Here is a 144,179-nt window from a genome sequence, read left to right as displayed (position 1 = left end):
GGTGGTATCTGGAGCTCCAGTCCTTCAGTTTCTGTGTCCGTCACAAGGCAGGAAAAGAAAACGTCACGACGGACTACCTATCAAGGCTCCCGAACCTGGTCGCTTCAGGAGAGGAGGAAGGTAATGTGACGTAGAAGTCCGTCATTGGCCGCGGGCAGCATTTGGTACTATAACGCACGCACACATTCATCACTCCTCCCTGCTCCGTTATTAGATAAGTTAACCTCTTGAAACTCCCCATCCCGGATCCGGGATTGTGACAACAGGCATTAGCAAGTTAACTTTCTGAAAATCGCAAATAAAATTAAAATAATGCGTTTGCTCTCAAGCTTAGCCTTTTCTTAACAACACTGTCATCTCAGATTTTCAAAACATGCTTTTGAACCATAGAAATTGACTAATTTGTAAGTATGCAAAGCGCATTTTGTGTAGCATGGGATAAAAAGAATATAAATAAAATCAGACAAGTGTTCTGATGTTTTCAATATAAGCCACATACCAGATTGTATTATACTTACATTTACATTTACATTTAAGTCATTTAGCAGACGCAATCTTATCTCTTCAGACATGCAGTTCGTGGAAGCGAGGTGACTTTGCGCACCAATTTCTTACAAATTGGTGAATTCAATCTTCCAATTCTGACATCCACAATGGAACAGCCACTTTACAATAGTGCATCTAAATCATTAAGGGGACTCATTCCTCTTGGTGATGAAGGATTAAAAATCTTATTTCCTGGATCCTATCTTGGTTTTCCCTGAAGCTTGAAAAGAGGTGGGGTTTATTTCTGGACACGGTGTTTCCGGAAGGCAATTATATGCATAGTGAGCATCTTTTTGTGACAAAATATCTTGTTTAAAACGCTGTCCTGAAATAGCGTCACCATGAGTTAACTTCTAAATCTTAGGTCAGTAACCGGTTGTTCCAAGTGTTCAAATTTAATATAAGCAATATTTATTATACTTAACGATGTTGTGGATGAGCGCGTTGTTTGTTTGTTCTGTTCCTCTCTCTCTCCATCTCTGTAGCTTCCGGGTCTGCTGGATAAGGACCCGAGCTAAGGGAACTGGGCTGACTTTGTAGTGCCTGTCCCGAATGGTTCATTATTAATGTAAATGGGCATATTGAAAGACACTGTCAGTAGTGATGTAATTGTGTAAATGTTATATTGTGATATTGTTTCATAAAAAACATGTTGCAATGTATATACTTTAGTATGTTTAGTTAAATGGAAAATGTAGGTCTGACTAGGTAATTGCTTAATTAATTAGTGTTAATTGTTCTGAAGGGAGGGGCTAGCCCTACAAAAGGAGCCTCTCGTTCAGTTCATGGAGAGGCATTTTGGATTGAGCTGTGGATGGGGCAGCATTGTTTTTAGCTGTCCCATAAGGTATACGTTTGATGGCAGTACTGTTGTTTTTCTTCTGGAATCACTATGTAAATAAACACCCTTGCACAGAAGAACCTTTGTGGCTCCGCCATCTTTTTATTTTGATAGAGGTTAGGTTTTCCAGTTTAGCCTTCTGGCCTACTCTACGTGACACTCCAGTTTTCGGTTCTGTTCCCTGAATCAGTTTCAAAGCACGGCTAACAACCAATAACCTTACCCTGAGAGGGGGGAAGTCATAGGCATGGGAGGCACACAGGCACAGGCTTACAGCTCTCCATGAAATTGTCATATTTCTTCATGTGCTTTGCGCGGATGTTCTGTCTTCACAAAATTGCCAAGACAAAAGGGTAAAACCAAGGGGCTTAACATTCCTTTTGTTACATGCGATGCAAGGTCTCTGTTATGTCAGCAAAGACTCAAGGTCCTACTCCCTGCACCATCTGCACTGAATATCTCAGACCTTGTGTTATGGCACCTGAACAGTCCAAGTGACTCAGCATTTCCCTTAAGCCTCTTTGGTCATTTCCGCTTCCAGGAAAGAAAGATGAGCTAGGATTACACTTTAATCCCTTCTGCCCACACTTTTGGAGAGTTTTGCCCTCTCACAGAGACCATCAAAGCTTTTGGTGGCCTGCGATGATCTTTTCCCTTGCGTGTGTAGATTGATGAGGAGGAAAAAAAAATGTTAAATCACTTTTAGAATAAGGCTGTAACCTAACAAAATGTGTAGAGAGAAATGAACATTAGACTTCAATCAGGTAATTTTTTGGGTTGCCAAAAATATGCCTTAACCAGTTTCCAAATGGGTGGTGCTTCAGTTGACTGGGACTTTATGATCTTTTTATTATGTGAACTAGAAATACCGCTTCCTCCCTCGATTAAAGTATTTTGCAGAACGGAGGGAGAGGTTTTACACGATGTGAAAGTTTATTAATGAAGATTTTCTGCAGTTTCACATCATGTATGATAGTGGAACGATTCACCATCTATGAGATGTTTAAAAACTATAGTTCCCTCTAGTTCACTCAATACATACTGCACTATAGAGCCTATTGTACTACACAAGTCAATATACAGTACCAGTCAAAACAAGGGTCTTTATATACATTTTGATTTGTTTAACACTTTTTTGGTTACTACATGATTCCGCATGTGTTATTCCATCGTCTTGATGTCTTCTACAATGTAGAAAATAGTGAAAATAATGAAAAACCCTTGAATGAGTTGGTGTGTCCAAACCTTTAACTGGCACTGTAAGTCTGACAGACATAATTCACCTGCAAACGGAAAGGCTCTGTCAAGTTTTCTGACTTCAATAGGTCTATCAAACTGATTCTGAGTAAGGAGCTATAATAGGGTCCATACATGTTCATTAACAGTGGCATTCTACAGTACAGAGCAAAGTTTTCCATGGTGACGTCAGTTTGCTACCAAGTCGGGGATATGTCAAACAATGGAAGAATAGACGGGTGGGTTGACAACGTCATGGATATAATGGGCATGCAACTCAGAGGTAAAAGGTTGTGTGTCGTTGTCTTCTGAACGGTGTGAGAGAGAAATTTGATATTTAATACTTAACGAATAGGAAGACATTTCTGTCCTGCTAGTGTCTATGTTTTTATGGTCTCCACTTTAGTTCCCTGCAGCTAAACTGGGCGTATGGTAACCAGAGATGGCTTGAGCTGACAAATGAGTTGAAGACTGCATTACATAGACAAGAATGTGTTTTACTAGGGATAGCTTAGGAGTAGAACAATCCCTCATTGTCTCAAAATCATCCTTGTTGTCACGGCAGATTTCCTCCTCCTCTGAAGAGGTGAAACAAGGATCGGACCAATACGCAGCGTGTTAGGTGTCCATGTTTTAATAGGGAAAACTGAACATGAACACAAATAGAAAATAACAAAGTGAACTGGCAACGAAACAGTCCCGTGTGGCACAAACACTGTCCACGGTGGCGGCTCTGGCGCGGTACGTGGACCCCACTCCACCATAGTCTTAGTCCGTTTTTGTGGCCTCCTAGGAACGGCGACCCTCGCCGCCAACCTAGGACTGGCAACCCTACTAAAGGGCCCCACTGGATAGACCGGACCGTGCAGGTGCACTGGAGCTCTTGAGCACCGAGCCTGCCCAACCTTACCAGGCTCGATGCCCACTCTAGCCCGGCCGATACGAGGAGCTGGAATGTACCGCACTGGGCTATGCACCCGCATTGGAGACACTGTGCCCTCCACAGCAATAACACTGTGCATGCCCGGTCCCTCTCGCTCTCCGGAAGGCACAGGTCTCCTACCTGGCTTAGCCACACTCCCTGTGTGCCCCCCCACCCAAGACATTTTTGAAGCTGCTTCTCGGGCTTCCTTGCCAGTCGCATTCCCTCGTATCGTTGGCTCCTCTCTCCGGCTGCCTCTGCTCTCCTCGCTGCTTCCACCTGTTCCCATGGTAGGCGATCCCTACCAGCCAGGATCTCCTCCCATGTGTAGCAACCCTTGCCATCCAAAACGTCATCCTGCTGCTGCCTCTCCTGCTGCCGCTGCTTCTCCTGCTGCCGCTGCTTCTCCTGCTGCACTTTGGGTTGGCGATATTCCCCTGGCTTAGCGCAGGGTCCTCTCCCCTCTAGGATTTCCTCCCACGTCCAGGAGTCTTGTGTCCTCGGCCGCTGTTGCTGTTGCTGCTGCCCGTTACCACGCCGCTTGGTCCTTGGTTGGTGGGTGATTCTGTCACGGCAGATTTCCTCCTCTTCCTCTGAAGAGGTGAAACAAGGATCGGACCAATATGCAGCGTGGTAGGTGTCCGTGTTTTAATAGGGAAAACTGAACATGAACACAAATACAAAACAACAAAGTGAACTGGCAACGAAACAGTCCCGTGTGGCACAGACACAGGAAACAATCACCCACAAAATACCCACGGAACATGGCTGCCTAAATATGGTTCCCAATCAGAGACAACGATAAACACCTGCCTCTAATTGGGAACCAATCTAGGTAACCATAGACTTACATAAACACCTAGACCAGAAAACACCCCATAAACATACAAAACCCCTCGACCAGACAAAACACATAAATCCCCCATGTCACATCCTGACCTAACCAAAATAATAAAGAAAACAAAGATAACTAAGGCCAGGGCGTGACACTTGTATCTGGGAATATTCCATGACAACGGTCAGACAGCTTGCAACAATGACAAGAAGCTGCTGTGTGGTGAATCGTAGATGGCTTGTTTCAACTCGATGTATCTTGTTCTTGATACCACCCTTCGTAAACTGTGTATTTGAGTGCCTATTGGGCAAATGTATTCATGTTGTCAATAAACAATTGCAGACGAAATATAGCTTACATGTCAATAATCCTTTTATTGTAAGCCAACTCTGTCCGTTTGTGCCTTGTAGTTGCACACACACCGGGTTTTGTTGGTAAACACCTCGCCCGTCTATTTGAATATTCGTTGATGGAGAGCATCCAGTTGCAGCACCTGCATAAACCAATTGCTTTACCAGATAAGTGCCACGTTCTGCTCGTGCATATCAGTGATAAAACGTTTATTAAAGTAAGTAACCATATCTGTTGTCATTGAAATGGACTATTTTTGTCTGAATGGCATGCATTATATTGACTGGCTTAGCATGTGGACTATGTAGACAAGGAGGCAAGGGACTGCTTTTAAGAGACAAAAGAAGAGAGAACCAATTCATGTGCCTGTGGAGACTGCAGATGGGGGGACGGGGGGAGGGGGGAGAAAGAGACTCTGAGACTGTGCAGACTGCAGAAGCAGACACCCAGCAGGTGAGGAAGCCTTACATAGTCAGGGTGTCATAAAGGTGCAGGTTTCCGAATGAACCTCCAGGAGATTAGAATGGGGGAAAAAGTTACCTTTGGAGAGGTCCTGGCACTCAACTGTTCACTTTAATTGCCTGCACAGTAAGCTGGTGCTTAAGATATTCCCGTAGGTGTTAATTTTCTCCTATATTCTCTGCAGCTTCCGCCTCCATTAACATTTCATTGACGTCATTGGGAGAGAAAAAAAACACAGAGCTAGCCTCTCCGATTTCGCAGAGACCCGATTCCATTCCCACACACACACACACACACACACACACACACACACACCGAGAAAAACCCTGCGTGGGCTGATTGCAGTTATTGAGCACTGCGTCTGTCTGAATGACAGCACATTAACAGGCAGAACAAAAACAGACGTCAATGACCAGATAGAGAGAGAGGGAGGGTCAAGGATGCATAGAGAGAGAAGGGAGAGAGAGAATGAATGACTGATAGACAAATAAAGCCTACTGATCTTGACAGTGTGTAAGAGATGATAGGAGCAGGGAGAAAGTGAGGCTGGATCAGAAAGTGTCGACACACAGGGTCTACAGAGATGGAAGGGTGGAAGTAAACCGAAAATCTAGGATTTAATAAGAAGCTGAAATTCAATAAAATAGCAGCTATGTCTGCAGCCATTGCTGCTGTCGATTTGCATCTCAAACAAGAGATCGTCACTTGGCTTCTCAAAAGGCTTATGCATGATATTACCAGATAGGATTGATGTCAACACAGAGACAAACCTGTCTTACAATATATTTTCATGCAGGTGTCTCATGGATCGATAGTTGCATAAGAGGTTATCTGGTAGAGGCATGGGTGAGGGTAAGAGAATCTAATATAATAATACTAATCTATGCCATTTAGCAGACACTTTTATCCAGAACGACTTATAGTCCATAAGTCCAAGCGGGAATCAAACCCAAGATATCCTGAATGAAGTGTTTGTGTAAGACCCAATGCTGGAGTAGAGAAGCAGGTACGGAGAGTGAACATTTAATAGTGCCAGGGAGGGAGAGCGGGAGCAGTTGTGACAGTACCCCCCCCCCCCACCCCCCTCTAGGGGCGCCACCGGCGTCCCACCTGGACTAGCCTGACGGGCCGGCCGAGCAGGGGCGCTGGACCAGCCAGCTGGGGCGTAGAAGCCCTACGAACCGGCAGAGGCGTAGGAGCCCGGCGAACCGGCAGAGGCGTAGGAGCCTTGCGAACCGGCAGAGGCGTAGGAGCCCGGCGAACCGGCAGAGGCGTAGGAGCCCGGCGAACCGGCAGAGGCGTAGGAGCCCGGCGAACCGGCAGAGGCGTAGGAGCCCGGCGAACCGGCAGAGGCGTAGGAGCCCGGCGAAACGGCAGACCTGACGAACCGGCAGAAGCGTAGGAGCCTGGCAAACCGGCAGAGGCGTGACAGTTTGGAGCGGGAGCAGGCGTGACAGTTTGAGCCGTGAGTCGAGGACCAATCAAATTAGATTCCCTCCCTCTCGCAAAGAGTCCTCATTCCTTAATTCTCCGGACCATGTTTGAGGAAGAATATTGAATAAATATTTTATTAATTTTGTGTGCTAAAAAGAGTCACATTCAAATACATATAACACATCAAATTTAGTAATATAACAGGATTTATTTGAAACTTTCGTATGACTTAATACTATTTTATCGATAGGAGTGGGGGGAAGCAATGGTATGCGTAAGAAAGATGTCACGAGCTAGCTAAAAAGCTTGAGTAAATCTAGCTAGACTCTTAGTATAGACTTTTTGTCATTCGACAAAAACAAGACGAAACAACGAAAATGGCCTTCAGGTGGGAAGAACTGAATTGAGGGTCAAAACAAAACACAAAACAAGGCTTCACTTCAAGTGGCCTAGGGTGGTCTAGTGGTCCAAGCTGCGGTCTCTGGAACACATAAACCGCTACAACATGGATTTGAATCTGTCCCACTGCTATTTCAGCATTTTTCTTTCCTCTCCTATCTATCTTGTCCCACTTCTTTCAAAAGAGAAAAAAGTTTACTTCAGCATTGACGTTAAGAAAGTCCTGATTCATCCGCAATCTCTCCAACTAGCTCTGTGTCACCTGAGTGCGTCATCACAGGGCAATAAGTCCCATCGGACAGCTAAGCACTATGCAGTCATGTGAGTCAACAGGTGCAATGATATTGAAATGTGCAAATTCTGTGCAATCACGCAGACCTGTTATGTAACATGATTTGTTATGAAAGACTGTCAGACAGATGCACACTCTGGTAATAGGTCATGAGAAAGTTGTAAAAACAATAAGCTGATTTAGCTAACATGCCTGCTAGCTACTAGCTAGCCTTTTTGACAAACAGAGATGGAACTAGCTGGTGATTTTGGGCACTGATAAACATTGTAGTTTTATGGCAACTGCACCGCCCTCAACCGTAAGGCTCTCCAGAGGGTAGTGAGGTCTGCCCAACACATCATCAGGAGCAAACTCCCTGCCCTCCAGGACACCTACAGCACTCAATGTCACAGGAAGGACAAAAATATTGTCAAGGACAACAACCACCCGAGTCACTGCCTGTTCACCCCGCTATCAACCATGAGGCAAGGTCAGTACAGGTGCATCAAACCTTGGACCGAGAGACTGAAAAACAGCTTCTCTCTCTCAAGGCCATCAGACTGTTAAATAGCCATCACTACGCGGTTCGACCCGGTTACGTAACCATGCACCTTAGAGGCTGCTGCCCTATATACAGTGGGGCAAAAAAGTATTTAGCCAGCCACCAATTGTGCAAGTTCTCCCACTTAAAAAGATGAGAGAGGCCTGTAATTTTCATCAAAGGTACACTTCAACTATGACAGACAAAATTAGGGGGGAAAATACAGAAAATCACATTGTAGGATTTTTAATGAATTTATTTGCAAATTATGGTGGAAAATAAGTATTTGGTCAATAACAAAAGTTTATCTCAATACTTTGTTATATACCCTTTGTTGGCAATGACAGATGTCAAACGTTTTCTGTAAGTCTTCACAAGGTTTTCACACACTGTTGCTGGTATTTTGGCCCATTTCTCCATGCAGATCTCCTCTATAGCAGTGATGTTTTGGGGCTGTTGCTGGGCAACGCGGACTTTCAACTCCCTCCAAAGATTTTCTATGGGGTTGAGATCTGGAGACTGGCTAGGCCACTCCAGGACCTTGAAATGCTTGAAGCCACTCCTTCATTGCCCGGGCGGTGTGTTTGGGATCATTGTCATGCTGAAAGACCCAGCCACGTTTCATCTTCAATGCCCTTGCTGATGGAAGGTTTTCACTCAAAATCTCACAATACATTCATTCTTTCCTTTACACGGATCAGTCGTCCTGGTCGCTTTGCAGAAAAACAGCCCCAAAGCTTGATGTTTCCACCCCCATGCTTCACAGTGGGTATGGTGTTCTTTGGATGCAACTCAGCATTCTTTGTCCTCCAAACATGACGAGTTGAGTTTTTACCAAAAAGTTATATTTTGGTTTCATCTGACCATATGACATTCTCCCAATCTTCTTCTGGATCATCCAAATGCTTTCTCGCAAACTTCAGACGGGCCTGGACATGTACTGGCTTAAGCAGGGGGACTTTTTTGCCCCACTGTACATAGACTTGAAATCACTGGCCACTTTAATAATGGAAAATTAGTCACTTTAATAATGTTTATATATTTTTGCTTTACTCATCTCATATGTATATATTGTATTCTATTTTACTGTATTTTATACTATGCCACTCCAACATTGCTCATCCTAATATTTATATATTCCTTAATTCTATTATTTTACTTGTAGGTTTGTGTGTATTGTGTGTATTGTTGTGAATTGCACTGTTGGAGCAAGAAACACAAGCATTTCGCTACACCCGCAATAACATCTGCTAAACATGTGTATGTGACCAATAAAATTTGATTTGATTTACGATAGTTTGACAGCTTGTGGACAAGTTGTAGACATGTTCTCAGAAATCAGTCTTGAGCACAGAAGATTCGATACCGTCTGCAGTGCACAACTAGCTTTCATACAAATCGTTTTACTTGAGAAAATACTGCACCAAACACAGATATGTAAATTGCGTGACTAAGAACTCTACAAATGTTGTATTTATTCATCTTAATTTGGACTATTTTGAGGGTAAAATGTTGCTGCTGTGAGTCAAGAGGGACAAACAACAATAAATGCTAGGGTACGATATACACAGTGGTGGGCCGTCAGGGCCAGCAAGGCCTTCTCTGCTGGCCTAAACATCATCAGAATATATATTTTTTTTAAATATATTTTCCCACAAATATGTATTAAATTATTCCCCAGAGTAAGAGTTACACTCTTCATTTCATAGCGTTCCTCTTGGTTGCACTGCTTCAAGCCCCAGGTTGAGATTTGGAGGGCTGGTCTTTATGTTAGATCTTTTATCAACAGTGCGGGCGCTTGTAGCTTAAAGTGAATAGAAATTAAAATTTAGTGTCAACCAATCAGCTTTAGAGTTGGCTATTGTACGCCTGCTGGCTGGCTCCAGTGTTACACAGGAGCCAGCTAGCAGGCGTAGTGCGTGCACGTCTTTTGATTGGATTACCAATATTGAGAGGCAGGTCCTATATGGGCAGGTCTCAGAACTAGGAAACTGAAATTGATCAACTAATTAATTTGTGTACTACTAAGCTGTTTTTTCAACCCACAATGGCGGAAGGAGAAGATATCGATTTGGTCAAGGATATAATAATTATGCCATTCTCAAGACAAACTTTTCAAGAAAAGTTAGACATTGTCAGGAGAGGTAGACGCCGACGCTACAAAGCCTGTCACAGGCGGGAAAGGGGTTCGTTTGCCAATTTCAACTATGGGCGCTATCAATGACTCACAGGCTCAGAGAAGCACTGCAAACTGTACTGCTGGGAATGCCTATTATTTGCAAGTGATCGATTTGGTGTTTGGAGCCACACTGGCTTTGCAAACCTGAGTTGTCTAACCAAGGCAGCAACGAGACACCAAAGTACGGCTGGGCACTTACAAGCAATGGTGCTTTTGAAAACTTTTGACGACACCCGAGTGGATCTACAGCTCAACGAACAAGCACGCAGGGCAATGAAGCTGCACAATGAAAAGGTATTGTACTCCCCTGCAATTCTCTGAATAAAAATGTCAATTTCAAGGTGACGCAACGCCTGGTTATACTGCGTTTTTGTCTAAATGTATAGTGTCTAGAGCCATGGCATCATAATGATGGTAATAAGAGGTGGATTAATTCAGGTGGGACTGTGTAGGACTTCACTGAAGGCCCAGGCCCCAGAACCACGGCACGCTACTGGATATACACAACAGTACAAGACCAAAAGTACATGGAAAATGTATTTTTATGAAATAGTGAATATGGTGTGAGATAGATGACAAATTGTTCACCCCAATCAACTATACTGTCTATGGCCATCAGTGACATGTTCAAAACATAAATCGTTCCCTTTATTTTAGAGCCAGCCCATGTGTGAGGCCTGAATACGAGCCTGTCCACTATGATTACAGATGCTGCAAATCAATGACGGCAGAAGCTTAGGAGTGGTCGACGCTAAAGGCACACACTTCCGATTGACGCACAACGGAGAGGAAAGAACACCGCGACCACAGAGGCAGGAGAACAGCTGGACTCTGAAAAACATGGCAAAAAATATAATAGTGTCTCATAAGTGACTGTGAAAGGAAGTAGAACCGTGATATGGCACCTGCTTGAAGGTACAAAGCACAGCAATAGCATGCCATGTTGAAAAAATGAACACAACATTAATATAGAACTACAGTTCACACAAGGAAAAGAAGAAAGAGAAAGAGTAAAAGAAATGGAGAACATGAGTAATTTCACATCAATAGTATTTTTGCTCAGTCCTCCAAAAATAATTCTGGAATAATAAAAAATGTTGGTCTTTGACGTCATAATATCCTAACTAGAAGTCCTGTATTGCTATGTCTTGTCCACCACACAACTCACAGTTCAGCCAGCAAAGAAAGGGCTTAAGGCATATGCGTGCTTCCCATCAAAACAGTTTGGGCATATACGAGGAGGTCATTTTGTGATGTTGTTTGTTTGTTTTGATCTTCAGCAAGGTTTCTTTTGCGACTGTTCGTGCACAGGTAATTTTTTCTTGAGGCAAGCGAAGTTCAGAGCCGACGTCTATGCCCCTTTGTAGGTCATTGGTCAACAGTAGGGCTTCTTCAAAGAACTGTCCATCAACTGTCATCCCCTGTTTTATCATTGGAATGTGATACAAAATGAGGCACGGTATGCTTTAGGAACATGCAGATGCCTCCGAGTGGTCAGGTAGGCTGTTTGGAGTAATTACAGTTTTCAGTACCAGTCAATAGTTTGGACACACCTACTCATTCAAGTGTTTCTTTATTTTTGTACTATTTTCTGCATTGTAGAATAATAGTGAAGACATCAAAACTATGAAATAACACATATGGAATTATGTAGTAACCAAAAAAGTATTAAACAAATCAAAATAGATTTTAGATTCTTCAAAGTAGCCACCCTTTGCCTCGATGACAACATTGCACGCTCTTGGCATTCTCTCAACCAGCTTCACCTGGAATGCTTTTTCAACAGTCTTGAAGGAGTTCCCAGATATGCTGAGCACTTGTTGGCACTTGTTGCTTTTCCTTCACTCTGTGGTACAACTCACCCAAAACCATCTCAATTCAGTTGAGGTCGGGTGAATGTGGAGGCCACTCCATCACTCTTCTTGGTCAAATTGTCCTTGTCATTGTCCTTTTGAAAAACAAATGATAGTCCTACTAAACGCAAACCAGATGGGATATTGCTGCAGAATGCTGTGGTAGCCATGCTGGTTAAGTGTGCCTTGAATTCTAAATAAATCCCAGACAGTGTCACCAGCAAAGCACTCCCACACCATCACACATCCTCCTCCATGCTTCATGGTGGGAACTACACATGCAGAGATAATCCGTTCACCTACTCTGCATCTCACAAAGAGACAGTGGTTGGTACCAAAAATCTCAAATTTGGACTCAAACCAAGGGATAGATTTCCACTGGTCTAATGTCCATTGCTCGTGTTTCTTGGCCCAAGCAAGACTCTTCTTTTTATTATTGGTATCCTTTATTAGTGGTTTCTTTGCAGAAATTCGACCATGAAGGCCTGATTCACGCAATCTCCTCTGAACAGCTGATGTTGATGTCTGTTACTTGAACTGTGAAGCATTTATTTGGGCTGCAATTCGAGGTGCAGTAAACTCTAATGCATTTATCCTCTGCAGCAGAGGTAACTCTGGGTCTTCCTTTCCTGTGGCGGTCCTCATGAGAGCCAGTTTCATCATAGCGCTTCATGGTTTTTGCGACTGCACTTGAAGAAACTTTCAAAGTTCTTATATCATATCATATATCATACATGATAAATATTACTGTCCACTAGATTCTCACCTGTTGACTTTTCCCCATTTTGTTGTGTTACAGCCTGAATTTAAAATGGATTACCTTTAATGAATTTGTAAATATTTCGAAAAATGTAATTCCACTTTGACATAATATGGCTTGTCAAAGTCAAGCACAGAATTTCAAACACCAATTCAACCACAAAGACCAGGGAGGTTTTAACTATTGGTAGATGGGTAAACAAATAAAACGCAGACATTGACTATCCTTTTGAGCAATGTGAAGTTATTAATTGCACTTTCGATTGTGTATCAATGCACCCAGTCACTACAAAGATACAGACGTGCTTCCTAACTCAGTTGCCAAAAAGAAAAGGATCTGCTCAGGGATTTCACAAAAAGGTCAATTGTGTCTTTAATACACTTAGAGTTTAATGGCTGTGATCGGAGAAAATTGAGGAAGGATCAAAAACATTGTAATTACTCAACAATACTGACATAAATTACAGATTGAAAAGGAAGCCTGTACAGGATATAAAAAATTCCAAAACATCAATCCTGTTTGCAATAAGGCATTAAAGTAAAACTGTAAAAAAATGTGACAAAGAAATTAACTTTATGTCCTGAATACAAAGCGTTATGTTTGGGGCAAATCCAACACAACACTCACATTTTCAAGCATGGTGGTGGCTGTATCATGTTATGGGTATGCTTGTCATTGGCAAGGACCAGGGAGTTTTTTAGGATAGTAAGAAACAGAATAGAGCTAAGCACAGGCAAAAAACTAGAGTTAAACCTGGTTGTCTGCTTTCCAACAGACACTGGGAGACAAGTTCACCGTTCACCGGGAAAATAACCTAAAACACAAGGCCAAATATACACCAAGATGACATTGAATGTTCCTGAGTTGCCTAGTTACAGTTTTGACTTAAATCAGTTTGAAAATCTATGGCAAGACTTGAAAATGTCTGTTTAGCAATGATCAACAACCAACACGACAGAGCTTAAAGAATAATGTGCAAATATTATACAATCCAGGTGTGCAAAGCTCTTAGAGACATACACAGAAAGACTCACAGCTGTAAATGCTGTCAAGGTGATTCTGACATGTATTGATTCAGGGTTGTGGGTGCGTTTGTAATCAATATATAACATTAGTGTTTTATTTTTTATTTTATTTTGTGTAGATCTTTGACAATAAAATTACTATTAAATCCATTTTAATCCCACCTTGTAACATAACAAAACTGTAGAAAAGGTCAAGGGATGTGAATACTTTCTGAAGGCACTTTAAATGTAATGAACTTCCTTTATGCAGCAAAATATTTTCTCACCAGGTAAAGTGAGCACTAACGGGTAGAGAAGTACTTGAGGAGGATTGGGCTGTACCTTAGAAAACCTGGATTATTGTGTCCCAATCACATCTAGGCTATAATATTGTCATTGGACATCACGCAACTCTATTCTCAATACAGGCTACACAGTGCTTCGTCTTACTACTTACATAAAGGCAGTGTAAATTGTAGGTGAATCTAAGGGAACATTTCTTTGCCACATGATACTGTATTACATTTCAATTACAGAACCAATACACGGAATATACCAAACATTAGGAACACCCCCATATACAGTGGGGCAAAAAAGTATTTAGTCAGCCACCAATTGTGCAAGTTCTCCCACTTAAAAAGATGAGAGAGGCCTGTAATTTTCATCATAGGTACACTTCAACTATGACAGACAAAATGAAAAAAAATCCAGAAAATCACATTGTAGGATTATTATTATTATTTTTTTTGCAAATTATGGTGGAAAATAAGTATTAATTAGAACTACTAATTAGAAAATGAGCTTCTCTACAGAAAATAAACTAACCTTAAGACATCTAGATGGCCGGGCGGGGTGGTTGTGGGGCCAGAACCTGCAGGGTTTCAAACTTTAGGACCCAGTTCCTACATTTGAATATAAAAATTGATTTTATCAAAAAACTATTCTAAATTTTATCTCTGGGACCCTCAGTGTGCAAATCAGAGCAAGCTTACTGAATGTAAGTACATTACCTTTAGAGGTGAATATATCAAACCAGTTGCCGTGAAAAGTGTTTTGTTATTGTGCACTCTCAAACAATAGCATGGTATTTTTTTCACTGTAATATCTACTGGAAATTGGACAATGCATTTAGATTAACAAGACTTTAAGCTTTCTGCCCATATAAGAAATGTCTATCTCTTGGGAAATGTTCTTGTTACTTACAACGTCATGGTAATCACATTGGCGCACGTTAGCTCAACCGTCCCGGTGGAGGGACACCGATCTCGTTGAAGTTATGAAATAAAACTGGTATACTTTTTATTTATCACAATTTTCTTTAAACAATTGTGGTCTTTAACGGAGGGCCGACAGACAAGTTCCTTACTTTTTCACCCTTCCACTTGCCTCTTCCATTTTTGCAGTAGTGGCGCAATTAGTTGGTTGTAATTTGGGGTAGAGCTGACATTTCCATATATTTTTCTTAGCTGCATGTGTGACATAACTCCACCAATCATATTTATGTTATCATAAATATTTTTTTTATCAATTAGTATATTTGATTTAAAAGATTATACCTTTAAAAAAATGTTTTAATCAATTAGTATATTTGAGTTTAGGCATAACATTTGTTAATAATATTTGTATTATTTGTTCTGTCTATTCTGGTGGATTAAACTGAAATTGGTGGACAATTCTTGATACACACAGAAAACTGTCGAGTGTGAAAAACCCAGCAGCGTTGCAGTTCTTGACACAAACCGGTGTGCCTGGCACCTACTACTATACCCCTTTCAAAAGCACCTAAATATTTTGTCTTGCCCATTCACCCTCTGAATGGCACACATACAGTCCATTTCACAATTGTCTCAAGGCTTAAAAATCCTTCTTTAACTTTTCTCCTCCCCTTCATCTACACGGATTCAAGTGGATTTAACAAGTGACGTCAATAAGGGATCATAGCTTCCACCTGGTCAGTCTGTCATGGAAAGAGTTGTTCTTAATATTTTGTAAACATAGTGTATACTCAATGTACATGTCAAAAGTTACTACTTATTTATCTGTTTTTAAGAGAGATGAAATGACCCTAACCAGATGCAATATTTGTTTAACAACCCTAATTCATGAAGGGCAGGAGTAGAGAAGGAAGAGAGAAATACATTCTGAATGGAAGTGGCGTAATCCTAAACTCAGACGAGAGGAGTTCACAGGGTCCCTGTTACATTATGATTACAACGGCTCATATTAACAATTTCTGTCTGGTGCTGCCTCAGCTTCCGGCTGCCCTTTACGGAATGCCAATAGCCCAATTAGCGCCCCCAAGCAACAGGAAGCGCTGTACCCTCTGGGGACATGAGAGCATGGCGTTGAATTCATAACTACAATAGTGGTACAGACAGTAGTCCTTGGAGTAAGCGAGTGTGTACACTTAATACTATGAAATGAATAATGGGGCACTACTTAAAAGTCAGGAAGAAACTGTGAAATAGTTCATAATAATAACTACGACTATTTTATAATTCTGAAGTCAATTCAGTTCTAAAAATAAGGAATGCGTTATTGGAGACAGAATATATTTTACAAAACAAATAAGATTTATTTAGAAATAACAAGGCTAAAACAATGAGTATACAGAATTAATGAACAATAGAGATTGCAATTGGGGGGGGGGGGTTGATTTTGTAGTTCACAAATGACAGCAACCATACGGCTGGCATCTATCCGAACACAAGAAGCAGTTCACACGCTCATTGCAGGACTGTATAAACTGAACAAGGGGTAAGGCCTGTTGTCAGGAGAGATATGATTGGCACAGGTGAGGGAAAAGTTCTCGGGGCCGAGCCCACCCCCATTCATCTCCTGCATTGTTTTGTGACCTGTGCAGCCTATGAATCAATAAATTATGCACCCTCTCATAAAGTATTCCAACGACTGTGTGAAGACTGTGTGGTCGCATAGATACCAAACAACATACTTTTCCGTGGACATCTTGGATACTGATAGTCCAGGGGCTGTATTTATCAAGTGTCTCCGAGAAGGAGTGCTGATTTTAGGATCACTTTTAGGTAATAATTATTAACATCAAATGGACAGGAGGGACCTGATCCTAGTGTCGCCGAAGTTGGTGCCTCTCCTTGTTCCCGGCGGCGTTTGGCGGTCGGAGTCACCGACCTTCTGCCATCGCTGATCCTCTTTTTCATTTTCCTTTGGTTTTGTCTTGTCTTCCATCACACCTGGTTCCTATCCCATCAATTACATGTTGTGTATTTAACCCTCTGTTCCCCCTCATGTCCATGTCGGGGATTGTTTGTTGTAAGTGCTTGTGCACTTCTGTCCTGTTGTGCGGCAGGTTATGTACCCATTATTTCATTGTTCTGGTTTCCTGTGTTTTTGTTGTTGTTATTAAACCACGCCATTTGGAAACACAGTTTTTGCTCTCCTGCGTCTGACTTCTCTTCCGCCAGAGACGCTTGACACTTATGGACTCAGAGCTCAAGAGCATGTCCCTTCAGGTGAGCCGTTCATGGAAAGAATGAACTCAACTGACACAATCTATAGAGGACATAATGACAAAGGAACGAATTGTGGAGGCGTTTACAGAAAAGTATCCCATTATTTGGCTATTTTGTTTATTTGATAGCGGCCACTTTGTTTGTTGAAAGAACCTTGGCAATGTGCTAATGTTTCCAATGAATGATGTATAAGTCTGAATCATTATTCAAACAAGTTTACTTTAGGTGCAATGCGTCATTGATATGTTTCCCAGAACCATATCTTGCATCGTTCTGGGGGGAGAGGTTGAGATGTTGGACTAGAGTGGCAGAACCAGTGCGGATCCACTTTGGTAGCTAATTCTAACCCCTCCTCTCTGAAACCCTACCTCTTCAAACATTGTCTTAAATAATCCTCCTCACATCAACCTTTTCTTTAAACACTTAACCAGCACTTGCACTTGACCCCCCTGAAAAACCAGGTTCAAATTAGTCAATGAAAGTTTTTTTATTATATTTAACCTTTATTTAACTAGGCAAGTCATTTAAGAACTTATTCTTAGTCACAATTGACGGCCTACCCGGCCAAAACCTAACCCAGACGACGCTGGGCCAAATGTTCGCGGCCCTATGGGACTCCCAATCCCATAGGGCCGGTTGTGATACAGCCTGGAATCGAACCAGGGTCTGTAGTGACGCCTCTAGCACTGAGATGCCGTGACTTAGACCGCTGTGCCACTCGGGAGCCCAATGATCATACTGTACGTGCAGCAGCTGGACACAATTCGACACTATGCCTGGCTGGATCTCCAATTAAACTAATTGTAGACACAGAGGACCTGAGAAGTAGAGACTTTTGTTAATTCAACAGACTTTGCTTGGTGTGACAGTAGACAACCTGTCTCTTCTCTCATGTCTCAGGTGAATGAAGACTAAGTAGGCCTAGGTACGGTACTCAAACAACATTTTGATTAACTTGAAACTTGACCTGCGTTGTCATAGAAACACGCAACCGACTCCTTGTTGTTCAAATACAACACATATTTAATGCGCCACTCATTAATGCACTCACTGTGGTGAAACCTTTTAAACTAAACACAAACACTTTTCACTTCACTCGTTTATCGCTCATCCTTTGTCAAGGCAAACCATGCTTGGGTTGCTGGATGATCCAAGCGTGGTTTGTTTTGACAAAAGATGGATGGAACATCAAAATTCATTCTCAGCACTTGACGTGTTTGTTTTTTATGAATGAACAGTCATTCCTCCTTTGATGGTGCTGACATGCCTGCCTCGTTCTTCCTGCCATTCATGCTCGGCCTTATCCAAACAACAGACTTAACAGGGGGAGAATTTCACTACCGGTGGGTTGCTCTGACTGCAAACCTCCCACACAACAAAACGTCTTTGTGTTTACAGTCATGGCATTTTTATCTTCTGGTGGGTTGATGTGTCTGACATTTTTTGTCTTCTGGTGGGTTGATGTGTGTAGGACAGCAGAGGGGGAAAAGTTTTGAGCAGCGGAATGAAGCAGTGTCTGGAACAGGGACTGGATATCAGCATTGTCTGTCAGAGAACCGAACATTGTATGAATGGTGAACAAAACAAGAGGGAAAACTGGTGCCAGGTTGCTTTAGGAGTACAATTATGTAATACTGTCACGCCCTCATCTGTTTCACCTGTCCCTGTGATTGTCTCCACCCCCTCCAGGTGTTGCTTATTCTCCCCAGTGTATTTATCCCTGTGTTTCCTGTCTCTCTGTGACAGTTCTTTTTGTATGTTTAGTCAAGTCAACCAGTGTGATTTTCCCGTACTCCTTTTTCTAGTCCTCCCGGTTTTGACCCTTGGGGTATTGAGAACCTGGTCCGCGAGGCACAACGCTCCCAGCCTTGACCTGAAGGGGGGCCCGGCTAACCGGCTGTTTGTCCCTAGTCCGATCCTGGAATGGGCTCATTCCTCTAGGCTGACCTGTCATCCAGGGTCCCTGACTTCTCTGCCCTTGTCACCACATGCACAGTGTGTGCTCAGAACAAGACTCCACGGCAAGCTCCTTGTGGCCTGCAGTCACTACCGGTTCCTCATTGTACCCGGTGTCATGTATCTCTGGACTTTGTCACTGGGCTCCCTCCGTCTGATGGCAGCACTGTCATTCTGACAGTAGTCAATCGGTTCTCCAAGGCCACCCAGTTCATCCCTTTCCCCAATCTACCTTCTGCCAAGGAGACGGCTCTGCTTATGGTGCAGCATGTCTTCCGGATCCATGGACTCCCGGTAGACATGGTCTCCGATTGGGGTTCTCGTCTCAGTTCTGGAAGGCATTCTGCACCCTTATTGGGTTGACGGCCAGCCTGTCTGAGTGAGCCAATCAAGACCTGGAAACCACCTTGAAATGCCCAGTCTCAACCAACCCCACTACCTGGAGCCGTCAACTGGCCAGCCTGGGTTGAGTATGCCCGGAAAACTCTTCCCAGTTCTGCCACGGGACTTACCCCATGGAGCACTCGAAAGAGGAATCAGCCTCCACTCTTCCCTGAGCAGGGGGTCAGCGTACCCTCGGCCCAGATGTTTGTTTGTCGCTGTCGACGTACCTGGAGAAGAGCCAGGGCAGCTATTCTCAAGACCAACTCCAGGTATCGCCGACCGCCGCCGGACCCCAGCTCCCCGCTACCGCATTGGGCAGAGGGTATGGCTTTCCACTCGGTATCTGCCCCTTCGGGTAGAGTCCTGCAAGCTGTCTCCCCAGTTCATTGGTCCTTTTCCCCATCTCCAGAGTCCTGAGTTCCACTGCTGTCTGTCTTGTGTTACCCCGTACCCTCCATATTCACCCTACCTTTCATGTGTCTAGGATTAAGCCTGTGTCTCACTGTCCTTTGTCTTCTGTTTCCAGGCCCATCTTTGCCCCAAGCTTATCGGTGGCCAGCCAGCGTAAACGGTGAGATGCCTCTTGAAGGTTCGATCATGGGGCAGGGGTTTCCAGTACCTGGTTGACTGGGAGGGTTATGGTCTGGAGGAGAGGTGCTGGGTCCCTGCTACAGACATGTTGGACCAGGCCCTCATCGCTGATTTCCACCGCCAACACCCCGGTCAGCCAGGTATGCGCCCAGGTAAGACACCAGGTGACGTCCCTGGAGTGGGGGGGTTACTGTCATGCTCAGATCTGTTTCACCTGTTCCTTGCCTCCACCCCCTCTAGGTGTCGCTTATTTTCTCTGATCTGGTTTTGACCTTTAGGATGTCCATGACCATTCTCTTGCCTACCCCTTTGGATTATTAAACATTATAAGACTCCAACCATCTGCCTCCTGTGTTTGCATCTGGGTCTCGCCTTTTGCTTTGATAAATACCAAGTCCATGGACATTTTACGTGGGCTGCTGGTGGCTGATGAGACCCACGTGACTCACAGTGCAGGGAGAGCTGTGACACAATAGTCTGGAAAGGCGGCCATTTGTATTAGTCGCTCAGGAATTGAGCAACGGGTTTGATTGGTTATCTCAAATGTATTTGTTTCCTTGGGGGTTGAGACCTGTCATTGTTTGGATTTGAAAATCCAACCGTTGTAATGGAAGGGGGCGGCGCTCAGGTGCTGTTTGAGTGAGAAAGACACAGCGGCGAGCCAACCAGTAAATGCAGTGCCCCCTTCATTATTGCACATTGTGCCGACAACATCAAAGAGCCATTCCAGAAGTCAGGACTTCGAGAGTTAGATGTTAGCCAGACTACTGGAGTATTACCTTAAGACTAATGAAACTGCTTTAGGCCTTACAAAACCCATTTTTGTGTATTACAAGTTAAGTGTATTTTTGTATCATTACTACCATTATTGCTTTACCCAATCTGAAAATGTATTGATTTCGGGACAGGTGCCTTTTGCCGTGTTGTTGCAGATTCCATTTGGGTGACACCTCTAAAAAGGTCATGAACAGTCAATCATGTTTTTCATGCAATTTGATATTTTTAGGAAACGAGATCAAAGTATGAAAATGACTTTTGCTTCTGCATTGACAAAGTTACTGGTCCCCTCCCCCATGGCAAATGCTTGGATTCATTATTAACTTTAAGCCTCATTTTATTACATCAATGGCAACATGATATTCTCTTAACTAATTTAAACAAGTACTGCCTTGTAACCAACATCAGAAGGTGTGATTGCAGAGGGGTGTGGTTTACATAGCTAGATATTTACTCTGCTGGTGCTAAAACGTGACTGTGTCAGCAAATATAATTATGTTTCCCATTTCATCTGTGTCTGGTGTTAGCTAGCTAGATCTTCATCCAGCATGAAACAAAAGGGGGGGAAGAGTTGTCAACACATCTGTTAGCACTGCTGTGAACCGCATCACAAGAAACATGCCAAATGGGAGATGTGTAAGGGAGAAAAAAATATATAACATTGATGCAATTTCAATATTGGTATCACCAAATTCACTTGATGATTTTACTGCGACACTGCATCCAAGTTACTTGACATAGGCGTTTCAAAGAGCTGTCAGTCAAAGCGAGCTCATGAATATAAGCTCCCCACCCACTCTGCCTGTCTTTTCAAACATCCTGGTAGTTAGCCATGACAGACAGTGCTTTTCAGAATGACTGTTCAGGATCTTTAAGAAAAAGACACTGGTGATTGTAGACTTCTTAACAAGCAAGAAATCTATTTTTGGTCTGTGAAGCTGTGTTAATTTAGCTAAATGGGTGGATTTGTTTTCATTCTCTCCCCGACCAAGTTGTTTGTGTCTGAATGGGATCCGCCCAACGGGCTGTGGGCGACCTATTCATGGTTCTCGGTCATACTGATTGGTGTGGGTGCCAAAAATAACCCTCAGGAAACCAACTGTTACATATACACACAGATGGCAATATATCTCAATGATGGAAACATAGTGAAGTCATTACACAAGGACTAGGGCATTTTGCCCGAACTGTTCTGTCCTAGGCTAGCACACAATAACTAACAGGGCTGGATATAGCTCTACTCTAAATGACGCTGGCGCCTCCATGGTAAAAATTGCAGCCAGTTTTCAACCAGATTAAACCAGTGGGCCAATGAGGGAGCAAATGACCTCAGCGTTTATTAATTGGTCTACCTTTTCCGTCTCAGGACTGAGTGCTATTACAGTACAGAGTGTGCAGGCTGAGTCAGTCTGAAGGCCGCTCTCATTCTTCCCCCTGATCCCCATTATTCAGTCAAGTACACATGGAAGTCTTGAGGCTCAGTGGTGAATGGAAAAGGGAAATTACAGAGCATTGCTTACATTCCGGAAATATGATTCATCAATTGACGATGTGCTAACCAGTGCAGGGTTTAACCTCAACAATGTGAGCAATTATATTGTTAAGCCCATCCGTTAATGAATGTAATGCAGATTGAGGACATCAAGCAACCGTTTCTTTAGAAATCATCTGAGCCCTCCAATTCTTGTTGCCACTATCCACTTAGAACTAACTTATGAAGTGATTGGAAGATGGGTCAGGTGCTTTGGTCATATCTTACACTAGAAAAAGTATCAAAAATGTATTGTGGCTTTGACTTTTTCCTCCAACAGAAGGGGGAAGAGGGCACCTCATAACCTGCCTACCGAATGGTGCAGCAGTCTAAGGCACTGCATCGCAGTACTTGAGGTGTCACTACAGACCCGGGTTCAATCCCAGGCTGTCTCACAGCCAGCCGTGAACGGGAAACCCATGAGTTGGTGCACAACTGACCCAGCGTCATCCGGGTCAGGGAAGGGTTTGGCCAGCCAGGATGTCCTTGTCTCAACGTGCTCTCACGGGCCAGGGGCATGCATGCTGACTTCGGTCGCCAGTTGTGCGACTTGGCAGGGTTGTGTTTTGGAGGATGGATTGCTCTCGACCTTCGCCTACTCTTGACAACTTGCTAACCTATTCTCTCTGTCCCCCCCCCTCTCCCCTCTCTGTTTTCTCACAAAATCCAGTTATGGTTATGGAGCTCTCTTGGAGTTTGAAAACTTGTTACCATGGGGACAGCAGCTGGCTCCTGCCACACTGAGGCTGAGACTAGACTGTGTGCGCGTAAGAGACCAGCGAGAGCCAGTCATCTCAACGAGCAACTTCTCTCTCTACATACTATATTGATGTATTCTGAAGAAACAAGGGTTAGTTATGTGTTGTTGATCCTAGTAGGTCAAACACGTTGATCCCAATCCTGCAACATTAAAAGAATATGCATCCATGGACTCACCATCCATTGACTCACTTTTTGTGCATGCAAATAGATGAATATGATCGATTGCTAGGTTTGGATGATTTGTCTTGGCATTCATCCTGCAAATGATCATTGCATTATACTGTACATGTCAATCAAGCTTCCCTGACATTGCATTCTCTGCCAACTCTGTTGATGTGAAGGTGTGTGTGTAAAGCGTCTGAGAAGTCCCTGTAGAAATGGTTTACATTATGCATAATGCATGCAGATAATTGCCCACTTAATGTTTTAACTGAAGAGGTGCAGTATTCTTAATTTGCGGTCATGGGGAAGGGGTGGTCACACAGTCTGCAGGCTTTTGTTCCAGCCTTGTACTAAAACGCCTTATACAGTGCTTTCAGAAAGTATTCAGACCCCTTGACTTTTTCAACATTCTGCTAGGTTACAGCGTTATTCTAAAATTGATTAAATTGTTTTTTTCCCTCAATCTACACACAATACCCCATAATGACAAAGCAAAAATAGTTTGGCCGGGCGGCCAGCTCTAGGAAGAGTGTTGGTGGTTCCAAACTTCTTCCATTTAAGAATGATGGAGGATACTGTGCTCGTGGGGACCTTCAATGCTGTGTAAATGTTTTGGTACCCTTCCCCAGATCTGTGCCTCGACACAATCATGTCTCGGGGCTATACGGACAATTCCTTCGAACTCATAGCTTGGTTTTTGCTATGACATGCACTGTCAACTGTGAGACCTTATATAGACAGGTGTGTGCTTTTCCAAATCATGTCCAATCAATTGAATTTACCACCGGTAAGTGTTTCTACAACAATCAAGTTATAGAAACATATCAAGGATGATCAATGGAAACAGGATGCACCTGAGCTCAATTACGAGTCTCATATCAAAGGGTCTGAATCTTCATGTAAATATGGTATGTTTTTTTGCAAAGATTTCTAAACACCTTTTTTCACTTTGTCATTATGGGGTATTGTGTGTAGATTGCGTGTAGATTTTTCTTCATTTATTTAATCAATTTTAGAGTAAGGCTGTAATGTAACAAAATATGGAAAAGGTAAAGGGGTCTGAGTACTTTCCAAAGGCACTGTATATAAGGGTTTGATGTTTGGTTGAAACAGATATATTGAAGAGCACTGCATGGAATTGAGGCATATCAACTGCAAAGCACTATAATTTCACAAGCCACTTTCAAACCACTTTTGATTTGCTCTGAGGTATACACTGTATGCACGAGTAGAGCTCATTTGCAGCTTACTGATCATAGCAGTGCTGTCTCCATAGAGCATTTAGTCTGGTAGACTTTTGACAGCATAACAAAGAAGACCCCCCCCCCCCCCCCCCCACACACACACACACACACAATTTTGTATAGAGGGGGGCCATGTTATGGGGTTATTCAATCTCCAGAGTACTTCTAAAAAGCTCTTTAGACAAATCTCTAATAGACTAGCTTTTATGAAATAAAATAAAAATCGCTTTTGTTGTAAACAAAAACCAAGTTCCCTTGTAGTTTAAAAAACAACAACAAATGGAACGGAAGACGCTCTTCTGTGAACTTGCTTAGTTTTCCAACTTTCATGTCATTACAAAAAACAAATATCTACCGCCATCCACTGTAAGCTAGTGGTACTTTCGGTCTGTGGCCAACCCATTCATTTTCATTGAGAAGAGCGCATTCTACCGCAGGCTTACAGGGAGTTGAGTTAAGACGAAGGTTATTATGTGTTTTTGTATACATTTTGATTTATATTAGTTGTTAAACGTTCATTTCAAATTCAGTTGAATTTCAGTTAGATGAACAGCTGACTGAAGACGGGACGTGGATTCGAGTCCGTTTCAGCGATAACATGGATAACATCTTATGAAAAAAATAAGTGTTAAGTAAAAAAAAAAGTAAAATACAAGTAACAAATCATTAAACAGCAGCAGTAAAATAACAATAGGGAAGCTATTTACAGGGGGTACCGGTACATTTACCAAATTATACTGATTGGCCAGATGGAGGCACTCAAACGAGAGAGAAAATGCAAACTTAGGAAAAAGGTCAAGCCACTCACCCCGTTTTGTCACGAGATTCGCTACATAGACCCCTCTCCTCACAAGGAACACATTTGCTACATGGGCCCCTCTCCTCACAAGGAACACATTTGCTACATGGGCCCCTCTCATCACAAGGAACACATTTGCTACATGGGCCACTCTCCTCACAAGGAACACATTTGCTACATGGGCCCCTCTCCTCACAAGGAACACATTTGCTACATCTCATCACAAGGAACACATTTGCTACATGGGCCACTCTCCTCACAAGGAACACATTTGCTACATGGGCCCCTCTCCTCACAAGGAACACATTTGCTACATGGGCCCCTCTCCTCACAAGGAACGCATTTGCTACATGGGCCCCTCTCCTCACAAGGAACACATTTGCTACATGGGCCCCTCTCCTCACAAGGAACACATTTGCTACATAGGACCCATAAAGTCCACAATGATGGATTTTAGAATTTTGTGAAAAATTCACTATTCTTTGGCACGGAATGACTGATCTGCATGAAACTCGATATGTGGCATCTCTCAACACAATATTTTCCAGACCAGTACCTAAAACAACATGACCGCTATTGACCAATAAACATTCACGTGGCGTGGTCTGGCACATAAATGCTTGTAAATCAGTCAAGGATGCTTGTACATTTGGCACACATGCTCAGGGATATTAGTCTAGCTAACCCACACGATATCTCAGAAACCACTGGCTCGATTCTGACAAAACGTGTGTGAATGGTGCATCTTGCCATAGAGATCTGTCATTTACAAATTACCGAAGGGGGGGGGGGGCTGCATCAATCGTGGGGGACGTTTACTGTTCCCTTGTTTTTATTTAGCTTAGAGTTTTATGAAACATTTCTATTATGTATTTTATATTAGTTTGAGTTTTAGTGTCAGGGACAGAAAGTAGCAATGTCTTCCATGTTAGCCAGTGATAGCTAGTGCTAGTGATGCACAAGCTAGACCTATCTAAAACATCGCGTCAACCCCCATTAGATTCTGATTCTTATGCAGGCGAATCAATAACGAATGTGGTTGTGGGGATGGCAGGCCTTTATGTTGATTGCTCTGAGACATTATTGGGAGCCATTTTTCATGCACTTTTCTTTTAACTTCACAGATTGAGAAGGTATGGAGAATCTGTGTGGCGTATGACGTATGGTTTGCTCAGGATAGGTCGATTTAGAAAAGAGGTTCGGTGAGACACAACCTCAATAATCATAGATGTAAAACGGTCATTTGTGATCATTTTACACGTACATGAGCAAGTAATCACTCCACAGTCTACAGTTGAATAGAACGCCATGTAAACAGACACCGGAGGTTGTATTGTCACAGGCTGACAATAGGGAAAGAACACTGCTCATTTGGCAATTAAAGATGTCAAATAAGACATGGCATTAGAATTGGCCATCGCGGTCGTTATCCCGGGTCATGCCGGAGGAGAGGCATGCATTTAGAAATCTCTTCCTCCCAGCCAGACTTTTCACTCGTATTAGTCATGATGTGTAGGCTGAGGATCCCATGAGTCACATCAGAGGCATTTGAGTCAACACTCTCCAACATAATGTACTGTTCTTTCTAGAGGCAAACACAGACACACAATGCAAGCAGCAACACTAGAAGGAATATAATATAACTGTAAAAGGGGAGAGAATGAGAGAGATTGTGTTTATAGACTGTTCCAAGAAGAAGACAATTGGATGTCAACCATTAAAACTACATTTCAAACTTTCCCAAAGAGTTTCAAGACTGGAAAATGTGTTTTTCCTCCCCAACTAAACTTAATTTTCTAGGAAAAGCTTGTGGCGTAGCTTAATTTGAACTCTGCTCTGACTTATAGGGCTAAATATCAATTTTCTCCTCTGCCTCTCTCACTCTGCTCCACTCGATTAGGTCAGCAGTGACTGTCTGTCTGGCATCATATCTACTGCTAATGTATTCCCATGGTCTAGCATGCATCAGTTCCAATTGTATCTTTGAATCAGGATTGTAGTAGACCATCCAACCTGGTAAAAGTGCTTGAAATATCTTTTGCTTGTTAAGCCCCCTAAGGTCGATGTACACGCCCCCCCGCGGAAATCTAATTAGCATAATACAAAATCCCCATACAAAATCTGTCAGTTTAAACTAGAGATTTGCATTGGATGCGTCTCAATCCACCACATCCGCCTATGTAACACCTCCGCATCAGCGGTGAAAGGTGACAGAGCTAGAGCGGTGTTTGTCAGACCATGAGACATCCTGAAAATTGGTTTACTAACAAAATTGTCTGTGGCATCCAAACGGTTTGGCCTACAAACTATTGTATGGAAAGATGAGAATCTCATGAACACGTACATGTTGGCATGGGTCCCCAGATTCTTTCTGATTAGTTAGCGGGGCTCTACACTGTCTGAGAAAAGTGTTTTTGTTTGCTAAAGGCCACGTTTGACAGATCTTGTGCTCTCTGCACAGTGCACATAGGCTACACGTTCAGGAATAGGAAAATACTATTTGCTATTAATTCAGTAATCAAACCTTTCCTGCAAATAGTAATAAAGAAAACCAGTGTGTCAGCAATCAGGCACCTCTGTCTGATTCATACTCTTCGGAAAAGCAGAGATTTGAACAGGGTATGAGTAACATCTGATTACCACCTCAGTGGCCTTGTGGTCAGAGTGTCTTGGAAGTTTGGGAGTTTGATGCCTGGCCGAGTTATACCAAAGACTGTAAATATGGGACCCGATATGTCTCTGCATGGCACTCAGCATTAAGGAGACACTGTAGATTGGGGGTAAGGCCCTGTGATAGACTAGCGTCTCGTCCAGAGGGTGTACTTGTACATTATAGCTGACTCACGCTACAGAAACAGGCGATAGGCTCCAGCTCCTATGCGCCATCCCGGGCTCGCACAAGGCTACCTACTTACCATTAACCTCTATTTTAGTGGCCTGACACAAAGGGGAGCCTCCGGTAACAGCAACCCCATAACAGAAGTCACTGGAAACTATGTCAAATGAAAAACGATTCCTCAAGAAAAGCTATTTTGACATTGTTTGCCTCGCAAGTGCCTTTGTGTCCTTGCCGATGTCTTATTTAAGTTATAGGTCAATTGTTACTAAGAGACCAGGATGGAATAAAACTCTGCATATTGTGTGGTCTAGCCTACACAACCCTCAACAATTGAAGATCAGTTTCATCTACTGTACATACCAGACATCATATCAGATGGAACTATTGTACACTATAGCAACCTTTTTTTTGTCAATTCATTTATACATTTGTAATTAGTAGGTTTTGTTACCTGTTTTAAACATTTTTATTGTATACTGTATTTTTTTAATTCGTATACTTTATTGTACTGTATTCCAGTTCTCTGCTGCCAATGACTGGAACGAACTACAAAAAACACTGAAACTGGAAACACTTATCTCCCTCACTAGCTTTAAGCACCAACTGTAAGAGCAGCTCACAGATTACTGCACCTGTACATAGCCCACCTATATTTTAGCCCAAACAACTACCTCTTTCCCTACTGTATTTAATTTATTTATTTTGCTCCTTTGCACCCCATTATTTTTATTTCTACTTTGCACATTCTTCCATTGCAAATCTACCATTCCAGTGTTTTACTAGCTATATTGTATTTACTTTGCCACCATGGCCTTTTTTTGCCTTTACCTCCCTTATCTCACCTCATTTGCTCACATCGTATATAGACTTGTTGACACTGTATTATTGACTGTATGTTTGTTTTGCTCCATGTGTAACTCTGTTTCGTTGTATGTGTCGAACTGCTTTGCTTTATCTTGGCCAGGTCGCAATTGTAAATGAGAACTTGTTCTCAACTTGCCTATGTGGTTAAATAAAGGTGAAATAAAAAAATTGTATATTGTTTTTTTGTGTTGTGGTTTTCATATAAACCCTTGGGATTTATCGGCTTTGTCGGTATTGTTGTCTATCACTTGTTTTCGTCAGGGCATATAAATTAAATTGAATTCAAACTCACAAGCACATTTTCCCGCATTGTCCTATATTTGTTTACTTGCCTGCTGAATAGGTTGGATAAGATTGGGACCAAGATATATGTAATTGCAGTGGAGGTTTTCATTATTTTCTTCACCTGTTGACAAATCTAAAAAAAAGCTTGAGAGTAAGAGTTAGACGAGTAAAAAGCCTTGTTACGTAAAGTCATGTAAATCCCATCTCACATCTATTGCTGTTCTCATTTGGACCCCTCCTATTGTTGCAATTTCCTACAACACCAATAACACACAGGAAGTGTCTCACCAAAGAGTAATGCCCATGGAGGGTTTTGGAGCTGCAGTGTGAACAATTATTTGTGTTGAGGGAATAAATGGACGTATTCACACAGGGAAAATAATATAAAATAAATTGGACATCTCTTAGCCACTAATGCAGTGTGGACTATTAGAGTGACTAGTATGTGCAGTCTCTTCGATAACATGTAGCACCTCTTGGAACCATCAGTGTCTTCCCCAGGCATATGTGGTAGAAAGACAATTGACAGGAAGATTACCTCTGTACTGTCATGCACTCTCAACAAGCCCCTTCTACATAAGAAGAGCGGGGGGTATTTTCGATATTCTACGTGGCTTACTGTTTGCACCTGGAATTCCAAGACATTTTTTTTTTATGTTCAAAAGTGGTGACCCTGATGTCTCTGTTTGCCCGAGGTCATTCCTAGATAAAGAGGAAATGGAATACGAAGAACAGTCACATTATTAAACCATCTTCCTGTGGCATTGAAGAATGAATTGGCTCAGCAAGGTCTATCAATGTTTCAAGTGGTAAGCGGAACTAATCCATTCAGAGTTTCTCCCAGATGAAATATTCTCACTTTAATTGCCTTATTTACATTTCAATTTAAGGCAGCAAAACTGTGAAAACTGTGCAAAGGGGTGTGTAGACTTTTGCTAGACACTGTATCCTAGTGTCCCAGAGGGGTTAGTTTACCTTGGGTCTAGCATAAGTATTTGTTATCCAAAACTTCCACCTTACATTACCTAACAACACTATCAATGGGTGACCATCAATGTGGGTAGCCAACTAAATCAAATCAAATGTATTTATATAGCCCTTCGTACATCAGCTGATATCTCAAAGTGCTATACAGAAACCCAGCCTAAAAGCCCAAACAGCAACCAATGCAGGTGTAGAAGCACGGTGGCTAGGAACAACTCCCCAGTAAGGCCAAAACCTAGAAAGAAACCTAGAGAGGAACCAGGCTATGTGGGGTGGCCAGAACTCTTCTGGCTGTGCCGGGTGGAGATTATAACAGAACATGGCCAAGATGTTCAAATGTTCATAAATGACCAGCATGGTCCAATAATAATAAGGCAGAACAGTTGAAACTGGAGCAGCAGCATGGCCAGGTGGACTGGGGACAGCAAGGAGTCATCATGTCAGGTAGTCCTGAGGCATGGTCCTAGGGCTCAGGTCCTCGGAGAGAGAGAAAGAAAGAGAGAAAGAATTAGAGAGAGCACACTTAAATTCACACAGGACACCGAATAGGACGGGAGAAGTACTCCAGATAAAACAAACTGACCCTAGCCCCCTGGTACATAAACTACTGCAGTATAAATACTGGAGGCTGAGACAGGAGGGGTCAGGAGACACTGTGGCCCCATCCGAGGACAGCCCCGGACGGGCCAAACAGGAAGGATAAAACCCCACCCACTTTGCCAAAGCACAGCCCCCACACCACTAGAGGGATATCTTCAATCACCAACTCACCATCCTGAGACAAGGCTGAGTATAGCCCACAAAGATCTCCGCCATGGCACAACCCAACCCACCCACTTTGCCAAAGCACAGCCCCCACACCACTAGAGGGATATCTTCAATCACCAACTTACCATCCTGAGACAAGGCTGAGTATAGCCCACAAAGATCTCCACCATGGCACAACCCAAGGGGGGGGGGGGGTGTGCCATGCTGGCCCATGTTGACTCCAATGCTTCCCATAGTTGTGTCAAGATGGCTGGATGTCCTTTGGGTGGTGGAACATTCTTGATACACACGGGAAACTGTTGAGTGTCAAAAACCCCGCAGTGTTGCAATTCTCGACACAAACTGGTGTGCCTGGCACCTACTACCATACCCCGTTCAAAGGCACTTAAATGGCAATACACACCCCATGTCTCAATTGTCTCAAGGCTTAAACATCCGTCTTTAACATGTCTCCTCCCCTTCATCTACACTGATTGAAGTGGATTTAACAAGTGACATCAACATCAAGATCGTAGCTTTCACCTGGATTCACCTAGTCAGTCTATGTTTTGTATACCCAGTGTATATTTTCTTGTCAAGAGAACCATCTTCCTGTGTCATTTTGGAATTAATTGATTCAGCAAGATCTATTAGGGTTTCATGTGAAAAGCGGAACTTACCCACTTGTAGAATTTTAAAGTATTTTTTCCCAAATGGAGAAAAACTCTCACTGTAAGTACTTTGTAGGTAAAAGCCAACAAAACTCTCCAAATGGGTTATTTTCAATCCCACAGTCATAGTGCTCAGTAGTAATAAATTGGTTCCAGGTCTGAACCACTGAATATAAAACAAGTCAAATATATTATAAAGAAATAAATGTTAATGTAGTTTACATAAGTGTATGTAAACTTCTGACATCAACTGTAGCTAGATAAAGTGTAGGCAATGACTAGCAAAGACAGAGAAAGGGGACTGAAGAAGTTCAACCCTTTATTCAATGAATTTCAATACAGCACGTGGATTGGGCACAGGTCTCTGATTGCACAGAGATGACCTGCAGGAACTTCCTGCAGGAATGTGAAGTCTTGTTGAGGTCTTCTCTGTTGCTTATTAGCATTTCACATTTTTTTTAGAGCAAATTGAGGCAAATATATTGACAAAACTCACCTTGTCCGAAAGAGAATTACAGTTATCAAAACATTCAGGCCAAAGTAAGGCTACACCACACATCAGTTTGAATTGTTTGGAAAATTCACTGACATTTCCTAGCGACAATAGTCCTTGCAGTGCTTCTGCCGTAAACTCTTAGAGTCCCAAAAACTTCTCAGTTGCAGATATGATGTCTAGCTTCTTGGACTTCTTAGGCACTTGTGCTTTACAATTGTGGCTATAAATGACACAAAATCCACTTTCTTCACAATGAGTGTACCCAGAAAACTCAATTGACTTAAAACACTAGCAACTGGTTGCAATGCATCCACCACCACATTTTCAACAAGGCTGCCTCTTGCCCCTCTGACTCTCTTCCACGTCTCCACATACAGTACCAGACAGAAGTTTGGACACACCTACTAATTTCAGGGGTTCTCTTTATTTTTACTATTTTCTACATTGTGGAATAATAGTGAAGATATCAACTATGAAAAGACACTTAAGGAATCATGTAGTAACCAAAAATCAAAATATATTTTATATTTGAAATTCTTCAAAGTAGCCAGCCATTATCTCACAACCAACACCCTGCAAGAGTTCACGTAGCCCCTAATCTTAATAACTCATTGTAAATGTAAACTTCTATGGGGGTATGGAAGTACCAAGGATCCCGGTTAGCACGGACCATTCGATTATTAGAGTTCCGGATCTCGGAGGAACAGCTGTTTCGGACACGATGACGTATGTCCGCTTTCTTTTAGCTTTCGGCTGGCTAGCAGGCTAACAACAACAACTGTTCGGATATTCAGATTATATTGAAGGACATGTAATTTAATTTTACAGGTGATCAAGGCAAAGTACAGTAATTGAGCTTTACCGGTGATCAATGTTAAGTACAGCCGCTGGAAGCTAAGGTGGTTACAGACATTTTATCGGCCTGACATTACGAAAGACTGACCATCCTCATTGCCAGAACGTTGAGTTGAGGATAACCAAAGATAACTGTTGTTAGCTAGCTAACAAACGTTAACTCTGATAGCATACTTCTGCTGGTAGTATAGGCTGGTACCGAGATAGCGAACAAACATCAAATATCCGTGCTAAATGAAATGGCAAGCTAACGTAAATGAGCTTGATTGTTTAATAAGTACTATCTAGGCTTGTCGATTAAGGCAGCCCCCCGCACCTCTCTGATTCAGTTGGGTTAAATGCGGAAGACACATTTCAGTTAAAGGCATTCAGTTGTACAACCGACTAGGTGTCCCCCTTTCCCTTCCTCTCAATTTCATAACTCAGAAGGGTCGCTTTTTAAAAATAAAAAAAAGTTACATATGGTAGATTATTATTAGCTGTAGCCAGCTAACGTTAGTTAACTAAGAAAGAACTATCAGAGATGTGATCCTCATTCCGCCTGACTCTTTATTTTCTGACAAACCGTAGCTAGATATGTAGTCTGTGCAACTCAAATCTACTTGCATAACACAGTGTTAATTTCCCATAACATTGTGTCTTTAATCTTTTTTTTCAGGTTTCAATGCGGTGGCCAAGTATCAGCTAATGTTATATCTTGCAGCTGGATAGCATTTAGTCGTCGTCCGCATTGGAAGAGACCCTTCTGTTGTTCCAGCCCAACATCTCTGGGCTATATGCAAGGCACCATAAGACTCCAGAAGGACACTAACAGATGGTGTAAAACATGGACCAGTGTGTTGCCGACAGTCCTGTTATCCTTATCATTAAGGCACCGACCAGAAGTATGATGACCAGACAATCAACTGCTTCCTGAACTGGACAGTGGATAAACTAAAAACCCATATCTCACATGTATATCCCAGTAAACCGGTGAGTTGGTTATGGCTTACGTACAGTGAGATTGGTCTCAGTTTTCATTTCCCTTGAGGTCTGTTCAGATCAGTAATGTATGTAAAGAAATAATTGGTTCAGATGGGGTTTGAACATTCAGTTAGAAATATATTGCATGGTAGATGAAATAAAATACAACAATAGAGCCATGTCCACTCTGATGTGGGATGTTTTCTCTCTTTTCCCCACCCAAGTTTGAACCTGAATCCAAGACATGGTGAAATGTTTTGTTGGTTTTACATTGAATTCACCTTAGTTGATAACTCAACCAAATGTCAGTTCAACATCTAGTTTTGATTTACATCTGTGCCCAGTGGATTAGGCCTACTCCTTCCTAAAATTTCCAGGGCTGCAATTGTATGCACAGTTACAGCAGCCATCAGTGAGGATTAGCTGTAGTGCAAAGGTGCAAGTGACTGGATGCGTTGTGATCTGATGCAGGAGTTGGCTATAAGTAGGATACATAGCCAAGTAGTCCAAGACGAATTTGAATTGAATCCGTTGTTGACGTGAATAGTTTTCAACGAGGGTGCTTAATCCTATTAGTTGGAGAGAGAAACGGAACCTAGCTCGGGTATGCTTTGATGTGAATGAGCCAATTAGTAGTATAGGTTTATATAGGTATGTGTTTTATTTACCTCGTTTATTTGTCTGGAAAAAAAGGACTGCAGAATACTGACAGTCTTATCTAGCTTAATTTAGTCTTTGCTGAATTCACCATCACATTTTCTGCACTAACATCCTATGTACCCCTGCAATTGCTTTTTGCTACACAGTGATGATTTCCTAACCTGGATAAACATCCGTTTTATATCTAGGCCAACACTTTTGAATTCATGTCACGTCATATTACTAAAATTGAGAGCCTAATGTCTGTGATGTGAACCTATTACCAATGGAGATTCATTTTTAAAACCCACCACCACGACCAAAATAATGTCAAACACAGTTGAATAACTAACTATGGGGATAAAAGAGCGGTGGGAGGAGGAGGATAAAGCAATAATGAAAGGTTGTGCTGGGCCTGTATTTGAAAAGATTCTTGCCTTGAAAGGGTGTAGATTTGACGTCCGGCTGGAAGGAGGGCAGTGAGATTTCTTTGTTCTCTGATTTCCTTATGGTTCCTGCTCAGTAAACACTGAGCACTTAAAATCACTCTCGTCTGGTAATCTCAGTCTGTTGTGTGTTCTCCAACTTCTCTGGTTAGTGTCATCTATCACTGTTTACCATAATAGTTTTAACCAGGTGACAGCCTTCTTTGTTAAAGCGGCAATGTGTAACTTTTTGGGTGACCTGACCAAATTCATCTGTCATTCTTATTGAAAGCCAGTGTAAGAAGCGGTAGATCTGTTCTATGTATGCTATTTCTTTGCTTCCCGGCGTTGTCATTACCCTACCCTACTAACTTAATCCTTGGTTTCCTAACACCTGTCGCAGGGATTTTTCTGCCATTGTAATCCCTGGGCGTACGGCCCAAGTGTTTTTTTTCGGGCTACCTAAGCCCCCTTTTGATCCAGAAAAAAACCTGTGTCTAACTGATGAACTAAACTGAGATGTGTGGCCAAATCGTTTTTTCCAAACGTTCATAGATGACCAGCAGGGTCAGATAATAAATAAGCTGTTCTATGCTCTGAGCTGTCCGATTTTCATTGTAGAGCTCCAAAGACCAGAGGCTGGTATATTCTGGGAAGCTGCTCTTGATCACTTAACACTGAAAGATGTGCTCAGAAAGGTCTGTCTGCTGCATTTATTTTCTTATATTTCATCTTCATCTGATAATCTGTTCAGAGATTACAGCAATGTATGCATTCATCTTAGATTTACATTTTTAAAGTCAAGCTGATTACTTTGACAATTGTATTTTAATGGAATAGTGTAGCTGTCCTTGCTAATGGCAATGGATGACTCTTACAGCAGGATGAGTACCACCCCTCCTGGGTCCCCCAAGGACCTCAGGAGCCACAGTAACAAGGCCCCTGGAGTCCCCTCTACGAGCTCCACGGTGACTTACCGGTATGCATGCAACATCCATTGATTGCCACACATTTCATCATCCCAGCACACCTTGGGCTAGCCTGAGTGCCAGTCTGTTTGTGCTATCATGCCAACTCATTGTCATGCCAAAAATGGCTTGACAATGAGCTATGGAGATGGCAAGAGCACAAACAGACATGGCTTATCTAGGCCTACTTTCTATTGTAATCCACACTGCTTCTGAGATGATTATACATACATACATACAGTGGGGAGAACAAGAATATGATACACTGCCAATTTTGCAGGTTTTCCTACTTACAACGCATGTAGAGGTCTGTAATTTTTATCATAGGTACACTTCAACTGTGAGAGACGGAATCTAAAACAAAAATCCAGAAAATCACATTGTATGATTTTTAAGTAATTGTGTCGTGAAAATGAATAGTGCGATAAATGGCGGTGGAAACGCCTTCATGCACAAATATTATTTTTTATGAGGATTTTATAATATTCGCATGAAATCTGTCAACAATTAGATGGAAACCTAGCTACTAATCCAGTTTCTCTTTACATTAATTTCTCTCTCCTTTCTCTGTCTCTCTCCCTCTCTCTCTCTGTCTTTCTCCCTCGCCCTTCAGTCAGATGTTGGCTGCCTCGTCTCAACATCTCAGGCCTGACCTGCTCTCGGCCCAGCCTGGCCAATCAGATCCTCTGAACCCGCCTCCCCTGGAGGAGCGCCATGACGACTCCAACATCCAGTTGAACGCCCAGGGAGCGGAAGGCGCTGCTGGACGACGACGAGGATCAGAACTGTGATTGGCTGGACTGGGTGTACACTGTGTCATGCGCCGCCATCTTGCTCAGCATAGTCTCCTTTTACTCATCCTTTAGCCGCTTCGTCATGGTGATTGGCTCCATGTTGCTGCTATACCTGTGAGTATTTCCCTGCACCCTCAAATTAATGCTGTGTGTCCTTAGCGGTGACATACTAGACTTGCCCCAGAACTCGATGTATGTGCTGTCTTGCCAATATCGAAAGAGATAGCTATACAGCTCTGGGAGCATGATCTTTCTATGACCGACTGACCAAGTGAAAGCTAGGATCCCTTATGGATGTTACCGAGTGGCGCAGCGGTCTAAGGCACTGCATCTCAGTGCAAGAGGCGTCCCTGGTTCTAATCCATGCTGCATCACATCCGGCCGTGCATCACAATTGGCCCAGCGTCGTCCGGGTATGGCCCAGGGTAGGCCGTCATTGTAAATAAGAATTTGTTCTTAACTGACTTGCCTAGTTACATTTAAAAAATCTACTTCAATCAGTATAGAGGAAGGGGAGGAGACTGATATGTAAGCCTTGAGACAATTGAGATGGAATGTGTATGTGTGCCATTCTGAGGGTGAATGGGCAAGACAGAAAATGTAAGTGTCTTTAAACGGGGAACTGCAACACTGCTTGGTTTTTCACCCTCAACAGTTTCCAGAGTGTATCAAGAATGTTCCACCACCCAAAGAACATCCAGACAATTTTACACAACTGTGAGAAGTATTGGAGTTAACATGGGCCAGCATCCCTGTGGAACATTTTCAACATCTTGTAGAGTCCATTCCCCAATGAATTGAGGCTGTTCTGGAGGCAAAAGGGGGTGCAACTCAATAGTAGCGAAGGTGTTCCTAATGTTTGGTATACTAAGTGTATTTGTACAAATTGTGTAACTGGAAAGTGATATTGTTCTGAATACTTTATTTCAACCCAATACCTTTCTATCCGGGTCTTCTTGGCTCTTTGACCCAACAAATGTGTTATGAAATGGTCACCCATTATGTATCACAGGGTTTGTTATTGGCTGTTTCTCTTGTGTTTTCGTTAGGCACCAAGCAGCGTGGTTCCCCCTTTAACCCGGAGAACAAACTTCGGAACCCTGGGGACGGGCCCCACCAGGACGAGCTGGAGGCTGACCTTCATCATGACCTCCAAGAGACGGTAGGTCATCTGTGACCTCTGACCTTTTAGCTCTAGTTTAAGTGCTTTTGAATGTCAGGACAGAACCCCTGGAATGATACAGTAATATAATTTGCAATAGCAGTGATGCATGATTTATGTAATGCTTGTCTGGTAACGTAATATGGTATTGCTATGGTGAATGATTACAATTGTAAGAGGGGGAAAAAAATCTATCAATTTTACAGTTTGTGTTGTTTGACCTACACAGAAGCGGGTGATGGATGACGGCTTATGACGATGCGGACAGTGGAGAGGAAGGACCAGAGGATCCCAATGCTATTCCCCATGTTGGCTTCCTCTCTACAACTTGGTAATTTATTGTCACGTTCTTCATGTCTCTTATACCTGAGTTGCCCCCCAATGCTGCCAACTGAGGCAATGAGCCATGGAAGTCAGAATTTCACTAGTGACTGGACTGAATACACTATCTTTAGTATGCCCAGCGAGTTCACCCCAAGGTCTACACAATCATTGTACAATCTACCGGATCACAGGGCACTACCGAAGAACTGAACGGTCACAGACAAAAAAGCCTTGAAGTGAACAACATAATGACACTTTTGAGGGAAAAGGACATCATTTGAAACGTTCAATGTCATGAGATCTAAATGTTCTTCAGTATGATCTTCTCAGTCGTTGTAGTATAGGAAACTATGACTTGTAAGAAGACGGAGAACATTGATCGCTGTGTAATATTGTCTGTTTATTACAATGATAATGAGCCCTATTTCTGTGTGAAAGAATGATCAATTATGTACTGTCTGTATAGTTGCAATAATTGTTCAATTGTATAATAAGTGTATTATTTTAATATAAACTTCAAGCAATCCGTTGGAAAGTACCCTAAATCATATTTGCTGTGATGTGTTTGGCGCTTAATCTGTTAAAATGGAACCTTGGCGTTCGTTTGTTGGTAACGGTCGTGAGCATTGTTAGAGTTGTGTAAATTCGAATCTGGTATCAGGATAAATATAACAATGAGTCACCGATTGTATACTATTTATTTTTTATTAGCTCAGCAATAAATGGCAAATGCAACTTTCGTATATACGGGCTCACTATAATACCACCCAGGGCAGAACAGGGAACTGACAGGATGTACGTAAACAGTTGTTCTTATACTGTGATAGACATTGTTCCAACCCGTCTGTTGACCTATCACAGTAGAGGCTGAGCGTGGTTTAGACTTGCTCAGCCTATCGCAGGCGCTCAAGCGGGTCCCCACCTCTTGGCGCTTCTTGGAGTCCTCCCTCCGTCGATGTATAGATTCTTACTGTTCTGGTATCGCAGCCTAATTATAACAGTTGCTCAGTTCCTGCTATTGTGTTGTTCAGTATTTTTCCATCTCAGTTAAACCTCGTGATGACCACCCCTCCCTACGCCACCTTTACCACAGCTTTGTAAGATGCAGCAAGTCACACCAGGTGCTCAATATTGTTACATACAAACACAAGGACAAAGCATCTGCTGGGCTGTTATCTACAGTTTTGCAACATGCAGGTCACACCATGTTACTCAGTTCTTGTCACACACACACAAACAGGCAAGTAGATGTAGCAAGCAGTTGTTTAATCTCATGATGATGCCCAAGTGCACAAATGCAGATACTACACACAGCCAACATCAGATAATCTTTAATCATATATATATATGGTAATGGCTGTAATGTAAAACACAGAATCCCACAGCATCAGAACAGATAGAACAGACCACTCTTTTTTTTTAAAGAAAATATTTTATTCAGTATAAAAACACATGAATATTTTGTATTTCTTTTTTATATGAATCAATATAACGATGGTGCAGTAAAACCGTCCTGATACTGGGTTTACATGGTTACTAAATAAATTGCGGCGCGTCCTCTGAGGTTGAGTGGCACAAAAAATGCTTGCCAGTTAGCAAACTAACGTTAGCGCATTAAGTTTGACAAAGAAAATAACCGGTTGAAAATACTGAAACGAGTTGCCTAGCTGGTATCTGTGGCAATTGTGTAATCTTTTTATGTATTATCGGACTCGAAGTCTGAACCTGATGACTCAGTTCAGTCGATCAGGCCCAATTTAGTTCTGAAAGGGACGATGAGTAATTGTTACAATCTACCAAATTCATCCGTAATGTTGGAAAGGGTAAAGGCATTGCATTTGGCGGTCATGTCAACAAACGACAGGCACGGAAATGTGTTTCTCTCAAATGAGTTTTGCAAACCAAAGAAGATGGGAGTTGACGTGTCTGTTTTCATCAGAGATAAACTGCGAGATTTTTTATAAACATTGGAATCAGTCATTCTTGGTAAGTGTCAATATTCACCTCAAATATTAATTAACGAACCTATTAGCTAATTAAGAAATATTGCACGGGGAGGTGTGGTAACTGGCCAATATACCACTGCTAAGGGCTGTTCTCCGAAAGACGCAACGCGGAGTGCCTAAACACGGCCCTTAACCGTGGTATATTATCCATATACCACAAACCCCTAGTTACCAACGTAATTAGAGCAGTAAAAATAAATGTTTTGTCATACCCGTGGTATACGGTCTGATATACCATAATACCACAAACAATCGAGGTGCCTTATTGCTATTATAAACTGTTCACCAACGTTATTAGAGCAGTAAAAAATACATGTTTTGTCATACGCGTTGTATACGGTCTGAAATACCATGTCTGTCAGCCGATCAGCATTCAGGGCTCGAACTACCCAGTTTATAGTTATTAGTAGCCAATGACTGTCAGTGAGCATTCATTAATTTGATGATAAACCTGTGTGCCCCTTTTTGACAGCTGTCTTGGCTGGGCTTCTACATTGGTAAGTTCACTATGCAGGTACTGTATGTAGGCTATAACCTAGCTACTGTGCCTCAGCAGTCAATGGTCAGATGCAGAAATGTGAAGGTAATTAGTCTATTGCAGTGATTCCCCCGCTCCCCCAAAAGAAACCAATTACATACAGAGTATTGTGAAAGTATTCAGACCCCTTCTCTTTTTCCAAATTTAGTTACATTACAGCCTTATTTTTTAAATTGATGAAATTAGATTTTTTTTCCTCATCAATCTACACACAATACCCGATAATGACAAAGTGAAAACAGGTTCTTAGAAAGTTTAGCAAATTTATAAAACCAAAAAAAATCTGAAATACCTTATTTACATAAGTATTCATGGGTACCAAAAAATGTCTGCAGCATTGAAGGTCCCCAAGAACACAATGGCCTCCATCATTCTTAAATTGAAGACGTTTGGAGCCACCAAGACTCTTCCTAGAGCTGGCCAGCTGGCCAAACAGCAATTTGGGGAGAAAGCCCTGATGGTCACTCTGACAGACCTCCAGAGTTCCTCTGTGGAGATGGGAGAGCCTTCTAGAAGGACAACCATCTCTGCAGCACTCCACCAATCAGGCCTTTATGGTAGTGGCCAGACGCAAGCCACTCCTCAGTAAAAGTTACATCACAGACCACTTGGAGTTTTCAAAAAGGCATCCAAAGGACTCTCAGACCACAAGAAACAAGATTTTCTGGTCTGATGAAACCAAGATTGAACTCTTTGGCCTGAATACCAAGTGTCACGTTTGGATGAAACCTGGCACCATCGCCATGATGAAGCATGGTGATGGCAGCATCATGCTCTGGGGATATTTTTCAGCGGCAGGGACTGGGAGACTGGGCCAACTTTGATTTGATTTGAGGAAGACATGGTGGAGTGGTAACGCGCATGTAAGCAGTTGCTCCCAACGCCACTTGGGTACACTGCAGCATCCACTCTTGCTCTTGCTGCCAAGGCCTTTCAAGCCTGACATCTTGAAAGACGGTTTGGACACTACAGTGAAAATGGTTAACTTGCGCTGGTTATCAAGGGGCAAAGTATTGACACATTTTCTGGGAATAGAGAGACAAGCTTAAAGTTTTCTTTACTGACTATAATTTTCACTTGTCTGACCGCTTGCATGATGTCGAATTTCCCACACGACTGGCCAATCTGGGTGATGTTTTTTCTCGTCTGAATGATCTGAATCTAGGATTACAGGGACTCTCCCGCAACTATATTCAATGTGTGGGACAAAATTGAGGCTATGATTAAGAAGTTAGAGCTCTTTTCTTTCTGCATTAACAAGGACAACACACAGGTCTTTCCATCATTGTGTACTATTTTGTGTGCAAATGAACTCAAGCTTACGGACAATATCTATTGTGATATAGCGAAGTACCTGACTGAGTTGGATGCGCAATTACACAGGTACTTTCTCGAAGCGGACAACACAAACAACTGGATTCCTTATCCCTTTCATGCCCTACCTCCAGTCCACTTACCGATATCTGAACAAGAGAGCCTCATCGAAATTGCAACAAGCGGTTCTGTGAAAATGTAATTTAATCAGAAGCCACTGCCAGATTTCTGGATTGGGCTGCGACTCAGAATATCCTACCTTGGCAAATCTCGCTGTTAAGACACTGCCCTTTGCAACCACATACCTATGTGAGAGTGGATTCTCAGGCCCTCACTAGCATGAAAACCAAATACAGGCACAGACTGTATTGTAAATTATTTAAGACAGACTCTCCAATACAACCCAACATTGTGCATCCTTTCAATCACTACCTTCTCATTAACCTGTGGTGAGTTATTCACAATGTTTGATGAACAAATAAGGTTTTATAGGTAAGATGGCTAAATAAAGAGCAAAATGATTGATTATTATTATTTGTGCCCTGGTCTTAAAGGAGCTCTTTGTCTCGTCCCACGAGCCGGGTTGTGACAAAACCTCACACTCATTCTTATGTTTAATAAATGTATTGGATAGTGTATGTGTTGCAGGCTTACAATGATGGCAAAAAACAACATTTGAGAGTACGCTGACCCAGGTGCTAGAGGGGGTACGCAGCTGGAGGTTGAATGTTTGGGACTATAAAAAGTTTGGGAACCACTGGTCTAGAAGGACATTTGTATGATGTAGCGTTAAGATTTCCCTTCACTGGAACTAAGGGGCCTAGCCCAAACCATTATTCCTCGTCAACCAAACCTTACAATTGGCACTATGCATTGGGGCAGTTAACGTTCTCCTGGCGTGAGGACGTGTTTCAATTGCTCCAGTCCAATGGTGGCGAGCTTTACACCACTCCTGCCAATGCGTGGCATTGTGCATCGTGATCTTAGGCTTGTGTGCGGCTGCTCAGCCATGGAAACCCATTTCATGAAGCTCCCAACGAACAGTTCTTGTGCTGATGTTGCTTCCAGAGGCAGATTGGAACTTGGTAGTGAGTGTTGCATCTGAGGACAGATTTTTTTACGCGTGTCAGCACTCATCTGTTCCATTCTGTGAACGTGTGTGGTCTACCACTTCCTGGCTGAACCGATGTTGCTCCTAGACGTTTCCACCTCACAATAACAGCACTTACAGTTGACTGGGGCAGCTCTAGCAGGGCAGAAATTTGACAAACTGACTTGTTGAAAAGGTGGCATCCTATGACAGTGCCACGTTGAAAGTCATTGAGCTCTTCATTAAGGCCATTCTACTGCCAATGTTTGTCTATGGAGATTGCATGGCTGTACGCTAAATTTTTCACACCTGTCATCAACGGGTGTTGGTGAAATAGCCAAATCCACATACTGATATATATGCTGTATAGTGTATATATTTACAAAAAATATACAGTATATGGGGTATTGGAAATTATGCAAACAATTACATTGATGGAAGCCACAATCGATCTGAAATATTAAAGCTGACCCACCCCCTAAAAATATATATACACAGGACCAGTCAAAAGTTTGGACACACCTACTCATTCAAGGTTTTTCTTTATTTTTCACTATTTTCTACATTGTAGATTAATAGTAAAGACATCAAAACTATGAAATAACACATGGAATCATGTAGTAACCAAAGTGTTCAACAAATCAAAATATATTTTAGAGTCTTCAAAGTAGCCACCCTTTGCCTTGATGACAACTTTGCACACTCTTGGCATTTTCTCAACCAGCTTTTCCAAAAGTCTTGAAGGAGTTCCCACATATGCTGAGCACTTGTTGGCTGCTTTTTCCACCACTGCGGCTTCAGAGCGAAGTGGTATCCCATAACGCACTGCATTTTTTTGAGTTTGCGCAATTTAAACACAAATGAATGTCGGCTTGCCTAATTATGAGTCACCTGTATTTATTTGAGTCTGATTTCGAGACATGACACGCTACATCTGAAATACTTCCCATATTAAAATGTTTAACAGTTACCAAGGTTTTTATCATGTAAAACGTCAGGGGGAATTATTTCATTTGAATTTCATGCATGTTTTATTATTTAAATGTGGAACATGAATTGCATCATTCAAGTCAAGGGTGTGTCCTGGAGTTGAAGGGTTTATTTGATCCCTTCGCCACTCTTGAAGTCACCCTGGCGAGTTTCGTCAGCATCGCGCGACAACGGAGAGCCTTCCGTGAGAGTTGGCAGGGGTTTGGGATTCACCGTAGGTACTGTATACACACTGATGGTGTGCTTTGCACTTGGCTTAAATATGCAGAGAGGAACAATAGACATTTCATTTACTTTTAATTGCTTTCCATCAACACTTACAAAAAAAATTGTTTCCACCCTACATGTTCTTATTGTATTCAACAACATATTGCAGGAGAATGTTCTGTGCTTGACTGAGGTCAGTGTAATACATGGTCCTAAAGAATACCCGATTTCTATGGTACAGATCAGAGCCATATTATATTATTCATGGTAAAGATGATACAATACAGATGGAATCCGTTGCACTGCAATACCACTTGTGTTCTACAATGAATTGTACCTACTGCATATATATAGGATCACAAATACCAAAACAACATTTGTAATGACTTAAAATAGCCAACATTTGACCAGAAATGTGTTCAAACAAAAATTGCAACAATGCACATTTACCTTTTTGTTAAAAGACAGGTGTTTGGCGAAATGCATTAGATTTCTGTCATTTTCATTCGTGATATTGAAGTTACAATAATTCTGTACATTTGCTGATATTGCATGTAAAAAAATTACAGTTCATACCATTCGTGAACAAACACCACGTCTGTGACATACAAACACATACAGTACATTATTGACAAATTAGTATGATGAAGTGTACTAATGAGTTCCTATGTGTCATGTAATACATCAGGTTAGTGGTCGGGTCGGGTTGAGGAGGACGTGACTTTCACAAAAACGTTCATATTTCAACAGATATGATGAACAGCCTGTCGATATGCCGTCCTAGCTTGCTCGTCTCTCTTACGCATGTTGAGCCACGTGTGTGTGCACTACCTGAACATGAACACTTTGTCTACCGGATGAATAAAAGACAAACAGCGAGCATTCACAAGGCACGTCAGCTATTGTCTGTATAATCAGCCACACACTAATAGTCAATAGAGACACACAACGTGGATGGGGTTTGACAAACTCCCGCTAGACAGCTCAATAGAAACATCACTCCAGACATTGTATTGTACTGAAAACTCGTCTATTATTGCTAAAACAGGAGCACGTGTGCTAAGCAAAGAAAGAAATATATAATTACATTTTACAGATCATTTTTGGAAATATCTTTCAGCATAAAAATGACATGTGCAATATTGAACTTACCTTTACGGTGTACATTGTGACACACAAGTATCAAATCTTGTACAGCATAAATGGTACAATATTGTGAGAATACAATTTAACTGCACAGAATAATGTTGTTCATTGCTTTTAGAAGAAATCTAACGGCACATTGCTTTTTTGTTCACTTTGCTGTTTATCAAAAAAAATTGTCCCAAGAATAATAAATCCAACAATAATACACAAAATAGGTTATAATATTGAAATACTGTGCGAATGGTGACAGACAAGCGATGAGTGTAAAGAACTTCCCACAATCAGAAATCATATTGATTTCAAAGTTGTAACTTTTTCTAGACATTTGAGCAAACAGTTCTGTGGGTCTTCAGATTCAATGGTTTTTAACTCAATTCAAGCCTGTGCACTAATTCCTACTGGCAAACAAATCTAAAGTGCTTATTGTAGTATTCATCCCATCACTTTCTTAACCTTAAATTAGTATTTCAGAAAATGTTCCATTGAAACATACAACAGAAAGCACACAATTCCACAGAAACAGCATAACCGTGACATATACTTACAACAACAACAAATATTCTCAGTTGGAACAACTTGATCTGAGCAGCAATACAAATACTGAGAATGCAACTTGCAGAGTATACAGTACAGATACAGTACAGGGCAGTGAAAAGATGTTGCCACTCCAACCGTTGTCAATGTTTCACAAGTGAGAAAGATTACGGGGTAAAGGCGTCTGAATGTCTACATTCTTCTTTTGGTTTGCAACAGTTTCGTTTTAGATTACCCGTGTTAAATCAGGATGTTACCAGTTTGCACTGATGAAATCACAGAAATAACAACTTGAAATATCATGGCTTGACTGATGTGTTTCTGGAGCTGGTGTAGCTGGTTTGTGTGTAGTACATTTTGGAAAGGAAATATATATTATTTTAAAAAATGTAGACAGAGACCAGAATAGCTCACACATGACATGTGCCAAAAAAAACAGGATGCAAATGTGAATCTCTTAATTGGTAATAAAATATAACTTAAAATGTACATGAGAAAATATACCTTATATAATACAATTAAGTAAATATATGCATACACAACAATTAAAGAAGATTCCGCATATGTGTGGCGGTGGTGGCCCCATCCTTTGGCATCTGTGGCAGTGAGTGGGAAATGATTGGTTGACATGGGGTTTTGAGCCATGGGGTTTCGGTAGGCAGTGTGAGTCTGGTTCATTCATGTCCCGGCAATGTGCTCGCCACTGCCCGGGCAGTCAGTCCTCTGTGCACTCGGGGGGCCTCAAGACCCCCTTAGCTACACTGGACCACTGGAGCTCAACTGTTGATCCAGCAGACCCACAAAAGGGGCTTCTTTTCCAGAGACCGGTCTGATTGCTCTGCTCATGTCCTAGCTTGCTCACTGTACCAGGTTGGCTCTCTGTGGCGTTAGGTGGGGGGGGGGGGTAGTACAAGGTCTCCTCGATCACAAGGCAGTCTCTAAGGCTGAACTCTCTCCTCCTGCCTCGGTAGTGTCCATGTTGACTCTAACACAGGCGACCTTCTCCTGGCTGCCAGGAGACAAGGGAGGGGAAACAGATGGGAAGAGAAGCATCAATGGGCTGGTTGTGCTGTGCTGGGCCAGGATATCAATGTGTCAAGGATGAGCAGGAAATGTGTTTCTGATGTAAGTGCAATGCTGTCTGTGAAAGTGTCAGACGGCAATGCTAAAATTAAACTCAAAGCTCATACCATGCTCTAAGAATATACGGTTGTTAAAACACCCTAGACTTGAGGATGGCGGGCTCATGTGTTAAATTATGTTGTCCTTAACCATTATAATTGGGACGGAAGGATAAAATGTGGCAGCACCCAGTTAGATCCTCAGGACATGTAAGAACCTCAGGGCAAAGCCTCAACGCTTTGCTTTTATGTATTGTAGGCAAATATATCTGTAGGCAAATACAATATTCAGGAAAATAGAATGTATTCTTGTTTTATGGAAATATCCACACACAATTCAGATTTCACAACATACATGCAACTGAAAATGATGCAAGTTATGACACAAGCAAAAGCAAGATCTTAATAGTCTCATTACATACGAATGGATAGATTGTCATATACCTATAAGTTCACGTGCTAGTCACAGAATTAAGTAGATTATTTAGTATTAGATTCGTTACTGTCCATTAGAATAGTCACAGAATATAATAGAATTATATGATCTACAAGTGATCTTGTCTTAATGAGATTTCAGTAGACCTGAGGTGTGCCTGGAAAAAGGCTCCTCCATCATCAGGACAAAGAGGGGTGACAGCTAAAGGCAAGTTGTCGTCGGCATAGCTACCTTTGGCTACGCTTCATAGACGGGCCGAAGTCGGCGCTCAACGCCACTGCTTTGCATGCCCCGCTTTTGGCCATTTCCTCAGAGATATTAACATTGCTGAGGTCACATGAGCTACGTGCAGCGAGGAAAACAGGACAGAACAAGGGAGGGGAGACAGACATGCATGCATATGGATAAGGTAAACAAACAAAAAATTGAAGCACACAGGGCTACTCGGCACCAGTTCTCGGTCAAAGCGTTTCTCTGTCATTGTGTCTTGCACTGAAAATATGTAACAATCGCTTTGGAGGCAATTGTGACCTGGATGATGGTTGTCTGGGGTGAGTTCTCTATGTAATCAGTGTACATTAGTCATTAGTATTCACATGGTTTTAGAGCCTTTTTACCTTGCCATGATACGATGGAGCAGTATGTATCATCATAACAACCCCCCCCCCCATAAAACAAGAAAACACAAACGCAACACACAGGGGAGTGTGTTTTCAATAAAAAGGCGTCATCTACAAAGTATAGTAAATAGCCAAGTTACGATTTTGGCCATGCGCTCACTGATGTTACTGTATATTACTGAGTAGGGTTAAAACCCACCCCTACCGCCTCTTCATCCACTGGGAGGGTACGAGCTGTTCAAGATAAAACACGTTACCGAACTAACATCATCGCGGTTACCTTTACGTTGCAATACCAAGAATGTAGAGATGTAGATTTTGTTGTTGTTGTTGTTTTATACCCTAATAAAATGACATCATCAAGTCATACAAAGATAAAGCCAAAGAAAAGTGTGCCCTTCATTTATCTATCCAGTGTAATGTTGTGTATTGTACTCCTGTTGTCGGGTGGGCGGCACTCACCTCCCTGAGAACGTTTTGACTGGGATCTTGAGCAGGTTCCCAGCGTCATAATGGACCTTCACATCATTCACGCCCACCTGTTCTACGAGCAATAAAGCCTGGGCCTCCTGGGACCAAGGGGAGAATTACAATTGAGTGGACCCATGAGAGTGCAGTCAAATTGACATCGTCTGAGCAGCTTTGCCCGATTCTAGTTTGATTTCTGTGGGGGAAAGTCGTGTTAGAGTGCTAGACAGTGAATGTTGTCGGGGGGAGCTAATGGCTTTAAAGTGCCACTGTGTGTTACCCGTTTCTCCCTCTCCTTCTTCTTCTTGTCATCCTCTTTCTTCTTCTTGCTCTCGGGCATCAAGTCGTCCAGATAGCTGAGCTCCCTCTTGGTAAAGAAAAAGTCGAGAAGCTTCCGAATGAAGACGAGGGCCAGCACCTTTAAGCAAAAACAGGATATTTTAAGAGGGGGAGAAAGAAAGCAAAAGAACTACACAGACCCATACACACGGTTTTAGATATTTTCACTGTTTACAAACACCCTTGTTGGTAGACAAGATATCACATTTCTCCAGATTGTAAATGTGGAGAGTGATATTAACCATGGAGAGATAGATTGATGGCAGTACTACTATAGCACATTTCTCTCTATGGGTATTACCATCATGGGGAAAACGACAGCGGCTGCGGAGGCCTTGATGACCCAAAGCAGTATGAGGCAGGTGAGCTGCACCAGGGTGAAAACATGGACCTTCCACAGGGGAACGTAGCGCAGGTAGATCAGGTCAGGCTGGTGCTTGGCTGGCATACCAAACAACTTGATACGGTCAAAGAACTAAGAGAGCGAGAGGGAGAGAGAGATGTGAACATTGTCCTGAGCACCATTCATCATCCATTTCGTATTTTTGTCAGGAAACACATTTGCAATGAAAGAGTTCAACTGAAATGACATGTTTTCTTGATCAAAGGGAGTTTAATTACAACAATAGTAAGCTCATCACTACAGACAAGGCATTGCATTACTGTCTAAAGATCAAAATCTCTGATCATATCTTCAACTAATCAGTGAATATAATCTCACCTGAATGCCTTTGAGTGAAGAGGCTCCCATGTAGAGGAAGACCCCGTACAGCACCGGCATAGGAATGAACTGGAGGTTGGGCGAGAAAAGTTGAACATACAGTATATAATAATAATAATCATAATCATTTCAAGCGCCTTTAAAAAAAATCATCCATGTCAACATTTCAACTGTAAGGTGAACACCTAAGAGTCAAACTGCTTAGCATTCACATTGCATTAGGGGTCCAGCGCCCATTGTCATACATTAATAATCCATCTTGTTTTTTTATAACACTTTTCTAAAACCCAAAGAGCTGTGACCTTGAGTGCGGAGGTCATGAAGACGGAGCAGCCCATGAGGACAAATATCATGAAGCCGGTGACCCTCTGCTCTCTGATGCCCAGGAACTTGGGCTGTTCTCCTGGCGCCGAGCAGCCCGACTCCACCTTTAGGTTTGATTCCATCACATTAGACGAATGTCGATTATACTCGAGAAAAAAAAGCCAAAATCACAACTAATCACTTACAACAGAGGTGTCAAACTTAATACCCGGAGGGCCGAATGTCTGCTGGTCTTTGTCATTTCCTATCAATATGTTCAGTTCAGACCAAGACAACCAGGTGAGAGCAGTCCCTAACTAATTGATGACCTTAATTGATCAGCGAAGTACAAGGGAGGAGAAGAACATTTAAAAAACGCAGACACTGCCCTCCAGGAATTGCGTTTTACACCGCTGACCTATAACGAATAAACAAAAGACAGCAGCAGGCTTGCCAACCTTGAGGCTGTTGACGTGGGAGATGGAGAGCACGGTGGCGGCTACGAACCAGGGCAGGCCCATGATGGAGCAAACCCCCAGCATTACCGCCACCACCAGCAGGTCCAGATGGTAGCCACAGCCTTTCTACATGACGGAGAAGAAGGGGAGGGGAAGAAGAGGATAAAAAAAGTGATTATAGTAGTCGGGAGCACCAAATTGTACACAGTGAATATGCTTCATGAAAACACTAGCTACATTAAAACCTTTGAATGTTAATATAATGGACCGAACTAGGAGACAGAACATTGTAAGAAATGTGTCTGTTCCACCTCACCTTGACAGTGGAAATGGAGTCTGTAGACTATGGACGTCTATGCCGTAAACCAGCGCTTGCTCACCTTGAGCTTGTGCTCCTTGCGGTTGATGATGACGGCGGTGATCTGCTGGTCCATGAAGATGAGGATGGTGCAGAGCAGAGCGGGCAGTGCCGACACCAGCAGGGTCCACCAGGGGTTGGTGCCCAGTGGGGAGATCAGCCAGCCGCGATGCTTGGAGGTAGGCTGTAGACCCAGAGCATAGAGTTAGCTTTTAAACTATAAAGCTAATAGCTGGCAGTCAGGCTATAGTGTTCGAGTTAAGTTTATTTGTCATATGCGCAGGAACACACGGTGTAAACAGTACAATGTAATGCTTGCAGGTTCCCCTCTCGAAAATGCGACAACAATAAGAATAGAAAATAATCAAGTAATTGCAAATGTATAAAAAGAATAGAAGCTCAATAGAAGCTACAAAAAAAATTGAATACAAATTTAGCAGAGGTATAAATACAAGGAAGGCACATTACAATATTTACACGTGTGCCGGGGAAGGGAGATGTGAAGTGTGTTGTGCAATATTAAACAGAAGTCCAATAGCAGCAGTGGTGTGTGTGTGTGGCTTGAATGTGTGTGTGTGTGTGTGTGTGTGTGTGTGTATGTGTTTGTATCTGCATATGTGTGGGCTTGTGTGAGTAAGTGAGTGACTTAGTGAGTGAGTGACTTAGTGAGTGAGTGACTTAGTGAGTGCAGGTACGGAGAGTCAGTGTAAATTCAGTTCCAGTTCAAATGTTTGGTTTGTGGGTAAAAACTAACTCTGAGCCTAGTGGTTCAACACCCGATGCTCCGATACCGTCTGCCAGACAGTAGAGGAGTGAACGGTCCGTGGCTGGGTTGTGCGTGGTCCTTTGTGATGTTTTCCATTGTACATTACATTGTCCTGTGTACACTTGACTGTATCCTGTGTGACTTTGATAGATTTTTGGCTATAATGCTAAGGCTAGTAGCTAGCTATCGCATTTACACTAGATAGCCTGTCGTGGTGCTTGGAGGTGGGCTGCAGCAGGGCAGAGAGTTCGCTTCAACGCTAAGGCTAAAAGAAAGCCACCCCATTGCGCTAGACAGATCTGAATAGGCCAGTGTCCACATTAGCTGACTACTATCACTTACTGCCTCGAGTATCAGCCCAGGATATATATATATCATTGCTGTCATCAGCATCACATGACATGGTGACATTATCAGTATGCCCTATGGCAGGCAGTACAGCATCTTTTGAATGCCTACACAGAAATAGAATATCAAAAGAGTCCTACCTCAAAGCGGTCGGGTACGTTGAGTTTGGGAGAGGGGATGCCCATCAGATAGTCCACCAGCACCATGATCATAATGGTCAGAAACACGGCAAAGTCACTGATGGTGGAGCGCACCTGCACAACCCGTGATAAGGACATTGCACAAACATGGTTGTGTGTAAACAACAAAGCCATTATAATTCACTCAATGGGAACACCCACACACAGTAGCTAACGGTGATGGCAAAGCGCGGGACACATTGTGTGGGAGGAAGGTGATGACCTTGAAATGAACTGTGAATGTTGTTGCAGCACAATGAAACTTTTAGAGGAACATGAACACACCCACGCGGACACGTGCACAGACGGGCGCGCGCACACACACACACACACACACACACACACACACACACACACACACACACACACACACACACACACACACACACACACACACTCACACACACACACTAGCTGTACACCCTGATTGCAAGTGAATAACACACTTTTGTAGGGAAGTATCGCTCGGTCTTGATCTCCTTGAGGAAGGAGGAGAGGAAGAAGGTGGTGAAGAAGAGGATGATGGACCAGAAGAGGACATCTGGGATGTAGGGACCGTGGTGACCACAGGCAGAACCAGCAAACTCTCCATGGAGCAGGTTACACATCTGGCAAAGAGAGTAAAAGGGTCAGAGAAATACACAGGCTCAACAGATGTTTTTGCAGTGTGTGTGTGTTCCTTGTGTGTGTCCTCTGACTGACCGATACGTTAAGACTGTTCCAGGAGATAGTGTCTGGTGTGTGTCCTGTCTGGTTCCACATCTGCAAGATCTCAGTGGAGGCGTTGGCTGGTGGAGAACACTGACACCTGAGTCAAGAGAAGAAATCTTACACACTCCATGCCTCACACTCCCCACACAACCATAATTTCCCCTTTTCCATCTTTGGGCGCGAGTCAGTGGTAATATCATCTAAAACACTGCAATCCAAATAGAAAAGGTAAATTTCCTGAGTAAAATGTACATTTCCTGAGTAAAATGTGTGTTCGGTCAGCGATCAAATCGTTTTTTTTTTTTTTTTTTTTTTTTTTAAGGCAATGGAAAAATGGCAGCGCCCACTTCCCGCGGCTTTTGCCCTCCACGAGGCTCCCTAACCCAGACTCACGAGTAGAGGGTGAGGTTGTCCAGCTCATTGTGCATGTTGACGGGGTAGTGTTCCCCCAGGTGGAAGAGCTTCTCCAGGGCCTCGTAGATGAAGATGATGCAGATGAGCGCGGCGAAGGCCTCCTCTGTGAAGCGGGTGATGTAACAGACCAGGGAGCTAGCGTCTGTGGCCACCAGGACCAGGCAGAGGAAGGCCGTCCACAGGCCGATGCTGGTCCTCAGAGACAGGTAGGACAGGCCGTAGTCCCTGGGTAGGAGAGGAGAGGAGTTTGAGATTCAATAGCAGGGCTGTCAAATCATTAAACAATGTAGTCGAGTTAACTCGCAGGATTCTCTGCGATTAATCGCAAATTACGAATTTGCTCAAAGTGAGCTGCAAATGTAAGATTTTTCATATAAGAAAACATAAGAATATTGATGTCTTGATTTTATCTAAAGCAAAGGTTAGAAAAAGTAGGTACATTAAGAAAGCACACTTTATTTAACCTCAATATCAACTTTACAAAGCATTGTACTAGGTTTTAGCTGTATATATAATGCATTTTGGATGTTTTCAGTGTACTTTCACATTCATATCTTATTAGGTACTGCAAGCAGTGAGCTCAAAGCATAGAGGTTATGACAGTTGTAGGGGAGGAACCATCACTCGGACCATGCCTTATGAAATGATTGAGGATTCATCAATGAATGACCTTGAACCTGTCCCGACTTCTTTCATAACTAGTTATGGCCCTGAGTTTTCCCTGACCATGTGACTTGACCAAGAAAAACTCCAGGCACTTGATTTACTGTGCATGTATACAGTACATAAAACTCAGGGAGGTACTGATCAGAAACAAATGAGAAATCCCCAAATGGCAGGTGAGCTTGTACTTGCAGGTTGTTACCACCAGAGGGCCACAGTGCAAATGAAAGTGAAACCAGGATATGGTTTAGCACTCACTTGCAAAACTTGAAGAGGATCTTCTCGAAAACTAGGACAGGCCCCGTACTGCCCAGTATAGTAAGGGGCTGCCCCGCAAACAGAGAGAAGGCCACTCCTGTGAGGGATGCCCCAAACAGAGACTCTATGGCACTCTGTAGCAAAAGAAGAGAGGGAGGGGAAGAAGGCGTGAGAAGAGGAGGAGGTGGTAAATACATAAGAGGAAACCAGAGAGAGGAAGACACTAAGGGGAATAAGGCAAAGAGGACAGAAAACCCCACATAACATAGCACATCAGTTTAAAGCGACATTCCAGCTCAGGCTGCCTAGCATCAGACAGTGTAGACAAACTGCTTTTACTCCTTCCACCCCGTCGGCCTGTCGGTACTTATATCCCTCCGCCACTGGCCTTCTAGTGAGTTTACTCAGACGCATCACACACCCCGGCACGCTGATGCTAGCTATGCCAACAGTCTCCCTCTGGAGTTACTGTAGGGTTTTTGTGTGTGTAGCTCATTGTCAGGATCAAAACATAGAGACAGCATATTGAGTAGCTCACAGTGAGGAAGAGGGACACTGTCTAACCACATCCGATTTGCTTACAGTGATATAAATCCTATATGCTTTTAGTGATATTTGTATATAGTAATAAGCAAATAGGGTAAGACCTTTTGGTAAGACCTTTTGGTAAACCTATACATAATTAGTGCAAGGCTTACATTGACTTGTAGCCTGGTTAAACCAGTTCAACCAGGCAGCTGAGTGACTTGCATACATTAAGGGATACAGCACAGATAGAAGACATACTGCTGTAATCGGAGTGACACTCATGGACAAGGACCCACTCACTATGTTGCCCTTAGTGGCCTCGCCCAGCAGCCCGCCGAAGGTGATGACAGGGGACATGCAGGCGCAGTAGAGGAACAGGATGGAGGCCAGACACTGCAGGTTCAACGAGTCCCGGATGTCGCTCCAGTAGAACGGGGCCTTCCTCTTTATATCCATCACCAGGCCTCCAAAGATCCTAGAGGAAGGGAAAAACCACAACGCTTTACAGCGGGCTAATTAAAGTAGCAGCATTATACTCGCGTGGTGAAGTATCCCAGATGAATCCCAGATTACATCCGTAGACTTCTGGATTAGGTTTTTTGGACCATACAGGGGACCATACAACCCACTGGGGGCACACCTGTTGTCTCAATGTTTTCCACGCCATTTCAATGAAATTACATTTAGCCAATGTGGAATTGACGTCTGTGCCCAGTGGGAACACATTATTGGATACCGAGATAACTCTTTTGGGTCTATAGGGCTCCCAGAGATTTGTTAGGACCCACAAATAACTTACACCAAAACCTAGGTACTTTCTGATACTGTAACATGAGAAACGGTTCAGTACTTTTCGGTTCTTCTACCGAATGTGTCTCACGTTGTAACACTGACTGAGATGATCAAGCCTGTCTTGTAATATGTCGACTGGGCCAGCAGCCTAACTTTTCAGCGCGTTTGGCATTCCAGTTCGACAAATTATACTGACCAAAAATATAAAGGCAACATGCCACAATTTCTAATTTCTTACCGAGTTACAGTTCAATAAAAGGAAATCAGTCAATTGAAATCATTTCATTAGACCCTAATTTATGGATTTCACGTGACTGGGAATACAGATACGCATCTGTTGGTCACAGATACCTTGAAGAAAATGGGCCTCTGTCCCGACTTCCGCCGAAGTCGGTCCCTCTCCAGTTCGGGCGGCGTTCGGGCGGCCGACGTCACCGGCCTTCTAGCCATCGCCGATCCACCTTTCATTTTCCATTGATTTGTCTTGTCTTCCCTCACACCTGGTTTTAATTCCATCAATTACATGTTGTGTATTTAACCCTCTGTTTCCTCCCATGTCCTTGTCTGTAATTGTTTCTTGTAGTGCTTGTGTACGTTATGCTGGTGGATACCGGGTTTTGTTTGACCCATTCATTGATTGTTCTGTTTACGGTGGTTTTTATGTTTATTATGTTGTAAATCAGTTTTCGCTCTCTTGCGCCTGACTTCTCTGCCGCCAGTACGCAACCCGTTACAGCCTCACAATGGGCCTTAGGATCTTGTTACCGTATATCTGTACATTGAAATTACCATCAATAAAATGCAATTGTGTTCGTTGACCATAGCTTATGCCTGCACATACTATGGAACATTTCTGGTATCTTTTGTTTCAGCTCAGTACACTGAACAAAAATATAAAAGCTACATGTAAAGTGTTGGTCCCATGTTTCATGAGCTGAAATAAATGATAGAAATTTTCCATACGTACAAAAAGCTTGTATCTCTCAAATTGTCCACAAAGTTGTTTAAATCCCTGTAAGTGAGAAATGTATAATTTTCCAAGATAAATAAATCAAATCAAATTGTGTTGGTCACATACACAGATGATATTGCGGGTGTAACGAAATGTTTGTGTTTCTAGCTCCAACAGTGCAGTAGTATCTAACAATTCACACAAATCTAAAAGTAAAAGAATGGAATTAAAAAATATATAAATATTAGATTGAGCAATGTCGGAGTGGCATTGACTAAAATACAGTAGAATAGAATACAGTATATACATATGAGATGAGTAAAGCAGTATGTAAACATTATTTAAACATTGTTAACTTCTTTGGGACGGGGGGCAGTATTGAGTAGCTTGGATAATAAGGTTCCCAGAGTAAACTGACTGCTACTCAGGCCCAAAAGCTAGAATATGCATATAATTAGTAGATTTGGATAGAAAACACTCTGAAGTTTCTAAAACTGTTTGAATGATGTCTGTGAGTATAACAGAACTCATATGGCAGGCAAAAACCTGAGGAAAAATCCAACCAGGAAGTGGGAAATCTGAGATTTGTAGTTTTTCAAGTCATTGCCTATCGAATATACAGTGTCTATGGGGTCATATTGCACTTCCTAAGGCTTCCACTATATGTCAACAGTCTTTTGAACCTTGTTTCAGGCTTCTACTGTGAAGGGGGAGAGAATAAGAGCTGTTTGAGTCAGGTGTCTGGCAGAATGCCATGAGCCAAATCATGCACGTGTCCGTGACAGGTAGCTGCGTTCCTTTTCATTTCTAAAGACAAAGGAATTGTCCGGTTGAAACATTATTGAAGATTTATGATAAAAACATCCTAAAGATTGATTCTATACATCGTTTGACATGTTTCTACGACCTGTAATATAACTTTTTGGACTTTCCGTCTGAGCTAAGTGATCGCGCATTGAGCATTTTGATTATTGGGCTAAACAAAAAGGAGGTATTTGGACATAAATGATGGACTTTATCGAACAAAACACACATTTATTGTGGAACTGGAATTCCTGGGAGTGCATTCCGATGAAGATCATCAAAGGTAAGTGAATATTTATAACGCTATTTCTGACTTTTGTGGCACCTCTCCTTCTTTGGAAAAATGCTGTATGTTTTTCTGTGTCTTGGTGCTGACCTAACATAATCGCAAGGTGTGCTTTCGCCGTAAAGTCTTTTTGAAATCTGACACAGCGGTTGCATTAAGGAGAAGTTTATCTATAATTCCATGCATAACCCATGTATCTTTTACCAATGTTTATTATGAGTATTTCTGTAATTTGATGTGGCTCTCTGCACTTTCACTGGATGTTTGTTTGAGACAATGCATTTCTGAACATAACACACCAATTTCAAATTAGGTTTTTGGACATAGAGATTAACTTTATCGAACAAAACACACATTTATTGTGTAACATGAAGTCCTGTGACTGCCATCTGATGAAGATCATCAAATTTCTGACTTTTGTGACACCTCTCCTTCTTTGGAAAATGGCTGTATGTTTTTTGTGACTAGGTGCTGACCTAACATAATCGTTAAGTGTGCTTTCACCGTAAAGCCTATTTGAAATCGGACAATGTGGCTGGATTTACAAGAAGTTTATCTTTAAAATGGTGTATTATACTTGTATGTTTGAGGAATTTTAATTATGGGATTTCTGTTGTTTTGAATTTGGCGACCTGCAATTTCACTGGCTGTTGGCGAGGTGGGACGCTAGTGACTAGTGTTCCATTATTAAAGTGGCCAGTGATTCCAAGTCTATGTACACTGCTCAAAAAAATAAAGGGAACACTACAATAACACATCCTAAATCTGAATGAATGAAATATTCTTATTAAATACTTTTTTCTTTACATAGTTGAATGTGCTGACAACAAAATCACACAAAAATGATCAAAGGAAATCAAATTCATCAAGAGGACGAACCCAGGGCCAACCACACCAGCATATGGTCTCACAAGGGGTCTGAGGATCTCATCTCGATACCTAATGGCAGTCAGGCTACCTCTGGCAAGCACATGGTGGGCTGTGCGGCCCCCAAAGAAATGCCACCCCACACCATGACTGACCCATCGCCAAACCGGTCATGCTGGAGGATGTTGCAGGCAGCAGAACGTTCTCCAGTGGCAGTGCTCCTCCTGCTCCTCCTTGCACAAAGGTGGAGGTAGCGGTCCTGCTGCTGGGTTGTTGCCCTGCTACGGCCTCCTTCACGTCTCCTGATGTACTGGCCTGTCTCCTGGTAGCGCCTCCATGCTCTGGACACTACGCTGACAGACACAGCAAACCTTCTTGCCACAGCTCGCATTGATGTGCCATCCTGGATGAGCTGCACTATCTGAGCCACTTGTGTGGGTTGTAGACTCTGTCTCATTCTACCACTAGAGTGAAAGCACCGCCAGCATTCAAAAGTGACCAAAACATCAGCCAGGAAGCATAGGACCTGAGAAGTGGTCTGTGGTAATCACCTGCAGAACCACTCCATTAATGGGGGGGGGGCTTGCTAATTGCCTATAATTTCCACCTGATGTCTATTCCATTTGCACAACAGCATGTGAAATTTATTGTCAATCAGTGTTGCTTCCTAAGTGGACAGTTTGATTTCACAGAAGTGTGATTGACTTGGAGTTACATTGTGTTGTTTAAGTGTTCCCTATTTTTTTGAGCAGTGTATATAGGGCAGCAGCATCCAGGGTGCAGGGTTGCATAACCAGGTGGAAGCTGGCTAGTGATGGCTATTTAAGAAGGTCTGATGGCCTTGAGATAGAAGCTGTTTTTCAGTCTCTCGGTGCCTGCTTTGATGCACCTGTACTGACCTCGCCTTCTGGATGATAGCGGGGTGAACAGGCCGTGGCTCGGGTGGTTGATGTCCTTGATGATCTTTTTGGCCTTCCTGTGACATTGGGTGGTGTAGTTGTCCTGGAGAACGGGTAGTTTGCCCCCGGTGATGTATTGGGCAAACCACATCACCCTTTGGAGAGCCCTGCGGTTGTGGGCGAGGCAGTTGCCGTACCAGGCGGTGATATAGCCCGACAGGATGCTCTCAATTGTGCATCTGTAAAAGTTTGTGCCAAATTTCTTCAGCCTCCTGAGGTTGAAGAGGTGCTGTTGCCACTGTCTGTGTGGCTGGACCATTTCAGATCGTCATGTGCGCTGAGGAACTTGAAGCTTTCCACCTCCTCCACTGTGGTCCCGTCGATGTGGATAGGGGGCGTTCTCCTTCTGCTGTTTCCTGAAGTCCACAATCAGCTCCTTTCTTTTGTTGACAATGAGTGGGAGGTTATTTTCCTGTCACCACTCTCTCAGGGCCCTCACCTCCTCCCTGTAGGCCGTCTCGTCGTTGTTGGTAATCAGGCCTACTACTGTTGTCATCTGCAAACTTGACGATTGAGTTGGAGGCGTGCATGGCCACGCAGTCATGGGTGAACAGGGAGTACAGGAGGGGGCTGAGCACACACCCTTGTGGGGCCCCTGTGTGTAGGATCAGCAAAGTGGAGGTGTTGTTTCCTACCTTCACCACCTGGGGGTGGCCCGTCATGAAGAACATGACCCAGTTGCACAGGGCGAGGTTCAGACCCAGGGCCCCGAACTTAGTGATGAGCTTGGAGGGTACTATGGTGTTGAATGCTGAGCTACAGTCAATGAATAGCATTCTTACATAGGTATTCCTTTTGTCCAGATCGGATAGGACAGTGTGCAGTGCGATGGCGATTGCATCGTCTGTGGATCTATTGGGGCAGTAAGCAAATCCATCCACCTGACAGGTCTGGCATATCAAGAAGCTCATTAAACAGCATGATCATTACACAGGTGCACCTTGTGCTGGGGACAATAAAAGGCCACTCTAAAATGTGCAGTTTAGTCACAGAACACAATGCCACAGATTTCTCAACCGCAGACCACGTGTATGGCGTCGTGTGGGCACATGGTTTGTTGATGTCAATGTTGCGAATAGAGTGCGGTGGGTATAAAATCTTTGAAACTGTTGCTTTTATATTTTTGTTCAGTATAATTTGACCCAATATTATGACCATGGATGAGTAAATTTACCCTGATATGTATCAAATTACATTTTAAAACAGTTAGTAGCTTTAATTGTAAAATGTTTATATGCTCATGTATGGTTTTGCAGAAGGATTTTAGGCGAAAGTCCACAGCTACAGCGAGTCAGCCTACCATTACATCTGTGCTAGAAGTTAGAACTTCCTTCACACAAAGTACGACAAAAACTCAAAAGATGCCCAAAGGTTATTCTGTGACTTTAGCTAATACACTTTTTTTTGCCTTGGTATCGAGTATTGATATTGAGTATTATGATACTAAACCTGGTATCGAAGTCAAAATTCTGGTATTGTGACAACACTATCATCAATAGGGTCTGCCAGAAAATAAATTTGGAACCCTCAAATGTGGTACACATTTTTGGACACTTCCTACAAGAACTAATTGACATTTTAGAGATCTTTGGTTAATGGTCATTTCCTAACTGTGTTCCTTGCTGAGGGGAACCCTGTTAGTTTTCCACCGGGGTTGGACACACTCCTGCTCTCTGACCCAGATACCACTCAACCCATTCACACCCAGGTTCCTACCTCACACACACACTCAGCTAACTTACACAAACACACTCAACCCACCACTCTCAGGTCTAAGTCACCACCCCTTTGTGTGTTCAGGGACTGTATTACACCCCGTAAAGACTATCCCTTATCCCTACCTTAGTCTCTCTCTCTCTCTCTCTCTCTCTAATGCTCTTTATCCCTCCTTCCCCCCCTCTACCTCTCTCTGTCGTTCTCTGCCAGCATGCTGCTTTTTATAGCAGCACGCCGAGAGTGGATCTGCAGAAGGGTAAATAATGCAGTGCCCAGTCTGCGAGGTGTGTGTGTCCTGGGGGAGTGAGGTCAAAAATAATCACACTCTACCAGCCACGCGATCTCAGAGGCTTTCACCCGGAGAACCGGAGTATTTACTTATGTCAGCATCGTAACTGTAACGTGTGCAGTGCATTGGCAATGTCACAGTATGTGGGCATTGTATGTTATTCATTTTGGCCTTCATAAACAGTTTCATACTGGATTACCTTATAGGTGTTTAATGCATTTCATCAAGAATAAACAGCAGTTTAACATCAAAACAGTTCAAAAAAATAGTTTTACAAACTATTGCCTATGTCATACCATAGTATTTTTTTGAAACAGTGGCGTGCCGTGGGCCTGGGGCCTGGGCCTTCAGTGAGGTCCTACACAGTCCCACCCAAATTAATCCACCTCTTATTACCATCATTATGATGCCATGGCTCTGGACACTATACATTTATTCAGTCGCACCCAAAGCAGTTTCACCGTGATGATAAAGACACATAACTATTCACTGAAAAAAATAAAAAAATAAAATTGCAACAGGCTATTTGCCATTTTATTTTGTTAATATATAGGCTATTTAATATTAACAAAATAAAATGTGAAATATACATACACATTTAATAAAATATCAAATGCATTGTATGCCTACACAAACACAAAATCCATCCTCCTTTCTTTCCTCAAGAAGACTTCAATGACTCTGTTGTACAGTCTATCTGTGCGTTTTAGTTCCACCAATAAGTCCTTTTCTATCGACATGGAGGCTAATGCTGAAAGCCGAGTCTGTCCAGTAGCATTTCTGGAATACGTTTTGATTCGCTTTAAGGCCGAGAATGACCGCTCTACAGAAGCCGTGGACACAGGGATAGTCACTGTCACACATGCCAATGTGTAAAGTTGCCCCATGTCCTCATTCAGATTTTTCCGCTTAAGGAAATCAAGGAGAACAGAGGGACTTTCCGTGACTCTCTGTTAAGCTGGAGAAGGCTGTTTGCGGGAATTTTTCCGGTACGTCTGAAAGTGCTGGGGGTCCAGGAGGGAGAGAAACATACATTTGTTGTGGTCTTGAAACGTGTTTCGTATCTGGCAAAGAATGTTGTCCAGAATATTGCTGTGGAGTTGTTGGTAGTATGGGTCTCCTTGTGCTGGGCCTCGACGTGCGCTGGGTGAACTGGGTGTCATCGTAGATTTGACTGAACCTGCGCCTCTCTCGCTCAATTGTAATAATAGGCATTCCCAGCAGCACAGTTTGCAGTGCTTCTCGGAGCCTGTGAGCCATTGATAGCACTCGTAGTTGGAACTTTGAAAGTGGCGAACGAACCCCTTTCCCACCTGTGACAGGCTTTGTAGCTTCAGCGTCGGGCGACCTCTCCTTACAAAGTTAGTCATGAGAATGGTGTTATAATTATATCCTCGACCAAATCGATATCTTCTCCTCCTTCCGCCATTGTGGGTTGAAAAAACAGCTTAGTAGTACGCGAATTAATTTGTTTATCAAATTCAGTTTCCTATTTCTGAGGTTCTGCATAGACCTGCCCATAGGACCTGCCTCTCAATATTGGTAATCCAATCAAAAGACATGCACGCACTACGCCTGCTAGCTGGCTCCTGTGTAACACTGGAGCCAGCCAGCAGGCGTACAATAGCCAACTCTAAAGCTGATTGGTTGACACTAAATTTTCATTTCCATTCACTTTAAGCTACAAGCGCCCGCACTGTTGATGCCGAAGGCCTGAGAGCAGATTTTAGACCCCTGGCAACACATGATGGCTGAATATGATTGGATAAAATATCTAACATAAAGACCAGCCCTCTAAATCTCACCCTGGGGCTGGAAGCAGTGCAACCAAGAGGAAAGCTATGAAATGAAGAGTATAACTCTTACTCTGAGGAATAATTTAATACATATTTGTGGGAAAATATATTTCAAAAATATATATATTCTGATGATGTTTAGGCCAGCAGAGAAGGCCTTGCTGGCCCTGATGGCCCACCACTGAAAAAAAAGGTCTTAGGCAGTGTCTCAAATGATACCCTATTCCACATGTATTGGAGTCCACTACTGTTGATCACAACTCTATGTAAGAAATAGGGTGTCATTTGAGATTTACCCTAATCAACTCTTCTCTATGCGGCAGTTTTCCCCAGACACAGATTAAGCCTAGTTCTGGAATAAAAAGTGGGGAATCTCCATTGACAATGCTTTTAGGTCCAGAATTAAGCTTAATCTGTGTCCCGGAAACCTCCGCTATAAATGAATATGCATAGCTCACCGTCCGGTTCTCTGCAACTCGGGCCCAGCTCCGTGGCCTTCATCCTCCTCCTTCAACATCTCCCCAGAGGGTGAGGGTGACCCGTTGGGCTGGGAGGGAATCTTTCTCTTCAACTACAAGTGAGAGAGACATTATAGGTTTGGCTCAGATGGTAGAGCATGGAGTTGGCCACGCCAGGGTCATGGGTTTGATTCCCGCTGTGGCCACCCATACGAAAATACATGCACGCATGAATAAGTTATTACAAGGCTGTTATATCCTCTACTGCCACCAGGAGGCACAGTCATACACATCATGGAAACGCCATAGGAAACTAACATGCAAGCCAGTGCTCTTCAAATTTGGACACCTACAGGTGGTACAGGGTAGACTATATTTCCAACACATCTGATTCAACTAATCATCAAGCCCTTGATTCATTTAATCAAGTGTGCTCGTTGCTAGGCTGAAACAAAACCCCTCGTGGGTCTCCAGGATCAAGATTGAAGAGCACGACGTGACCAATCGTCTAAAATCAGGCTCGACTTCAGACATGTTGATTTTCTGTTTCTGTTTATATATGTCGACTTAGACCCTCACCTGCGATGGGACGTTCTTGGGGGGTTCGATTCGTATCGAAGGGTCCCATTCTCCTGGGGGAAGGACTGTCACCTGGTCCAGAAATTCATCTATCCCAGACAGAAGGTCCATTCGATCTTTGGCCTTGTACGCCACATCATGGAATATCTACAGAGAAATGCAGGAAAGAGTATAGCTTTTACGTTTTGATCTTAAAATTGATCTCGTCTGAACGCCACACCTGAAAAGTTACTCAAATGAGTTAGTCTATTCTATGCATGTGGGGGGAGGGGAAGCTAATTCATGTTGATGATTGAATGTTACTAATCTTTATAAGACTATAAGGATAACTGCACAAACAGCAGCACGTAAAACATCTCCCGTATTCTCACCTCATCTGTCATCAGTGTGGCCATGGATCTGCCAATCTCATGGTACTGAGGGCCTTTCCCGTGTGGACCCAACAGCAGAAACAAAAACCTGTAGGGGACACAAACCATTTGCACGCATTAGACTCAACGCAATGTAGATGGCCAGGTAGAGGCAGATACAAAGTATTTTATTCAGAACCCAACATAATTGAGTATATTCAGTGATAGGACTTCAAACTCCAAATACAAATGGTTTCGGCTACTGGTAGGGGAGCAGGTGCATGAATATAAACCTAGGACCAGCAGGTTAGACAGAGAAAGAGCAGGGAAAGAGTGGGTGTAGAGATGTAGTGTACCTACCTGGTGGGCACGGGCACCTCCGTGAGACCCGTGATGAGGACGGCGGGGGACAGGCGTACGAAGGCGATGATGGGCCTCTCCAGGAAGTCCACCTCCCCTACCAGCACGTTGGACGCCTCGGCGCCCGGAGGAATCTTCTTCATGAAGTTCATGTCCACCTAAAAGGAGCGGAACGGGACCAGAGAGAGAGAGACGTTTTAGGAAGTAACAATTATATGAGACAGTGTCTTCCAATCCTGGCCCTGTTTCTGTGAATTCTGTGAATCCTGGTCCTTGATGATGAGTTGATTAGTTGAAAAAAAGAAGAAGAAAAAGTGTATTATTTTGCCGGACTTAATTCCCGCCCACGACTTTTCTTACCGCGCCCGCCCGCTCCTGCTGACTTCTCATCCGACTCCCACCCTTTCCCGCAAGAACTGCTCCCAAATCTGGCCCCAGTCCCGCAATGTAGGTGTGTGGGACACAGCTTGCCTAGCATCCCCAGTCCCAGCAATTTAGATAACACATGGCATACAAAACAGAAAGACAGAAATAACCTTAGCAATAACTTGAAAAGAAGCAGGACGTTTTGCAGGCAGACAAATTAATGCGTCACCAATGCTTATTACCATTCAATGTCGGAGTCTAAACTATAGCCTATCCTATTTAGGAAGTCATTTCCCATGGAAAGACAATGGCGCCGGGCTTCTCCGCCCATGCATATAGGCTACAGGCTATTTAATTGAGACCACACATGGGCGCATTTGTTCTCGTGCGCCCAACAAAAACGAGGAGAGATAGGCTAACTGAACTTGAAGCAGAATTAGCCTATAAGAGTTTGTGAACTGTGACACAATTTTTTTAATATTTTTTTTTATACAATAGATAACACATACAACACAGAAAGACAACCGTTCAAAATAATCCGTGGGACTGTAGCATGTTTTCAAGTTGTCTGTCTAACCGCCCACAGCATGACAAATGCCAACCGCGCTGCTATGATCTGTCGGGGACCACAGGTCCCGCGGGATGCACACGGCAGTGCAGCCCCATACTGGGAAACACTGGTATAACAAATCAAGCCGAGCAAAATATATAATTTATGCCATTATATCTACCTGGAGCCCAATTGGCACAACAGAGTAGGGAGAGACTTCAAATTAAAGGAAGGAATGACTGGGGATGGAGGGATCATGCTCAGTGGCAGATTGAAGCTATGGATGGACGCTAGGGTTGGAGGAAGCTACGTTGTTAGTGGCAGTAGAGGGAAGCTATAAGGGGCAGTACTGAGCAAAGGAGTCCCTTTCATCTCAAGGTCGGTTGTTTGAACTGAGTAACAGCGCTGGGAGACCTTGCCCACTGAGATAGGTAATATCTGCATCTCTCTCTCTTCCACAAACACACACACTCGGTCTCCTTCTCCCTCTTTTGATTAGACTACCCCAGTCAAGTATGAGATTGCTTCTTGGCAAACACATGAAAGCTGGTTGTAAGCCGACTCCTCACGGCCGCCAGCCTACGTATTTCATGGCTGAAAAGAGTCATAAATGGATATAATGAGGGATAAGATCTCACTTAACCAAACTCAGTTATTGAATTAAACAATGTACAGTTCACTTTGAGACTGGCTCTTGGTTCTAGCAGGCAGGGGGTGGGTGAAGTTTCTTATGCTCAGAGAGTAAGGGCTGTGATTGATGATGGTTGTCTTGGATGTCTGGATGAGAGTGGCTGATGATGGGGGGGGGGTCCTTTGCCCAGTAGCAGGGGTTACCTTGCTGAAGTCCACACTGCTGTTCTCTTTACTGACCCCAGCTCTGGAGGGCCTCCTGTCTCCGGTCTTGCTGCTGCTATCCAGGTTACTGGGGACAGAGTGCGTGGACATCAATGGCCCTGCAACGACAAGACAAGACAAGACAAAAGGACAGACAGACAGACACAGACAGAGAGACAGAGAGACAGACAGACAGACAGAGAGACAGAGAGACAGAGAGAGACGGGATAGCGGCAGAAGAGTGTTAGAAATTTCAGCTCTAGAGGACCGAGGTACCCGCTGCTCAGTGCATTCTCGTGGATACATTAGAATGCCTACATTTGATAATACTGTGTTTTTCATATATCATTTACAGTATATGCAGAGTTTGCAAAGCATCAAAACACAATACAGGTTATTCTATTGAAAATGTATACAGAAATAATGTAGCTGTATTGCTGTATTTGCAATTGTTTTTCAATAGGCTCTCTGTATAGGCCCAGACTACATATGCATATATAATAGTAAAATATACTATATAATATACATAGTTTCATTTATACACTCTCAAAGACCTTAACAAATTGCTAACATAATGAACATTTATTACGGCCTTCAGTGATAAGAGTTCAAGAAATTGCGCATCCGCCTCCCCACTTCAATGCACCCTATAGCCATGTGAGGTGAGCCATACACAGGAAACGCCAGCACTTCAGCGAGGGAGACATGCATTGAGGAAATTACCACAGAAATGAATGAACTGTAACACAGCAACCGCGCACACACACTCCCCTCCCTCTGTCTCAATCACCTAGAACGTGGAGGAGTGTTCAAATGAATATGAATGGGTGAATTTCCTTGTGGTCCTCCTTGACGTGTGACCTGTTGTCACCCGGCCCTGCGGGCTAATAGGCAGCCATGTTGGGATGAACAGAAGCGCCATCGCTCACATTCCTCACAAAGCCCCTGGGAGTGACAGGGATTAGCGGAGGTTGCATCCGCGGACACACTTCATTCAGGAAGATAAAGCACGGAATGCGGGCTCCACGCTGGACCTCAGGCCACGGTCCATATGCAAACGACTACGAATAATCAAATCATATCATTCCAAAAGCAGGGGCACACTGAGGGCAAAAACTTCTGACTCTAATGATAATTTGTCTTCATCTGCATGCTAAGAGCTGGCACTACATGTTATGTTTGGTACTGTGGCATTAGACAGCTAGATAGTTTTTACCAGAGAATCCGGCAATCAAAATGTGAGTAGGTGTACTGTATACAGTTGCGGCCAAATTATTTGGCACCCTTTCACTTTTCATAAATGATTCCCTATTTCTTCTAAAATAGGTTTAAAATAATATATATATATATATATATATATATACTACATGACCAAAAGTATGTGGACTCCTGCTCGTCACCTGCTGGGATGGCTTTCCACTAAATGTTGGAACATTGCTGCGGGGACTTGCTTCCATTCGGCCACATAAGCATTAGTGAGGTCGGGCACTGATGTTTATTTATTATGCCTGGCTCGCAGTCAGGCCTTCCAATTCCTCCCAAAGGTGTTCGATGGGGTTGAGGTCAGGGCTCTGTGCAGGCCTGTCAAGTTCTTCCACAGAGATCTAGACAAACCATTTCTATATGGACCTCGCGTTGTGCACGGGGGCATTTTCATGCTGAAACAGGAAAGGGCCTTCCCCAAACTGTTGCCACAAAGTTGGAAGCACAGAATCACCTAGAATGTCATTGTATTCTGTAGCGTTAAGATATCGCTTCACTGGAACTAAGGGGTCTAGCCTGAACCATGAAAAACAGCCCCAGACCATTATTTCTCCTCCACTAAACTGTACTGTTGGCACTATGCATTGGGGCAGGTAGCGTTCTCCTGTCATCCGCCAAACCCAGATCTGTCCGCCTGACTGCCAGATAGTGAAGTGTGATTCATCACTCCAGAGAACGTGATTCCACTGCACCAGACTCCAATGGCGGTGAGCTTTTTACCACTCCAGTCGACGCTTGGCATTGTGCATGGTGATCTTAGGCTTGTGTGTGGCTGCTCGGCCATGGAAACCCTTTTGTGATGCTCCTGACAAACAGCTATTGTGCTGACATTGGCTGAAATAGCCGAATCCACTAATTTGAAGCGGTGTCCACATACGTTTATATACATACTGTATATACACTGAGGGTACAAAACATTAGGAACACCTTCCTAATATTGAGTTGCACCCCCTTTTGCCCTCAGAACAGCCTCAATTCGTTGGGGCATGGACTCAACAAGGTGTCGAAAGCACTACACAGGGATGTTGGCCCATGTTGGCTCCAATGCTTTGCAGAGTTGTGTCAAGTTGGCTGGATGTCCTTTGGGTGGTAGACCATTCTTGAAACACACGGGATATTGTTGAACGTGAAAAACCCAGCAATGTTGCAGTACTTGACATGCTCAAACCGATGTGTCTGGCACCTACTACCATACCCCGTTCAAAGGCACTTCAATATTTTGTCTTGTCCATTCACCCTCAGAATGGCACACATACACAATCCATGTCTCAATTGCATCTAGGCTAAAAAATACTTCTTTAACCCGTCTCCTTCCCTTCATCTACGCTGATTGAAGTGGATTTTCACCTGGATTCATCTGGTCAGTCTGTCATGGAAATAGCAGTACACTGTTTTGTACATTCAACATTGCAGAACCAATTTTAGTTTTGTAAACTATATCAAGTTTATAATTTTAATTGAGAAAATTAAGACAAATGGCATGGACAAAATGATTGGTATGCCGAGGCTAGTACTTGGTTGCACAGCCTTTGGCCAAGATAACTGCAGACAAATGTTCTTGCAGCCATCAATGAGCTTGCTGCACCTTTTACGGGTCATTTGTCCTCCTTTTTTTGCAGCAGCAAACCGCTCTAATACTTCAATGTTTGAGGGGGTGCCCTCCACCAACGGCTGTTTTCAGACCTCGCCATAAGTTTTTAGATGTGATTAAGATCTGACCTCTTCTCTCGCCCACTCCATTACAGTCCATCATCTCTCTTGAACCATCCCTGGGTGCTTTTGGAATGCGTGTTGGTGGTCGTTGTCCTGCTGGAAGACCCACAACCTTCAATGGAGACCCAATGTTTGGACACCGGGTTGAACATTAAACTCCAAAACACCTGGTAATCTGCAGGTTCATTGTGCTTTGTGCACGTTCCAAGGCCCCCAGTACCAGAGTCAGAGAAGCAACCCCCACAGCATTATCAAACCTCCTCATCTTTGATTGTAAGGGAAGGTGTTCTATTCATTGTTTGCTTCTAAAAGCTCCAACAAATCATCCTTAACCACCTGTCTATGCCAGCATGGGATTCAAACTCAAATGAGCGATACTCAGAACGAGGTGAAGTAAGTACGTAGCATATCGTTTGTTGGCAAATGGTGTCATGTCGTCTAGCATGGGATTCAACGTTCACTCGAGCGATACTCACAACGTGGTCAAGTACGTTATATTGTTTCCTGGCAAACGTTGTCTTTATAGACATTAAGTAATGGAAGATTACAGAACCACACAAGTACTTATAATAAGACCACCAGCTTCCACCCTTAATTCATGTTTCTCTCCTAACCAGCAGTCTCTAGTTGTCATGACCCAACCTTCCAGTTCAGCTCTTTTCTACACACACTGCTATATATATATATATATATATATATATATATAATTATATATATACACAGGGGATAAAGACTATGCAGGTCTGGGAAGACAAAAAGTCACGGTGGATGACACTGGGACTGAGAGAATTACGTGCCAACGTTACAACCCTCCCACCCCAACCCCAATCCACGGCTTTATATTTAGCATGCTGTTTGCACGCGTAGGAGACTCTTAAAGAAAACGTCTCTGAGACATCTGTGTGTTTATACTCAGGAATTATGGAGGAGAGATGCCAAACAATGCTGCTCTGGAAAAAGACCAGATGTTTTTAAGTTGTTTAAGTCTGTCCTGACTGTATATTCACAATAGGACAGTCATGCAGAGCAGTGACAGTTATAGCTGGGAGGATACGCCATGATATGAGACCTGTTGCCATAGTGGCGAGTCAGGCGACTCAACTCTTACACTGACTGGATTACACAGGCCCTCAAGGGATGGAACATGTGCAGTTGATTAAACCCCTTCAGGTTTCATCTTAGGACTTGAATGGGGAAAAAAAGGTTTGCAATGAAAAAGTGGACACAGAAATATCACAGAACCAGGGTCCAACCAAATCTTTATTTTCTTACCGTTGACCAAAAATCTACTGGCCTGAACAGAATTTCTACTGGCCCAGACATTGTGTAGTTAAAATGCATTGCCTAAACAGGACCTACAGGTTGGCAGGTTTCCTCTCTATATTCAGCTAGCATTAGGCTACATTTGGTTATTATGGAATGTATCAAAACGCTGTGTAATAGAATCTAGCGACATAATGATTTAGAATTGCATTAATTGGGAAAGGGGGACACCGAGTCAGTCATACAACTGATTGCATTCAACTGAAATGTGTCTTCTGCATTGAACCCAACCCCTCTGAATCAGAGAGGTGGGGCAGGGCTGCCATAAATGCTAGCATGTTCACTATTGAAGGTTGACATTTGTAAATCAATTTCCCTAAAGTAAATGGATTGGTGAGCTCTTCTTTTTACTCTGGACGGCTCGCGTGAGCGGCTCAACTTATTTACTGCTCGAGAAGTTGTGAGTCGCGATCAGCGTGGTCGAATGAATGGCCAATCATATTTCTCAAATACAAACAGCATGGCTTTTCCGCGTGTAGTCTTCAATGGTGTTCAAGACTGCAACACGGCAGGTAATCTCAGCCATCCCCTCCGATGGCGACGGAGGGGATGGCTGCCGTTTTATGGGGCCTAAACCAACTATGCTTTTGTTTTTGTTTTTTTCTCCACATTGTTTGTAACTTATTTTGTTCATAATGTTGCTGCTACCATCTCCTATGACCAAAAAGAGCTTCTGGACATCAGAACAGAGATTACTCATCTTGATCTGGACGAAGATCAGGGTGCCTGGTAAGGAGCCCGCGACGAGTGGCTAATATGCCTTTGCCATCGGTACTATTGGTCAACGTACAATCGCTGGATGATAAAGTGGACGAACTACAGCTGGTGGGTTATACACTGTATCGGCAGGATAGAACAGCAGCCTCTGGTAAGACAAGGGGTGGCGGTCTATGTAGATTTGTAAACAACAGCTGGTGCATGATATCTAAGGAAGTCTCAAGGTTTTGCTCGCCTGAGGTAGAGTATCTCATGATAAGCTGTTGACCACACTTTTTACCAAGAGAGTTTTCATCTATATTCTTCGTAGCTGTCTATTTACCACCACAAACCAATGCTGGCACTAAGTCCGCACTCAATGAGCTGTATACGGCCATTAGCAAACAGGAAAATGCTCATTCAGAGGCAGCGCTCCTCATGGCCAGGGACTTTAATACAGGGAAACTTACATTTTACGTAATTTCTACCAGCGTTTTAAATGTGCAACCAGAGGGGAAAAAACTCTAGACCACATTTACTCCACACACAGAGACGTGTACAAAGCTCTCCCCCGCCATCCGTTTGGAAAATCTGACCATTATTCTATCCTCCTTATTCCTGCTTACAAGTCAAATATAAAGCAGGAAGCACCAGTGACTTGGTCAATGAAAAAGTGGTCAGATGAAGCAGATGCTAAGCTACAGGATTGTTTTGCTAGCACAGACTGGAATATGTTCCGGGGATTCTTCCGATGGCATTGAGGAGTACACCACATCAGTCACTGGCTTCATCAATATGTGCATCGATGACGTCATCCCCACAGTGACTGTACGTACATACCCCAACCAGAAGCCATGGATTGCAGGCAACATCCACACTGAGCTAAAGGGTAGAGCTGCCGCATTCAAGAAGCGGGACTCTAACCTGGAAGCTTATAAGAATTCCCGCTATGCCCTCCGATGAACCATCAAACAGGCAAAGCGTCAATACAGGATCATACTACACCAACTCTAAAACTCGTCGGATGTGGCAGTGCTTGTAAACTATTACAGACTACAGGAGGTCAGAGAGCTGGGCGTGTGGTGCCAGGACAACAACCTCTCCCTCAACGGGATCAAGACAAAGGAGATGATTGTGGACTACAGGAAAATGAGTACCGAGCATAACCCCATTCTCATCGACGGGCCCGTAGTGGAGCAGGTTGAGAGATTCAAGTTCCTTGGTGTCCACATCACCAACAAACTAACATGGTCCAAGCACATCAAGACAGTCGTGAAGAGGGCATGACAAAACCTATATTCCCTCCGGATACTGAAAAGATTTGGCATGGGTCCTCAGATCCTCAAAAGGTTCTACAGCTGCACCACCGAGAGCATCTTGACTGGTTGCATCACTGCCTGGTATGGCAACTGCTCGGCCTCCGACCGCAAGTCACTGCAGAGGGTAGTGTGTACGGCCCAGTACATCACTGCCATCCAGGTGCTAGAACGATGCTAGAACAAGGAGCGGAACGACGAGTTCCAACCTCTCTCCTTTGCAAATCACGGGCCGAATTTTCCCTTACCTACGAAATCGTGACTTGTCCAAATAACCAGTGACGTAAAACCCTAACACCAGAACTACTGCTCCCTGCTATCCCACACATCCCACTCCTTCCCAACAGATTCTAAGGTACCAGTTATGTTTCCGTAGATCTGCCCATTAGAGATTACATAGCAGGTAAATGTCAAAATGGAACGCCAAAATGCACTGAGAAGTTACTGGCCCGGTCAGCCCAGTGACTGAGGAGACCCACTGGCTCTACATGTTTTTACTGGCTCCGCCGCAGCGGGCCATTGTTAATGTCGGACCCTGCAGAACTATGGTGTGGTAAATGATGAAACACATTCTCGAGGAGAGCCATGCACACACATTGAGCAGAGAGAAGTGGAGGGACCAAGCCAAGCAAGGTAGGGGTTCGTGTGGGAGGGCTGGGATGAAGAAAGGTGGCGATAGACGGAGAGAGAAAGGAACGTGAACAATAAATAGCCTAGGAATGGAGCGAGATATGAGGGAAAAGGAGAGAGTGCAGAGAAATGTATTGGATAAGACTAAACTAGAGAAACACAGACAGAGAGGTATGCAAGAAAGGAACAAGGTGGAGGGAAACTGTGGGAGGTCTTGTTGAGTTAACAGAGGAGGGGTATAAAAAGTGAACCTTGCTGGGGGGGGGGTTGTCATGGATTTGTAGTTGGGTAGGTGAAGGAGGGCACAGCCAGCATGCTGGTGCTAGTGTTCTCTGTTCAAGCCGTGACTCACACTGGCAGGCTACACAGATATTTGCCTTCTAAGGGCAGCTGCTGGAGCCCTCTAGTCTGCAGCGACGGTTGCCGATTGGTATACGCCTCCTCATCCTTTGTAATGGCATTGGGTGGCGACTCATCGTCCTCAGGCGGTGACACCACCACCTCTGGGATGGCCTGGGGGACCGGGGCAGGGCCAGGGGCGCGGGGAGGGTCTGGGGAGCGGCGGGGAGTAGGGGGGGTGTTCTGAGGGGTGGTGAGAGGCGAGGGTCCGGGGGAGGGCCCCCCAGCGGAGGTGGAGGAGGAGGAGTTAGGCAGGAGGAGGTTGAGGAGGACGGAGACCCGGGACTCTCGCCTCTGGGACAGGTTGGAGACGGAGGCCCCCGGCTTCAGAGAGTGGCGGGAGGCAGAGAGGCCCTCCCCTGGAGCGGTGGGAAGAGAACAAAAAAACAAAGAAGGGAAAAGAGGGAGAGAAGAACGGGAGGGAGGAAAAAGGGGGAGGATGGTAAAAGGAGGAACATATGAGGGAGAATGCCATCAGAGAGGTGGTTTTAGGGGTGCATTCTCTGGGGGCACAGAGAGAGAAGTTGGTGGGAGCTTGGGAGGAGTGTGGTTAAAAAGAGACAGAGGCATCGATAGGTTCTTGCAGGTGAAAGGTGGGAGAGGGGAGGTGTCCACAACAGACCAACAGGCTTGTCCGCTCACCAATCACACAGTGACAGACTGAGGGGGAGCATTTTGGGTAGAGAGATGCTTGCAAGCAGGAGAAGAGATGTGGGTTGGTTAGCATAGTGTCAGTGTACAGTATATTGTGCATACAAATACAGAACCACACGCAAAACCAGACATATTTCATGTCTGTCCAAGTTGTGCAATAACTTACCATGATTGTGTAGCACATTAACATATGACATTTCACGCGTATTTTATACCCGGGCAACATTGCATTCAATGCATTCAAATAGAACAAAATGTGACAGTAGGACAGAGAACAGAGAGCACTACTGTTAGTAGTTATAACTGTACTGTTAGTAGTTATACTGTTATAACTGTAGCACGAGCTCGTTATTTCAGTCACATAAAACATCCACACACCATACTTATCGTACACATCACACCCTAAGGTCATGCTCGGCAAACAAAACATTTCGAACTGCAAGAAGAGCATCACCCCAACCATTCCGACATGGAGTAGAAGCCATTGTTAATTCTGTGGGCAAACCCTGAGACAGGCCAGCCACACGCACCATCCTCACCCAGATGTATCCTTTACGGTGGTGGTGGTGGGGGGGGGGGGTTCTACATGGACCCCAAAAGGGTTCTACCTGGAACCAAAAAGGGTTCTCCTACGGGGACAGCCGAAGAACCCTTTTGGAAGGCTTTTCCCTAAGAGTGTATGTGGGAGATGTTGTCACCTTTCCTTTATTGGAATACCAAGGATTGCAAAGATTATTTGAACCCCCTCGAGGCTCGAGGAAAAAGAAATGGACTGTGCGTGGCGCGGGGGATCTCACCGTGTCTCTCAAGCAACAACGGGTCTGAATGTTTCTTGCCTATGTCTGCGATTGAGCGCACCAGCGGGATGCGGTTGCTGAGCTTCCTCTCGTTCTGATGGTGGTGTCTCTTCAACATGGCCTCGCGCACCTTCTGACACAGGTCCTCCTGCAGCTGGCCTGACGCCACCATGCCGTCAATCAGCATGTCTGGACACACACATGTAAATACACACACATAAGCATTGTATTGCCTTGTATCGTTGCTCATTTGGAGGTTTACACCACTGGTACACACACACTTGCAAATGAGCTTGCACGCTCGCACGCACACACACACACACATTCAGTTTCACCTTATTCAACCAACTTTTCATTATTGCCTTGTTTATCATTTGCATACACAAATCGAAATAATCAAATAGCATGCACATGAGCGTACACACATGCACACATACACACAAACTCTTCTGATATGAATGTACCTGCAATCTCCTCGATACAGGTGGCCCTCATGTCCAGCATGACGGTTCCGTTGAGGATGCAGCTCCTCAGCTCAAACAGGCTGTGTAGAGACAGGGTGGCCACGTAGGGCTTGCTCCAACGCTCCCCTCCATCTTCCACATCCTCCTCAAACTTCAGCCACCTAAACACGCACGCGCACGCGCACAGACACAAGACAAGCACACACAATAAATCAAATTTCCCCAATGCTGACTAAGAATAACTTGACCAGAGGTCAAGACCAGGCCTGAACATATCAGACAATTTGCATTCCCTTGAGTGGTTCACTTCTGAGAGGTAATGGAAAAAGTTTGATAGCGTTTTTCCGGCTTTTACCTCCTGTCAGACTGGAACCAGTTTTAAACAGTTTTTTTTTTTTAAGAGATGTAAATTGCTGTGTATTTGTGTCTGAGCCGTGAATGTAGGCTGACATTGTCTGGGATGGTGATAATGCCATGGCTATGGAGGATGACTAACCTCGATTGACTCACAGCCAGACTTGTAGGCAGTAGAGCTCTGTCAATCTTACCCATTACTCATGATAACACATTCCCACTCACACACAAGACACGTCACTATCTCATAGTTCTCTGTTCCCCCGCCCCCGCAAGACAATTTCAAGGTTATAAAAAGGCCACAGTTTACCAGCCTACAGTTTTGGCCATTAAAAAGTTGGTTTCCCTGAATATTTTACCACAGTCAAGAAGACGACTTCAACATTCTCAAGATGCAAAGTTAAACTAATCAATAAAGAGCTGCTGAATTTAGACCTGAAGGAACATTAAACGACATGATGAAGTCACATGGTCTCTGGAGTGTGGAAGCTGGACCCTGGGCTGGGCTGTGACCTACCTGGCTGTCTCCTTCCACTCGGTGGCGCTCCCATCCCTGAAGGACAGCTCGTCCAGCTCGGTGAACAGGTCGTGGGGGACGTGCTCCACGTCATCATCTTCCGTACCCAGGATGAACTGCACCCGCTGGGAGGGCGTGTCTAGAGGGGGGGGGGAGAGAGACGGAGATATAGAGACAAGGACTGGAGGAGAGTGTGGGAGGAGCAGGATCCAACGCTTAGCTTCTGAATGGACTGCTGTGAATTCCTCTGCATTACAAAGAGGGAATAAATATGTTCAATAATCAGGTGTGTGTGGGAGTAGTAACAGGCAATGTGAACGAAGAGCGCTAGAGTGAAGCTGGCGGGAATCACCACAACGATAACAGCAGATTTCCAGGAGCAAAATTCACCATTGGAAGAGGAATGGATATTGGACAGATAAAAAGAGTGAGAGAGTGAACGACAGTCAGACAGTTCAAATTGTCATGTTGTGCTATTTTCCCGACCGTCTATCCCTTTCCCCTGGGCGGTTGGGGCTGTGTGTGAGTGTGTGTGTGTGTGTGTGTGTGTGTGTGTGTGTGGTGTATGTGGCCTCGGCAGTGGTGCCTGCGTTTGCTGTCTCGGCCCAGCGGCACATGGACCACGATGTAGACGCGCGCGCACACACACACACACACACTCCCCCTCCATCAGTGTCACTGCTTGCTCCTGGAGGCCCGGGGTTGCCTTTAAGAGTGATGCTCCATTCACAGCATGCACACTCTCTCTGAATGAATGGACAGATAGGTCTCCATGTGTCTGCCAAACACTCACAGACGCCTGAGAGACTTTGCCAGGTACCCTGACCTGCCTACTACAGGGTTCTATTTCTGCCTCTGGGAAGCATGACACAACACAGTATTCAAATTGAGAATAGTAATCAAAATGTTATTTGGGAGAATGCTTGAGGGTAGCAGCTGGGGTGGGAGTTGTTTTGAGTTGACGTGATTCCAATACGTTATGATTATGTCTAGTGCTACACAACTGACTCGTTATCCAAATTAGCCCATGGTGGCCTACTACAGAAATAAATGATTTACATAAGTATGCAAACCCTTTGCTATGAGACTAGAAATTGAGCTCATGTGCATCCTGTTTCCATTGATCATTCTTGAGCTGTTTCTATAACTTGGAGTCTACCTGTGGTAAATGATTCAATTGATTGGACATGATTTGGAAAGACACACACTTGTCTATATAAGGTCCCAAAATTGACAGTGCATGTCAGAGCAAAAACCAAGCCATGAGGTCAAAGGAATTGTCCGTAGAGCTCCAAGACAGGATTGTGTCGAGGCACAGATCTGGGGAAGGGTACCAAAAAATGTCTGCAGCATTGAAGGTCAGTGGAACTGTCATGTCTACTCCCGCTCCCCCTCTCCGGCGCTCGACGTCGCCAGATTATTCATTATTACGCACACCTGCCACCATCGTTACGCGCACCTGCGCCCCCATGAGACTCACCTGGACTCCATCACATTCCTGATAACCTCCCCTATGTCTGTCACTCGCTTTGGTTCCTTCCCCAGGTGTTATTGATTCTGTTCCTGTGTTTTATGTCGGTACGCTACTTTCTTGTTTTATTGATTATTAAATTCACTCCCTGGACTTGCTTCCCGACTCCTAGCGTACACGTTACAGGAACAAATAAGACTCTTCCTAGAGCTGGCCGCCCAGCCAAACTGAGCAATCAGGGAGGGCCTTGGACAGGGAGGCGACCAAGAACCTGATGGTCACTCTGACAGAGCTCCAGAGTTCCTCTGTGGAGATGGGAGAACCTTCCAGGAGGACAACTCCTTTTTCTGAGGAGTGGCTAGACAGAAGCCACTCATCAGAAAAAAATAGGCACATGACAGATCACCTGGAGATTGCCAAAAGGCACTTAAACGACTCAGACCATAAGAAACAAGATTCTCTGGTCTGATGAAACCAAGATTGAACTCTTTGGCCTGAATGCCAAGTATCACATCTGGAAGAAACCTGGCACCATCCCTACGGTGAAGCATGGTGGTGGCAGCATCATGCTGTGGGGATGTTTTTCAGCGGCAGGGACTTGGAGACATGGCAGGATCGAGAGAAAGATGACCAGAGCAAAGTACAGAGAGATCCTTGATGAAAACCTGCTCCAGAGCGCTCAGGACCTCAAGACTGGGGCAAAGGTTGACCTTCCAACAGGACAACGACCCTAAGCACACAGCCTAGGGCCTGAATACTTATGTAAATGTTATATTTCAGTAGTTTAAAAAATATATATATAAATTAGCAAAATTTTCTAAATACCTGTTTTTACTTTGTCATTATGGGGTATTTGTGTGTAGACTGACGAGGGAAGAAAACAATTTAACCCATTTTAGAGTAAGGCTGTAACGTAAAACAAAATGTGGAAAAAGTCGAGGGGTCTGAATACTTTCCCGAATGCACTGTATGTGCCACCCCACATTTATTCATTTGCATGAGGAGATGAACGAGGAGCTACACGGAAGGTGGAACAGAAGTTAATTGTGTAAAAATAAAAAAGACACTACATTAACCTATTAATTGTTGTCAGCATATAGTGTCTGACCTTCTTCCTTTTTTCTCTCTTTTTTTTACTATTCCTTTCGTCAGCACCTCTACTAGCATTTCTAACAGTCAGCTAATGGGTAAAATGGTTAACTTATTAAATTGTTGTCAGCATATATAGTGTCTGACTTTCTTCCTTCCTTTTTTTTTTACTATTCCTTTAGTCAGCACCTCTACTAACATTTCTAACAGTCAGCTTTCTACTGGACTTTAAGGTAGAAGTTGGTTACCATACGTGGGGTCCTCACGGTCCTCCTCTTCGTGGTCCTCCTCCCGCTCCCGCCTCTTGCGGTGGTGTTTGTGGCCTCTGCGATGGTGCCTGCGTTTGCTCTCCCGGCCCAGAGGCACATGGACCCCGACGTAGACCGCCCTGTGGCCTAAGACAAACCAGACCAGACCAGAGAGAGATTGACAGATTACCTGGTTTCCATTTTCTGTGAATAACCTACTTAGATAGGGAAGGAAAAGACCACATTTGTTTATTTTTGCTATTACTTTTGTTCCACTGGATTGTTAGATTGTTGCTCTGAAATGCAAATGTCCTAGTTTTTGTGCCAATAGTCACTTTTGGAGGACGAGCCATTGCACTTTGACACATAACACTGAGATACTCTCAAGTTAGGGAATAATGAAAATAAGACAAGAGGGGAGAAGAGGAAGGAAAGGACAAGAGAAAGACATGAGTCCATCAGATGAATATACAAAGAGAAAGAGATGAAGGGAAGGAGCCATAGAGTGTTTTAGAGGGATACAGCGACTGAAAATACAAGAACAGAACAGAGGGAAGATAATGAAGGGAGAGAGAGAGAGAGACACACGACAGACACTGCGAGGGAGGAATCGGAGATACATGTGGCAATGATGTTGTTGCTAGCAGCGCTCTCCGGACGTGAGCCGCAATTGACACTTCCTTTAACCCTCGAGTCTCAGTAGCCTTACTGCTATTAGCCCATAGAAACGCATTGAATAACAGATTCATACATGGAAAAATAGTAAAAAAATATCAAAAGGAAGTTTCTTTTGAAGTGTGGGAGATATAAGAAGAAAAATACTTTGACACATATTTAAACCCTTTTTTAGGCACTAAACTACGTCAATATACACAGAGTGTACAAAACATTAACAACACCTTCCTTTTATTGAGTTGCGCTCAGAACAGCCTCAATTCATCAAGACATAGACACTACAAGGTGTCGAAAGAGTTCCACAGGGATGCTGGCCCATGTTGTGTCAAGTTGTCTGGATGTCCTTTGGGTGGTGGACCATTCTTGATACACACAGGAAACTTTTGAGCGTGAAACACCCAGCAGCATTGCAGTTCTTGACACAAGCTGGTATGTCTACCATACCCTGTTCAAAGGCACTTAAGTCTTGCCCATTCACCCTCTGAATGGCACACACCTACAAGCCATGTGTCTACTGTGTCAAGGCTTAAACATCTTTCTTTAACCCGTCTCCTCCCCTTCATCTAGACTGATTGAAGTGGATGTGACATCAATGGGGGATCATAGCTTTCACCTGGATTCACCTGGTCAGCCTTCGTTTTGTACACTCAGTGTATACGTCCATTCATTTTTTGAAACTGGTACCGGGCTACCTTCAGACGAGTCCTGTGTCGCTTGTGGGGGGGTCGTAGAGCAAAACCACCGACATGTACGTGTTTCCATAGACACGTCATAATAGTTTGTAGGCTAAACCGTTCGGACACGACAGACGTTTTCCTAAGACCGATTTACGGGATGTCTCATGGTCCGACAAACACGGGAGGTCAATATCGAGCGGGTTGAGACGCAGCTCGTGCAAAACATATACTCCAGCTGAAACCTACCTAAACCCATTTTGATGCGGATTGTTTTATTGTGCTTAATTTGATTTCAATCAAAAGGGTTAAAAGCCTCTCCTCTCTCGGCCTCGTTCCCAGGAGATGGAACCACTCTCAATCACAGCTGACTCACTGCCAGCTCTCTTTCAAGGGAACGCAGGGTTATTTTCTAAAATTAATATAACTAAAATACTGTCCTCATCCTGGAAAAATGCACTGTGAATGTCTGTGAGCACGTACTGTGGATGTTTCACGTTTCAAATGACTCACCATACTGATTTGTATGACCCTAAAGAGCCTGCTGACTATTTTAGTGCTCTCTTGGTCAGCCATTCCGTATTCTGCGCTGCAACCTCAAACGAAATATGCAACCTTTTTCTGCCAGGGCCAAGTATTGGTATGTGTTGCCTTTGCTCAGTACCTAGTAATTATAGAGATAATCACAGGTCCTGTTTGAAATCCCCTTGAATCTACAGCTCAGATAGAGAAAGGTAGCTTTGTAACCTAGACAGCCAAGATACTCAGAGGCCATGTGGACAGCTAATCATGTCCTAATCTCCCAATTTGCGGCTCATCAAAGTTAGATAACCAGAGAATGTTTGGGGTTAAGGAGACACATGTACTGTAGTTTTATGTGATATGACTCTACAATACCACAGCCGATACTATCCATGCGGACAAAACTCGTCAAAATCATCCCATAACCAGTTTCTGGTTGAAATGACATCATTTCAGACGTTTTTCTCCTCGCTGGCATGGCATTTCATCCCATTGGAAATCCTTATTTTGTAATTGAAACCAAAGCTCTAGGCTTTGTGATATAATTATACATAATTGTTTTTATAGAGCCCTACAGGTGTTTTTTTTTTTTTTTAAACACAAGGAGTCTCTAGCTGGACCTGAATAAAGCTGTACATGACAGATAGGCTCAATTACAGTTACAATATTCCTGTGGGCTCGTGTACGCCTGGCTAATGAACATACCCTTCTGGAACGCTACAGGAGTGGAGAGCCAGGCTGGAGCTGGCTTTAATCTGCCAAGAACTCAGCAACACCTGTCCTTTCTATTCACAGCACGTCTCAAGGCCTATATGTGGACAGGAAGCACCCGCCCGGAGACAACTAAACAGGCATGTAGACAACAGTAACAAAGGAAAGCACACATACTGTAGCTATACACACACACACACACACACTTACTGATAGCAAGGTTGGAGTCAATTCAATATCAATTCAGTCAATTCAGGAAGTAAATTGGAAGTGAAACTGACCCCAATCCTGACTGCTACACCACTCCAACACATCCACTATGCACACAGGAATAGTCATACACAACGTTACAGTAAGTGGGTAGGGCTGTACTGTAGGGTCTTACTCTCCAGCTCTTCCGTCTCATAGTTGGTGTGGGTGGTGGAGCTGGTTTTCCCAAGGTCAACGATGGCCTCCTCGTCAAGACCCTGAGAGACAGAGACGGGAAAAGAGGTGTCGGACCTTTAATGGACCAATAAACGGACAGTTGAAACCAAGACTGAGCCAGAGGCATATCAACAAAAATAACTTTAGACGACTGCCAGAGTGGCATAACAGCACATCCAACCATTAGTCTAGGTTTACCACCGAAATCACCAACAAGATTGGCTGTTTGTCTGATACTCAAGGAACAACGTGTGGAACAGCAGCTTTTGTTGCCTTCGGAGAGAACAAGCTGCTTCGACACACACACACCATTTCAGCATGTTCGAATTTGATTTCAGGATTCAGGGAAAAATAAGGCTACTATAATATATTGTCCCCGGGAATAGGCATCTTTGACAGTATTCCTTCCTGCACCTGGGCTAGGAAATGTTAGCCTGGTCCCACCATCCAGAACACCGTGCTCTCGTTTCGTTTCACTTAACTGAATCCGTGTAGCAAAACAGAAGACCATACGCTCGTGAGATCAGGATGGTCCAAACGAAGCGAGAGGGAAATGTAGCTTATCGGATAGGATGAAGGTGTTGTCATCCTCCAGAGGAAAGGTAATGGTACTTTATCACAAGGATGTTTCAGTGAGTGTTCGTGGGGAGAAACACTAGGGCCCTCAAATTCAAATCTGGACCTCGAAGCCAGTTTCACTGCTTAAAAAAAAAAGTCTCTCTGATCAGGGACTGATTTAGACTTGGGATACTAGGTGGGTGTAATTAATGAATTATCAGGTAGAACAAGAAATCCAGCGGGCTCCAGAACTTGCAGGGTATGATTTGAAAAGCCCTACACTAGTGGATTAGGCCGATATCTGCTTTAAGTATTCTTCATGGACCTGTACTGGTACAGTACAAGCATAAGGTAACATAAATCACCGTTTGGCAAGAGTAAGTAGATGTATCATTTAGCATAAATGTACTGATGCAGGGATGCAAAAAGCGGCATCCCGGAAACGGGGCAATTTAATAATAAAGTGTATTTGTTAAGGAACAGTTTCAAACATTGACACATTGAATTAGGCCTATCGTTAGTCAGGGCAAGTACATTTGTTTTTCTTCAACCAAATCTCTATTTTGGGATGTAAAATGGCATGCTATAGAAGTGTTCAGACACTGTTTTGTGATTTGACTTGGTTTTGAGAAACTTACCCCACCAGTGATAGACCTCCTCAGGCTCATTCGTCAGTATGTGGGCACGCAGAAAACACGGACAAAGCTCCAAAAACACCCAAATACGTCCTTTCAGAAACGGCAAAGCTTCCGGTATAGTGATGCAGATCTTTAAATGTTGTACACGTGAAATTGTGTCATTCCAAACTATCTGCAATCATAGATTTTATTTTGTTGAACTCAAGCAATACTTTTTAGTGTGTAAGCATGTGCGTCCTTTCAGCCAAAATAGAGATTCTGTAAAAAAAACACCAAAAAAACACTGTCCTTTAAGCTTGGCCGAATTTGCAGCATCAGTCCATAGATGGACTTTGAAATAACATAATATTAACCAGCACTGTCAGCAATGCTCAGTAACTTTAACTTTGGGAGTTACACACACATCCTTCCTAGATGGGCTTTAAAATAATGTAATATTAAACAGAGTCTCAGCGATATGTTGGTATGAGTAGTAACGCACATATTCAAATGAGCGCGATGTCACACTTTGCTCTCACACAGGCACACAGAGTATTTGCGCATGTGCACCGGTGAGCTTCACGCTGCTACAACGTGGTAGCTACAGGACCAAAGCAGTGGAGTTAGCCAACATGCTCAAACGGTCTGAGTTGCTGAATTGGACCCGATATTGCCGTTAACTTTATGCATTGTGAGTCTACCTTTAACCAGCACAGTCAGCAGTGCTCAGCATCTGACTTTGAACTGTGGGAGTTACACCGATCGTGATGCATGTTGGGGCTTCAATAATGCAAGCTGCACTCTGTCTGGCCTAGCTGGCTGGCTGTTCAGTGGAACAGGGGAGGTTCAGCCTAGCTGGCTGGCAGTCCAGTGGAACAGGGGAGGTTCAGCCTAGCTGGCTGGCAGTCCAGTGGAACAGGGGTGGTTCTGTCTGGCCTAGCTGGCTGGCAGTCCAGTGGAACAGGGAAGGTTCTGTCTGGCCTGCTGGCAGTCCAGTGGAACAGGGGAGGTTCTGTCTGGCCTAGCTGGCTGGCAGTCCAGTGGAACAGGGGTGGTTCTGTCTGGCCTAGCTGGCTGGCAGTCCAGTGGAACAGGGAAGGTTCTGTCTGGCCTAGCTGGCTGGCTGTTCAGTGGAACAGGATAGGTTCAGCCTAGCTGGCTGGCAGTCCAGTGGAACAGGGGAGGTTCTGTCTGGCATAGCTGGCTGGCAGTCCAGTGGAACAGGGAAGGTTCTGTCTGGCCTAGCTGGCTGGCAGTCCAGTGGAACAGGGGAGGTTCAGCCTAGCTGGCTGGCAGTCCAGTGGAACAGGGAAGGTTCTGTCTGGCCTAGCTGGCTGGCAGTCCAGTGGAACAGTGGAGGTTCAGCCTAGCTGGCTGGCAGTCCAGTGGAACAAGGCAGGTTCTGTCTGGCCTAGCTGGCTGGCAGTCCAGTGGAACAGGGAGGTTCTGTCTGGCCTAGCTGGCAGTCCAGTGGAACAGGGGAGGTGCCTAGCTGGCTGGCAGTCCAGTGGAACAGGGAAGGTTCTGTCTGGCCTAGCTGGCTGGCAGTCCAGTGGAACAGGGAGGTTCAGCCTAGCTGGCTGGCAGTCCAGTGGAACAGGGCAGGTTCTGTCTGGCCTAGCTTGCAGTCCAGTGGAACAGCTGTCTGGCAGTCCAGTGGAACAGGGAAGGTTCTGTCTGGCCTAGCTGGCTGGCAGTCCAGTGGAACAGGGAGGTTCTGTCTGGCAGTCCAGTGGAACAGGGAAGGTTCTGTCTGGCCTAGCTGGCTGGCAGTCCAGTGGAACAGTGGAGGTTCAGCCTAGGTTCAGTCCAGTGGAACAAGGCAGGTTCTGTCTGGCCTAGCTGGCTGGCAGTCCAGTGGAACAGGGGAGGTTCTGTCTGGCATAGCTGGCTGGCAGTCCAGTGGAACAGGGAAGGTTCTGTCTGGCCTAGCTGGCTGGCATTCCAGTGGAACAGGGGAGGTTCTGTCTGGCCTAGCTGACTGGCAGTCCAGTGGAACAGGGGAGGTTCAGCCTAGCTGGCTGGCAGTCCAGTGGAACAGGGGAGGTTCTGTCTGGCCTAGCTGACTGGCAGTCCAGTGGAACAGGGGAGGTTCTGTCTGGCCGAGCTGACTGGCAGTCCAGTGGAACAGGGGAGGTTCTGCCTGGCTGGCATTGTAGGTAAAAGCTGATTTATGCTTGATCCAGCTATCCTGTCCGGAGGCTCGGTATGGAGGGTGTGATGCAATTGCAGAGCTTCTGTATGGTTGCGGAGTCCAAACCAAGCCCCATATCGCATCGCTGTGCACCTCCCAAATGCTGTAACAAGGGCTACGTATACGGAGGGCTACGTAAATTCCACATAGCTCTGCATTGACATGATTGGTTGTTGGTAGGTGGGGGCGGTATGTCCTGTATAAACACAAACTCACTTCCTTGACAACTTCCTTAACAACAGCCCTGTTCTGTGAAGCGCAATAATTATGAATACCCTGACTTTTGCAGAGGCCGCATCGCAGTAAATGCTGTACAGGCAATACAGACATCGGCTTGACCATCAATCAGCTATAAACAGGGGATATTCTGCCTTATTTTTGATGCTTCGCTGCTTCGTTTTTTGTTGAGTATCACGATGCTGGCATCGTTCCAGCCCGAATTGTTAGGTTGGAGACATGAGCATCTCGTCATTATATACAGATCTCTGGTGCAGTGGAACAGAGGAGGTTCTGCCTGAAGACGAAAGTTAATAGAAAAACTGTTGTAGGCCAGTTACAGTTGAAGTCGGAAGTTTACATACACTTAGGTTGGAGTCATTTTCAACCACTCCACAAATTTCTTGTTAACAAACTATAGTTTTGGCAAGTCGGTTAGGACATCAACTTTGTGCATGACACAAGTCATTTTTCTAATAATTGTTTACAGACAGATGATTTCGTTTATAATTCACTGTATCACAATTCCAGTAGGTCAGATGTTGACTGTGCCAGAAAATGATGTCATGGCTTTAGAAGCTTCTGATAGGCTAATTGACATCATTTGAGTCAATTGGAGGTGTACCTGTGGATGTATTTCAATGCCTACCTTCAATCGCAGTGTCTCTTTGCTTGACATCATGGGAAAATCAAAAGAAATCAGCCAAGACCTGGAGGCGAACATAGCACAGTAGGCTATGCATCGGTGAGCTGCTGGGGAAACAGCGTCAGCTGACCGCTCTCCTGCGAACTGAACTCAGCCAACTGACAGCCGCCCAGGCCAGCATAGCGGCAGGCGCAGCGGTCTCTCGTCCCAGGTTTATACTGAGGCTGACAGAGGCTGACGAAATCGAGGCTTACCTCCAAGCCTTCAAGAGGACGGCGGCTAGGGAGAAATGGCCCCGTGAGCAATGCGGCCACCCTGCTAACACCCTTCCTATCAGGCGCGGCACAGAAGACCTATGAGGATCTGACGGTTGACCAGGCGACGCATTACGAGGGGCTGAAAAAGGAAATCCTGCGCGGGTATGGTTACACCCTGAGTAGCAAGGCACAAAGATTCCACGATTGGGCGTATAATTTACAGCAACCAACGATCACAAATGCATGATCTAATTAGGCTGGCCAGGAGCTGGCTAACTGCTGAACTCCTGACGCTCACGACCATCGAGAAAGTGGTCATAGATACATTTAACATTTATATGCTCTCTCCTGTTCCGAGCTAAAAAGTTATCCAGCCAAGCTAACCCGCAGAGTGAAGATCAGCTGGTGGGACTGGTGGAAGGTCAACAGGTGGCCTTGGAGGTCCTGCGCAGTGGACAATCAAGAAGGCGGAACCCTCCACTCGCCCGATGGAGCGAAAAAGGAAGGAGGACCATGCCGGGACCCCAGCCACAGATGGGGGGGGGGGGTGCCAACATCTAGCTTCCCGAGCCCGACGCCTCTTCCTGAACCTGGACAGCAGGAAGTGCTACGAGTGTGGTGAGCCGGGACACATCACCTGGAACTGTCCAAACCGCGATGTCCCGAGGCCTTCGGCCTCAGCTGGTGAGGTGGCGGCTTACTGAGGGCATACTGTGCTGAGGAGAGTGGTACTTCCCCTGTCACCCCGGTAAGAGCCAACAGAAAGGACACCACGGCACTTTTGGACTCCAGGAGTATGGTGACCCTGATCCAACCTGACTTCGCCCAGTCCCCGAAACTAACTGACACCGTGGCCATCACCACAAAGGGACAACACACGGGAACAATGGGAGTCAACCCAAACTTGCCTGTGCCGGTCCATGTCGGAAGGGATTTCCTGATGTTCCGCCAACTGTGGACCAATATGTTCGGAGATGTGGGGAACCGAGGGAACCAGAAGGGAGGAGGAAGCCTGAGAGGTGGGAGGGACACCAGAATCAGGATGCCCGGATGTGTGGATTCCAGGAAGTGGACCCCCAGGCATCAACCGATCCCCTCTCAGAGGGGGACTCTGAAGTCAGACTGGAGGAAGAGGTGGCGAGTCTGGAAGACATGTTCCCAATGGATCATGAGGTGGCACCAGAGCCTGTCTCTCTAGTGGGTCGGTTCGGCACGGCCAAACTGGAGGATCCCAACTTGGCCAGCGCTCTCTATCAGGTGACCGTAGTGGACGGAAATCCGGTGGAGCGGGTAAGTCAAATAACCTACCCCCATTTCTCTATAAAGAAGAAGTTGCTATATCAGGTCGTGAAGAAGAATGATGAATATCTGGAGTTGTTGTTGGTGCCCCCATCCCTTCAAATCAAATCAAATTTTATTTGTCACATACACATGGTTAGCAGATGTTAATGCGAGGGTAGCGAAATGCTTGTGCTTCTAGTTCCGACAATGCAGTAATAGCCAACAAGTAATCTAACTAACAATTCCAAAACTACTGTCTTATACACAGTGTAAGGGGATAAAGAATATGTACATAAAGATATATGAATGAGTGATGGTACAGAGAAGCATAGGCAGGATACAGTAGATGGTATCGAGTACAGTATATACATATGAGATGAGTATGTAAACAAAGTGGCATAGTTAAAGTGGCTAGTGATACATGTATTACATAAAGATGCAGTAGATGATATAGAGTACAGTATATTCATATACATATGAGATGAATAATGTAGGGTATGTAAACATTATATTAGGTAGCATTGTTTAAAGTGGCTAGTGATATATTTTACATCATTTCCCATCAATTCCCATTATTAAAGTGGCTGGAGTTGAGTCAGTGTGTTGGCAGCAGCCACTCAATGTTAGTGGTTGCTGTTTAACAGTCTGATGGCCTTGAGATAGAAGCTGTTTTTCAGTCTCTCGGTCCCAGCTTTGATGCACCTGTACTGACCTCGCCTTCTGGATGATAGCGGGGTGAACAGGCAGTGGCTCGGGTGGTTGTTGTCCTTGATGATCTTTATGGTCTTCCTGTAACATCGGGTGGTGTAGGTGTCCTGGAGGGCAGGTAGTTTGCCCCCGGTGATGCGTTGTGCAGAACTCACTACCCTCTGGAGAGCCTTACGGTTGTGGGCGGAGCAGTTGCCGTACCAGGCGGTGATACAGCCCGCCAGGATGCTCTCGATTGTGCATCTGTAGAAGTTTGTGAGTGCTTTTGGTGACAAGCCGATTTTTCTTCAGACTCCTGAGGTTGAAGAGGCGCTGCTGCGCCTTCTTCACGATGCTGTCTGTGTGGGTGGACCAATTCAGTTTGTCTGTGATGTATATGCCGAGGAACTTAAAACTTACTACCCTCTCCACTACTGTTCCATCGATATGGATATGGGGGTGTTCCCTCAAGTCCACAATCATCTCCTTAGTTTTGTTGACGTTGAGTGTGAGGTTATTTTCCTGACACCACACTCCGAGGGCCCTCACCTCCTCCCTGTAGGCCGCCTCGTCGTTGTTGGTAATCAAGCCTACCACTGTTGTGTCGTCCGCAAACTTGATGATTGAGTTGGAGGCGTGCGTGGCCACGCAGTCGTGGGTGAACAGGGAGTACAGGAGAGGGCTCAGAACGCACCCTTGTGGGGCCCCAGTGTTGAGGATCAGCGGGGTGGAGATGTTGTTGCCTACCCTCACCACCTGGGGGCGGCCCGTCAGGAAGTCCAGTACCCAGTTGCACAGGGCGGGGTCGAGACCCAGGGTCTCGAGCTTGATGACGAGCTTGGAGGGTACTATGGTGTTAAATACCGAGCTGTAGTCGATGAACAGCATTCTCATATAGGTATTCCTCTTGTCCAGATGGGTTAGAGCAGTGTGCAGTGTGGTTGAGATTGCATCGTCTGTGGACCTATTTGGGCGGTAAGCAAATTGGAGTGGGTCTAGGGTGTCAGGTAGGGTGGAGGTGATATGGTCCTTGACTAGTCTCTCAAAGCACTTCATGATGACGGAAGTGAGTGCTACGGGCGGTAGTTGTTTAGCTCAGTTACCTTAGCTTTCTTGGGAACAGGAACAATGGTGGCCCTCTTGAAGCATGTGGGAACAGCAGACTGGTATAGGGATTGATTGAATATGTCCCTAAACACACCAGCCAGCTGGTCTGCGCATGCTCTGAGGGCGCGGCTGGGCATGCCGTCTGGGCCTGCAGCCTTGCGAGGGTTAACACGTTTAAATGTTTTACTCACCTCGGCTGCAGTGAAGGAGAGTCCGCATGTTTTCGTTGCAGGCCATGTCAGTGGCACTGTATTGTCCTCAAAGCGAGCAAAAAAGTTATTTAGTCTGCCTGGGAGCAAGACATCCTGGTCCGTGACTGGGCTGGTTTTCTTTTTGTAGTCCGTGATTGACTGTAGACCCTGCCACATACCTCTTGTGTCTGAGCCATTGAATTGAGATTCTACTTTGTCTCTATACTGACGCTTAGCTTGTTTGATTGCCTTGCGGAGGGAATAGCTGCACTGTTTGTATTCGGTCATGTTTCCAGTCACCTTGCCCTGATTAAAAGCAGTGGTTCGCGCTTTCAGTTTCATGCGAATGCTGCCATCAATCCACGGTTTCTGGTTTGGGAATGTTTTAATCATTGCTATGGGAACGACGTCTTCAACGCACGTTCTAATGAACTCGCACACCGAATCAGCGTATTCGTCAATGTTGTTGTCTGACGCAATACGAAACATATCCCAGTCCACGCACGCACGTGATGGAAGCAGTCTTGTTTGGACCAGCGTTGGACAGACCTCAGCATGGGAGCTTCTTGTTTTAGTTTCTGTCTGTAGGCAGGGATCAACAAAATGGAGTCGTGGTCAGCTTTTCCGAAAGGAGGGCGGGGCAGGGCCTTATATGCGTCGCGGGAGTTAGAATAACAATGATCCAAGGTTTTGCCAGCCCTGGTTGCGCAATCGATATGCTGATACAATTTAGGGAGTCTTGTTTTCAGATTAGCCTTGTTAAAATCCCCAGCTACAATGAATGCAGCCTCAGGATGTATGGATTCCAGTTTGCAAAGAGTCAAATAAAGTTCGTTCAGAGCCATCGAAGAGAATTCTCTTGGTAGATAATGCGGTCGACATTTGATTGTGAGGAATTCTAAATCAGGTGAACAGAAGGATTTGAGTTCTTGTATGTTTCTGTGATCACACCACGTCTCGTTAGCCATAAGGCATACGCCCCCGTCCCTCTTCTTACCAGAAAGATGTTTGTTTCTGTCGGCGCGATGCGTGGAGAAACCAACTGGCTGCACCGACTCCGATAGTGTCTCTCCAGTGAGCCGTGTTTCCGTGAAGCAAAAAACGTTAGTCTCTGATGTCCCTCTGGAATGCTACCCTTGCTCGGATTTCATCAACCTTGTTGTCAAGAGACTGGACATTGGCGAGAAGAATGCTAGGGAGTGGTGCACGATGTGCCCGTCTCCGGAGTCTGACCAGAAGACCGCCTCGTTTCCCTCTTTTACGGAGTCTTTTTTTTGGGTCGCCGGCTGGGATCCATTCCATTGTCCTGGGTGAAAGGCAGAACACAGGATCCGCTTCGCGAAAGTCATATTCTTGGTCGTACTGATGGTGAGTTGACGCTGCTCTTATATTCAGTAGTTCTTCTCGACTGTATGTAATGAAACCTAAGATGACCTGGGGTACTAATGTAAGAAATAACACGTAAAAAAACAAAAAACTGCATAGTTTCCTAGGAACGCGAAGCGAGGCGGCCATCTCTGTCGGCGCCGGAAGTAGAGAGTCCTGCAGTTGGTGCACTCCCACCTTCTTGGGGCTCACCTAGGTGTGGGAAAGACCTTAGACAGGATCAAGGCACGATTTTACTTGCCAGGGGTGAAGAAAACAGTGGAAGAATACTGCCGCAGTTGCCCGGAGTGCCAGCAGGTGGCTCTAAAACCCCCATTTTCGCAGTCCCTTAATTCCCCTACCCATTATTTCAGTTCATTTCAGCAGGATGCAATGGACCTGGTGGGACCTCTACCCAAGCGCAACCGAGGCCACCAATACATTCTGGTGATTCTGGATTATGCCACCAGGTACCCGGAAGCCATTCCCCTGCGCACCATGGCCACCAAGGGAATCGCACGTGAGTTGGTTATGCTGTTCTAACCAGGATTACCCCTGGAGAACGGAATGGACAACGAGAACAGCTTGTGGACTGTGAAGTAATTAGTGAATTCCCCCTTCTTCCCCAGTGTACAAAAATCCCTAAAACTTCCCATTTGCATTCTAGTTGTGCTACTAGTGCATGTTTTGTTATTGAACTTGGTGACGCAGAAACCCCACACCCTGCTACAGCATCATTAAATATATTGGAGACAAAAATTACAGACAGTAATGTACAAATAGCTAAATCAAACTCAACTGGATGTACATGGTATTGATTTGAATATAATTTAAATGTATAGGTCTATACAGGGGTTGGAACAGTAATTATATTCCAATAATTTAATTCTGAACAGAATCACTATTCTTTTCGTTCCGTTCTACTGTTCCGACCTGCAAAATAAAGTTCTGAACCGGTTCGAACCAAAAAAGTACCAGTTTATATCGTTCCTTTTTAAACCTCTGAAATATATATTTTTTAAATACATTTAGCTCGACATTATTTACTTCACCAATCAGTGTTGATAGAGCAGTTTAGGAGCGGGCAAACTATAGTTGTTTACATGCACGATGGACAGATAAATATAGGGCGAGAGATGTGATTTCTGCAGGTGGGGAGAAAGCAAGAGAGGGTGGATGAGGAGGCTTGGTTTGAAGCGCTTGGCATCTTGTTATGACATGCATTATTTGAATTAGACCCACGGAATTATACCTACAGAGGATTGGCTTCTATGGAGGAACTTTGAATGTCTTTGAACAATCGAAAGTTGGCTTAATGTTGGACGAGAGTGAAAGCAAGCATGTGTGTGCAGAGCGGCACCAGAACTAAACACGCTTACCTTTTTGTAGTTAATAAATCCAATGTGAAACATGATAACTAGCATTGAAAAAGTGAATCCATTCTTCTGTAATTACAGTAGGCTACAATATCCTATGCTTCGGAAGGAGAGAGGCAGGTAGCCCACACACGAACAAAGATTTTCAGCTGGCAGACAGACACTGGAATACATTTCTGAGTGATAGAGAGAGGGCTTTGCATAGGAGCTTTGTTTTTTTTGTGGGACTGAAAAAAATGCCCGGGAAGTAAAGCGCTATTAATCGGTTCTCATGCTTTTAAAATATTGGTTCTGCTACAGTATATATCACTTAGGTTCTGATTCTGTTCCTCCAGTTTTTGGTACTGTTTCCTGAACCGGTTCCAACCCCTGGGTCTATGTAGCCTATACTGTATTTATATTTTAATACAGTCATCTCGGTTTTCATTGAATCATACTTGTATCATAAGCTTGTTATCAACATATGCAAAGAAATCGGCATCATTGTATTTGTAGTCATATTCATTCTGAAGTTATCGGCGGTCACAGAATGACAGATACAAATCAAGATGTTTATCTTTAGAGGAGATCTTCTGTGTATAAAGTTACACGGAAGGGCCAAACATTTTCTAACAACGCACTTTGCTGTTCTGGTCTGGAAGGCAAACGGGTTTGGTAAATAACAAGCGTTTTCAAGAGCAATAGTTTTAGGAAACAGCTCTGAGATTTAACGATGCTCATGTGAAGGTTCTAACGATGAACTTTGCCTTACAGTACTTTTGGGAAACGGGGCCATGAACTTATGATGCAGCAGAACATCTTTTAAGTTTTAATACAGTGGCTTTGGATAAAAAATTCATCTTCAAGATGTCTGTGACAGGCTATTGAAACGCCATAAATAAAGCAATACTATGAGCCCAATGAAATGAAATAGAGTAATAGTCATGATCGTGGCAGTACACCAGAACACTAGACAAAAGGACTATTTACACCGTACCAAACATGTATTCATATTTCACGCCTTGTAGCAATAACACTGTCTAACAGAAACGTTCACACTTCACAGTGACAACCTCTTGGTCCCAAAGTCCAATTAAAAACGGGAATTTTTTTATCAGTGTCATACTGATAATCATAATTACACTTGATATGTGACCGGAATCCAACCAAACCTAAGAAGAGCGCATCACTCTGCTTCCTCCAATACAAAGCCTTTCATCCCTCATTAGTGATGTTTCACACCATTCCCCTCTGTTTCCTATGCCCCCCCCCCGACGAGGACAGACACGTCTCTCAATCTAATTCAGCCCCACATGAGGTATTGTGACTGGGAGATGAGGCTATTTTTGACCTGCCTGAGCCTCCATAACGGATGCAAAAAAAAAATACCACAGGGTGAACCAGAACTCTGCTGGCTTAGATCTACTATACTGAGGAGTTTGGCTGGATTAAATTGGATACGCGGACATGTTGTATGGCTAAAAGAGGGGAAAAGTAATGTTGCTATAAGTAGAATTCTCTAGTGTTTCTGGCTTTTATTTCTGTAAAACCAGGTGTGCTGTCCACTGGACTGCTCAGTTATGGTTTAGAAACCATCAGAGCAGCACTTGCCTGCGGTTGCACTTGTCCAGTCCGTAATTACAGACAGGTTATTTCAGAAATTCTTAATAAAATAGAAATAAGCCTATTAGGGCTGGGTGCTATACAGTATTTTACTAAATGACGGTACTGACGCAGGGACAGCTTTGGGTTTTTACTTTACCTTCTATAATGGTATTTCAACGTTTGTTTGTTAAATCGGATACACCAATCCGTTTTTATAGTTTACTCCGCTACTTGTGTCGTCTCTCTCTCTCTCTCACCAAACCCCACCACCTGTCACTCAAGGAGCGCAGTTGTTGTTACTCGATCACAAGGTCATATGCAGACAGTTCCCTCAGAGTTACTCTTTGGTCTGCATGGTCAACGGAGCAGATGCATCAATATGTTGACAACCATGCTGCTTTCCACTTTAAAATTAAAGTGGAACAAATTGTATTTTTCATATCAGTCACAGCACAAGTGACATGCATCTTGAAAAAAACGTGTCTACCACACACAGCTAGACTACCTGTAAACAGAGAGTGCACACATACACAACATGCTCTTTTCATGACATAGACTTACTATGTGAATCCATGTGAAAGCTATGATCCCTTGTTAAATCCACTTCAATTATCGTAGATATAGGGTATGAGAGAGGTTAAAGAAGGATTTTTAAGCCTTGAGACAATTGAGACATGGATTCCGTATGTGTCATTCAGAGGGTGAATGGAAAAGACAAAAGATGAAGTGCCTTTGAACGGGGCATACCCTTCATCTAGGTGTCAGGCGCCCCGATTTGTGTCAAGAACTGAAACGCTGCTGGGTTTTTCACGCTCAACAGTTTCCCACGTGTATCAAGAATGGCCCACCACCCAAAGGACATCCAGCCAACTTGACATAACTGTGGGAAGCATTGGAGTCAATATGGGCCAGCATCCCTGTGGAATGCTTTCGACACCTTGTGTAGAATTCATGCCCTGACGAATTGAGGCTGTTCTGATGCCAAAAATGGTGGGTGCAACTCAATATTAGCAAAGTGTTCTTAATCTTTTGTACACTCATTAGTATGGCCTTTGGGTCTCCATCTCACCCCTCACGAGATAGCATCCATAATCGATTTCAAGAGTCATCACACTGGCCGGGGGAACTGCAGCAGTGATCTATTCCAATCCTTTCCATGTGACTGTCTTACGACGACATTGAGATTCACACCACCTATACATTACCATAATCGCATCTCTCCTGTTTGAAATACCACCTTGGGAGAACAGCGAGCACCTGCATGTTGACCTGACCTCTGTGTCCCAAATGGCCCCCTATTCCCTGCCTAGTGCACTATGTTTGACCAGAGCCCTATGGACCCTGGTTGAAAGTAGTGTACAGCATAGGGAAAAAGGTGCCATTTGGCAAGTAACCGACTTCTCTTCTGCTGCTCGTGGATTTCCACAGCAATTAGCTCTCTGACAGTCTCTTGATGGGTGAACAGTAATAAAAGTGAGAGGTGAGCCAGGAAATAAAGACAGGGGTTTGATAGCGGGCCAGGACTAAGTAGAGTGATGATGCTGGGCTGGGCTCAGTGGGCTGCATAACTACTGTTGTTGACTGTTCATTATGATGGGGACTTGGGGAGGCTAGAGACTGAATCCGTTTAATACATTCACCGGATACAAGGCATCAAATAGGCTAGGCCATACTAAGCCAACGTTTACACTTGAGAAAAGCAGATTATTCCAAGGTTCATTACCAGTTCAAAGCCTCTTAAAATATACCTAGTGCCTATGGAAATCTATTATCATGATGTTTATGAGCATGTCAAGAAATAAAATAACCGTCATAACATTATATGATGACCGGACACCGCAGTCATATATATATATAGCACCAGTCAAATGTTTGAACACCTACTTTATACTATTTTCTACATTGTAGAATAATAGTGAAGGCATCAAAACTATGAAATAACACATATGGAATCATGTAGTAACCAAAAAGCATTAAACAAATAGAAAAATATTTTATATTTTTCAAAGTAGCCACTCTTTGCCTTAATGACAGCGTTGCACACTCTTTAATTCTCTCAACCAGCTTCACCTGGAATGCTTTTCCAATGGCCTTGAAGGAGTTCCCACATATGCTGAGCACTTGTTGGCTGCTTTTCCTTCACTCTGCGGTCCAACTCATCCCAAACCATCTCATTTGGGATGAGATCGGGGGATAGTAGCGGCCAGGTCATCTGATGCAGCACTCCATCACTCTCCTTGGTTAAATAGCCCTTACATAGCCTGGAGGTGTGTTTTGGGACATTGTCCTGTTGAAAAACAAATGACAGTCCCACTGAGCACACAACAGATGGGACGGCGTATTGCTGCAAAATGCTGTGGTAGCCATGCTGGCTAAGTGTATCTTGAAATCTAAATAAATCACAGACACTGACACCAGCAAAGCACCCCCACACCATCACACCCCCTCCTCCATGCTTCACGGTGGGAACCACACATGCGGAGATCACCCGTTCACCTACACTGCGTCTCACAAAGACACGGCGGTTGGAACCAAAAATCTTACATTTGGACTCATCAGACCAAAGGACAGATTTCTACCGGTCTAATATCCATTGCTCGTGTTTCTTGGCCCAAGCAAGTCTCTTCTTATTATTGGTGTCCTTTAGTAGTGGTCTGGCCTGATTCACGCAGTCTCCGCTGAACAGATGATGTTGAGATGTGTCTGTTACTTGAACTCTGTGAAGCATTTTTTGGGCTGCAATTTCTGAGGCTGATAACTCTAATGAACTTATCCCCTGCAGCAGAGGTAACTCTGGGTCTTTCCTTTCCTGTGGTAGTCCTCATGAGAGCCAGTTCCATCAAAGCCAGCAGCATACCACCCTGCATCCCACTGCTGTCTTGCTTCTGAAGCTAAGCAGGGTTGGTCCTGGTCAGTTCCTGGATGGGAGACCAGATGCTGCTGGAAGTGGTGTTGCAGGGCCAGTAGGAGGCACTCTTTCATCTCATCTAAAAAAGAATATATATTTATCGTAGGGTGCTGTCTTTTGGATGGGACGGTAAACAGGTGTCCATCCTGACTTTCTGAGGTAACTAAAGATCCCATGGCATTTATCGTAAGAGTCGGGGTGTTAACCCTGGTGTTCTGGCTAAATTCCCAAGCTGTCCCTCATACAATCATGGTCACCTAATCATCCCCAGCTTACAATTGGCCTGTTCACTCCTCTCCCCTATAACTATTCCCCAGGTTGTTGCTGTAAATGAGAATGTATTCTCAGTCAACTTACCCGGTAAAATAAATAGCACTTAATGGTTTTTGTGACTGCGCTTCAAGAAACTTCCGAAATTCTCCGAATTGACTGACCTTCATGTCTTAAAGTAATGATGGACAGTCATTTCTTTTTGCTTATTTGAGCTGTTCTTTCCATAATATTGACTTTTACCAAATAGGGCTATCTTATAGGGCTATCTACCACTGCTTTCAATCAGGGCAAGGTGTCTGGTAACATGACTGAATACATACAATGCAGCTATTCCCTCCGTAAGGCTATCAAACAAGCTAAGCGTCAGTACAGAGACAAAGTAGAATCTCAATTCAACGGCTCAGACACAAGAGGCATGTGGCAGGGTCTACAGTCAATCACGGACTACAGGAAGAAATCCAGCCCAGTCACGGACCAGGATGTCTTGCTCCCAGGCAGACTAAATAACTTTTTTGCCGCTTTGAGGACAATACAGTGCCACTGACACTGCCTGCAACGGAAAAATGCGGTCTCTCCTTCACTGCAGCCGAGGTGAGTAAAACATTTAAACGTGTTAACCCTCGCAAGGCTGCAGGCCCAGACGGCATCCCCAGCCACGCCCTCAGAGCATGCGCAGACCAGCTGGCTGGTGTGTTTACGGACATATTCAATCAATCCCTATACCAGTCTGCTGTTCCCACATGCTTCAAGAGGGCCACCATCGTTCCTGTTCCCAAGAAAGCTAAGGTAACTGAGCTAAACGACTACCGCCCGTAGCACTCACTTCCGTCATCATGAAGTGCTTTGAGAGACTAGTCAAGGACCATATCACCTCCACCCTACCTGACTCCCTAGACCCACTCCAATTTGCTTACCGCTCAAATAGGTCCACAGACGATGCAATCTCAACCACACTGCACACTGTCCTAACCCATCTGGACAAGAGGAATACCTATGTGAGAATGCTGTTCATCGACTACAGCTCGGCATTCAACACCATAGTACCCTCCAAGCTCGTCATCAAGCTCGAGACCCTGGGTCTCGACCCCGCCCTGTGCAACTGGGTACTGGACTTCCTGACGGGCCGCCCCCAGGTGGTGAGGGTAGGTAACAACATCTCCTCCCCGCTGATCCTCAACACTGGGGCCCCACAAGGGTGCGTTCTGAGCCCTCTCCTGTACTCCCTGTTCACCCACGACTGCGTGGCCACGCACGCCTCCAACTCAATCATCAAGTTTGCGGACGACACAACAGTGGTAGGCTTGATTACCAACAACGACAGAGACGGCCTACAGGGAGGATGTGAGGGCCCTCGGAGTGTGGTGTCAGGAAAATAACCTCACACTCAACGTCAACAAAACTAAGGAGATGATTGTGGACTTCAGGAAACAGCAGAGGGAACACCCCCTATCCACATCGATGGAACAGTAGTGGAGAGAGTAGCAAGTTTTAAGTTCCTCGGCATACACATCACAGACAAACTGAATTGGTCCACTCACACAGACAGCATCGTGAAGAAGCGCAGCAGCGCCTCTTCAACCTCAGGAGGCTGAAGAAATTCGGCTCGTCACCAAAAGCACTCACAAACTTCTACAGAGGCACAATCGAGAGCATCCTGGCGGGTTGTATCACCGCCTGGTACGGCAACTGCTCCGCCCTCAACCGTAAGGCTCTCCAGAGGGTAGTGAGGTCTGCACAACGCATCATCGGGGCAAACTACCTGCCCTCCAGGACACCTACACCACCCGATGTTACAGGAAGGCCATAAAGATCATCAAGGACATCTACCACCCGAGCCACTGCCTGTTCACCCCGCTATCATCCAGAAGGCGAGGTCAGTACAGGTGCATCAAAGCTGGGACCGAGAGACTGAAAAACAGCTTCTATCTCAAGGCCATCAGACTGTTAAACAGCCACCACTAACATTGAGTGGCTGCTGCCTACACACTGACACAACTCCAGCCACTTTAATAATGGGAATTGATGGGAAATGTTGTAAATATATCACTAGCCACTTTAAACAATGCTACCTTAAATAATGTTACTTACCCTACATTATTCATCTCATATGCATACCTATATACTGTACTCTATATCATCGACTGCATCCTTATGTAATACATGTATCACTAGCCACTTTAACTATGCCACTTTGTTTACATACTCATCTCACATGTATATACTGTACTCGATACCATCTACTGTATCTTGCCTATGCTGCTCTGTACCATCACTCACTCATATATCCTTATGTACATATTCTTTATCCCCTTACACTGTGTATAAGACAGTAGATTAGGAATTGTTAGTTAGATTACTTGTTGGTTATTACTGCATTGTCGGAACTAGAAGCACAAGCATTTCGCTACACTCGCATTAACATCTGCTAACCATGTGTATGTGACAAATAAAATTTGATTTGATTTGATTTGATTCTATATGCCACCCCACCTTGTCACAACACAATTGATTGGCTCAAACGCATTAAGACGGAAAGAAATTCCACAAATGTACTCTTAACAAGGCACACCTGTTAATTGAAATAAATTGCAGGCGACTACCTCGTGAAGATGGTTGAGAGAATGCCAAGAGTGTGAAAAGCTGTCATCAAGACAAAGGGTGGCTACTTTGAAGAATCTCAAGTATAAAATATATTTTGATTTGTTTAATACTTTTTTGTTTGCTACATGATTCCATATGGGTTATTTCATAGTTGATGTCTTCACTATTATTCTACAATGTATAAAATAGTACAAATAAAGAAAAACCCTTGAATGAGTAGGTGTGTCTAAACTTTTGACTGGTATTGTATACACAGTACATTAGGAAAGTATTCAGACCCCTTGACTTTTTTCACAGTTTGTTACATTACAGCCTTATTCTAAAAATATTTTTAAAATCCCCATAACGACAAGGCGAGAAAAAAAAGGTTTTTAGAAATTTTTGCAAATTTATTTTTAAAAAAACTGAAACATCACATTTACATTAAGTCTTCAGAGCTTTAGCTATGAGATTCGAAATTGCACTCAGGTGCATCCTGTTTCCATTGATCATCCTTGAGATGTTTCTACAACTTTAAATATTCTGTATAGCTAAAGGGTGTCACCCAATTAATTCTCTTTTACTCGTCTATTCAAAATCAAATACAAATTCACTAATTGTAGTCTACCTGTAAGCCGCCCTGCACAATCAATGAACAAAAAAAATCGCCTAGGGCTAGTTCTCTCCCCAACTCATGGATAGACATTTTGGAGTGTAACGTAAGGCCCATCCAGTATGCACAATAATACAGTCCACACTCAAAGGCGATGACTCGAATTTGTGTAATTTTGGAGTATAGGCTAGACCAATTATGTGCCAAAGACATCTTAAATCAATTTTGTTTTATGTGTTTCTGCCATGTGTAATATGCGGTATGACAGCACAATCATCATTTTAATTCAGGCTTTTCTTTTGTGCTTGGGCTCATTAGCCTAATAAGCTCTAATATGTATATGGGGGTTTTGAATGAATCATCACCTTAGAAAGCGCTGTCCATTTTGTTGTTAGGTGTTGAAACTACATCCACAAACAACCATGTTTTACACTGTTTCAACCTGCTGTTGAACTTCTTTCTCCAAATTGACCATCACAGTGAGGTGAGTTGTAAAGGCATGATACTGTTTTGATGATAAGTGTTGGATGTGATTTCAACTGCACTTACATTGATGTCATTGTGGTTATTGGGACAATAGAACCCTGAGTACCAGGCCATTAGCAACCTGATGGTAGTTAGCAAGTTGGAAACAACCAACACATGTCCAGAGTGTATAAAAGGAGATTACCGTGACTCAACAGCGATCACTTGGAATTTTATTGCGGTCATGACTCATGACTGCCGGTGTGGCGGTAATACGGTCACCACAACAGTCCTAGACGGGAGTTTGTTTCTGCGGTAACATGGACTCTTAAAAACGTGATGATACTTTGTTGCTCCTTGCTGAAACAAGAAACTAGCAAATGACACTTTGGTTGCCTAGGCAACGCCCCGCAATGCAACAGCACACACAGAAATATAATTAATAAAATGGGCTTGGAACCTTTAACACTGGCAATTTGACTGGTAAACTCATGGGTACACTCGCAATGGCTGCCTGGTATTGTGATGCAATACTTTCCATGGTAATGTAGAATGTTCATTAAAATGATATTAACTGATGTGGCTCATGCAATGGAATGTATTGCATCAGTTCAGTTGAATTAACAAATCACAGCACAAACAGTGGGGACACTTCCTGCTTTTACTTCCTGCTTTGCTCCTATGGGTACACTCGCAATGGCCGACAGTTCTATTCATTCTATTTCTATGACAGCACATGCAGTCAGGAGTGAAAAATATATATTACGGAGACCGTGGTCATTTGGCTGGCCAATTACCGTCATCCATGGTTTTGATTTAGCTCAACATGTTAGACCAATAAACTGTATTTGTGTGTGTGTAAAGGGTCAGTTATTGTATAGTCTACAGTATCTGTTAGAATGGGGGCTACCATTTTAAATTAAATTCACTGAGCATTGAACACTGGTGCTTGTCACCGTGACTGTGTGAATGTGAAATTAATCGGTGTGGATGACTGGCGTTTAGTGTAGGAGTGATTTCAGAGCCCCTCTATTCAGAGTTCCCTCTATTCCAGGCTGTCGTTACTGGGACTTGTTCCAGGCAGGGGGGGTGACGTAAGTCACATAGCTCTAGAGACACACACCAGTCCTCTGAGTTGCATCTCCACCGTCACACATGGGCTAAACGCAAAACCAGAGCCAGCAGCAAACTGCATGCCCCCCCGGCCCCAGAAAATAGGCTAAAGCATAGGCTCCACAGTCACGGAAACCATTTCCTTTCCTCTCTAAGACACATTTTCCTCTCCTTGTATGTACAACCTAATAACCACAGGTGTCTGCTTATTCCACCTTCCATGTCATTCTCACCTTATCTAGGTTATTTCAATAGCCAAACATGATGTATTTCCCTCAATGTGTCTGACATCAGCTTCTATTCAATAGACAAACAATAAACATCATATTCATAATCTATACATTTTTATCAAAGGTGCATACTCTAGTCTGCTGCCCCATTTTCCTCCTCTAGTCATATCTCACGCTCTTTAAAGCAGCCATATCTGTTCCTGTCTCATTTTCTCCCACTCTTGCTCCTCAGGGCTAGTGAAGAGCGGGAAGGACCATTTCTTTTCTAAGAGGCATTTGTTGGTGAGGCAGGCAGGCAGGCAGGGACTCCCCCCCCCCCCCATCAGAGATGGAGAAGACACACACACACACACGTACACACACACACATCCACACACACGGACGTGCACACAAGACAAACAGAGCAGACCTACCGTCAGCACATGCTCCCCTTCATGGTTTCCCTCCATCGGGGCTAAAATATCAGCGGCACCCGAGGCAGCTGTGGCGTTAGCTGGCTTTGTCTCTCTGTTATCTCCCCTGTGTGTGTGTGTGTGTGTGTGTGTGTGTGTGTGTGTGTGTGTGTGTGTGTGTGTGTGTGTGTGTGTGTGTGTGTGTGTGTGTGTGTGTGTGTGTGTGTGTGTGTTTCTGTGAGTGTGTGTGTTTCTGTGAGCGTGTGTGTTTCTGTGAGCATGTGTGTGTGTGTGTCTGAGCTCTGACTAAGACACTGGAATAGTGGGCTGCTGTTGCCTGCTCGTCTGTGTTAATACGGAGGGAGAAAGCAGAGTGCTGCCTGTCTTAAAACAGACCTGCTCCTTTCTCAGCAGCCAATCCCCCGCCACCATGAATATTTCATTTGCACAGCCAAGAGCGCACCCAGACGTGCACGCAGACAGAGAGGACATACACAGACACAGAGAGGACATACACAGACACAGAGGACACACACACACATACGCACACAATCACCCACAGTGGCATTCAGGGCACACACCCGCCCACACACACAGACAAACATTACCCAGAGGGCGTGGAGAATTGAAAAGGACAGACAGAGATGTACTCATTAAATGTCTTTGCCTCCTTTGATTCTGATACATTAGTGATCTTTATCACAGTCTCAAGGTCATGTACACGTCTTTCAGCACCTTCTAATCCCATAGAGACTCATGGCCACATGAGGTCGTCAAACACAGGGAAATAACAGTGTAACATCACACTTATACAATGGTAATAGAAAGAACGGATCTCTGTCCCAAATGGAACCCTATTCCCTATATAGTGCACTACTTTTGACCAGAGCCCTACAGAAGTAGTGCCCTGCACTATGTGCCCTGCACTATGGGTCCTGGTCAAAAGTAGTAACTTCATAGGGAACAGGGTGCCAAGGCCTACACCGCCTAAATAAAATACAATTTTGAACTTTTAATCGCAATCACAGAAAGGTAGCCTACAACAAGTAATGAACGGCTAAAGACAGGACAGAACCATACATCTGATCCATTGCCTCAAGAGCAATACAGTTCTGATGAAACCGGGGGGCAGGGTGACACCTAATGGCCAACTCTGAATCTCACATGGAGGCAAAGCATTGGCACGCCAGCTGACACACAGTACATTTTTAGATTCTAGCAGACATTCTTATCCAGAGAGACTTACAGGAGAAATTAGGGTTAAACGCCTTGATCAAGGACACATCAGCAGACTTTTCACCTAGTTGGCTCTGGGATTCGAACCAGCGAACTTTAAGTTTATTTATTTTAAACCGGATTTGAAGGTCAGGCTCTCCAATTATGTTCATGTACTATATGCACTGTCAGCAAGACAGTGTCTCATTTTGACCAATATGAGTCCCAAATAGCACCTTATACCCTAATAAGTACTGGGTCTGGTCAAAAGTAGTGCAGTATATAGAGAATAGGGTGCCATTTGGGACTCAGCCTGCAACCGGCAGTCTATTCTTCTTCATAAGCACCATGGACTCACCACCAGCTCTGGAGACCATTATCCACCACTGCACACGGAGAGAGACTGATCACATGGCCGACACCAAAGACTCACTCAGTCTTTTAATCTGAGAGGATTATTAACCAGATTGGATTAGTATAGTAGAGGGCTGGAGAGCTGAGACAGGAAGCCAACAGGTGGGATTGACCAGTAGCCATGATCAGTTAGATTACCCCAGATCATCCATGAGAAGGCTGGGCGCCCTGGCTGGAGGTGTGCTGTGCTCCCCCTGGGGCATCATTTTACTCCTGGGTTTTTTCTGGATCAAAATGGGGCTAAAGTGGTGACTATGGCGGGGGTGTGGCCTCTTAAAGAAGAAGTTACAGGTCTGTGAGAGCCAGAAATCTTGCTTGTTTGTAGGTGACCAAATGCTTATTTTCCACCATAATTTGCAAATAAATTCCTTAAAAAATCCTACAATGTGATTTTCTGGATTTATTTTCTTCTCATTTTGTCTGTCATGGTTGAAGTGTACCTATGATGAAAATTACAGGCCTCTCATCTTTTTAAGTGTGAGATCTTGCACAATTGGTGGCTGACTAAATACTTTTTTGCCCCACTGTAGACAATTTGGTTTAATTTACTTGAAAGGAAGTCTACTGAAGTGAGACTTTGTCCTTGTGTTTCTTGGCTATTTACACTGTTTTGTTCACAAGCTAGGTTGGTTTTCAATGTTTGAGTTTCAACTGTTCGACAAGAGAAGACAATTGGGCTACTACTGAGACTCTCAATCGCACAGGCGCAAACATGACTAATGTCGCGTTACCAAGGTAACCTTTCACCCTTAAAAAGGAAGGTGAAATTGTTTGTCTCATCTGTGATATTTTGGTTAAATGAAACATTACAAAGCATGTTGATCCATTTTTGGTGTTACGTTTGTGTAATTTTAGCTGTAAAAAAAAAGATTTGGGCAGGTAAAAAATCGGAGTGGCTGGTAGGTTTTTACATCTACCTGCCACAGTGGCTGGTGGACAAAAAGTAAACGTTAGGCCCTGAATTCTACACATTTTTCTATGGTTTATGCTATCTGAGTGACTCAAACATTATAACAAAATCAATGGGGACACCATACCTTAACAAAAAATACTCCTGAATGGATCATTATTGGAATTTTAGATTATCCCTGACTGTCTGTCTGTCTATCTTATATTTGTGTGATTTTTTTTGTTCTCAAAGATGATCTTCTAAAAAACATATTTAGGTCATTTTCTACATACTCTATATCTGGTTTTAGCCAAGTCGTTTACATTCACACGGAAAACGTTTTTGTATCCCAAATGTTTTTTTCTACATGTACTGTTTGGACAGCCGCCCAATACTTTTCTATGCAGAAAAAAAACTGTCCTCCAAGCTGATTTCACTGACCAATTAAATTAGGCCTACACCTTATTTGTGAGACAGAGAGGAAGAGGCCTCATTTCTGAAGGTTTCACTATGCCACCACAATGTCACATTCAAGGTAGGGCTAGGCCGTATACCGTATTTTACTGGTGTTGATGCTCAGACCGGTTTGGGTTTTTACGTTACTTTCTATAACAGTTAGAGGTCAACCGATTAATCGGAATGGCTGATTAATTAGGGCCGATTTCAAGTTTTCATAACAATCGGAAATCGGTATTTTCTTTTTTTTTACACCTTTATTTAATCCTTATTTAACTAGGCAAGTCAGTTAACACACACAGGTGATTCAATCTTGCAACCTTACAGTTAACTAGTCCAACGCTCTAACCACCTGATTACATTGCACTCCACGAGGAGACTGCCTGTTATGCGAATGCAGTAAGCCAAGGTAAGTTGCTAGCTAGCATTAAACTTATTTTATAAAAAACAATCAATCAATCATAATCCCTAGTTAACTACACATGGTTGATGATATTACTAGTTTATCTAGCGTGTCCTGCGTTGCATATAATCGATGCGGTGCGTATCGTTGCTCCAATGTGTACCTAACCATAAACATCAATGCCTTTCTTAAAATCAATACACAGAAGTATATATTTTTAAACCGGCATATTCAGCTAAAAGAAATCCAGGTTAGCAGGCAATATTAACCAGGTGAAATTGTGTCACTTCTCTTGCGTTCATTGCACGCAGAGTCAGTGTATATGCAACAGTTTAGGCCGCCTAATTTGCCAGAATTTTACGTAATTATGACATAACATTGAAGGTTGTGCAATGTAACAGGAATATTTAGACTTATGGATGCCACCCGTTAGATAAAATACAGAACTGTTCCGTATTTCACTGAAAGAATAAATGTCTTGTTTCCGGATTCGACCATATTAATGAGGCTCGTATTTCTGTGTGTTATCATGTTATAACTAAGTCTATGATTTGATAGAGCAGTCTGACTGAGTGATGGTAGGGAGCAGCAGGCTCGTAAGCATTCATTCAAACAGCACTTTCGTGCGTTTGCCAGCAGCTGTTTATGACTTCAAGCCTATCAACTCCCGAGATTAGGCTTGTGTAACCGATGTGAAATGGCTAGCTAGTTAGCGGGGTGCGCGCTAACAGCGTTTCAAACGTCACTCGCTCTGAGACTTGGAGTAGTTATTCCCCTTGCTCTGCATGGGTAACGCTGCTTCGAGGGTGGCTGTTGTGTTCCTGGTTTGAGCCCAGGTAGGAGTAAGGAGAGGGACGGAAGCTATACTGTTACACTGGCAATCCTAAAGTGCCTATAAGAACATCCAATAGTCAAAGGTTAATGAAATACAAATGGTATAGAGAGAAATAGTCCTATAATTCCTGTAATAACTACAACCTAAAACTTCTAACCTGGGAATATTGAAGACTCATGTTAAAAGGAACCACCTGCTTTCATATGTTCTCATGTTCTGAGCAAGGAACTTAAACGTTAGCTTTCTTACATGGCACATATTGTACTTTTATTTTCTTCTCCAACACTTTGTTTTTGCATTATTTAAACCAAATTGAACATGTTTCATTATTTATTTGAGGCTACATTGATTTTATTTATGCATTATATTAAGTTAAATTAAGTGTTCATTCAGTATTGTTGTAATAATCATTATAACAAATAAATAAAAAATGTAAAAAATCGTCCGATTAATCGGTATCGTCTTTTTTTGGTCTTCCAATTATCGGTATCGGCGTTGAAAAATCATAATCGTTCGACCTCTAATAACAGTATTTGAATGCTTTGTTTGTTAAATGTGATACGCCATGTATAACGCCAATTTTTATAGTGTACTCTACTTGAGTCATCTGTCATCTCGCTCATGCTGCTTTCCACACAGACCTAGCTCCTTGCGTTCAGTCTGCATGGTCAATGCAGCACATCAAATAAAATCCAATTTTATTTGTCATATGCACAGAATACAACCTTACCATGTAAGTAAGCATTTCAAACATTCAAATACCGTTATAGATGGTAAAGTGTTGATGACAACATATGTTTTCACTTTGCATCGTAATATAAATCCACTAGACTAGCATTCTATAATGACACTATTAGTTTGTGTTTCTTACATCTGCAAACAGCTAGCTCATATTTTCTTAGCAAGCTGGGCCTAAAGTGTGCTAATTGCTAGTTAGCTAATCGCTAGCTAGCTGGCTGGCTAGCTAGCTAATAAATGTACTGAGTCTGAGCAAACTCAATCACTTAGAATGTATGTGTTGGCACCCTAGATTCACGCACTACTCATAAATCAAATGTCAAACTTTTATTATACAAGAACATAAAATACAGTCATTTAAAAATAAAAAAAGTACAGTGATATATGATATTTTGGCATTTTCGCCCAACATTAATTCAAGTCAATTGCTTGACTCACCAGTTAAGAACCAAGCTATATCCAGCTATTACCGTTATCTTGCATGATTTAAAATAATCTAAACTAGAAAGGTAGGTTACTTCTCTAAAATCAGCCAAATGTGTGTTTTCAACTGGATGTTTTTGATAGATGGAAGAGTAGCATACTCTTGTTTGTTTAGCTACGCTCTTAATCTAACTAAGCAGCAATCACCTTGTCACTTAGGTGGCAAAGATTATGGTACCCATCCAAAACTGGTGCCAGGAGCACAGATTTGGCCCCATCTTTTAGTGATGCGGGGGAAAAAATAGTTAGTTACATATCGGGTTATTCTTTTTGACAATATATAATTTTGACAATATCACAATATTATTTTTGCGCTAGTTTGCTGAACCTGCACGAAAGCTCCTGTATTTTTCCTTCATTGTTTGTTCTCCATCTTCTTTTTAAATATGGAGCCAATTTGTTTCCATGGCTGATCAAAACTAATTTGCTCATGGCTCATGCCTAGGCAACAGAAGACTTTCCTACAGCACCTTCCTTTCAGCAAGGAGTAACAAAGTTTCATCACATTGTAAAGAGCCTATGTTACCGCAGAAATGGCCTAATTCGCACAAATGCCCGACTGTCTTGTCTTTAGTCAAATGTCCCCCACAAAAACAAATATTAAACGATTATGAAAGTAATTTTATTTTTATCCATAATCGGCAGTTCCACGATTATACGGTAATTGTGCCAGCCCTAACTAAAATACACCCCTCCAGTTCTGGAGGACATGACAAATGCCTGAACTAGGTCTAGTTAGTACAACTATGTTACTTTATCATAGCCCAAAAAACATAATTTGCACAGACATGACATTTTCAACTTACAAAACATGAGGTCCAACAATCAAATCATAAAAACACTGCCTTTTGTAGGGCCCTATAAAATCAGTAAAATTGTTTTGCCGTAATTTTCCCTAAAATTCAGTTTTCAGTTATTCCCGGTTTCCGTTTCCCCGTTTTTTTTATGTAGAAAAACAACTACATTTGATTTTCTAAGTACACAACAATGCTTAAACTACATCAGGAGTTCACTTTTGAGGTCTGGGAAAAATGTGTGAAATGTAGATTTTGGGGTGGGGGGGGGGGCTTTCTGCACTCCAGCTCTAAACCACTGTCCTCAGTCTCCTCTCAGCACCTGACCTTGGGAAAGATCCAGAGCAGGAAATGTTTCAGTCTAATTGAGTCTCGTAGACAGACAGGCCATTGTCCAGATTCCAGTATGAATGTTCAGACATGGAGAAGCTAGTATACAGACTCCTCAGACTAAGCTACCTCCTGTAAATTCATATGACTGCAGAATCAAGACTCCACAAACCAGCAAAGCTTACTAACTAACTACTGGGCTACATGGGCTCTCGAGGTTTCCTTTCATTTGATAACCTGTCCTGCTTATCCTGACACACGCAGATATAGGTGAAGCCCAATGAATCAGATTGAACAATACGCCTGGTAGGGAGTAGAGACCAGAGACCAGACTCACCAGCCATCATTTTGGTCTGCTTCTCCTTTAGGCTCATAACCCATTGTACCTACTTCACAACCCCACTCCTACAAATCATGCTTAGACTAAGCAATAAGCTCAGTGCAGTAAAAACTCTTATCAAATTCTCACGACTGGAATTTAATTAGGGAGGGGGGAGAATTCTGTGGGCAAATAATAACATTTAATTTGAAAGTAAGCAACCAAGCATAAACAAACAAAAGCGTACAAAAAGGTATTATTTTCACATTCTTGGCCGTGAGCCTTCCAAGAAAAACAGCACTTAAAGGCTTACAGTCTTAGTCCACTACAGACTGTGCTTTACTTCAACCCTACCCCAGACTATGCCTAGCATTATAGATACAGTACTGTATGAACAGAAGCACCATTGTGTCTTGTCTAGGTTCATGCGGTACAAAATGTAGGGTGAAGATGGAGGCTTTGTTGGATACGGAAGTCCAGCAATTAAGGAAGACGTCAGCTTCTTTGATAACGCCTCTACAGAGCTTTAAATGGAATAGAGCAGAGAGCCTGAACCTGCTGAACTAAGAACCTATTTCAGATCTTAGTGGGGGAAGACAGCAGGACACAAAGCCTTTTGGCACGATTCTCCTGGCACCTGAGGTACAATTCCATGACAACAGAGGTAGAGCCAAGGTCAAACACAGGTGGTGGTAAAAGCTCAGAACCTTATGTGTGGTCAAGGGAAACGTGTGTGAAAGGAAAATAAATTACCTACGGTGCATTCGGAAAGTATTCATACCCCTTGACCTCTTCCACATTTTGTTACGTTACAGCCTTATTCTGAAATTGATTCAATTGTTTTTTTCCTCATCAATCTACGCACAATACCCCATAATGGCAAAACAAAAACTGGTTTCTAGAAATTGTTGATAATTTATTAAAAATAAAAAACAGAAATAACACATTTACATACAGTACCAGTCAAAAGTTTGGACACACCTACTCATTCAAGGTTTTTCTTTATTTTTTTTATTTTTTTTCTACATTGTAGAATAATAGTGAAGAAATAAAAATTATGAAAAAACACATTTAGAAACATTTAAACAAATCAAAATATATTTTATATTCGAGATTCTTCAAAGTAGCCACCCTTTGCCTTGATGACAGCTTTGCACACTCTTGGCATTCTCTCAACCAGCTTCAAGAGGAATGTTTTTCCAAAAGTCTTGAAGGAGTTCCCACATATGCTGAGCACTTGTTGGCTGCTTTTCCTTCACTCTGCAGTCCAACTCATCCCAAACCATCTCAATTGGGTTGAGGTCAGGTGATTGTGGAGGCCAGGTCATCTGATGCAGCACTCCATCACTCACCCTGCTACAAAAGCCCTTACACAGCCTGGAGGTGTGTTTTGGGTCAATGTCCTGTTGAAAAACAAATGACAGTCCAACTGAGCACACACCAGATGGTATGGCAAATCACTGCAGAATGCTGTGGTAGCCATGCTGGTTAAGTCACAGACACTGTCACCAGCAAAGCACCCCAACACTATCACACCCCCTCCTCCATGCTTCACGGTGGGAACCACACATGCAGAGATCATCCGTTCACCTACTCTGCATCTCACAAAGACACGGCGGTTGGAACCAAAAATCGCAAATTTGGACTCATCAGACCAAAGGACAGATTTCTACCGGTCTAATGTCCATTGCTCGTGTTTCTTGGCCCAAGCAAGTCTCTTTTTATTATTGGTGTCCTTTAGTAGTGGTTTCTTTGCAGCAATTTGACAATGAAGGCCTGATTCACGCAGTCTCTGAACAGTTGATGTTGAGATGTGTCTGTTACTTGAACTCTGTGAAGCATTTATTTGGGCTGCAATCCGAGGTGCAGTTAACTCTAATTAACTTATCCTATGCAGCAGTCCTCATGAGAGCCAGTTTCATCATAGTGCTTGATGGTTTTTGCGACTGCACTTATAGAAACTTTCAAAGTTATTGAAATTTTCCGGATTGACAGGCCTTCATGTCTTAAAGTAATTATGAACTGTTGTTTCACTTTGCTTAGTTGAGCTGTTCTTGCAATAATATGGACTTGGTCTTTTACCAAATAGGGCTATCTTCTGTATACCACCCCTGCCTTGTCACAACACAACTGATTGGCTCAAATGCATTAAGAAGGAAACAAATTCCACAAATTAACAAGGCACACCTGTTATTGAAATGCATTCCAGGTGACTAACTTATATGAAGCTAGTTGAGAGAATGCTAAGACTGTGCAAAGTCGCCATCAAAGCTACTTTGAAGAATCTCAAATATAAAATATATTTTTATTTGTTTAAAACGTTTTTGGATACTAAATAATTCCATGTGTAATTTCATAGTTTTGATGTCTTCACTATTATTCTACTATGTAGAAAAAACCCTTCAATGAGTAGGAGTGTCCAAACTTTGGACTGATACTGTAAATATTCAGACCCTTTACTCAGTACTTTGTTGAAGCACCTTTGCCAGCCATTACAGCCTCGAGTCTTCTTGGGTATGACGCTTCAAGCTTGGCACACCTGTATTTGAGGATTTTCTCCCATTCTTTTCTGCAGACGCTCTCAAGTTCTGTCAGGTTGGATGGGGAGCATCGCTGCACAGCTATTTTCAGGTCTTTCCAGGGATGTTCGATCGGGTTCAAGTCCGGATTCTGGCATGGCCACTCAAGGACATTTAAAGATTTTCCCGTAGCCACTCATGCTTTGTCTTGGCTGTGTTCTTAGGGTCGTTATCCTGTTGGAAGGTGAACCTTCACCCTAGTTTGAGGTCCTAAGCACCGTGGTGCAGGTTTTCATCAAGGATCTCTCTGTACTTTGCTCCGTTCATCTTTCCATTGATCCTAACTAGTCTCCCAGTCCCTGCCGTTGATAAACATCTCCACAGCATGATGCTGTCATGCTTCACCGTAGGGATGTACCAGGTTTCCTCCAGGCGTGACGCTTGGCACTCGGGCCACAGAGTTCAATCTTGGTTTCCTCAGATCAGATCTTGTTTCTCAGATCAAATCTTGTTTCTCATGGTCTGTCCTTCAGGTGCCTTTTGGCAAACTCCAAGCGGGCTGTCATGTGCCTTTTACTGAGGAGTGGCTTCCGTCTGGCCACTCTACTATAAAGGCCTGATTGGTGGAGTGCTGCAGAGATGGTTGTCCTTCAGGAAGGTTCTCCCATCTCCACAGAGGAACTCTGGAGCTCTGTCAGAGTGACCATTGTAGAGGTCAACCGATTATGATTTTTCAATGCCGATACCGATTATTGGAGGACCAAAAAAGCCTGTACCGATTAATCGACAATTCCTTCGACCTCGTGGCTTGGTTTTTGCTCTGACATGCACTGTGAACTGTGGGACCTTATATAGACAGGTGTGTGCCTTTCCAAATCATGTCATATCAATTGAATTTACCACAGGCGGACTCCAATCATGTTATAGAAACATTTCAAGGATGATCAATGGAAACAGAATGCACCTGAGCTCAATTTCAAGTCTCTTAGCAAAGGGTCTGAATACTTATGTCAATAAGTTATTTCTTGTTTTTACATTTTTGTATATATTTGAAAATATTTCTAAAAACCTGTTTTACGCTTTTTCATGATGGGGTATTTACGCTTTTTCATGATGGGGTATTGTGTGTAGATTAATGAACAAATAATTGAATCATTTTAAAATAAGGCTGTAACTTAACAAAATGTGGATAAAGTCAAGGGACCTGAATACTTTCCAAATGCACTGTATATCGGGAAGGCAAGGGGATGTGGTCACCATGCATGCCGTAATTGAGGGGAAATGGATATGGGAAGAGTTTGCTGGTCAGTCATAGAACCTATAGGTCTAAATGCCCAAAATAATTTGAGAGAAAATGATTCCCATATTATCTCAAACTATGGGGGATATTCTTAAATTGAGGGTGAAGGAGTTGTGAAATCTATGGCCTGATTGAATTTCATCTCTTGAAAAGTGGTTCTAAAGCTTTCCCACCAAGTGCATAAAAATCCTGTAGGAGCATGTCCACTAATTGACTTAGAGGGGATTGGTGTACATACACACACGCTATCATTTGTTGGGGAAAGTAAGCCAACCAAGTAATGTACTCTGAGCCTGTGTATGAATGAAAGCTATTTCTAGTTTCACTCAGGGTCGGGTGATTAATGTCTAAAACCTAGGTAGTTTCATTTGGACTTGCTGAGCACAGGCCAGGTCTGTGGCCTTGACAGTACTGTCCATTTGGATGGGCATTGGCTTCAATCAGGCCACAGCTTTCACCACCCCTTCCACCTCATTTGTTAATATATTCCTGTTGGTATCATTTTTTCTATAATTTTCCTATTTTTCTCTCTGCATTGTTGGGAGAGGCCCGTAAGCATTTCACTGTTAGTTTACACCAGTTGTTTACAAATGATGTGACAAATAAAATGTTAGTTGATTTCATAATCTAATACATTGAGGCTTACAACGATTGTTTGTCAGGAGTTTCAGGGGCTCTCCACAAATGCCATTAACTGATTCAGAAGGAATCATTTGCAGTAGGAGAGGTCAGGAGGCTTACACTTAAGTGATAAGGCATTATCACTTTTATACAAAGGGTTACCAACAAATTCAAATAATGATCGATATATTTTCATAAAAATTTTTATTTCGACTTTTTATTCATACTATTTCATCCTTCCACAAGATATAGTCCCGACACAAATCTAGGGTTGCTACCCAAGCCGGCTGGTTGTTTGTTCCATTGGTTCCGTTGCCGGCTGGTCTTTCGTTCTATTGGTTCGTTTGCCAGAGAAGGCGAAGTCTTTTTGTTCTGTACAAGCAAGGGATAAATGTTGTTTGTCCTAAATATTACATTGCCATACTGGCTGGCAATGTTCTTATCCCTTGCTTTCTAGCTAACTATGGCTAACTTACAGTCACGTCACGTGCAGCCAGAATAACAACAGTAGCTGCATTTGTATTTGTTTAGGCTGTTTTTTAGTGACATTTATATGGATACTTCCATAACAATAAGCTAATGAGGTGCAATTTCGCCTGGCACAGAAAACGTGCTTTCTCGTCAAGACACTGTTGTTCAGAGGAGCTAGCCAACACAACAACACAGCTAACACAATCACTTCAAACTGAAGCTGGAAAGACTGCAAACTAGCTTCACTTCGTTTCGTTGTACCTTTTTTCAATTGACATTTCTTTGACATTTCTTTGTATATATCCATAAAAAATTATGCCAGCTGATTCGTAATGTCGTTCCGACTCCCGAGCCCTACACGTTCATTACTATGGGACGACTGGAGATCAAATTTCAATATTGAAACAATGTTGCAAATGTCGGAGAGACAGACAGCAAGGTTTATACAAATGTTAGTCTAAAACAAATGTGAGATAATGTCTACATGCTTTGTATAGTGGAGATCAAGTTTATAACATACGAAACGTCATAGATTTAGCCGGTGGTAACTAGTGGAATAGACACCGGCTGGAATGCGCTATTAACCAATCAGCATTCAGGATTAGACACACACATTGTATAATTGAGGGTTAAATATGGGAGACCAGCTCGGCCTATATGATGTCATGATGACATTCCTGGTAATACTGTATTTAAACAGTCCCAAAGGTGAACAGAGCAAATCTAATGCCCTGCTGACATAAGAACAATCACATATTCTTCAAGTCAAGATGGAGGGGGAGCAGCTCTGACAAAGAGTGAAGCTGGGCTTCATTAAACATGTCCTTTTCAAGCAGTCATCTGTCTGAGGTCTCCTGTGTCACAGTCAAGCCACTGATTGACTAGAGGCAGCCTTGAGTGGAAAGATGCACGAAGGGCAGCAAAGGGTCAGGTTACTCCACCCTCTCACCTACCCAACACACACACTTCCTAAGACATCATTATGATAAGACTGCAATTGGATGAGGAGGAATGGCAAGTATACTTACCTTGTAGTAAGTGACAGCTAAGGAAGGACTGAGGAATGTAAGAAAGGATGGGAAAGCACATATAAAGGTGCAATTGATTCTTAGCCTGAGTACCAGTTTGTTTGTGCTATGATGCCAAGTCCTTGTCACTGATAGCCATCCCAAACATTTTATGCTTGGCAAGGAGAGCAATGCAGCAGGCAAGAGCACAAACAGATCTGGGACCAGGCTACCAACTCTAATCTCACTTTAGAGAGCACTGCCAATGTGGACAGAATAAATAAGTAGAGTATATAGGTTTTGGGCCATGTTGCTCTTTTGCCTCTTCAACACTTATCTTTCTCTCACTAAAATGAAAGACCCACCCAACAAAACAGGAAGTACAGTAAACCCGGTCACTAGTACAATTACCCGCTCACTAGTCCAAATGGGCTGTCATATCAGTATAATTTTAACAGTCAAAACTAAAGTGATCGAAGCATATTTGACTTGCAACTCAGTCAGAGAAATATCAACTTTACTAGCTCGCTAGCTACTTACTTAAACATTGTCTTAGAGGACAGTCAATGAGGAGTTCATGATCCGCTCATCCTCCTCACAAGCGTCATAGCGACAGAAACAGAAAGCCACGAGTGTCTTGTTGACATTAGCTAGCAACTTGGCTAGCATCCCCCAAAGCCGAAGCTACATCTGACACAGTATTAGAAAACTAGATAAAATAACTGTTGCTCTGCATAAGTGCGGTTGTCAAAACATTTTTAAATCGTATTTTCTCACCATGTGTTTTAATACAAAAGCTATTCAATCCAGCACAGAGACCGGACAGAAGCATCTTTCTCCATCTCTGCATTTGCTAAGTCTCAAAAAAGGTCATTATGGGCGACCTAATATATACATATTACGTTATCGATGACTTACTGTCCTCAAAAGGGGTCTTTCCTGTTCACTGTTTTCTTCCATTTCACCTGTCGCCTCAGCAAATGTGATAGACCGGTGACACTTCAATATACTCAAGGAAAATGTGACGGTCTGGTAAAGGTTTCGCCACAGTAGCTACTCAGCGTACGTTAGGGAGACGCCCTTCGACACGATTGACAGCCTTTCGCACCACTAGCCGATAAATGACTGGTGTCCATAGCCAATTAAATCTAAGGAATGCCAGATGGACGGTGCGTATCCCTGTCCTCTCCTCGAGCGAGCTTTGTGACAAAGCAAGCGACTGGCAACATGGTCTTGAACAGGTCCTGAGCAGACAGCAGGGATGCAAATTCTATTCTAAATAGATACGTCAAAAAGGGAACGTAGTAAAGCAACACACAGTCGATGCATTTGTAGAATAATGAAACCACATTTGTAGAATAATGAAATGTGTAGAATATATTTAGTAAACCACAGAGCAGAGAACAGTGCTTTGAAAGCAAAAATGACAGTCAGTGACAATCACTAGCTAATTGTCAACCTAAAGTAGAGAACATTTTGATTTCATTAGTTTTCTGTAGGCTTGCCTTGAAAGTCGGCTACTCTAAAACAGGGTTTATCAACCTATTTCCAAGTTCACTGAGGCCCCTATGCCAGGGGTTCTAGGCCCCTGCGATTAAGAATCACTCTTAGGGTGCGTTCGTAAATTCACTCTGGCTACTATCTACTCCGATTTCAGAGCACTCTTGTCTGAGTGTAACTGATGAATTTATGAACTGGACAATCTGACAAGGCTCTGAATTAACACCCAGAGCGCACTCTGACCCTCCAGATTGAATTTACGAACACACCCCTAATCTCAAAACCAGGATAGGATAGGTCAAATTTCCATAGCAGCCCGCAGAGATCATCATCATTTTCCAATTATAACCAGAGTTATAAATGTAAGTTAACTAATTACACAATTTGGAACTAAATCACTGTGACTGATTATGAAATGTTGCATTACTCTCCAGGAGACTTACATGTACCTTGAAGCACTATGATTTTAAAATATAGCCCATGAAAAATATATGATGAAATAAGGTAAGGCATCTGAGCCTGATCAGTGACAGGGACAGAATGCATTTTCTCATTCTAACCAGCAAGTGGCAGTCCAGTATTACTCAATTTTGCCCTAGCCTGGGATATAACATACCAGCGACTCCTGTGGCGCGACGGGCGCAGTGCGCGCTAACCAAGGTTGCCAGGTACACAGTGTTTTCTCCCGCACATTGGTGCGGCTGGCTTCCGGGTTGGATGTGGGCTGTGTTAAGAAGCAGTGCGGCTCTCCCGAGCCCGTACGGGAGTTGTAGCGATGAGACAAGATAGTAGCTACTACAACAATTGGATACCACGAAATTGGGGAGAAAAAGGGTTAAAAAATAAAAAATAATAAAAAACTATATAAGGAATAGAAGGGCAAATTAAGTTATTGATTAAAACTACCTAGACATTGCCAGATCTTCTTAATTCATGCATTGCAAAAGGTTAGTATCCTGTGACAAGGTTGGGCTAATTTCCATTTTAATAAACTACATTCAATTCTAGAAATGCGTTTGTTTATTGAGTGGAACATGTATTGACATTGGTTTTAAATCATGTTTTTTTTCTATTCTTGAATTGGTATTCCAATTCCAAAATGCACTAAAACGCAATCATCCCCAACCCTGTTCTGTTTGGCCTGATCAACAAGCTATTCCATTCAATTTGAAGCCCCCGGATCTCTCTCTATCTTTTAAACCCCAACACCGTCTTTCAGACCAAAGATATACCCATAGTCATTCTGAACATTACAACAAGAATCAAACAAAGGTTCAACAAGCCCAAACCCTGCCTTCTGCAGTGTTCGTGGGAGACTATAAATAAGGCTCCCCCAAAAAGGCATAATCACACGGCAGAGCTGAAATAGAACGGTGAGGTGGGAGATCAAACTATCACCTCTTAATTGTGCCCTGATTCTTAACAGGCTGAGAGCCCATTAACGCACAGTGAAATGCCGTCTGCCTTACTTAAAACATGCACCGTGCTGAATACAGCTGGGAGAGATCAATCTGAAATATCATGCACGACATGAAAGCTGCGTATGCCTCCCCACCTGCACTGGACGATACTAACACTAACAGATGCAAATTGCTACATGATAATGCATGAAGAAGACAAGAGTTTTCACTCTTAAAGCACCAAAATGGAGAGAAAAGGGTAGTGATTTCACAGTTTAAAAATGGGAAGCGTCTAGCCCTTGAGGTTGACATCTTGTAGTGACATCAATATAAAGGAACCCTCTTGTAAAAGCAGTAAGGGGGGGACTGGCTGCAGTTGTGTTTTGGTAGCTCAGCTAATGTCATAATATTATGAGGCAATCTGGTCAGACTCAACTGAACCCTAGAAATGCATGCAGGTTAATGAAGGTTATCCAATCAGTAGGCTTTTACTGATGTCCTCAACCACACAAACAGCTGAAATCCTTTCCATACGATGCAATAGATTTGAGTGTTTAAAGTGACACCGGCCACCACACTGGTGAGTATTGAACAGGTCAGGTTTAGTGACAGGAGGCTGCAGAAATCAAGTGTCTCTAGTCTCTTTTCCTACAGATTTACAGGATGTTGTTTCTAGTGGTCATGCTCTCCCAGGCACTAGGAGAGAAGGGGTTTGGGAATGTGAAATTCCCAACTCTGTCGGAAGCGCTCCTCCAAATTGCCAATGCATTGATTTTGACCACAGACCTGTTCCACTCGGCCGCCTCCTGACTCCACTTGGCCCTAACCCTCCTCCCGACCAAACCATGTCTGCAGTCTTGTGGGAGCTTTAGTGCCCCTGAACCCTGGTTGGCTCCACCGAGACCCACAGCATGGGGAGGTAGAGCGGGAGGGGGGGGGATGGAGAGACCCATCCAGTCTAGTTCACCCAAATGGACACAGCGGTGGTTAGGGGATGTGGTCTGGAGATAGAGGGGGGCAAGGAATGGGGGGGGGGGTCCTACGACCCACCAGCAGAGGTGCGTCCTAGCACCCCCTGGGAAGAGCGCTGGGGATTTGAAATCAATGCACTGTTAAGTGCTGCCTAGCAGCGGGACACTGCCTCTTGTTCTGACATTAGTCATGCGCCACAGAGTGGGGCCCTATCAGGGTCCAAGGAGAATGGAGTAGGCTACCATGCAGACCCTGCAAGCGGTAGCGCCTCTCTATTTCTTGAGTGTCTCTGCTAACACTCAACGCCCTACTCAGGAAACTTGGGGTCTTGCGAAGTTGAGACTCAACTCACACATAGGCCTAACACATCAGGGTCCTGTGAGCGTTTCCCTCCGTGCCGCAAACACGGTCCACGCCTTTCCCTGGCGGTTGAGGAAAAGATTCAATAAGAAAATATTTTGTTTACAGTACATGACATTCTGAGGGTTGCTAGAAAGAACGCTTTATCATCATTATGAAAATCAAATGCCCCCCCAATGAAAACAAATTAAAATTGAAAGGAAAGTCAAAGGAGAAGTTGCTGGAACATCATTTCCTCGCTGTCAAAATGTGCCAAAACATTTTCCTCTATCCACCGATTTGGGAATTTTTCATCCTCCATGACTCTCTAGTTTTCGTTTCGGTGATTGTTAGCGAGCTGGACAGAGTGAAGAGACTGTATAAACATCCCTTATCATTTCTACTGGTTTTAGTCATTTCAATTTAGATTGATGTCGGGTTTTTTTTCTAAAACATCACCATAGGATTTTGCACATCGTCATAATAAATGTATCCACCATTACAGCCCCGCAAACATTGTAACATCCAGCCCCATAGCATGTTAGAATAAGATATGAGAATTCAATTGGTCCCCATTTCAAACCAATACCTCGGTCTTTCTATTAATGTTGACAAGAGTCTTGTAAGATATACTTGTGCTGAGAAATGCTGTACACACACACACACACACACGAGTCAAAAAGTGTGAGTTAAAAAGTGACACCCAGCCCCAGTTTCCCCTATAGAGGAATGTAGAAGTGTCACAAAGCTCAATAGATGGATGTGTTTGCCATCTACGTATGTGCGAAGAACCGGTCGCTGACAATACAGGAGTCAAAGTTGTATTTGCCTCGCTTGCTGAATCATTTTTTTATGTAAAAACTATGCTGAGAACTGCATGAAAGAATCTTCAACATGACACCAATAAAGCACATAGGTTTGTATGAATGACTTGACATGGTGGCAGTATGGTGGTCCATAGTGGTGGCACTATGGTGGTCCATAGTGGTGGTCCATAGTGGTGGCACTATGGTGATCAACCAAATGCTTGTCTTCTCTTGTCACAGATCTGAGCTGTGACTTTTCATTAGACACAATGACATAATATCCAACACACCTGAAAGAGGATATATCACAAAGAAGAACCCTTTCATTTGATTTAACATGTATTTAACCAGGAAACCTTCAATTAAGAAACAGTCTCTTTCACATTTCTAAAACATTCACCCCCATCTCAATGCATTCTGTCCTTTGGTTACTTTTCGAAGGGGAGCTTTAGAATTCTCCTGACCCAGAAACATGTTGCCTGTGGTCCCGTTTAGCCACTGAGAGCAGTGATAGTATGTGACTGGAGAGGTGAGGAAACTGCCTCGGGTTCTGGTCTGAGGATGTCAACCCTCCTTGGCTCTCTGTATCAGCAGCCTTTCTCATGGCTCTAACAGGCCGCTCTCGCATGGATTAAGACTCCTGGGTGCAGAACTGCAGGCACCCCATTGCAACGCCCTGGTATTATTATTATGTCCATTGCAATGTCCTACCATCCACTAGGGGCAGCATGAGCAACTATTACCACATAATAAGCTTGCAAGCCAAGGCTCTGAGGTTCATGGGTTTAATCCCAGTGCTAGGCGCTCGTTTGATATTTTATTTTAACCCTATCCAAACCTTAACCCTTTCCTTAACCACTCGGAATGAATGCCTCAACTTAACTGTTGAGTTGTGTTGAGTTGACTGAAAGCTAACATATAGTGCATCCGGAAAGTATTTAGACCACTTGACCACTTCCACATTTTGTTACTTTACAGCCTTATTCTAAAATGTATTACATCGTTTTTTTCCTTATCAATCTACACACAATATCCCATAATGACGAAGCAAAAACAGGTTTTTAGACATTTCTGGAAAAAAAAAAATATCTACACTGAAATATCACATTTACATAAGTATTCAGACCCTTTACTCAGTACTTTGTTGAAGGACCGTTGGCAACCATTACAGCCTCGAGTCTTCTTCGGTAAGACACAACAACATTTACATTACATTTAAGTCATTTAGCAGACGCTCTTATCCAGAGCGACTTACAAATTGGTGAATTCACCTTCTGACATCCAGTGGAACAGCCACTTTACAATAGTGCATCTAAATCATTAAGGGGGGGGGTGGTGAGAAGGATTACTTATCTTATCCTAGGTATTCCTTGAAGAGGTGGGGTTTCAGGTGTCTCCGGAAGGTGGTGATTGACTCCGCTGTCCTGGCGTCGTGAGGGAGTTTGTTCCACCATTGGGGGCCAGAGCAGCGAACAGTTTTGACTGGGCTGAGCGGGAACTGTACTTCCTCAATGGTAGGGAGGCGAGCAGGCCAGAGGTGGATGAACGCAGTGCCCTTGCTTGGGTGTAGGGCCTGATCAGAGCCTGGAGGTACTGCGGTGCCGTTCCCCTCACAGCTCCGTAGGCAAGCACCATGGTCTTGTAGCGGATGCGAGCTTCAACTGGAAGCCAGTGGAGAGAGCGGAGGAGCGGGGTGACGTGAGAGAACTTGGGAAGGTTGAACACCAGACGGGCTGCGGCGTTCTGGATGAGTTGTAGGGGTTTAATGGCACAGGCAGGGAGCCCAGCCAACAGCGAGTTGCAGTAATCCAGACGGGAGATGACAAGTGCCTGGATTAGGACCTGCGCCGCTTCCTGTGTGAGGCAGGGTCGTACTCTGCGGATGTTGTAGAGCATGAACCTACAGGAACGGGCAACCGCCATGATGTTGGTTGAGAACGACAGGGTGTTGTCCAGGATCACGCCAAGGTTCTTAGCGCTCTGGGAGGAGGACACAATGGAGTTGTCAACCGTGATGGCGAGATCATGGAACGGGCAGTCCTTCCCGGGAGGAAGAGCAGCTCCGTCTTGCCGAGGTTCAGCTTGAGGTGGTGATCCGTCATCCACACTGATATGTCTGCCAGACATGCAGAGATGCGATTCCCACCTGGTCATCAGAAGGGGAAAGGAGAAGATTAATTGTGTGTCGTCTGCATAGCAATGATAGGAGAGACCATGTGAGGTTATGACAGAGCCAAGTGACTTGGTGTATAGCGAGAATAGGAGAGGGCCTAGAACAGAGCCCTGGGGGACACCAGTGGTGAGAGCGCGTGGCGAGGAGACAGATTCTCGCCACGCCACCTGGTAGGAGCGACCTGTCAGGTAGGACGCAATCAGCGTGGGCCGCCGGAGATGCCCAACTCGGAGAGGGTGGAGAGGAGGATCTGATGGTTCACAGTATCGAAGGCAGCCGATAGGTCTAGAAGGATGAGAGCAGAGGAGAGAGAGTTAGCTTTAGCAGTGCGGAGCGCCTCCGTGATACAGAGAAGAGCAGTCTCAGTTGAATGACTAGTCTTGAAACCTGACTGATTTGGATCAAGAAGGTCATTCTGAGAGAGATAGTGGGAGAGCTGGCCAAGGACGGCACGTTCAAGAGTTTTGGAGAGAAAAGAAAGAAGGATACTGGTCTGTAGTTGTTGACATCGGAGGGATCGAGTGTAGGTTTTTTCAGAAGGGTGCAACTCTCGCAAGACAGAAGGGACAGCCAGCGGTCAGGGATGAGTTGATGAGCGAGGTGAGGTAAGGAGAAGGTCCCCGGAAATGGTCTGGAGAAGAGAGGAGGGGATAGGGTCAAGCGGGCAGGTTGTTGGGCGGCGGCCGTCACAAGAAGCGAGATTTCATCTGGAGAGAGAGGGGAGAAAGAGGTCAGAGCACAGGGTAGGGCAGTGTGAGCAGAACCAGCGGTGTCGTTTGACTTAGCAAACGAGGATCGGATGTCGTCGACCTTCTTTTCAAAATGGTTGACCATCTGCAGAGAGGGAGGAGGGGGAGGGGAGGGAGGATTCAGGAGGGAGGAGAAGGTGGCAAAGAGCTTCCTAGGGTTAGAGGCCGATGCTTGGAATTTAGAGTGGTAGAAAGTGGCTTTAGCAGCAGAGACAGAGGAGGAAAATGTAGAAAGGAGGGAGTGAAAGGATGCCAGGTCCGCAGGGAGGCGAGTTTTCCTCCATTTCCGCTCGGCTGCCCGGAGCTCTGTTCTGTGAGCTCGCAATGAGTCATCGAGCCACGGAGCGGGAGGGAGGACCGAGCCAGCCTGGAGGATAGGGGACATAGAGAGTCAAAGGATGCAGAAAGGGAAGAGAGGAGGGTTGAGGAGGCAGACTCAGGAGAAAGGTTGGAGAAGGTATGAGCAGAGGAAGAGATGATAGGATGGAAGAGGAGAGAGTAGCGGGGGAGAGAGAGCGAAGGTTGGGACGGCGCGATACCATCCGAGTAGGGGCAGTGTGGGAAGTGTTGGATGAGAGCGAGAGGGAAAAGGATACAAGGTAGTGGTCGGAGACTTGGAGGGGAGTTGCAATGAGGTTAGTGGAAGAACAGCATCTAGTAAAGATGAGGTCGAGCGTATTGCCTGCCTTGTGAGTAGGGGGAAGGTGAGAGGGTGAGGTCAAAAGAGGAGAGGAGTGGAAAGAAGGAGGCAGAGAGGAATGAGTCAAAGGTAGACGTGGGGGGAGGTTAAAGTTTTATCAAGGCATCAAGCTCATTGATGAACTCTCCGAGGGAACCTGGAGGGCGATAAATGATAAGGATGTTAAGCTTGAAAGGGCTGGTAACTGTGACAGCATGGAATTCAAAGGAGGCGATAGATAGATGGGTAAGGGGAGAGAGAAAGAATGACCACTTGGGAGAGATGAGGATCCCGGTGCCACCACCCCGCTGACCAGAAGCTCTCGGGGTGTGCGAGAACACGTGGGCGGACGAAGAGAGAGCAGTAGGAGTAGCAGTGTTATCTGTGGTGATCCATGTTTCCGTCAGTGCCAGGAAGTCGAGGGACTGGAGGGAGGCATAGGCTGAGATGAACTCTGCCTTGTTGGCCGCAGATCGGCAGTTCAGAGGCTTCCACGTGGGTTGCGCGCTGGGACCACCAGATTAGGGTGGCCGCGGCCACGCGGTCGTTTGTATGGTCTGTGCAGAGAGGAGAGAACAGGGATAGATAGACACATAGTTGACAGGGTACAGAAGAGGCTACGCTAATGCAAAGGAGATTGGAATGACAAGTGGACTACACGTCTCGAATGTTCAGAAAGTTAAGCTTACGTGGCAAGAATTTTATAGACTAAAATGATTGAAATGATACAGTACTGCTGGAGTAGGCTAGCTGGTAGTGGCTGCGATGTAGCTAACCTAGAAAATCGCTCTAGGCTAAACAATTGACTTAGATACAAAGACGGCTATGTAGCTAGCTAGCTACGATCAAACAAAACAAACCGTTGTACTGTAATAGTTACTACAGTGCTGCTATTCGGGGGCTAGCTGGCTAGCTACGTTAAGAGAACGACAATAGCTGGCCAGCTAACCTAGAAAATCGCTCTAGGCTACACAATTGTCTTAGATACAAAGGCGGCTATGTAGCTAGCTAGCTACGATCAAACAAAACAAACCGTTGTACTGTAATAGTTACTACAGTGCTGCTATTCGGGGGCTAGCTGGCTAGCTACGTTGAAAGACCGACAATAGCTGGCCAGCTAACCTAGAAAATCGCTCTAGACTACACAATTGTCTTAGATACAAAGACGGCTATGTAGCTGGCTAGCTACGATCAAACAAATCAAACCGTTGTACTGTAATGAAGTGAAATGAAAAATGTGATACTACCTGTGGAGCGACGCGGAATGTTGACCGGGTAGTTGGAGTTCAATTCGGTAGAGGTTGGCTAGCTGTTGGCTAGCTAGCTAGCAGCATTTCCTACGTTAAGGACGACAAATAGCTGGCTAGCTAACCTCGGTAAATTAAGATAATCACTCTAAGTCTACACACTCTAAACTGCACAACAAGCTTGGTACATCTGTATTTGGAGAGTTTATCCCATTTTTCTCTGCAGATCCTCTCAAGCTCTGTCAGGTTGGATGGGGAGCGTCACTGCACGGCTATTTTCAGGTCTCTCCAGAGATGTTCCATTGGGTTCATGTCCAGGCTCTGGCTGGGCCACTCAAGGATATTCAGAGACTTGTCCCGAAGCCACTCCTGCATTGTCTTGGCTGTGTGCATATCGTTGTTGTCCTGTTGGAAGGTCCTGAGCGCTCTAGAGCAGGTTTTCATCAAGCATCTCTCTGTACTTTGCTCAGCTCATCTTTCCCTTGATCCTGACTAGTCTCCCAGTCCCTGCTGTTGAAAAACATCCCCACACCATGCTTCACCTAAGGGATGGTACCAGGTTTCCTCCAAAAGTGACACTTGACATTCAGTCTTGGTTTCATTAGAACAGAGAATCTTGTTGCTCATGGTTCGAGAGTCTTTAGGTATCTTTTGGCAAACTCCAAAAGTGTGCCTTTTACTGAAAAGTGGCCACTCTACTCTAAAGGCTTGATTGGTGGAGTGATGCAGAGATCATTGCCCTTCAGGAAGATTCTTCCATCTCCACAGATGAACTCTGGACCTCTGTCAGTGATCACTTCACACATGATTGGTGTGAAGAGTCCTGGTGATTCCAAACTACTTCACTGTGTTCTTGGGGAACTTCAACGCTTCATACATTTTTTGGTACCCTTCCCCAGATCTGTGCCTCGACTCAAGCCTGTCTCAGAGCTCTACTGACAATTCCTTGGCTTGTTTTTTTGCCCTGACATGCACTGTCAACCCTTATATAGACATGTGTGTGCCTTTCCAAATCATTTTTATTTATTTTACTAGGCAATTCAGTTAAGAACAAATTCTTATTTTCAGTGGGTTAACTGCCTGTTCAGGGGTAGAACGACAGATTTGTACCTTGTCAGCTCGGGGGTTTGAACTTGCAACTTTCCGGTTACTAGTCCAACGCTCTAACCACTAGGCTACCCTGCCGCCCCGTGTCCAATCAATTCAATTTACGACAGGTAGACTCCAATCAAGTTGTAGAAACATCTCAAGGATGATCAATGGGAACAGGATGTTCCTGAGCTCAATTTCGAGTCTCATAGCAAAGGGTCTATAAGGTATTTCTGTTTTTAATTTTTAATATATTTGCAAAAATGTCTAAAAAACTGTTTTCGTTTTGTCATTATGGGGTATTGTGTGTAGCTTGATTAGGGAAATTTTTTTAAATCAATTTTAGAATAAGTCTGTAACGTAACAAAATGTGGGAAAGGTCATGGAGTCTAAATACTTTCCGAATGCACTGTGTAGACAGGTGTGTGCCATTCCCTATCATGTCCAATCAATTGAATTTAACACAGCTAAAACTCCAATCAAGTTGTAGAAACATCTCAAGAATGATCAATGGAAACAGGATGCACCTGAGCTCAATTTCTAGTCTCATAGCAAATGGTCTGAATACTTTTGTAAATTTTGTTTTTCTGTTTTTGTTTGCAAACATTTCTAAAAACATATTTTCACTTTGATTAATAAGGTATTGAGTGATGAGGAAAATGTTTTATTTAATCCATTTTAGAATAAGGCTGTAGCGTAACAAAATGTGTAAAAAGTCAAGGGGTCTGAATACTTCCTGAATGCACTGTACATCAACATATTCCATAATTGAAACATCCACACAGTTCATATGTTGCTGCAGTTGTGCACAGGGACTACATTTTATTTTGTGATTGAGTTGGGCTCTTACAGTATGTGAAAACAGCACATTGGGACCAATGAAGGCCTATGGGAAGGGCACATACTGTACAAAGTACCTATACACCCAGACAGACCTATACCAATGCTGCAGGACTGCATGTTGAAATTACAGCTTGTCTGTTAATTCAATATACACTGAACAAAAATATAAACGCAACATACCACAATTTCAAAGATTTTACTGAGTCATATAAGGAAATCAGTCAATTGAAATACATTCATTAGGCCTTAATCTATGGACTTCGCATGACTGTGAATACAGATATGCATGTGTTGGTCACAGATACCTTTTTTTAAGTAGGGTCGTGGATCAGAAAACCAGTCAGTATCTTATGCAGGGTGACACATCTCCTTCTCATAGATTTGATCAGGCTGTTGATTGTGGCCTGTAGAATGCAGTCCCACTACTTTTTTTCATTTATTTTCTGTCATTTAGCAGACGTTCTTATCCAGAGTGACTTACAAGAGCAATTAGGGTTCGATTTTTCACAGCAAACTTTTGGTTACTGGCCCAATGCTCTTAATCGCTAGACTACAGGTCAATGGCTGTGTAGATTTGCTGGATATTGGCTAGAACTGGAACACACTGTTGTACACCTCGATTCAGAGCATCCCAAACATGCTCGACGGGTGACATGTCTGGTGAGTATGCAGGCCATGCAAGAACAGGGACCTTTTCAGCTTCCAGGAATTGTGTACAGATCCTGTGACATGTGCCCGTGCATTATCATGCTGAAACATGAGGTGATGGCGGTGGATGAATGGCACGACAATGGACCTCAGGATCTTGTCACGGTATCTCTGTGCATTCAAATTGCCATCGATAAAATGCAATTGTGTAAGTTGTCCGTAGCTTATGCCTGCCCATACCACAACCCACCACCACCGTGGCCACTCAACAAACGGCTCGCCCACACAACACCAGAAGCACTGTTTGCCATCTGCCCGGTAGAGTTGAAACCAGGATTCATCTGTGAAGTGCACACTTCTCCAGCGTGCCAGTGGCAATCGACTATGAGCATTTGCCCACTGAAGTCGGTTAAGACGGCAAACTGCAGTCAGGTCAAGACCTTGGTGAGGACGACGAGCACGCAGATGAGCTTCCCTGAGACGGTTTCTGACAGTTTGTGCAGAAATTCTTTGGTTGTGCAAACCCACAGTTTCATCAGCTGTCCGGGTGGCTGGTCTAAGATGATCCCGGAGGTAAAACAAAACGGATGTGGAGGTCATGGCCTGACGTAGTTACACATGGTCATGTGGTTGTGAGACTGGTTGCAGGTACTGCCAAGTTTTCAAAAATGATCTTATGGTAGAGAAAGGAACATTCAATTCTCTTGCAACAGCTCTGTTGGACATTCTTGCAGTCAGCATGCCAATTGCACACTCTGTGGCATTGTGGTGTGTGACAAAACTGCACATTTTAGAATGGCCTTTTATTGTTCCCTGCACAAGGTCCACCTGTGTAATGATCATGCTGTTTAATCAGCGTCTTGATATGCCCCACCTGTCAGGATGTTGGATTATCTTGGCACTGGAGAAATGCTCACTAACAGTGATGTAAACAAATTTGTGCACAACATTTGAGAGAAAAAAGCTTTTTGTGCGTATGAACAATTTCTGGGATCTTTCATTTCAGCTCACGAAATAACCAACATTTTACATGTTGCTTTTATATTTTTGTTCAGTATAGATTCAATTGTTTGCTAATATAGAGCTTAACTGATACTGAATAAAAATAATTGTTTGTTATGAGAAGCTAAGAAAACAATGTGCACATCGGCATCATCCCACTGCGCCCAGTTTCAAGAGCATGCTGTTGAGGTGTCTATTGATTACTGTACCTTTTGCATGAATGGTTTTGAACAGCGACTGAAGTCTATCGACTTGTTGTTGGAGTTCTGACTTGTCACAGCTCCCTGAGCTCTCTCCTGTTTTGTCCAGGAAAATATCTATGATGCACTATGAAGAAATCGATCCCCTATTTCCTGGTTGCTACAATTCTGTTAATTTCAGTTTAAGCAACAAAACGAGCAAGTATAGCGCAGAGAATCATTGTACCATCTAAACCCCTGTGAAATATATTTTCCATAACCAAAAATATTGTATTTTCAGCTGTTTGAAGCTGGTGTACAAAACAGAAAATAAAAGAAGCAAAAACAACAGGAACAGGAGGCATAGAAATAGCGCACATAGAACAAATTCTCCACTTTTTTTAAACTGCTTTCAATGAGAATGACAGGTCTATAACACACATTTCTAAGGGAATTTGGTTTGGTCGCCCAGAAAGTTACATATTTCAGCTTTAAGTCAATGAAGGGAGGGTGTTTAGAGAACGGTTCACTGCAGAGCAGGGCAATGTCAGTCGAACACAAGATAGGCACTTTAGTAATGTTAACACACCACACAGAAAGTCCTGCTTTTAGGTTCCTCTCCTTCTTTCTTTCTTCCTCTCTCACATTTTTCATACGCTATGAGCAGAGATTATGTGCAGTTAATGCATGTCACGTTCTGACCTTAGTTCCTTTGTTTTGTCTTTGTTTTAGTATGGTCAGGGTGTGAGTTGGGGTGGGCAGTCTATGTTCTTTTTTCTATGATTTGGGATTTCTGTGTTTGGCCTGGTATGGTTCTCAATCAGAGGCAGCTGTCAATCGTTGTCCCTGATTGAGAACCATACTTAGGTAGCCTGTTTTCACCCTTGAGTTATGGGTGATTATTTTCTGTTGTGTGTCTTCACCAGACAGGACTGTTTCGTTGTCGTTTCGTTCTTTCACTTTGTTGTTTTGAATTTCAATGTTCAGTTTGATTCATTAAATATTTACATCATGAACACATACCACGCTGCGCTTTGGTCCTCTTCTTCTTCCACCGACGACTGTTACAGAATCACCCACTACCAAAGGACCAAGCAGCGTGGTATTGGGCAGCAGCGAGATCTGAACTATGTGACAACTTGGGACGAAATAGAAAGGTGGTCGGTCGATCCAGGGAGAGTGCCGGAGCCCGCCTGGGATTCTCTGGAACAGTGCGAGGAGGGTTACAGGAGAATGGAGTTGGCGACACGAACACGGCAGCGCAACAGGCACGAGAGGCAGCCCCAAAAATGTCAGGTAGGAAACCTGAGCCAACTCCCTGTGCTTACCGTGGAGAGAGGTGGACCGGGCAGGCACCGTGTTATGCCGTGAGGCGCACGGTGTCCCCGGTGCACAAGCACAGCCCGGTGCGTTACAGCGCAGCGCCTCGTATAGAGTGGGCATCGAGCCAGGTGCCATGAAGCCGGCTCAGTGCATCTGGTCTCCAGTGCGTCTCCTCGGGCCGGGGTACATGGCACCAGCCCTACGCATGGTGTCCCCGGTTCGCCAGCGCAACCCAGTGCGGTCGATTCCACCTCGCCGCACTGGCCTGGCTACGGGGAGGATCCAGCCAGGTAGGGTTGTGCAGGCTCAGTGCTCGAGACCTCCAGTGCGCCTCCACGGTCCGGTCTTGCCGGTGCCTCCTCCACACACCAGGCCTCCAGTGGCAGCCCCCCGCACCAGGCTGTCTCTCCGTCTACTCCCTACAGATGTTCCCGCCTGTCCAGCGCTGCCAGAGTCTCCCGTCTGTCCTGAGCCGCCAGTCTGTCCTGAGCCGCCAGTCAGCCAGGAGCCGCCAGATCCACCAGTCAGCCAGGAGCCGCCAGAGCCGCCAGAGCCGCCAGAGCCGTCAGTCAGCTAGGAGCTGCCAGAGCCATCAGTCAGCCAAGAACCGCCAGAGCCGTCAGTCAGCCAGGAGTCGCCAGAGCCGTCAGTCAGCCAGGAGCCGCCAGCCAGCCAGGAGCTGCCAGAGCCATCAGTTAGCCAGGCAATGCCAGAATCGCCCTTCACTCTGGAGCTGCCGGAGTCTCCCGCCTGTCCGGCGCTGCTGGAATCTCCCGTCCATTCGGGACCTGTGGCGAGGGTCCCGAGTCCAAGGTCGGCGACGAGGGACGCGACTCTAAAGAGGCCACGGAGGCGGGCTAAGATGCGCAAAAAAACTATGGTGAAGTGGGGTCCAGGTCCCGCGCCAGAGCCGCCACCGCGGACAGACGCCCACGCAGACCCTCCCCTATAGGTTCAGGTTTTGTGGCCGGAGTCCGCACCTTTGGGAGGGGGGGGTACTGTCACGTTCTGACCTTAGTTCCTTTGTTTTTGTCTTTGTTTTAGTATGGTCAGGGCATGAGTTGGGGTGGGCAGTCTATGTTTCTTTTTCTATGTTGGTTTTTGAGTTCGGCCTAGTATGGTTCTCAATCAGAGGCAGCTGTCAATTGTTGTCCCTGATTGAGAATCATACTTAGGTAGCCTTTTTTCCACCTGGGTTTTGTGGGTGTTTATTTTATGTCTAGTGTGTGTTGTCACCTTACAGAACTGTTTCGGTTTCGTTGATTCACGTTTATTATTTTGTTCCAGCGTTCAGTTGTGTTTGTGAATAAATCAATATGGATACCACGCTGCGTTTCGGTCCGATCCTTACTCCTCCTCAGACGAAGAGGAGGATATCCGTTACATGTATAGTGTGGACTGCAAGAGAGAAGGTCCAGACCTTATAAACTCAGCTAAAAAAGAAATGCCCTCTCACTGTCAACTGCTTTTATTTTCAGCAAACTTAACGTGTAAATATTTTATGAACATAACAAGATTCAACAACTGAGACATTTATTGCTCTGGCCACATGTGCAGTCCTCATGCCCTCTTGCAGCATGCCTAAGGCAAGATCATGCATCTTTCTTTTGGTGTTTTTCAGAGTCAGTAGAAAGGCCTCTTTAGTGTCCTAAGTTTTCATAACTGTGACCTTAATTACCTACCGTCTGTAAGCTGTTAGTGTCTTAATCAATGGCCGTTCCACAGGTGCATGTTCATTAACTGTTTATGGTTAATTTAACAAGCATGGGAAATTGTGTTTGAAGAGGTCAATACACAAGAGCAAACCAGAGCTCTTAGCTCGTCAGATGCTACGGAATACAATGATTCACTGACATTAACACAGTGCAAACAAGGAAGATGTTTTGCTCTAAACTCTGTTCCCCAAAGAGTCTATTTCTTGCATGCTTCCTTCCTGAAAGGCCAGAGCGATCAGAACTCTAGCTTGTTAGGAGGTGTTAATTGGAGTTAGTCAGATTCTTCACTTTCTGTCAAGGAGTCTGACAACAGAATTAATTAGAATATGGGGTATTTAAGTCCATTCAAATGGGAATCATTGAAGGCAGGATTTTTAAGTTCTCACTAATTTCTCATTGCGAATGTTATGACTTCTCCCTTCACTACGACTAACCATTTGGACATTGGATAAACTGTAGTGAAAAAATGTCTGTGAAAGGGAATATACAGTGCCTTTGGAAGGTATTCAGACCCATTGACTTTTCCATATTTTGTTAGGTTACAGCCTTATTCTAAAATTGATTGAATTGTTTTTTCACCCTCATTACTCTACACACAATACACCATAATGACAAAGCTGAAACTGTTTTTTTCGAATGGTTTGCTAATTTATCAAAAATGTTTAAAAGAAAACTGAAATATCACATGACATAAGTATTCAGACCATTTACTCAGTACTTTGGCAGCGATTACAGCCTCGAGTTGGGTATAACTTGGCACACCTGTATTTGGGGAGTTTCTCCCATTCTTTATTGCAGATCCTCTCAAGCTCTGTCAGGTTGGATGGGAAGCATTGCTGAACAGCTATTTTCAGATCTCTCCAGAGATGTTCAATCAATCGGGTTCAAGTCCGGGCTTTGGCTGGGCCACTCGAAGACATTCAGAGACCTGTCCCAAAGCCACTCCTGCATTGTCTTGGCTGTGTGCTTAGGGTCGTGGTCCTGTTGGGAGGTGATCCTTCACCCCAGTCTGAGGTCCTGAGCTCTCTAGAGAAGTTTTTCATCAAGGATCTCTCTGTTCTTTGCTCCGTTCTTTTCCTCTATCCTGACTAATCTCCAAGTCCCTGCCACCACCATGCTTCACTGTAGGGATTGTGCCAGGTTTCCTCCAGATGTGACGCTTGGCATTCAGGCCAAAGAATTCAATCTTGGTTTCATCAGACCAGAGAATCTTGGTTATCAGGGTCTGAGAATTTTTAGGTTGCTTTTGGCAAACTCCAATCGGGCTGTCACATGCCTTTTACTGAGGAGTGGCTTCTGTCTGGTCACTCTACCATAAAGGCCTGATTGGTGGAGTGCTGCAGAGATGGTTGTCCTTCTGGAAGGTTCTCCTATCTCCACAGAGGAACTCTAGAGCTCTGTCAGAGTGAGGTATTTCTCTTTTTTAAATCTGCTAACATTTCTAAAAAACTGTTTTCACTTAATCATTAGGGGGTATTGTGTGTAGATTGCTGAAGTTTTTTTCCAATCCATTTTAGAATAAGTCTGTAAAGTAACAAAATGTGTAAATAGTCAAGGGGTCTGGATACTTTCTGAAGGCACTGTATTATCCATTATTTATACTGGTTTACAACAGTTTAATGGTGAATTAATATATAGTTTTGCATGATCAGGAAGGTTTTACAGCAAATTTCCTGCAATTCTACCCATTTTGCCATGACTCATGAAAATTATGACAATATGACATTTGCATAAGAGTGACTAACAAAATCTACGGGGGCCTCCTTGAGGTCACGGCCAGCTTTGTGGAATTGCAGAAAGTTTTGGTTCAAACTGAAAAATGTTCCCTTCTCCCCCATTGCAAAATGTGTAGAATTGACAGAAATGAAAACTTACATTTTCTCTCTCCATAGTCAAGAGAGGGACAGGGGGTGGGGGGTAACTGAGTTCAGTTATATGCATAAATGATCTAGCAAATGGTGGATGGTGTAAGGCCTAACAATATCCTGTAATTACTTCTTAACGGAAGTGCACAGTCTATTATACAGTTTCGCGGTGCTGGTGGTGGACTTTCGCGATGCTGACACCCAGGCCTTACACCATCCACCACACATCATGTCATAAATGAACTCATACATTATAATAATAACCGGCTAATATTAATAACAATAATGATCAGGTAATTATTATCTATAATATGGATATGGTTGTGGTCTTTGTAGATGAATGACTACAGTCGTATTTTGTCTAAATGGCGTTAGCTCCAACAGGCTGCATTAAGTCCATCACAAAAACCTGAATGTTGTATTTTTTCACATTTTGAAAATTAAAATAAAAAATAAGGCAAATTACGTCAATTTTAACAAATTATAAATGCATCTCAGACCAACGCGCTCGTGCGCAAAAAAACGACAGCTATATCTCCAAGCATGTCAAATGAATGCTTCGGAGTTATTGCGAAAGGTAAGAATTAAACAAAAATATTTGGTTGTCCAAGATGATCAGGGGTGATAATCAAAAAGATGTGTCATCAACATACGGGGGGGAATCCTCATCTACAAATACTTTCTGTCCTGCACACGCTCGTGCGCGTTCGTGATCACAATGAAAATGGTGAGTAGCCTCATGATAATCATACTGTAGCTAACTAAAGTTACACTTAATTGTTTGTGGTTGGGTCAACCATACCATAATCCCAAATCATTTATTATGTTGGACATTTCCAAAAAACGAGGCCTATAACTGTTAAATGAAAGGTAGACTCATCGATAATACGTAGGCTAGGTGCAGAAATTAAACAGAATAGCGGGTACATTTTGTAGTATTTACAGACATTCAATCTCTCCCTCTCTGTTGTCCCCTCATGCTTCAAAAGTATTATTCCTATATACAAGAAAGCGAAGGTAACTGACCGAAATTACTATAGCCCCGAAGCATTCACTTATGTTATCATGAACTGCTTTGAGAATCTAGTTAAGGATCATATCACCTCCAATTTACCCGACACAATTTACCCGTCCCACGCAATCGCCAATATACTGCACACTGCCTTATCCCACCCGGATAAGAGGAATACCTATGTAAGAAGGCTGTTCATTGACTACAGCTCAGCCTTCAATGCCATAGTGCCCTCCTAGCTCATCACTAAGCTCAGATTGCTCCCTGTGCAACTGGGTGCTAGACTTCTTGACAGGCCAAGGCCAACCAGGTGGTGAAGGTAGGCAACAAGACGTCCTCCACTCTGATCCTCAACATAGCGGCCACACAGGGGGTGCACGCTCAGCTCTCTGCTGTACTTCCTGTTCACCCATGACTGCGTGACCACACACATCTCCAACTCAATCAAGTTTACTGATGACACCACAGTGGTAGGCCTGATGACCAACAACGATGAGACAGCCTACAGGGAGGAGGTGAGAGGCAGAGATCGGTGCCAGGAAAATAACCTCTCCCTCAATGGAAACAAAACGAAGAAGCGGATCTTGGACAACATGAGATGGCAGAGAGAACACGCCCCCATCCACCCCGATGTAGCTGCAGAGGAGGGTCAAAAGCTTCAACCCCTCTGCGTGCACATCACTGAGGATTTGAAACGCTCCCTTCACACCGACCAGTGCAACCGTGCCTCTTCAATAGGCTGAGTAAATTCCGTGAGCCACGGCCTGTTAACCCCACTACCATCCAGAAGGCGGAGACAGTACAAGTGCATCAAAGCTGGGACCGAGAGACTGAAAAACAGCTATCTCCAGGCCATCAGACTGTTAAACAGTCACCACTAGCCAGCCTCCGCCCAGTACCCTGCCCTGAACCTCAGACACTGTCACTAGCCAGCTACCACCCATTACTCTACCCTGCACCTTAGAATGCTGACCTATGTACATAGTAATTGAACATTTTAATAATGCTGACGCCATTTTACCCACTTACTATGTATTCTAGTCATTGATCACTCTTAACTATTGCTATACACACATATATATATATATTCTGGACTCGTTCAGAAGCTAATTTTCTGCTAATTCTATTTTACCGTGAGGTTCACATACATATATTCTGGACTCGTTCAGAAGCGAATTTCCTGCTATTTTACCATGAGGTTTAAATATTGTATTCTTGACATAGCTAATTCTAATGCTGTACATTGCATTTTAGTTGCATACAACATTTATATACTGGATTATTGACTTCGCTCACTATCTACTGCTGTACAGATCACTCTTAGGCAATATTGTGTAAATTCATCCAGATTGCGTTTGGGTTATTAAATTGGATTAGTTCTGACATTTCTTGATAACTTTTTTTTTGTACGGTTGTTAGGAGATCGTAACATAAGCATTTCGCTGCACTCTAACATGCTAAACTGTAAACGTTGATTTGATTTGCGCAACGATTAAGAATGTTCCAGAGTGAGGCTCAATTTCGCGCCTGTTTTGGAACCCTGGCTACCACGCTGTGGCCAGCGTGAAGTGATTCCGTGCACATGCGCATATGCTATGTGTGGCTGTACGAGGGCAAGGACTTGTATCTCCCATCAGTAGCTGCAATTGGCAATGTAATTTCACGGAGTCATCCTTAAGTAAATTTATATTATTGACAATAAACGAGACAATTCGCAAAGTGGGACATTGTTTATGAAAAGCTTGTTTTTATTACCCATTTCATAACACCTCATGAAGACAGTTTTGTACAAGATACATCACATACTAAAGTGCACAAATACTGTACAACAAAATGACCTTAAATAAAATCACATTAGTAAAAAATTAAATCAACTGGGGACATGCTTTAAAAACATTTGTCACAATGCATGTGTGTTCGGGGAGTGTAAGTAATCTGTGCAGCTTGCTTGGGAGCACAAAGCTTTGGCACCTTTAGAGAAAAGGGTATTTAAAAAAAAAAAAAAAGTGGGCACTCAATTTAAAACAAAAGAATACGATTTTAATAAATAGTCTTTAGGGGCTCGTGTAAAAGGCATAGTAGCCCATGCCTTTGGGGTTGTCTTTGTTGTACTCTTCCGTTGTGGTCAAGTTCTCACACTTGATGGTGGGGGAGTTCTCTGTGCTCGATCCACCAGGTGACATCCGGCGTCTCTTGCAGACCATGGAGTACACACCCGAATCGGTAGAGTCCACAGATTTCAGCGAGTGGGACGTCTCCACCCAAGTGGAGGCTGCGGTGCTCTCCTCGGGCAGCTTGTCTTTGCTAGCAGCCAGTTGGTCGTCTGTGAAGGCTGGGGGGCTGGGCCGAGGGGACCAGGGCAGGCCTGTGGTCATCTTCCTCTGGTAAGTGCTTCTGGTGCCCCAGCCGGCCGCCATTGAAGCGAATGCCGAGTCGGGGTAGTAGCTAAGGGCGTGGGAGGTCTGGAGGGGCAGGGGCTTGATGCCGTAGGACAGCAGACTGCTGGCTGAGTAGTCCTGGTCGTAGGATAGGTCAAGCTTGTTGGAGCCCGACTGCTGGACCGGGGTGACGAACCAGCGCTGAGCCGAGCTGGCCCCGGCATCCTCAGCCTGGGGGGAGAGGAGACTGTTTGTCTGGGGCACGGCCCGCTCCCCAGTGTAGAAGCGGTTCTGTGGCAGGTTGTTGACAAACTGGTCCTGGAAGAAGGGTTGCATGGCATAGCGGGCACCCGGCACAATCTGGTGAGAGCGAGGGGAGGCTGTCGGGGATGGGGTCAGCCTGTCACCCTCTGGGGCTGTGTACATCCTGTGGAAGAGAGACAAGAAAGGTCCAAGGATGAGTCGTTGGCAAAAGAAAAACAAGTTCACACTTGAGACTAAAGGTTAGCAGAGCAGGGGGAAAAAAATGGCCCCAATACCACATGCAAAAAAGGAAGTCATTGTCACTTACGAGTCATAGTTGTCTCTGAAGCCTTTAGCAAAGGGGTTGTGGTCGATTTTAAGCTGTGTGATCTGGAAAGGAGAGATCGATGTTCAAGCCATGGTCAGAAGTGTTGACAAATACCCATTTTATAGACAGTCAATATTCACAGAGTATACCAAACACTAGGAACACCTTAATGTTGAGTTAGCGCCACCCCTTTCCCTCAGAACGTCCTCAATTCCTTGGGGATATAAACTCTACAGTGTTGAAAGCAGTCCACAGGGATGCTGGCCCCTGTTGACCCCAATGCTTCCCACAGTTAAGTTGGATGTCCTTTGGGTGCTGGACAATTACTGATACACATGGGAAACTTGTGAAAAACCCAGCAGCGTTGCAGTTCTTGACACAAACCGGTGTGCCTGGCTCCTACTACCATACCCTGTTAAAAGGCACTTAAATATTTTGTCTTGCCCATTCACCCTCTGAATGGCACACATACACAATCCCTGTCTCCATTGTGTCTCAAGACTTAAATAATTATTTAACCCATTTAACCCATCTCCTTCCCTTAATCTACACTGATTGAATTGGATTTAACAAGTGACATCAACAAGGGATCATAGCTTTCACCTGGTCAGTCTATGGCAGGTGTTCTTAATGTTTTGTGTACTCAGTGCAGAAACTTAAGAAAAATCGCAAGATTTATTTAGATTGATAGTAGTGGGTATCTTACATCTGTGTTCTGGTAGGCAGTGACTGCAATGAACTGGTTCTCTGGGAAAGTAAATGTCTGTGTCTTGGCATCACTGCCTATGTCCTCCACTCCCTCTTCGGTGACCTCCACGATGTGCAGCCGAGGCTGGTATTTGTGCAGAGACTGCAGGACAATCATCTCCAAAAAAAAGGTGTGAATTCAAAGTTAGTGCTTGGGTTTTTCATGCTTCCAAAACAGTTAATGTGGTCAGTTATTTGTCACGTCACCAATTACTTTGGAGATTTTTGCCAATAGCACTGTCAAAATACAAAAATATGGTTTTGGACTGATTTGTGATGTAGAACACCATAGACCGCTTTTTTAAAACCAGCCAAAGACATTTGAGTCAAAATTAATAAATTGCAGTGTAGGCCTCACCTGTGTGTTATTATTATTTGCCCCCTTGTTGTTGGTCAGCTTCAGTTTGCCAAAGGAGATCTCTTGCCTCATCCAGTGAGCGCCAGTGTTTGGGGATTCAGGGTGAACATACATCTTGTTACCTGTGATTTAATAAATTGTGGGACATAAAACATAAAAATATTAAAGTACAATGCAGCGCAAGTGCAAAACAAAAATATAAGGATTAACAGTGATGTTTTCCCATTTCTTAATTTGAACTTCTGTTACATGTGTCAAACTCTATACATTTCCAAAAAGACCAGCAATTTGCTAATTTACTATTATGGAATCACATGCTCAGGATTTCAATTTTCAAAAGCAATCAGATGTGAAACTGGAGCCATTAGGCTAATATGTAGATATGGTTAAGTTGCACAGGTAAAAACATTTTGGGAGAAAATGGAAGATTGAAGTTCACTATTTTCATGTTATTAAACCTTCATTGGTAAGCCATTTTACACCATATGGAGAGAAAAAAAAGATGACTAATAATTAATAATAATTTAATCCGTTTTCTAGGAAAACTGGAAAGGGGTCAAGAACATTATAGACCAATGTTACCAGCTAACAATGTTTGAATGGTTGTTTTTTCTTTTAAAATGGGGATAATCAACCAACAAAAAACATGTATAGGTAAAGTGATGGTGTGGTTGGAAACGACCAGCAGCACAGTATAAATGAACAGTTAATTGGGTGTAAATGTTAGGGAAATGTGTATTGACATCTAACGAAACGTTCCTAATTGACAAGCTATGCTTCATCGAAATGTAATTTCATTTCCGCTAATTGAAATGTGCAGCTTCTGTAGGCCTATAGAGAACTTATTTTGAAAATATCCCTCTAAATAGGGAGCTTACATTACATGTGCATTTAATATTAGTCTCACCTTGCATGTTGTTGTCTGCTTTCCCACAAGTAACCCACTTTCCTCCTTGAAATCGCCAGTGATTTGGATCGGCCAACACGACCTCAACAAATACGTTGTAATGCGCGGTCAAGTTAAGTCCAGTGATGTTGAAACTGAGAAATGGAAACATCCGCCTGAAAGAAAATACATATTGTCATAATTATGCAATTTCAAGTGTTTACTCAAACGAAAATGATCAGAGGGAGTCGTTGCATTCAAGAGAATTCGTAAGGTTAGGTCATGGCATGAACTAATCAATATTTGACACTTTTCCTCGCTTAGGCTATTCCTGCATGAAAAAAAAACGTATTAAACGTTTGTATAGACTACATAATAATTTACAAATACACAAATATATGTACAAGTCAAATGTATGGCTATTCATAAAAATGGTGTGAATAACATGTCAAAATATGCAAATATGACACCAAAATATAAAACGACTTTTGGAACATCAGATGGGCGGATATTTAGTAAGGTAGCCATCATCAAACATGACATTCCATCAACTTGTCTCCAACGTCTCTGCTCACCTGCCCTGTTTCGTGATGATCATCTCCGTCTGGAATCGGTGAAACTTGAGCCACAGGGGCCGATTGCAGAGATAAACTTGAGCCCTCGTTCCCGGTGTGGACCCTGGGAGAGCCATGGAACCAATACCTGAACCCGTTCCCGGATAGGAGGGGTACAGGCAACCTGGACCCTGGCCGAACTGGTAGCTACTGCCAAACTGACTCCGGCTAGGGCACACGGAGGATGAAAAGCCTGCCGGTGGCAGGACCGATCCGTAATGAAGGGAGGAATACCTGGATCCATTTGACCCGCTGTACATTGTCCCAGTTTGTCCTGCGTATGGAAAGAGGGAACACTGATTTGCCACATCGGAGCTCGTCTGTGAGGACGAGATAAAGTATCTGTCAGAGCCAAGTTCATCTATGTGGTACCGCCTGCCAGTGGACTGGTCATCTTCACCGAGGACCGGTGAGCCCTTTCTTCCGTCTGGGGCAGCTTTAGTCCCTGTGAAGGCATTGCCCTCTCCCTCACCCATCATGGCGTTCCCCGCTCCGCTCAAATATTTATTGGGACCGTTACTTGGTTCGGATTCCGTCCGGTCAACTTCTTGATATTCGATCTGCGATGGCCCCGGGCTATTATTTGCACTATCTGACGACGAGAGGTTATAAAAAGTATTGGGTAAGTTGATGGTTGATGCGCTGGGAAGAATATTCTCCAGCTGCATTATTTTTGAAATAGCACACACTACAAAAATTTAAAGGATCCAAAAATTGGCTACAATTACAACCATCAAGACGCTACACCACTGCGCCCTGGTATGAGTCCTCTGTGTCCGGCTCGCCACTCCTCTGCTAACTAATGCTGACCTTCTCAGTTGCACCTACGAATTTACGCTTACTATACGATTATGATCTGCTCACGAATTGTTCAAGGGCTCTTATATGATCGCCTTATTCACACACTCAACTCACGGCAAGCATCAGGGGAGGAGCTTTTGGGGATCCATGGAATAGGCTACAGCCCTTCCCATGCCCATTGGTTCAACTCACTGATTTAATTCAATTAGACATAGGCTACCATAATTGACATAGGCTAACCATTTTAAATCCATTGTACATTTGCACTGACTTTGGGTAGCCTATAACGAAATCACCTTTTAGATATAATGATTTAGGCTATTCTACAGGCCCATGACATCGAATTCGCTAAATTGTTAGTTATGCGCAATGTTAGGGAATATTATGGATACAAGTAATTAGTCTGTATGCAACGACTTTAACCGAACATTTTACACTTTGATTAAAATATGCCCGAAGCACTAGAAATCAGTTTCTTCCCGAAACATATCAAAGTAATTGGGAGATACACACACAAGGTGTTCACCCACTGACCAGAGTGGGTGAAAACGCACTTTGGTTATGAAGTTGAACTTCATTTTGTTATATAGTATGAAGACATGATTATTCATGTTCTGAATCGTTCGCTACGGTCTCTAACATATCATTAGCGGTCTGCCCAAAAGGTCGGATCTAATATAATGCATCCGATAACAAGCACCAAGCTCTGTTGACATAGCGGTGCGCGTTTCTCGTAACAACTGGAAAAAATTACTTCACAAAGTTGTCGCAAAATTAACAAATGTAATTACGTGTAAAATATTTTGGAAATCGAAAGCTATGCTCAGTAAGTACTCAGTTGAGATTTCAGAGATGGGCCTAGGCTTGTTTAAAAAAAATAATTCTTCGAAAAAACAGGAATGTCGAATTAATAAAGCGTATACTAAAATATGAAAATACTACGTCATGTCTCAAACACGATGTCCATCTTACCTCTATACTGCGGATTCGAGAAGATGGGTTAAATGGGAAAATGAGCCTGTCAAGTTGCCAATAGGCTAGATTCTGTGCAAGAATTAAGGCTCTGACACGATGCAATTTTTCCAGATTTTTGACCACTTTTTTTCTTCTCGTCTCCATTAGTCACCCGAATTCTGGCCATCCTACAAGGGTAAACACTCCAATAACGTTTGATCGGATTGTGATGGAGACATGAGGTTTAGGCCATTGGTTTTCTTGGAATATCTACACAATTAACATTTTACTCTTGTAAAAAAAAATAACCTTGGATTGAAACTATTTCGGATTATTTTATTACTTTACGCATTCCTCGGGGCTATATTGTATGTGCGAATTCGTACCCTTTCCAAGTTACAACAACAAACCTCATGCAGTTAATTAGAAAGTCGATTTTCCCACAAACAATTCCTAGCAGCGTCTAATCAGTCCGCACGTGCGCTAAACGTCACGTTTAGGCTCCCGGTGCATATCAACTAATTATTTGTTGTTTTCTCTGTTGAGAACTCTTTTTTTGTATGTCAAATGGAAATGCCTCCCATTGAAAAATCTATCTTCGAATACTCGGAAAGTGTGCATGTTGAAATTCAAATAAGTTAAAATGATGTGAAATAATAAAATTACTTTACTTTATTTACATCATTAACGCACGCGACAGCAGCCAGTCCTCATCTGTCTTCCAGTCCTCATCTGTTCTTTCTGAAGTGACACATTTGTTTGCAGCACCAATTATGTGAAGTGACTGTGAGCCTGTTTACAGGAAACGATGAAAAAAGTGTTACCTGTAAGGTCTGTGGTTTACACAATTCAAATAAATAATCAATTTTTGAGATTAGTTTATTAATCTCACAAAAAGGCTACTCATGAAACATATATTCATAAATGACCATCAATTGAGAACAATTGAATAACCTATAATTAAAGGGAAAATAGTCTAAACAATCATGGCTCTCAATCATGCAAATAATATGTAGCCTAGGCAAGGCCTACTTTTGGGAAGGGTTTAATTGAATGGGATAGCAAGATGATTAGCCTAGATGTAATCAAATAGCCTAAACATATATTTAAATAAACTGA

At 43.7% G+C, this 144,179-nt stretch overlaps 2 protein-coding genes and 1 pseudogene across 10 annotated transcripts; 1 reads left to right on the top strand and 2 right to left on the bottom strand.

Moving 5' to 3' along the window:
* Positions 1 to 32,953: 32,953 nt before the first annotated feature.
* LOC135550107 (homocysteine-responsive endoplasmic reticulum-resident ubiquitin-like domain member 2 protein) lies at positions 32,954 to 39,651 on the top strand (annotated as a pseudogene).
* A 4,914-nt stretch (positions 39,652 to 44,565) lies between these two features.
* On the bottom strand, positions 44,566 to 117,212 carry LOC135550105 (sodium bicarbonate cotransporter 3-like). 5 transcript variants are annotated; one of them, XM_064980595.1, is made up of 27 exons: positions 93,262 to 93,344; positions 82,723 to 82,804; positions 79,756 to 79,902; positions 76,948 to 77,086; positions 76,077 to 76,237; positions 75,613 to 75,801; positions 74,140 to 74,520; positions 66,822 to 66,940; positions 65,072 to 65,229; positions 64,733 to 64,820; positions 64,362 to 64,508; positions 63,783 to 63,895; positions 55,164 to 55,338; positions 54,336 to 54,469; positions 53,394 to 53,639; positions 52,992 to 53,097; positions 52,736 to 52,897; positions 52,251 to 52,364; positions 51,019 to 51,180; positions 50,639 to 50,764; positions 50,180 to 50,305; positions 49,878 to 49,946; positions 49,458 to 49,631; positions 49,098 to 49,235; positions 48,812 to 48,918; positions 47,961 to 48,071; positions 44,566 to 47,181 (listed from the first exon to the last, which is right to left on the bottom strand). In XM_064980595.1, the coding sequence occupies exons 1-27, from the start codon at positions 93,304 to 93,306 to the stop codon at positions 47,097 to 47,099; spliced, it is 3,804 nt and encodes a 1,267-aa protein (XP_064836667.1). In that variant the 5' UTR covers positions 93,307 to 93,344; the 3' UTR covers positions 44,566 to 47,096. The 5 variants fall into 5 exon arrangements, with proteins under 5 accessions (XP_064836667.1, XP_064836663.1, XP_064836662.1 ...); XM_064980591.1 differs by lacking the exons at positions 74,140 to 74,520; positions 93,262 to 93,344 and adding an exon at positions 117,129 to 117,212; XM_064980590.1 differs by lacking the exon at positions 74,140 to 74,520.
* A 20,262-nt stretch (positions 117,213 to 137,474) lies between these two features.
* LOC135550106 (eomesodermin-like) lies at positions 137,475 to 143,807 on the bottom strand. 5 transcript variants are annotated; one of them, XM_064980598.1, is made up of 7 exons: positions 143,741 to 143,807; positions 141,267 to 141,897; positions 140,713 to 140,867; positions 139,806 to 139,927; positions 139,407 to 139,565; positions 138,701 to 138,762; positions 137,475 to 138,556 (listed from the first exon to the last, which is right to left on the bottom strand). In XM_064980598.1, exons 2-7 carry the CDS (start codon positions 141,782 to 141,784, stop codon positions 137,806 to 137,808), a joined length of 1,767 nt encoding a protein of 588 aa, XP_064836670.1. In that variant the 5' UTR covers positions 141,785 to 141,897; positions 143,741 to 143,807; the 3' UTR covers positions 137,475 to 137,805. The 5 variants fall into 5 exon arrangements, with proteins under 5 accessions (XP_064836670.1, XP_064836671.1, XP_064836669.1 ...); XM_064980599.1 differs by having other exon boundaries at positions 141,267 to 141,579; positions 143,732 to 143,792; XM_064980597.1 differs by having other exon boundaries at positions 143,732 to 143,791.
* Between the last annotated feature and the right edge of the window lie 372 nt (positions 143,808 to 144,179).

Source organism: Oncorhynchus masou, chromosome 12 (assembly GCF_036934945.1).
Source record: "Oncorhynchus masou masou isolate Uvic2021 chromosome 12, UVic_Omas_1.1, whole genome shotgun sequence".
Lineage (NCBI taxonomy): Eukaryota > Metazoa > Chordata > Actinopteri > Salmoniformes > Salmonidae > Oncorhynchus > Oncorhynchus masou.
Note: the sequence above shows the minus strand (reverse complement) of the source record. Positions and strands in the feature narration are given on the sequence as shown.

Bases quoted from the DNA above. Each gene is read 5' to 3' on its own strand.
- LOC135550105 (XM_064980595.1), bottom strand. From the start codon at position 93,306: ATGCTAGTTATCATGTTTCACATTGGATTTATTAACTACAAAAAG. The intron at 55,339-63,782 runs GTGAGCTATGCA...CCCTTCCTCTAG, and splicing joins GAGTTGCAGAGAACCGGACG to GATCTTTGGAGGCCTGGTGA. The intron at 50,765-51,018 runs GTGAGCAAGCGC...TCCGTCATGTAG, and splicing joins GCAAGGAGCACAAGCTCAAG to AAAGGCTGTGGCTACCATCT.
- LOC135550106 (XM_064980596.1), bottom strand. From the start codon at position 141,973: ATGCAGCTGGAGAATATTCTTCCCAGCGCATCAACCATCAACTTACCC. The intron at 140,868-141,266 runs GTGAGCAGAGAC...ATTTTCTTTCAG, and splicing joins ATCATCACGAAACAGGGCAG to GCGGATGTTTCCATTTCTCA. The intron at 138,763-139,406 runs GTAAGATACCCA...TCTCCTTTCCAG, and splicing joins CTGCCTACCAGAACACAGAT to ATCACACAGCTTAAAATCGA.